General features: G+C 39.4%; 5 protein-coding genes and 1 long non-coding RNA gene across 11 annotated transcripts; 4 read left to right on the forward strand and 2 right to left on the reverse strand.

Moving 5' to 3' along the window:
• The first annotated feature begins 7,358 nt into the window (after window positions 1-7,358).
• Window positions 7,359-12,717, forward strand: SGO1 (shugoshin 1). The gene is made up of 9 exons (XM_075745844.1): window positions 7,359-7,652; window positions 8,053-8,195; window positions 8,274-8,470; window positions 8,801-8,905; window positions 9,390-9,454; window positions 9,619-9,770; window positions 10,354-11,208; window positions 11,717-11,888; window positions 12,141-12,717. The coding sequence occupies exons 2-9, from the start codon at window positions 8,060-8,062 to the stop codon at window positions 12,280-12,282; spliced, it is 1,824 nt and encodes a 607-aa protein (XP_075601959.1). The 5' UTR covers window positions 7,359-7,652; window positions 8,053-8,059; the 3' UTR covers window positions 12,283-12,717.
• Window positions 12,718-14,078: 1,361 nt separating this feature from the next.
• On the reverse strand, window positions 14,079-58,996 carry KAT2B (lysine acetyltransferase 2B). Of its 2 annotated transcripts, XM_075745845.1 has the most exons (18): window positions 58,691-58,996; window positions 49,954-50,080; window positions 45,193-45,338; window positions 44,597-44,686; window positions 42,679-42,860; window positions 40,102-40,293; window positions 37,467-37,573; window positions 35,044-35,169; window positions 32,562-32,698; window positions 30,969-31,177; window positions 28,481-28,607; window positions 25,217-25,327; window positions 23,509-23,652; window positions 20,573-20,687; window positions 19,774-19,810; window positions 19,340-19,403; window positions 19,159-19,243; window positions 14,079-16,077 (listed from the first exon to the last, which is right to left on the reverse strand). In XM_075745845.1, exons 1-18 carry the CDS (start codon window positions 58,913-58,915, stop codon window positions 15,884-15,886), a joined length of 2,418 nt encoding a protein of 805 aa, XP_075601960.1. In that variant the 5' UTR covers window positions 58,916-58,996; the 3' UTR covers window positions 14,079-15,883. The 2 variants fall into 2 exon arrangements, with proteins under 2 accessions (XP_075601960.1, XP_075601961.1); XM_075745846.1 differs by lacking the exon at window positions 19,159-19,243.
• Window positions 58,957-79,604, forward strand: LOC142600540 (uncharacterized). 2 transcript variants are annotated; one of them, XR_012834081.1, is made up of 5 exons: window positions 58,957-59,317; window positions 60,989-61,052; window positions 61,383-61,533; window positions 64,777-64,921; window positions 79,491-79,604. It is a non-coding gene; the product is annotated as an uncharacterized LOC142600540 (long non-coding RNA). The 2 variants fall into 2 exon arrangements; XR_012834082.1 differs by lacking the exon at window positions 61,383-61,533.
• On the forward strand, window positions 70,676-76,580 carry PP2D1 (protein phosphatase 2C like domain containing 1). The gene is given in 5 exon segments (XM_010300434.2): window positions 70,676-70,844; window positions 70,847-70,952; window positions 70,954-71,678; window positions 75,189-75,674; window positions 75,677-76,580. Coding segments are annotated over 5 exon segments (2,244 nt in total). The 3' UTR covers window positions 76,435-76,580.
• On the reverse strand, window positions 76,622-95,126 carry RAB5A (RAB5A, member RAS oncogene family). 4 transcript variants are annotated; one of them, XM_075745848.1, is made up of 7 exons: window positions 93,598-93,669; window positions 92,425-92,493; window positions 88,783-89,033; window positions 84,987-85,138; window positions 83,875-83,997; window positions 81,939-82,032; window positions 76,622-78,111 (listed from the first exon to the last, which is right to left on the reverse strand). In XM_075745848.1, the coding sequence occupies exons 3-7, from the start codon at window positions 88,943-88,945 to the stop codon at window positions 77,996-77,998; spliced, it is 648 nt and encodes a 215-aa protein (XP_075601963.1). In that variant the 5' UTR covers window positions 88,946-89,033; window positions 92,425-92,493; window positions 93,598-93,669; the 3' UTR covers window positions 76,622-77,995. The 4 variants fall into 4 exon arrangements, with proteins under 4 accessions (XP_075601963.1, XP_075601962.1, XP_075601965.1 ...); XM_075745847.1 differs by lacking the exons at window positions 92,425-92,493; window positions 93,598-93,669 and adding an exon at window positions 94,874-95,126; XM_075745850.1 differs by lacking the exons at window positions 92,425-92,493; window positions 93,598-93,669 and adding an exon at window positions 95,068-95,087.
• Window positions 95,127-101,172: 6,046 nt separating this feature from the next.
• Window positions 101,173-120,150, forward strand: EFHB (EF-hand domain family member B). The gene is given in 14 exon segments (XM_075747042.1): window positions 101,173-102,830; window positions 103,153-103,215; window positions 104,550-104,693; window positions 106,449-106,629; window positions 107,263-107,373; window positions 109,374-109,503; window positions 109,874-109,957; window positions 111,743-111,810; window positions 112,837-112,922; window positions 113,693-113,900; window positions 114,273-114,344; window positions 114,347-114,475; window positions 114,995-115,176; window positions 119,255-120,150. Coding segments are annotated over 14 exon segments (1,689 nt in total). The 5' UTR covers window positions 101,173-102,764; the 3' UTR covers window positions 119,420-120,150.
• Window positions 120,151-144,179: the final 24,029 nt, after the last annotated feature.

The raw sequence follows: 144,179 nt of genomic DNA on the forward strand, positions 1-144,179 counted from the left end.
GGGCAGCAGCCAGCATACCTGATGGAGGTGAGACAATATCAGTAGGAAGGAAACTAGGAAAGCCAGAAATAAGTAGTTTTATCTAAACATACATAACAGGAACCTTGACAGACTCTCCTGTGACAGTCTGCATCTACTCTTTCCAAAACAAAAATGGTAGGAGAGATGTGTAGGAAGGTGACTGAATGTTGAGTGGGCTCAGTGTCTGCAATTTCATTTTCTCTACATGATAGGCATAGACAACTGTCATTTGAGCATCTCTGTTTAGATTTGTGCTTACTTCTTGGCAAACAATTACTTCAATCTAATTTATCTCATGAAATTTCGGTAAGATTGCTTTGAACTAAAGCATTTTGAAAGTTTTCTATTAGGTCTTCTCCCAACATGTTTGTATCAGAAATTGTTGGCTTAACTACAGTGAAAAACTTTCTGGGAACATATTGATTACATGAAAATTTGTGGCATAATAGCTTAATTACTTTTTTCGGGAATATTCAAGCATTTCACAATAATTTTATCATGACAAATGCTATGCTCTGTTTCTATTGATTTAAATATTGTTAAGATTGGAGAAAGTTGTTCACAGGATCTCATTTTTCAAATGTTCTTCCATTTTAAAATACTTGAATCATACAATATAAATTAAAGGAACCATGGAACATCCATTAAAACACAGTCTTTTTCAACATACTGCTTCTGTGCTTCCTCTTTCTTAATACAATCTCTAGTTCTTACCATGCCTATCGTATCTGCATATAAATATAAAATACAAACATTGGTATCTTTTTATTCTGATTTCTCCAATAAAATGGAGGGAAAGGACAGAAAACCAGATGAAACTGTGAGAATGAAAAGCTGTAACACTGGACACTATAATACAGTTGCAAAGTAAGATAACAGAATGATAAAAGGTAGCGAGATACAGAGAAGCAGAAGTAGAGAAAAGTGTAAAGATAACAGAGCTCAGAGAATTCTGCCACTGTTCTGCTTTTCTGTCAGTCAAAAATCTTGTCATGTTTGAAGTTCGCATCAGCAGCAGTTCAGTTGCCTTTCCATATCTCTTTCCTACTGCTATGCCACTTACAGCTTTCGCTGGTGACAGATTTGCTTCAACTGTTCAAATAAACACCAGAATGCTAGTGGCAGGCTAAGCTATAGAAACAAACCAACCCCAACCAACCCCAATAAGCCATTTTAATGTCAAACGTTATAACGTCATTTTGGCCACAGATGTATTACTTTTGTTGATCCTCATAAGTGCTAATCTTTCAAGTCCCTCACTTCTCACAAAGAGCGAGCAGCCTTAGCGTGAGCTGAGATGCATTATCAACCGAGGCACCCAGTGATGGTTGGAGTGTATTGCTTTTTTTTGCCTCTGTTTTCTGTCTGGTATTACGCACAGCAATTCCCACAAAGTGTTTAAGTGATAGAATGACCCTGCTTATTTTAATACAGGCAGCATACCTAGAGCAGAACCAAATGGTAACTACTACTGGGTAACGATGTTTGCTTCTTTCTATGTCCTTGGTTATAAATTACACCCTATCTTCTCTCCGTTGTTCTCTGTGGTGGACCGAAGTCATTAAAAAGTGCTTGCACAGGACCTGTTGTTGTGAGAACAAAGCGTCAATCTGTATCTATGTCTTCTACCTATGAATGACCATTAGCTCTTTGAAAGTCATTCACTCGTGACCCAAACCTCTGAGAGCTGACTGCAGCAACACAAGCCAGCAGGAAGGAAAATTGCTCTTCCACACTTCATAAAACCAAATATTCTGATCCAGAAGCAGAGCGGGTTGTCTAGATGGTCTTTCCCTGCCCAACGCCAGTGTGCTCTAGCCAACGTGCACCTGGAATGCTGCTATTTCTTCTGGCCTCCATTGCATTTTACCGGTGGCTTCAGGAGCCAGTAAGGATTGTACAGTACCTACTGCTATAAGGCCTCAAATAAATACTTGTATTCAATGTGTGTATACAGTAGTCGTGTTTAAAGAGAAAGGTAAAAGAAAAGAGATCAGTTCTAATCCCAGGTTTGCCCATATAAACTAAGTCCACTGACATCACAGTACCTATAGAGGGGAGGTATATAAGAGCGGGAAGCTGGTGGCACTCTGCTCCATCAGGAGCCAGGGTTTCTGCATGTATCATTATATGGTTAATATTCACCTCTCAGATTATGACAGGTATATTTGCACTAAAAAAATACACTAAGATATGCCCTGGTATCCATTAATGAGTTTCCTTCCATTATGTCAGAGAGTATCATCTCCATCATCAAGATCCACTACGCAGATGACAGCACATTTTTGTCTTTGTGTCTTTATGCCTCTATTCTACTAGTGTGTCTCTGAGCTATTTATTCATCAGAAAAAAACTGGAAATAATTAGTGGAAAGCCACTTATTTATTCAAATACTATAAGGAAAAAAAACCAGTTTTGTCAGTAAATATTCCATTCAACAGTTAAACAAACTTCTTTTTTTTTTTTTTTTTTTGAGACAGAGGTTGGTATGAGATTTGGGGGTAGGAAATTTGAGAGGGAGGAGGTTGCTTCTGACTGCATGCTCTGTAACCGCTGCATAGTGGAGAAAGCCAGGGTTCTAGTCAACTGACAGCTGGTACAATGAAATCAAGATTACATACTCAGTGGAAACACCAAGAAAATGTTAAACATTGATATACATTTTATTGACTCATGATTCCTCCTTTGCTTATTCCATCCACGTAGTTTCAAGATTTCAGATTAGTATTTATATTGTTGTAATAGTGCCATAGGATTAAAACACCCTGGGATTTGGGGATTTTCCCTGGCACTGAAAGGAAAGATTCTGTGGCAGCTCGGACGAGTATGTATGTACCTCAGCACTCATAACAAATTATGTCTGTAGTGGAAGGGACAGCTGTATTTGACCCATATAATAATCACTGCATGTATTATCCTCCCTGGAATCTCTCTCATGAACAGATCAAGATACTTATTAATCTTTTACCTCCTTACTTATTAATAATTTAAAACATTTTATAATATATATTTACATAAAAAAGAGACTGATATAATTAATGTAGGTATGCTGATTTATCACATATTAATTTTAGCTTAATGAAACACATGTTGTCTCATGCTTCAATTAACTCATACTTGTTTTCCACTTACTTACATATGTGGTTTAATTGTAAGTAGAACAAAGTATTTTTGAGAAAGAAAAATATAAAAATTGTAATTAGAAGTGGTTATAGATAACCTAAAATGCAGAATACACTACTAATAACATATTCCAAAATGGAAGTGGTCTGAACTTTAGCAGCTTATGGGTCTAATTTGATAAATCTTTCTGAAATGTGAAAGAAATAGCACATATGGACATACTTTAAAAAAATGACACTCGCAATTCTTTTTAACCTTTCTGAAGGCCAAATATCAATTGTCTGGCTGTCAAAATCTTTTCAGCTCATTATTTCTAAAGGATTTTCAGCCAAACTCAGTCAAGTTAGTACAAGACCTTTTTGCTCAGGTAAGTCTGTGCCAGCTTCTTCAAAAAATGCTTGCTGCTTTTCTGTTCCCAGGGAAGCAGTGGGTGCATCAGCCTCTCACAATCCCCACAACTCTCACATACCAAATATTCTTAGACTCATGATATGACACTTCCAAGCCGATAATAGCTACACACATCCTACTCAAAACTGATTAGAAGTGAACAGCTGGAAGGCAGTTCACAAATGAGCCATCTGATGGTCAAGGAGAAAAGCACTGCAGGGCAGCATGAGTGTGCAAGTCACAAGAAACGAGAAGAAAGCTGACTCGGCAAGCCATAGGAGCGTAAAAGATCTTCCCCAACTCCAAAGGAAACGGAAAGCGTGACAGTCCTGCATGCCACTAACCAATCGCGCTCTCCAGCTAAAGGAAGGAAATACTGGCAGTGTGTAAGAGCCACTTCTAAGGTTGTCTTCTAACAGAGAACACTTTGCAGTATTAATTAATTTGGTATTACACATAACAGTATGTTGTATATACTTTTTCTTTTGTCCTCACAGTATGCACTGCATTGCATACATTGTAGTTTCCACCTCTGTATCTTGTTTCGATAGAGGTAGTGCAATACGAGTCATATCTTCTACCCTAACGTAACTGAGCTACTCCGATGGTTCAAACCAGACGGTATAAACATCATCACTGCCTGATGTAGGGCTGGACATGGGGCAGCTGAAAAGATGGGTAGGATATTTAAGTTGGGTATCTGGAGGTCATCTAGCTGCCTGCATCAACAAAAGCTTGCTATCCATCACCACATCATGGCTGTTCTTCTGTCTCAGTCATCCCCTACTGGTGATCACTGGAATGAAAAGGTAAATACAGTGAGTCTAGTCATTTGCCTTTACTTAGCTGTACAAATTTATCCTGTTATTGAAATCAACTTTAAAATATTTTCCAGTAAGGACCGGATTATCAATACCACTCATAAGCATCCACTAAAAAAGTTAAAATTCCATTTACTTGAGGACTTTCATAGTGTTAGCAATAAAAGTAACTATTTCACATTCCATAGGCTATTTCATATCTGATTGCTTGCTTAGTTGGGAGAAACAACAACTTCCTAACTTTGAGCCCTTTACATAGACCACTAACAGAATGTGTTGGACATTGGCATGTAACACCACATTCAGACTTGAACCCTGACAAGAAGTATCTAGAATGCTCCCAGAATCACAGCTCCGATTCCTGTAATTTGCTGTAATTATATAAAGCAACCTTTTCCTTGTAATATAAGTCAGTAAATTCAAGATAAGAGCATATCTTTTAAAACACCGACTCCAGTCACAGTAGCAGCTGTTTTGCCACATGAGTACACCTGCTAGAAATAAACTAATACTCTGGAGCACCTCTGGCATCAATCACAGCATCAATCTTCATAGAGGAAAATGTGAAATTGCTTACAGCAAAGAGTCAGTCAAGCTAGAAAAATTCACTGCTAGGAATCCCACACTATAAATAAATAAAATAATACAGACAGTGTAACCTGAAAATAACCTAATAGGAATACAAATGCCTTGAGATGAGAATAATTCAGAAATGAGCACACCTTGGTAACAGTGAAAAGGAAATTATCAGGATATAGAAATTCAACATTAAACCCCAAAAGATAATCTGCAGAAAGATCCCAAAGTGTTTCTGAAAGAGGTGTAAGAAAATTGGTGGATAATGTTAAATACAATAGAAAGAAAAAAGATGAAGAGAGGGGTTTTTTTAATCTTGATACAGGTATTTTCAGGGGGAAGAAGGTAATTAAGAGTAACACTTAGCAATGAGGAAAGCATTATTTTTCAATCAAATCACGGTTCATTTAATCACAATCAGTGTACTCGTGTCAAGTAAATGAATGACTAAGGGCTAAAAGACCTTACCAGCATTGCTGGAAATGACCAATTGCTACTTGGCCAAATGCAAAACACCTGCTAGCTTTAAGGGAGACACAGTTTGTAGGGAAAGGTATTACTTTTCCTTGGAATAGCTGGTGTTTTGCTGAAAAAAACCCCAAGAACAACAACCCCTCAAGCCCTCAGAAGCTGAGTTGAATGAGATAATTTCATCTAATGTTTAGAGAGAGCTGTTTGCAAGGGTCCGGATGAGGCTGTTTAGCTGCTGTTGAGTGGAGGAGTATGCCCAATTATTGCCTGTAAAACAGTGAGAGGCCTGTAGGAAGCGGATGCGAGGTTAATTGTACAATATCAGAAAACCGGTATTTCTACTGGGTATGTGATGTTTACTAGCCAGTACTTCTTTTTCTTCTTTTTTTTTTTCTTTTCTTTTTTTTCCCCAGGCCTGTGGGCCTTTTTGTTCAGTTTTGGGAGGGTTGTTTGGGGGCTGGAAGGATGGGTTGGTAGGGGTTTGGGAGACTCAGCAAGCAGACAGAAAGAAGCAAAAAGCTGTAAAGAGAAACTAAAATTGTGTTGCTCTGGTTCTGTCTGACCCCACTAACTAAGAGGGTCTAATGTGTTTAATTTGCTCCTAACTTTTCATGATGACTCTTAAAGAAATTGTGATTCCTTTTGACACGATCTCATGTCTCAAAAGGGAATCATCACACTGGACAAGGAACTGTGTTTGCAGGACAACTTTTTTGCTGACAGGAAATGCAACCCCAACTTTATCAGTATCTATTGATGAAGCAAGAGAGTAAGTTAAATAATATTTATTTACACTACTGTAAAAACTACACAGATGAGGCCAGCTATTCTGAGCTGGAGAAACAAAAAATATATAACCTTCCAAGGAGTGAGAAAGGATACATGTATACTTATTGTGGACTGTGGTTTCTGTCATGATCTATGAGAATTTTTCAAATTTGAAATCAGCTTGCCACACCACGTCCAAGCTGTAATGAATAAAATCAAGCAGGCAGGAGTACCTGTTAGAAAATAAAAAATGTAGTAGCTACAAAATGCTAACTTCTCAGATACAAGAATATCATTTATTCTACTCTTAATATCACTTGGCTTTTTTTCCTTCACCCATCATAAAGCAGTGTTTAATCAAAGTTCAGCACTCCATGTTCAATATGTGTAGATATTAGCATATACTAATCAGTCATAGTTACAAAAATTACATAATCCAAGAAAACGCTGGTGGGGTAGGAGGGAGCTGAGGCCTCTCCCTAACCTCAGCCGCGCTTGTCCAACGCATCACGGCCTGGCCACACATATACCTCACAGGGCAGCAGCTGCCACCATCTTATCGATGGGATTTAGGAACAGTTTCTTTCATAAACTAAGTGTTGGGAAACAGGTTTAATTCTGCAGCTTTTGTAGGATTTTCATTTCAAACTGCCACAGCTGGAGTTAGGCACTTCCCAAGAAGCGTGGTCCAGGGAGAGCAGGAAAGGCTCATCTTGCTACTGCTGCAGCAAGCAATTGCTGTAAGTACAATATCTAAGACTAACGGCTTTTGTCACCTAGTTTCGCTGTTTAATAACAGCTGCTGTTCTGCCTCTGCGTCTTTCCCCTCTGGCAGCTGAGGTGGCGCAGGTGAACGCACCGCCCGGGGTGAGAGTCTGCCTGGGGGACCCGCGGCGGGGCCCATCGGCCGCGTCAGCCCGATTTCAGCCGGGGCCCCGGGTGGGGGTTTGGGGGTGCTGGGGCCGCCTGTGGCACCGCTAACGGCCGCAACGGCCTGCGGGGAACCACACCGGCTCCGCGGGGAGCCGCTGCCTCAGCTGGGAGCTGCGAGGGGCGGGGCGAGCCTGGGCCGGGCTCACGCGCGGGAGGGGCAGAGCCTCCGCTGCCCCTGCGACGGGGCGGGGTCTAAGCGCGAGGCCCGGATGAGCGCGGTGGCCGTGTTGTGACGCCACACGCCGGTCCCACCAATGCGAGAGCGCGGCGGCGGTTTTTGAACGTCGAGGGGGAGCAGTGCTAACTGTCCGGCCGCGCGCGGGGACGCCCTGCCGCCCCTCCGAGGCCGAGCGGGCGGGCAGCAGTCGCCGCCGTTGTCGGGCGAGCCGGGGCTCTGCGGGGGACGCCAGGCGAGCGCCGTCCGCTGCTGGCGGGGCAACGGCGGCTGGGGCTCGGGGGCGGCCGGGGCGGTATCGCCTCCGCCTGGGGTTCGGGCAGCCGCGGCCGTGCGTGGGAGGCGCCCGGTGGCGTGTACGCCTTTCTGAAGAGGTACGGCTGGTCGGTCGGTGGGTGTGTGTCATGAGGGTCTTCCTTCAGCGTTAGAGGAGTCGGGGACCCTCTTCCGACACCTCGGGTACTTGTCCCCCGCACCGTCGTGCCGCCCCGCCGTGTGGGTGTTCAGAGGCCTGGGCCTGGTCATCGCCGCGCACACCGTGCGGTTTGCCGTTCAGATAATCGGCAACAGTGACAGCAGCCATGTTGCCAAAATTGTTTTGAAAATGACCACAGCTGTGTGTCTTTTCGTATTCGTGGGTCTCTTGTAGGTGCGTATGTGCAACTTTAGAATAACATAAACTTTACTTTTGTTTTTCTATTCCTTTTCTTTTGGCCTCGGGGAGCACTGTGCAATACCAGCTTAATGAGTTCTTCACCCTTTATATTTCTCAAGGTAGAAGATGGCTGTATATTTGAAAAAGCCCTTCAAAGACAGTCTGGGTGATATAAAAGAACGAATGAAAGAGAAAAGAAATCAGAAATGGACACGGCTGGGTAAAATTAGCCAGATCTCCACTGTAAAGTGCAAAATAGCAAGTAAGATGCTTAAATATCTTAATATGTTTCACTTTTTTTTTTTTTAACCAAATTGAAATACTCACTGTTCTGATGCAGCCAACAGCTCCATGCAAATGAAGAGCATCCAAGCAAATAACAGAGCTCTAGCTCTGGCTTTGCAAGAAGAAAAACTCAAACTGAGGGATGCCCAGGCTACCATTCTTCATTTAAGGCAAGAATATCAAGATTTGAAGGTTCAGATGTTTGACTTGCAAAGAAATCTTAGGTTCAAGCAAGCACAAGGACTTGTTGAGGTATTTTTAATAATAACTTTATGATTTAGTGAAGCTGAGCATCAGAATCTGCACCAATCCACTGATACATCTTTATGATCTTAAATGTTTCATTAAAAATTGACTCAATATATAGAACTATTTTTTTCATATTTTCACCTGGTTTGGTCTTTAACTAAATATTTGTGGCTATTCTTTTCTTCTTTAATTGAAATCTGTCTCCTGTGAATTTTATTTTCACAGTTGAAGATACCTGACAGTTTCTCATAATAATGGTAAGAAGTTATTACATTGGTCGTTGATACTAGAGTATGACAGTAACAGTGTTATTTTCCTTCCTTTGTCCATTAGAATCAACTGTCAGCCTTGAATGAGATAATTTCAAAAGTTTCTCAGAATTTACTGGACTCAATTGATCTCCTTGGCCCAGCAAAGAATTTGTGTTCCATAGATGTGGTAAGTACCTTTTCCTCTTGAGGGGCAGGGTTTCTGTTAGTTCTTCCCCTTATTCCTTCTAGCATAGGTGTACATAGTTTTTGAGATTTGAGCCTTAGTTTGGAGGTACGACTAGTCCCCACAGTTTCCGGTATTGCATGGGGTCCAACTGTGGGAGTGTGTAGTAGATTGTTAGTGGGACTAAGGCTCTGCTACGAGATGGTAGAGGCACCCTCATTTGCTGTGGTTTAGCATGTTGTTTCCTGTACCATCCTCGCAGTTCCTTCATCTGTCCACTGTCTGTATGACTAGGCTAGTGATGAATGTGCTAACTTGCAGGAGCTGAGTGTGTGAGATCCCATAGCACTTTGTGTTAGCCAGCTGGAAAGAAAGAGTCAAGGGCCTCTTTGGCCCTTCTGTGGGTAATTGGTTTTTGTCTAAAATTTGCATATAGTGCAAGCTTGTTTCAGCTATTTAGTCACAGTGAGATTTATTTTGTTGACAGAATCAGAGTGTGCTTTCTTCTGTTCCTGAAAATAATTCCAGTGTCACAGGACAAGTAAATTCAGTGTAAGTATCTTTTATTAATGCCTATTTATATTTGAAAATCCTGTTACAGTAAGCTTAATTTTCTGGTTGACTAGAAAAAGGGAAGAAATCCAATGTAATGAAGTCATTCATTGTCATAAAATATATTGGTGTTCAGTAAATACTACCTTTGGTATTTTCTCTAGAGGACCTCTACAGTCTGCTAATGGAGATGATCAAGCATTTCCAAGTGGGATGGAGGCTGATAGTGACAGAAATGAGCTGGCTCATCCTGTGTCAGAGATCTGTGAGGAATTGGACAATGCCATTTCCTTAATCAAAATAGTTCCAGACAAAGGTAACTAAATCAAAGTATCAGACATTGCTGTATTCTGAATCAGGAAAAAGTGTGAGTATAAATTTAAAACATAATTACTGCTTTTGAAGTAACTGTCAACTAATTTTCCACTTATTATCATAAAAGTTAGATATTAATGTTGGCAACTGGTAAACTTTTTGAGTGAAGATATCTAGCAAAATGGGGGAGAAATTTGAAAAGGTTTTGTCTTCTATATAGCTGCAATCTGGTTTCGTTATCTACCAAACAGTTCAACAGAGCAAATTCATCTTTAGTGTCGTGCATTATCATTTAAGGAATAAACAACTGTTAACAAAGCAAAATCCTCAGAAAAATAAATGACCTGTAGATAACCTTTCCAAACAGAACAGTTTAGAGGAAAATCCTAATGTACTGTATTTAACTGCTTTCTGTCTGGAAGCTGTATGAAACGGAGCTTATTTTGATTGCCATATACTGGTTTATACAAATCCGTGGAGAAAATTCTAACCTGTCTTAATTTTTGACAGGTTCAGAATTTGCAGAAAACCTTTCCAGCTTGTTAGTATTTAGCTTTAATGAGATTTTTCTCTTCAATTACAAGGGCAAACATCTGATGTTCATCTGGACAACGTAGGGTCAGAGCTGGAAAAAGTTTCTTCAAGTGGAGAGGATGGATTTGGTAATGTGTTACCAAAAAGTGTGTCCACCAGGCGTCGATATTCAAAGATGAGACATCACGATGAACTTTGCACTAGTGTCTTGGACCATTCAGAAGCACCTGATTCAACAAGAGAGCCTTCTAAACAGGATGAAATTAGACTTGAGGAAAGTCTAGAGAAGGGTACTGTAGAAAACATAAATTCAGATATTTCTCAGTTGAAGGAAAAAAAAGTGGGTTCCGAGCTGGTGTTAACACAGGTATATTCTGAAACTACGTGTTTCAACTTAGACAATAATTCTGTTCTTAAACAACGTGAGTGTAAAAGCAGAGAAGACTCTCAAGTAAGGAAAGAGAAGCATCAGAAGGAAAAACTGGGAAAGCCTAAAAATACTTCCAGACAAAGACCAAAAAAAGGACAGAGTAAAGAGGCATCCACAGAAAAGCTGGATTTCTTGGGTGGCTGCAGTGATGCTTATGACTTTCATTTTGAAGAGAGTGTCCATGTTACGCCTTTTCGGCAAAATAAGGTGAATGACATAGATACTGATGTGGATGACAAGGACGACATATCTGAAACTAATACCATCAAGTCAAGTGATATGGAAGAAGATTCAGATGATAGCCTCTATGAACCTTATAAGAGTAAATCAAAAAAAAGGAAAAGTTCAGTAGATGAGACAGATACATTGCCAGTCCACGTAAGGCCAAGGTCTAAAAGATGTTTGGCACAGCGTGAGCAGAAACTCCATCATGAAAGAGAGACTGAAAGCAATAAATCAAGTGACAAGTCTATCAGTAAGTGCAGAAAGTGTTCTGTAATTGGTTTTGTTTCATTGAGAGATAACATTGTTTTTAGTGATTTAGGCTTTTTTTTTTTTTTAATAAATACAAAGAGAATAATGTTATAAAAATCATTGGATTCTTTCTTTTGTCCGCTTTTTTTTTTCCTCAGCAGAAATTGGAATTAAAGATATGTTTTGTTTAAGAAATTTGTCATCAATTAATTAATACTGTGTTTTTAGATGTGTTTTAATGATGTATTAAAGCTGAGGGGAAAAAGAGGAGAATGAGAGGATAAATTGCGAGAGAAGTGGAATAACAAATCACACTGTGCCTGGCGCTGCTTAGCGTTAATCTATTTTTCTGAATTAAAATCCAGAATACATGTTGATCCTCTTATGCACTCTTACTTAAGAGGAAAGATGAAGAGAATAGTTATAGCTGAGAGTTACTTCACATCTAGTACGCTCTCTTTTAAGCTAGCTAGCCTGAATTGTCTTAAATATACCTTATCTTTTTCCAGGGCAGCCTGCTGAGCCATCTCGTGGACATCTTTGTGATGTTACCAATACCGCTTCATTGCTCCCCAGCACTGGGAATGCGCCTGTTGTCCCAGAAGGTGAAGTACCACGATCTCCAAAACGCAAGCGAAGCTGTACTCTTACCGTGAGCTATAAAGAACCAAGTATTGCAGGGTAGGTGTTTTACTTTCCAGTTTGATATAAAGTTTGTGACATTCTGTCAGTTGGAGGATTTGAGGGGATTATTTTAAATATTGGAAACGAGTTCTTAACAAAACATTCAAAGAGAGGTTAATAATACAAAATAGTTCATGTGAAATTGAACTTAATAGCTGAAAGTTTATGTTTTAAGTGAGGTGGGAAACAAAACTTAATTTTGCCTTTTTTTATGTGGGGGTTGTTTTTTGTGGTTTTTTTTTTTTACAGGAAACTCAGAAGAGGTGATCCATTTACAGATACAAACTTTCTGAATTCTCCAATTTTCAAGCAGAAAAAAGATGCTAAATGCCATTCTCTTAAGAAAGAATCTCTGTCAAAATACAACGAGAAATTTGTGGGTTGTCGTTGAGATTTCTGGTTGTGGAGTGAGCATGTTTTGCTATCACAAAGAAAGGAAATCTTTAATCCAGGAAACTATTGTTGCACAGTGTCTTACACAAATATGCAACTATTTCTAGGTGTCTAATAGTAAGGATATAAAATTAAGGGGCTTTGTTTTTAATCCAGTGACTTTTTTTTAATGATATAGAAGACACAAGACTACTTTTATAACTAAGGTGATGCCATTCAAACTCTTTTGAGAGGAGGCATCCCTGCATCATGGATCTGAATATATCAGAAATATCTGATGGAAAAGATGGTGAATGTAATTATGTGACTTATACCCTGCTTCATCTCACAGTGGTTGGCAAAGGTGAACTTCAGGCACTTAAGATCAAATGGTTTTGTGGGGGGTTTTTTGCAGGCGGGGGGTTTAATAATGCTTGTACAGATCTTGTTTATGTAATGGTTGTAGTTTCATATTGAAGCTCATAATAAACATCTTAGTCTTCAGAAACAGCTTGGAGTGGGTTGGTATTCTTTCTGCACAGTTTTGGTAGTTGCTTTAAAGGGTAGCAGTGTCAGCTGTGGGCGTGCTCCAAGCCACCATCCTCCTCCCCCCATTTTATGCGGCATAAACATTGTTCAGAAACCAGGTTGCCAGTTGTAATTTGATTATGTAGCTGGAGCTCTCAAAAGTAGCAAATAGTGTTGGTTGGTACTGCTGTGAATGTGATTTAAACTTAACCAGACAGGAACAAAGCAAATCTTGAACTTAATTATGTGACATTCAAAATTTTGTCTTGCAAAATTGCCTGTCTTGCTTGTCCCACTTCAACAAGTGTAAGACCTTTCACTTTCTGTAATAAAAATGTGTAGTGTTAATTACTGTTGTACTGGCACTGTCTTAACATGATTTTCTCAGCAATAGTAATAAAAGCTGTAGCTACTGAGTATTTGAAGATACTTGTTTACAACACAGCCTCTGAATGTGGAACTGAAGCTTAACCTTCCATGAGGACCCTAAAATTCTAGCTCTGGGCCTCACCATCTTCCTTCTGAAACTCTTGAGTACTACAGGAACTTAAGCAGAATGAGTTAACTCTTTCAGCAACCAAACCTGTAACAGCTGTTCATCAGGAACAGCAGAGCAGCCCAAGGTAGATGTGGTGGGTCTGGTGTGGATTTTTTTGAAGGGTCTGAGTCTAGCTCACCTAGAAGTGTCCAGGAAAAAGGCTAAGTCTCTTTGGACCGCTGCTTGCTACACTTTTATGCACTAGGGCACAGGATTAAATCTTAGCGAATGGGGTGGGGAGGAAACTTCTTCATACCCTCTAAATACCTGTCAGGTATTAGATAGGTGTGGTGTTTGCTTATGGTATGCAAAGTAAGTGTACCATCTGAGTAACATCATGGTGAGAGTAGGTAAGTACAAGCTCAAAATGGGCTCTAGTTTGCTCCTATGTAAATTTTGTCTTGTGAATAAAGGACTCTACTAGACAACAATGAGAAAACAGCATGAGCATGCTTTGAGGTGAAAAATCAAAATTTTTGAATAGCTAAATCCAAAGAATTTTTTGAGATGTTGAAGAGACTGGAGCAACAGCACTGTAGCTCAGTGTGTATGCAGCTGGGAATGCTACTTGGAATGCTCAGCACACGAGCCTCCCAGTGAAGTCTGAGACTTTTTTGTGTATTTTCTAGTGTACCTGGCAGATGTGCTAATTGCACTCTTGCAGCTTCACTGGGCTCAGTTGTGAAATAGCTTCTGTGTTTATAGTTGTAGTGCAAGAACTAATTAATGAAAAAAGAGACCAAAATAAGTAGAGTTTTGTACATATATAATTTAAAACTATTCTGTACCAGTACAATATATTAATTTTACAAATGTAAAGTTCATCAGCTGTTAAAGCATTTGCAAAACCACATATCCTACCGTAACTTTATTGCACAGTATCTATGAAAATATTAATTCTTAAATTAGAAAACAAATGTTTCAATATAGAAGAGACAATCTGATTGAAAGACGATAAGAAAATCTACTCGGAAAATAACAAAATTTCACAGGATACCAAGCTTAACAGGTGCATCTGTAGGCCCAATCTACAAAACAGGATTATAGCATCCAGTATTGGCTATTTAAAAAAAAAAAATACTCACTGTACCTTTGTTATAGATCCAAATGTAGGTCAGACTAATCTTATACAAAACACTATGGCAAATCTAGTGTTAACATTTTGAATACCTTGTGTACCACATTTACTACTTCCAGGTAGTTCCTGACGTCTACTTGCTGAATCGACTTGTGATTTAACATTGCACAGGCATTTTTGCAGGAATTCTATTTTGACACAGCACAGGATTGATTGATTGGTTTTTTTAGTCTTACAGCTACTGACTTTTACCAGTGTAACATCTGTAAATATAAAACACCAACAATGAAAGTTAAATCTGTTTTTCACAAAAGCAATTATAATTTACAGTTACAAACTCTAATTAGAAAATGTCAAGTGAAAACTTTTGGATCTCCATTAGGAAGTTAGGTGTACCTCTTAAATGTAGTGTAAGCAGCAAAATATATATATAATATATATAAGTGCTCAATTTGAAGATATGCTAACATGAGTTGTAAAATGTTAAGATGCTTCTGGGTCTAAATAATCACAGTTAATAAGCATTTACAATAAAGCTTGGTAGAAAATCCAGTTTACCACAGAGCCAAGTATATAAGCTAAAAGCTGTCATATGTTGATGTCTTTTTGTGAGGAATAGTCTTCTCTCTGCTGACTAATCTAAAGAATTTATCAGTGAAGAGCAGTAAATAGGGTGGATCATGAAGTGCATCAAAACCTTAACTGTACTCAGCCAATTGAAATTGTCGAGTATATGTGAATCAGATTCTCTGAAGTTATTTTGGGTACTTATGTCCTGCATAAGCCAAGTCTCTATGACATTACACATCTAGCCAGGTTTTTTGTTTTTGTTTTTTTAAATAGTGGTTATGAGATTACAATTCGCAGGTAAAATATTTATCAAAACCCAAAATTAATAGAAAAACTTGCATCTATCAAAGATTGCAGGCAGTCCTTTTTCAGAACTGGCTGCTCTTCTCTCACAGCTTCTCAACCAGCTGAGTGTTTCTTTTAAAAAATAATATTTTATAAAAAGACTCTACAAAGAAACAAGTGTTTCAGACACCCCCCCCAACTGTTGTTTTCCCTTATTGTTTTCTTTTTTACTGGAAAAAAAATAATAAAACTTTATCAAATAGGTACTACATTAGGTAAGCTATAACATCTGTTGTCTGAGAATTTTCTTCATATTCCCAAACATGTGCAATCTCCCACATGTTTTGTGGGGTTTCTGAGGCTGTAGCTGATATACTATGAACATACTGTAATGGGCACACAAAAGAAATTTTCCATAATTAAATACATTATAAAGCATTTTAATAAAATAATTTTTGTAAGTTCCGTATAATACATGTTTGCAAAACTAAAAGGGTTTTTTTAAAAGTGCTAAGTATTAAACAGAAGTTTCTTGAAACCTTAAAGTCCCACAACTCAGATATACAACAGCTTTCCTTGCCCACAAAGTAGGCACACTGATTGGCTGTAAAAGAGACAGTGTCACTTGTCAATTAATCCAGCTTCTTTAATTTTTGTGTAGAAGAATTTCTCCAGTATATTGGCACATTTGTAGTATTCACTCTCGGGGGGGTTGTACTCTCTGCAATTTGTAAAGACTCGCTGCAAGTCTGCCATGAATAATTTCTTAGACACGTAGTACCTATTCTTGAGTCGCTCACTCATTGTTTTGAGATCTGTACAGAAGAAAAATAGATTAACAGCGTTTGATTCAAATACTTTTTGTATGCAATATTGCTTTAGACTAATTTGCCATTTAAAATGAGCTGGCAAAGCTAGGAATTGGAATTCCCAATTGCCTTCATCTAAGGTAAGATGCAGTCCTTTTTTTTGCTTCAACGGCAATTGAGCCCTTGGAACTAAGCAATTTTTCACTCTAAGAATGATTTTGTGCAGAGTTTATTTTTACTTCTTTAAAAGATTAAAGCAGCATTGTTTTGTGTTCTCATACTTCTCTGAGTTTTCAGTGGCTATGAAGTGTCCCTACCTCTCCTCTCACTGCTCTGTGAGGCAAAGCTGTTGTCAGCTCTGCTGGAGGAGGCCTGTATAAGCAAAGATTCAAACTACAAAACACGTATGTTAACCTAAAACCCTCACTTCTGTGCGAACACAGCAGAGAGACATCTGTCTATACTACAAGCAGCACTTGCAGCTTTGAAAAAAGAAGAAAAAGTCATTCCACACTCTACATATATTTTAATTTCATCTTCAAAGTTTATAGTTATGTATCTCTTTTTAAGTAAGTCATGTGAGAACAGATATCTATCATCTCCTGCTTTCAGTACATCATGAAAAACCTTTACTTACAGAACATTCTTTAAGAAATGTTTTCCTTTATGCTAAAATCCATCAAATACAGAAATCATCTCAGCGTTCTCCACACAGTCGCTTTCCCAGTAATTCTTATCAGGCATTTAAAAATTTTGTCTACATTACAAGTGCTCTAGGAGCGAGTACAGGAATAGTGGGAGGTGTGCTGGATGCCGTGGCTTTTCTCACCTCAGATGCTCTAAGAACTATTTTTTTAGCAATGCTTGAGCCAGGCTTCAGCAGCACCTTTGTGAAACTGTAACAGAAACAGCTGAAATGGAGAAGACTTACTGCCAACAAGTATTGCAAGGAAAGCAGAGATCAAAGACTGCCAATGCAAAGGAATTAAACCTTAAAACTTAAGATTCAAAAATACAGTTGTGGGTATTTTTGCTTTGCTTTGGTTTTTTTGTTTTGTTTTAAAAGAGAGATTTGACTGGTAAAATAGAGAAAACCTCTGTCAAATTGACAAGAGATTATTTAAGAAAAGTTTGATGGATACTCTCAAATACCTCTTCCAGTGATATATAACTTCCCATACACTAGTGTTGCACAGTATTTTGCAAAAGCAAAGGCTCATTCAGCTCCCATTAAGTCTGAAATTTAGGTGCCTACATCTAAACTAGATATCCATAGTCTAATTACAGCATCCAACTGAGAAGGCTGTTCAGCTCAACCTAAAGCAAACGGTGCCTGGCTGGTCAGTTAAACTGTTCTCTAACTACAGTGAAAGTTTGGCTCCATCTGTCACTCAGCCATACAGCTTTTGTCTTGCAGATGAAAAGGAAAAAAGCCGCCGAACAGTATTTTTTGAAAATAAGCAGCTGAAAGAGCACTTAAAACAGGAGAAAAAAGTGTTTATACATGAGAACTGACCTTAGGAGGTAGTCAAAAAAACCTAAAGCCATACCTCTCAAATACTGTATAATTTAGGCTATATGCAAAATGTAAAGACAAATGTTATATCTTGTATCTGATAGCATATGAAAAGACAATGCTGTTTCTTTTTAATTGAAGTTATGTCTGAGCAATTCTTGTACAGTATCAGCACGCTGGCCGTGAGAACAGAAAGCAAGCAGAAGTTGATGATGAATCAAAACGTGGTTTAGTTGTGCTGGGTTCCTAAAACAAAGCAAAACTAAACCTCAGGTTAATCCTAAAATGAGAGCTGCTGCCCCCACCTCCAGTGTAATCCATCTGAACAAGGAAAGGACAAATGACATTCCTACTTTGGGTTTGCCAACCCAGGAAGTAAGTTCTTTGTAACGCTCGTTCAGATTAAACAGCCATCTAGACCTAGCCCCTGCTCAAAAAAGAGATGGAGAAAACTCTGCCACAGGAGGGTGTCAACATTCTTTTTCTTCATTGCTAGAAAATACATTTATGTCAGGGATACAGGAAGCCGGCTGCTGTTTTATAAAGTGCACATATATTTTCTTTTGGAAATGATAAATTGAATATAAAAATAAATCATTAAACCAAATTGGTATACACAGGCTAGGAACCTATGTAAAACAACACGAACAAACAGTTTCATTGCCTGAGAAACTGATTGATAGTAGCCTCCAACGAACTTGTATTTCATTCTCTAATAACATTAAAAGGTACAGAAACAGTAATCAGAAAGATGGAGGTGAGTATTGCATAAACAATGAAGAAGTGCCAGGATTCAGTTTTAAATCTGCTGCATTACAAATCAAAACAAGCATCTGTTTAGAACAGCACTGAATCATCATTGAATTTATATGACCCAGCAGTCAAAAGCAAAGAAAAATGTTATTAGCAGTTCTGTACTCCCCTTTGCAAGTAATCCTGCATAAACAATACCTGCATGATTTAAATAAATTAATAAATAAACCACCTCGGACAACTTTGGCATGTCTAAAATACAAAGATAAAAGTTACCTTATAATCAGTTGCATGAAGCATTTTCGTAAACTTAAACTAGAGCAAACTGTTAAAACTTAGTTAGACCACCCTAATACTTTTGAAAAGGTTTTCTCTAGGTAATTTAGAAAGCTTAAATCTGTTTTTTAAAGCAATTCAAATGCTCAGATGTTCCTGAAAGTTTGTCTTGAGATTTTTTAACATACCAGTAGGATCTGCAATGACCAGTTACCACACACAAGAACGTATTCATACAGCTCACATAAACCAGCTCGGTTCCAAAAGCTTCTAGCTGACTGCACTGTTTAAGAACTTGCTAGGGCTCTCTAGGGCATACTAAGATTTCACATGTATACGCTATATATGCTTCACAAAGGTCACAAGCAGTCATAAATTTCAAATGACAGCATCATACTCTTGGCACTTCAGAGCTGCAAGCTATTCAGCTGCAAGTAACACGTATCTTTTAAAATAAAGCAATCTAATTACAATTTATCTGCTATGTCTCCAGCTATAAAGATTTTTAAACTCTATACTTAAAAAAATGTTAATGGCATTACCCATGGGAAACCTTATAACTTCATAATATCCAGGAGCTTCTGTTCTCTTCACAGGTTCCATGAAGGGCCAAGCGCTTTGATGGCTCTTTGGTAAAGAAAAAAGTAAGGTATCTAATATGGAAACTCTATATTGGAAATCATTTCAAAATCTTTACAGAGGTAAACTAGAACGAGCACTCACCTTCACCTGCTGCAGGATGGTTTTTAATGTGCTGTAAAGTTGATCTGGATCCTTGGGCTCCTTACTTGAAAGAAAATATGAATACAAAAAGATTAGCTTATCTCCATTCCTATGATGTGCATCTTACCTAAAAGCAACTCCAAAGTTTCAAGCATTTTATGGAAGAAATAAAATGTAAACAAAAACGAAACAAAAAAAAATCCCCAAAAAACAAACCCAAAATCTACCCCAGCCACCCCCCAACAAAAAAAAAAAACAAAACAAAAAACCCAAGATACAAACAGAAAACAAAACATACACTTAAGAACTCAGCCTTTGCAGATTATTTATCTATTTTTCAGTGGATGGAAGCAAATATCAAATGACATTGTTTAAAGACTTTTCTCAAAGGTATCTCCAAACTGCTTCATCATTTTACTTTGTGCAGCACTTACCCTCTTTCTTTTCCGCTTGGTTTCCAGCCAGTCTCTCCTGTATACCAACAACATGAGAGATTACATGGGAACTACAGTAGGTCAAAACATTAACTGAGTTATTGCAACTCTAAAAAGATAAGCCATTTCAGCACTGCTGCAGTAAAATGGGTTTGTTTTAATAAAAGCTACTCCTAATAAATAACACAACCACCTAGCCTACAGCCTCATTCAATTTCCTACATGCCTCTTCCTCCAGACTGCTGAAAATAGTCTAAAAACATTCCTACAAGAAACACACATTTTTTCAATAATTGAATACATATTTTACCACAACCGCTGTAAAGGATAATGATGTCAAAGTTATCCAATTTGATTCCGTAGGGACAGAGAATAAATTGCAGAAAAGCACAGTTGAAAAAAAAATCCCCCAAAAGATAATACTTAAACGTTCTAATTTTGTTTTGCCCTCTAAGTTCATGTTGAGCACAGAACTCATCCTTGTACAGAAGTGCAGTGCATAACAGTGGTGCCAGAGGGAAATCGCTGACTACATTGCAATACAAATCAAAGAGGGATCACGTATAAATAAAATTACACACACGTACATAAAAGAGGATCAGCCTGGGAATGCCTTGGGGAAGTCTCGAAGACAGCAATTGTAATGGAAACACAACAATCTTCATAGAAATCAGATCAGCACACCAAAACAATTACATTTTAATCAAAAAGAAATACATGACTACATTAGTATTTCTAGTCCTAGACCTCTCTTGGGCTGTTCTGTTTCTGTTCTACATTAAAAGAGGTTGATACATACTAATTCCAGGAATGCTTTCTATAGGAATCTGCCGTACTCCATCTTTGAAGCAAGAAAGGCCAGGATAAACTTTCCGTATCTGAGCTTGTTTCCTTTCTATGAGCTTCTTAATGATCTGCAATAAAGCAGCAGAGAAAATAAAAAAAAATAATCGATTTGCTCAAAAGTAACCCAGAGGCTTAATGCAAAACTGATGAACAGAAACACTCTCGCTTCCTAATCTTATGGTCCTTATAGATCCACTGAAGCTGGTAACGCGTGAGCTATCTGGCCGCACACTGGTTCTGCAGATGAGCCTACCACATCTCCCAGCTGTCCATTTAGGCACAAATCTGGAAGAGAAGGAGTCTTTGCTTGCTGTAGCCATCACCAGCTGCACAGCTCCTGGGAAGGTGGCAGCAGAGGCAGGGAAGGAAACTTCCTGGAAGCAGGTTTGGGAACTGGCTCTAATTCTAACAGCTGGTGCTTCTCAATGCTCATATTTCAATGCACATGCATGTTCATATTCCAAAATTTTAGAAATATCGGTTCACTTCAAAGTCACCATATAACTGCAGGAGTTGCTTAGATATCAGTCAGGGATACTCTTACTGAAGATTCTTCTCTTGAGGAAGTCAGAATGATGCCACCCTTCAGAACCAAAATTCTACTTGGGTTGTAAACACCAGGAAAGGCTTTTCCAGTTCTGGGGTACACTCAGTTCTGCTTTGCAATCTCATTACCTCAATTCTAAGTAATTTGTTTTGGTGCTCTTGATACACACTTAGACGCTTATCTAAGCTTTGTGTCCTGAATACACCACTTTCAAAATGGCTTACTACATAACTGTGAGTAAACAAATGAGCCACCATTCAGACCGCCACAGTTTGAAAGACTCTTTTCTTCGGAAATAATAAAGATGGACATACTCTATTTTTAACGACCTTCATGCTCCCACACATATTATTTTCTTTCAAAGAGGAGGAAAAGAAAAAATCAGACTTTCAATAGAGGTTACAAATGTTAAGAGAAATACAGTATACAACAGCACCCTGGCCAGATTCCAGTGTAATGTCAAAATGCTTTCAAAATAATTGTTAAACCCACCTTAAACCCTTCTTATAATTTAGGAACTAGTGGCTCTTCCTGATTAAACAAGCTGTTCAATCCATAACGCTGATTACTCACATTCAGCAGGCCACAAAACTTTGCATAAAGGGATTTTTCGTATTTTTATTGACTGTAAATGAGCTACAAATCAGACAGTGCAAACTCACAAATGGTGGTCTCTGACCAATACCCACTGTCGGGTGACGTGGTTTTAGCAGCCATGGGCATATACTCTAATTCTTTAAGTAAAAGTTTAGACCTCATGAAAAGCTTCACTTCTAAAAGGACAGGACTAGAGAAGTCTGATGTTCAGTACTGGCCAATATCAGCAGCAAACCAAATTAGTATGTAATCCATACTGTCAACATTCAAAATTCTACTTACATTCAGGTACCATTTTCATTGCTTTTGATTTGAGCAGATAAGCGAATATTCTTCGTAAAGCTACAGGCTGTGAGGGCTATTTCTAAATTTCCTTGGAATAGGGAGAATAAAAAGCCTGATCTGTGCTTCGAGTGTCAAACAGGCAATCCTAAGATGCACTTCCAAAGGTGTATATATTTATTCTCAGAGAAGATACAACGGCATAGATCAGTGTATAACCACAAGCTTTCTGTCTAATAAAGGTAGACATGAGATGTCTGGAGGACCACGGCACTTTACCTCCAAGTGGAGTGTCTCCAAGTGCTTTGGAACAATATGGACATGCCACCAAATGAGAGAGTGAAGAATGCAAAATAACATATGCTAATAAAGCAGTCCCAGAGCCAAAATCTTAAAAACTAACAAGTTTTTGGAAGCAACGTGTTGATGGTTTGGGCCTAGAAGTGTATTACTGCAGTTAAGCGTGGCTGAGATGTAATGGGCTACAAGAAACACGTCCACTATCCGCCCACCCTCACAACATCCCATCCCTGAGGAAAAGATGACATATCCAGCAGTAGACTGGGATCTGAAGAATAACCCAACCCAGCAGAAATGAAAGGGAAAAAAATAATGATCTGTGTTGTATGGACATATGAAAACTTTCCCAATGTGAAGTTAAGAAACCCTGTAAACTAAATGTATAGCACTGAAATATTGTCTGTCTCTCTGCAAGCATGAGCCAAATAGTTCTATTGGAAAGAGAATGATCGTTCCATGAAGAAGCATTTTAACAAAATAAAAAGTCATGAAATTTGACCAACCTTGAAAGAACAAATTATCCTTATAATTTGCATTTCTTTAAGAACCAAGGAAGGTATTTAAACACAACTGGAAACATCTTAATTGTTTTGCTAATAAACTGCCTTATTATATGGAATTTTATTATGGACTAAATAAATGACATCCCACATAAACTCTACAGAGGGACAGCCTGGAATTTGAGACAGCCCATCCTTAATCTGTATATTAAGTGGCATAATAAATAATAATAATAATAATAATAATGCTCTTTCTTTCAAGTAAATAGAGGACATGCAGTAGAAACACTCCATTCAAAAGTCACTCTAATGAACACTACTGTCATTGGCGGGGGGTGGCGGGGGGGGGAGAAAAAAATTGACAAAGCTGCAGAACAAATCAACGTCACAAGATTTTTCTTAGTTATCATCTATAACAAAATTTAGATTAATTTTTTTCAATACTTCTGTTATCATAAAGTTAGTAAGGTAGAATTTAATGCTTCAACTGCAAAGTTATGGCACTGGGACTTGAATGAAAGAATTATTCTAACTAACTACTTAAAGTATACATTCCAATGTTTTAAGCACTAAAGCAAACAAGAGACCCAACCTGGCACTGACTGAATTGTTTCTAAACATCGGAATAGATTACAACATTCAAAGTTTCATTTCAGCCTTTACCTCTTTTTGCTTTTTAATGATGACAGAAAATTCCGTGTAAGGGATCCTTGGATTTAATTCACAGCCCATTAATGTAGCACCCTCATAATCCTTGATGTAGCCAACGTATTTTGCTTTTGGTACTTTTATGTCTTTGGAGAAACCCTGAAGAAAAAAAAAAAACCTCAAGTTGTCATGATGCCATTTTCCTTCTACATTTGTTTTAACTGAAATGCTATGATAATTTAGAACCACATTCATCATAATGTTAAAATACAGACAATACAATGCAAAGAGTTACAGACCATGGTTCATAGTGTTACAAACACCTTCTCATGGGAGTCACCTGATACAAGAATAGTTAATTGCTTATATGTCTAGGAAAAGAATGGAGATAGTGGATATAAAGAGATAGAGGAAAAGATTTTTACTGTGGACAAATTTCCTGGATTTTTTCAAAAATTTGCTATTTTAATATTAAAGGATGCCAGTCCTGTAGTCATTAGTCAAAGAAAGTTGCTGTTGAAGTCCATGAGATGACAGTAATTTTATAGCCAGAAAAAACAATGATTTTTTTTTTACTTTTGTATTTCAAGTGAAAAAATAAAATAACTAATCCTATTAAAAGTTCAAAAGTTATAATACAGTCTTCATATAGTTCAAAAGTTAATTGAAAAACAAGCACACAGAGAATTAACCAAGACAATAAAAAGCAGTGTAGGACTCTTGCTTTGGCTGCATTTTATTCTTCTGTTACAGTGGTGTCTATTGAAACCTCAGTAAAAATTATGAACCCAACCACACAAAATTTACCATCAAAGGCTTCAGACTTACATGGAGACTGAGCGCCTTCAAATTGGGGAGAGGACATTTTAGACATGAAAACGGTCTGTCTGCACAGATCTGATAGCAGCATCACAAGCCCAGCTTTTATTCATTTTGAGTAGGTGAAGAGCAAATTGTATCAGTTTCATATACAGAATTACAGAACCGCCATGGTTGGAAGGGACTTAAGGAGGTCATCTAGCCCCATAGTGTTCACCGCAGGTTCTCATCAGATCTGGTTGGTCAAGGTTGTCCAGTCTTGAAGACTGCCAAAGGCAGAGGTTCCACAACCTCTCTGGGCAACACTTTCTAGTACTTCACCATGCTTAGGACAGGAAAAAAAAAATTAAAAAAATCCTTCTATCTAGTTGCAATTTCCCATGATCCAACTTGTGTCCGTTGTCTCTAGTCCTATTGTCATATATCTCTGAGAATAGCCTGACACCATCTTCACTCTATCATCTGACCAAATAGTTGACACCTGTTTAATCTATCAATTCTTTCCTGAATTTGAACCACATGCTTCAAACCAGGAGGAGCTGTGAGCACAGGTTAGGTAAATTCTCGTCTGCCGCAGGTACATCTGGTCCTTCTCTAGACTTCTTATAGAATCAGTGGAGGAACTGAATGAATGAAGCAACCAACCCATATTTTACTGGGTTTTAGACTCGACAAATTATAGAGTATACCATATACCTATATTCAGATGATCCCATCAAGTAAAATGCATTATAAGCCAATTTGATGAACACAAGATGAACACGGAACACATTTTGTAGATAAAAAGCGTACACATAAAATTGCACTATGCATTTTATCCAACTACTTTGTCATGTCTAGTTGTTTAGTACATCACTCCTAGATGTTAACTTCTTGCACCGAGTAATTTCTAACATTGACTTACTTGTTTTTTGAAGTAGCCGATAGCGTATTCATCTGCATACGTGAGAAAGTTGAGAATGTTGTGTTTGATGTGGTACTCCTTCAGATGGTTCATTAGGTGAGTCCCATAACCCTGTGTGAAATGCATGAGGGAAAAGCCATTACAAAGCCTTTGGAGGCTGCACATATTAGAAACTGTGGACTGAAGGTTATTAGAGACTGTTTTTCAAAATGCAGTCTTTCCTCTAGGTCCTGTTTTAAAGATTTTCTCATAACTAACTTTGTGAGGTGTACTGAAGATCAAACTGTTTTCAGCCTTGTAAGGGTATCTTTGTGACCCAACAGGGAACAAAAAATATCACAGCTTCTAGCGTCTGATTCACTTTTAACCTGAAAGAGACCAAAACCTAGACTGTCTCTAGGGCTAAAGGGTGACTAAAGAGATACATTGTCCTGAAAGTTGTAATTCAAGGTGCACACATTTTTTTTTCAAGTTAGATATCAACTATTAATAGTCACATATTTCACCAATAGCAAAGGTACTTATATTGTAATAATAACTAGCCTTATCACTTAAAAATTGCAAAGCAACAGAAATACCAAAATTACTCCTTCTAGAAGAACCCATTCTGAGATGAGATCTCCGTTTTACTTTGTTCTGTGCACTGGCAGTAGCAACAGCCTCTGCCTCAAAGGATTTATAATCTGAACTTATCATAGGGCATAAAAAGGAATAGCAAAACAGTTATTACCATAATAAGCAGCAGAAAAATATTGAGTCCGCAATCAAATAAATACCTATGCTTTCTGACTGCACACAGGAGTAATTTCCATTTTCATTCAACCCCAGAGTAAACAAAAGGTACTATTTAGTCACATTTTCAAGTAAGCTATAGTCGTCGTCTTCTGCTGTGAGATGAAGAAATGTAAAATAGACAGGAAAGCCCATAATAATGTGTTGTACCTGTATATGTTCCAATTTTAACATCATGGGAAACAACTGGACGCTTACAGAAATATCACAAAGTTTTTGGGTACTCTGTTCTTGAAAACTGGGGAAATTTTTACTTATGTACATAAGCCAGAAAGATAAAATAGAAAATATATAGTTCTGATTTAATTCACAATTTAATAGCCTCAAACATGAAAATAGCCAGATGAAAGCAAGTTAGGTTACTCTTGAAGCTCAATACAAAAAAATTTAGTAGTGACAGATTTTCTTTAAAATCCTACCAATCTAGGTACAGAATTTGTGCATTAGTTGTTCCTTTCCAGCTAGTGTCTGAGGCATCTGGTATTCAGACCTCATATTAGACATTAAGACCTCATGTGTGTAAAAATAAATACTTCTGAATTTGAGGAAGCTCTTAAAGCCGTATGTTCACTTGTTAAAATGGCACACATCATGCATGGCATCAAATGCAAAGAAGTGGTTTGACAACTGACAAAACGTTAAGTGGCACAGCATTTCTTAGAATTCAGATGTGTTCAAGATAATGAATTTTCTCATTGAAAATTTGAGTTCTCAAATTCTTTGAAGAGGACAAAAACCTTGAACCAAAAATTTGAATGAAATTTTTTTTCCTTAAATGCAAGCTAGCAGTACATGAGCTAGCCAAGCTCTTCACTTCCCTTCTCATCAGCAGGGTGAAAGGCACAGCCTATGGGAGACTGACATTTTATTTACACCTGAACCATTGCAATTCATTCCAGTAATTCTAAGGCATCTAATCTCCACCTTTGTATCTCAAAGAACTTCCAGCAATTATGATGACAATTACTTCAAACATTTTCTGCTGACCTATTATTTTTATAACCTTCACAGGATTTATTCATTCTCACACACACTTGCCAAAGTCTAACAATCCTAAAAGGAAACTAAGCCATGTACAGTAAAATTTAAAATAATTTTGTAACATGGGATCAAACAATGTCAAAAACAATCCAACTTTTAAATATCATATATAAAGGAAAACAGTACCTATATTTCTTACTCCAGCCTCAAATTGAATTAAAATAGGAATTCATTCTTCCCAAGAGTAGGCAGTTCACTCATGTGTCAATAGTTAGTTTTTCTCAGTTCCCTGCTGGTAGGGGTCACATTACTCGTATAGGAATGTGGGAAGGCCAATTTTCAGAAATAGTTAAGAGATCTTCACATACAGCGAGGCACCCAGAGGGTAACAGCAGAAATTATGCATTATGTGTGCATATGCAACCTCGGCAAGCTCTCTGAGAGGTTAGATTTATTTGCCCTATTATATTCTGAAAGGTTATTCCTAGAGACTCGCAACACACCGCTGGCAGCTTGCATAGTGCAGTTGGTTGTTTCAGTAGGATGAAAACACCTTTTATGAATTATCCGAGCTTAGAATAGACATACCTAAAGCACATTCCGTTATTGTTCGCATTTGCTAAAACACCTGGATACCTTTATGACAGGCCACTGCTCTTTACCACCAGAGTTAAATAAAATCAAATATAACACAAGTACTAAAAATTGTCACAGGCTTTCAATCCCACCATGTTACCCTTCCACACTCGGAGCTCTTCCCTTCAAAGTAGGGCACAGAATTTCTGCATGTTCAACTGCTACAAACTAAATTAATCCACATCTCAGCTCTGAGTTTCAGCTGAAAAACATAAAGCTACAGCACCATCTAAAGGCAAAATCTTGAATCAAACAGTCATAGATCTACCTGTAGTCCCTGGGAAAGCAGGAGGAACCTCCTGTATTCAAAGTGCTCTACATTCTCCCAGCGTAGCAGGTCATCCTCAACACTGAGAACGTTTTGTGAAATGAACTCAAAAAAGAGCTTGTAGAATTGTGCATGTGCTTATTCTGAGATGAAAAACTATAGCTGCATTCTGGATATATCTCATTTTCATTCAAATCATGTAAAATCACAATGTGATTGAACACAAATTACTGTTCCACACAAGCAATACTAATTTCAGTTAACCATGAGATGTTACACTGCTATTGCTGAAGACAGAGGAGTGAATAGTCCAAGAATGGGAGACAACTGACCACTATTTTTGTGTTGAGGAAAATTATCATCATCATTATTATCATTATTATTGTTGTTGTTAATCCTACTGTTATGCTGATGATTCTAAATCTGCACATTAGCTTTTGTGTAGTATATTCTGAATCACGGTATCTTTTAAATTCTGTTCGGCAACTCTGCAATATATTCAATGTGACGAACAACATTAGGAGCATATGCAGTGGTAAATGGGACTCAAATACATTTAACGAACACCAGTAGAGAATTATTTTTACCTTGACTTGCTCATTGGAAGTCACAGCACAGAAAACAATCTCCGTAAAGCCCTGGGAGGGGAACATCCGGAAGCAGATACCACCAATAACACGACCATCTTTTATTAATGCAAGGGTCTTGTGTTTCCTGAGTAGACAAAAATAAGTCACTTTAATTCATGTACATAGTACATAATGTGCCATTACCTTCCTTTTTCAGAAACTTGATTCACTTCTTTCCATGATGCTAATGCAATTGTATATGCCTCTGTTAAGTTAGTTGCTTGTATCTACAGAAGAGTTGCTATTTTAACATCATGCATTGAATTTACCATAAAATTCATCATTCACGCAGCAAGCTCCCAGCCTTGCCAAGCACTCCTGGATACTAGGGTAATGCCCAATAAATAAGAGTTGTATTACTGTCATTGATTCTATTGCTAACAGTTATGCCATTGCGCAGTTCTCAGGACGATGTTACCCTGACTAAATTAGAAATTAATGGAGTTACAGGACAGTAAGTTCTTTTTAAGGGATTCCTGTTTCCTTGCATGCACTTTCTATAGCTATGCTATCAGTTTCAAATGCAGCTGATGAAGCAGTAGGTGATATTTTGTAGTTAGTGGAATCAAGACCAGAACAAATAACCATTTCTATTGCATTTACACTGACTGCCAGGAAAGATATAACAAGGTGCAATCTGAACTCTTGCGTCAAGGATTAAGAATTTTAGTGTCATCCTCAAGGTCTGGAAAGATTTACACTGCACCTGTTCTCTAGATTATTCGATATACAGTATCACATAAATTGTATAAACAATGCAGTAAATTTACAGAAGATAACTTGAAGGGAGGTAGGGGGGGAGGTGGAGGGGGCGTGAGGTTGGTGCCAAAAGTGAGCCCCTTCCAAAAAAGGTGTTTGATGTTCGGTTATGAAGGAACCTGGCTTCTTCAACCAGTAGCCTCTGCTTGAGCTCCTAAGCTCAGACAAGATCCCAGTGCTGCCTCTCTCTCCCCACTGAGCAGCTCTTACCCCAACATAGGAGAGGTAAAAGAGTCTCCACTGGTGCTGGCCCTCACAAGAACAGTGCTGTTCACCTCTGAAGAACCCAGGAGAAGGCCCCAAGATCAGTCTCCTGTGCCTGAAGACCGAAGTCCTGTCCAAGAGTCCCCAGCACTGGGCTGTTCATGCTTCAGGGACCACATGGACCCAGCAGCAGCAGCATTGCTGAGGGGAAATGCTAGCGAGCCTAAAAGCAAAGGAAATGGTTCCAGAAACGTTTTCATAACTGCTGCAGCTACAATACTGGGCACAAAGACAGAGGCTGATCTCATCAGCGGTGGAGGAAGGCTCTTCCACAAACTAGGCTGCAGACAGCTTAGTCAGGGCTACTTGAGGTCTCTGCTGACACACAGCAATGAGCCCATATGCATCCTCCACTGTGAAGTGCTGTGGTCAGTACAGCAGACCCCTAGGCCATCCTTGCACCTGGATCATTCAGAGGCACAAATCTTGGGAGAACACACTGGTCAAGAGGAAGCAGGTTCTGCAGGAAACACAATGGTGGAAAAGTGGACACTTCTGAGGAGAACCTCCCCTTGTCCTTGAGCAGCTGAGGCAGAACTCCATCCGGACACTAGGTTAGGTGGAGGACCATGTGCAACCTGTGGATGCTGCTACAGCCAATGTCTCTTTTTTCAAGTGCCTGTGGTGTCGAGTTGCACCCGAAGCAAGACTTGCACTGATAAAGCAAGGAAACTTGCACTGAAGAGAAAAGCAATGTGCTTAGGTGAGGAGTGATTTCTCCCGTGCTGACTTAAACCATAGAATCATACAATCATAGAATGGTTTGGGTTGGAAGGGACCTTAAAGATCATCTAGTTCCAACCCCCCTGCTGCGGGCAGGGACACCCTCCACTAGACCAGGTTGCCCAAAGCCTCATCCAACCTGGTCTTAAACGCTTCCAGGGATGGGGCCTCCACAACCTCTCTGGGCAACCTGTTCCAGTGCCTCACCACTCTCACAGTAAACAATTTATTTCTAACATCTAATCTAAATCGACCTTCCTTCAGCTTAAACCCAAATGCTTTCTTCATAAATCCCACAGGATCTTCTCATTGAAAAACCTCAGTCTCTGCTACCATTTGGTTCACGATCTCCACAGACAGAGGATGAAGCAGCCTGCAAGTTAGTATGGGCCTGGAAACCACTAATAAGCACCATAATGACTTTCTGACTTTCAGTTCTAAGATTTGAAAGCACAAGATATGCAGAAGCCTTCCCTGCAGGCCCACGTCCCACAAGAAGCCACATATCATTAATACAGCCACCGAGATAGTATTTAGGTACAATCCAATGAGATTGGCCAGGAGTTACAGGGGCTTGAAAAGGTGGGAAAAGGGCAGAGCTGCCCTCCACACCACCTTGGCTGGCCCCTTCCTGCACCGCTGCCAGCAACCAGCACCAGGCTCTCTCAGTCTCACCAAACCCCTCTCCAGCAGCACTCACGGATCAAAGACCAAGCGCGTGATGTACTCCTTCGGCATTCGAGGAAGCTGATGGGAGAACACGTTCTGCAAACCAACCAGCCACATCATGATCTTCTTGTTGGGCTTCTGGTTCAGGGAGTTACCGACCACGTGGAATTCGATCACCCCCCTGCGCTCCTCCAGCCTCGCCGCCTCGTCCCGGGCCGAGTGCGCTGAGAGGAAGTTGGTCTGTGCCGCGCAAAAGAGGAACAAAAGCACATTTTAGAGATTTCAAATCCTCTTAAGGAACAAACAAACAAACCCCCTTCTTTTTTCCAAGCCATCTTTTTACAAAAATAAAGCTGACAATGATTATCTTTTTTTTTAGCACAAGTGACACTGTCAAATAAGCTAGATATAAGTCTACACTACAGTATACACAGACTTACTCAAACTTCTTTTGGTAAAGATTAGGTAACAACAGTGATGGTTATGACTCAACAAGTTCCAACATCTCTCGGGGGACAGTACTCATCCAGCTGAAGCCTATGCCACTAAGTCTTCATATTTTCTTTAGTCTAGCCAGCTTGGACAAGAGCAGTAGATTCACCTACGCATACTGCAAATCACGTATTTTAATGGCAGTGCAGGCAAAGTCATATTTTTATTTTAGTAGTGCTTTCCACTATCTATACCACTATCATAAGAGCCTAAAAAGAACACTTTAATTCCTACTGACTTTGCTGTTACGTATCTAGCAATTGCATCCATATATTTGAATGGAGATGAAATGAATACAGACAATTTATTTAACTTTTTTTTTTCCCCAAGATCATTTTACAATGCCAAAACATCTCTGCATGCACATACTGTTTATTTTTTAGAGCAAAGTTTGGCTGCTGGGTTTCTAATCACTGCCAGCCCCAACAGCCAGACTGGCACAGCATTTGTAATATGCAGAGCCATCAGTCACCGTATACAGTTTGAGGAAGAAATGTAGGTGGTTCCAAATCTTCAGCAGTCTCTAGCTAAAGCTTGGCAAGCAAGAGCTGCTGGCAAAACATAGCCTGGCGAAGGGAACAGAAGGAGGAAAAGCCAGCCAAAAAAAAAAAAAAGAGGGTGTAATTCTGTACATGGCACAATTCTGCAATTGTTTGTTTTTCTCTCCCAACAGAAAAAAAGAGCAACTGTGGAAGTCAGAGCAAATAACAGTTTAGATCAGCCTTTCTGCACTAGACAGAGGTTTTAGCTTTGGATCTTTCATTCTGCTGCAATATTTGAACCTGCTTTACCTTGCCTTATGAGCTACATCTATGACTAACCATAAAAAGCATACTCTGGAACTGCTCAGTAACAAAAGTACCTTGCAAAATAACCTGGGATCTACTTTTTTACTATCACTAGTTTCCAAGTTTCTTTGCAAACAGTAGACAATGCATTTAAAAAATTGTATAACTATTCTTCATGTTAATGACACCTTTCATCAATGTTTTTTGCTCACCTAATCATACTCTCTATTTTTCTTATTGACAGCACGGTAAGTTTTGTGGACTCTTAGCTTATCATACTCTATCCATGTGGAACATTTATTAAAAACAGACCATTTGCAACACCAAGTCTATATATTTCTCACCTCTGGCCCAAGCATCGCTCCAGGATCTGTAATTGTTGACATTACTTCATTGATTAACTCAATAGGAATATCTCCTACAACCCTTGGTCTTTTGGAATCCTCTAGAGAATAGGGTTCGTTATTTTTTCTCTTTTCCCCTATAAAAAAACCCCACAAAAACCGCAGGATAAATTAGAAACAACCAAATTGTCACAGACTAGCACTATGAAGTCTAGCACTTCTGTTATATTCTTTAGAATGTATGCCAAGTTTTGGGTTGGGGTTTTAATCCCTATAGAAAGTGAAAAAGAGAAATAAATTAAATCCGAACAATCACTGCTGCGATTTTGTCTTTGCACTGGTATATTAGCATGAAGCAGGATGAATATACCTCTCCTCCTATACTTCTGTAAATTCACAGTGAAACTATTTGCTTTTCCTTTTTGCTTCAACATCCTCTGCAGCGAACCTCTGCGCTGCTGTCTTGGAAGGTCAGTGCTCAATACACAAATTATAGTGCATACTTCTGGATAACATGAAATCTCATTTTGGGATTCACTGGAATTAAGTATCCATTATAGACTTCTTTCACCCTTTTTGTAAACCAAGCAGCACGTCACACATATTTGACTTAGAAAACCCATATAAAGTTTCCAAATCAAAATATACCATGTTAATAATTAACTGCCCTGCTAACTGCAGACCAACATGTAATATAGCAAAAGCAACTAGTCAAACAAATTCATGAAAGAAAAGTTCACCAAGGACTAGCAGAGGTACAATAATACTGATAGAGCCAGCTGCTAGCTCAGGATTTATCCAAGCAGCAAACTGCCAAATACTAGAAAAGCATACAAACAGGAACATCACTCCATGGTTAACTTGTTCCTGTGTTTTTTCCCTAGAGAACTGCTAAAGGTCAGAGCCAGGATGCAGAATTTTGCCTTTGTAATCAGCACTTAGCAGTGAGATAAGTTAGTTCAGTTTTGTTTGTTGTTTTCTTCTTCCCCTAAGGAAAATCCAAATAGCTTCAAGATCTTCTTTCTGAAACAACCAGGTAGTTTAGGGCCCACTGTTTTACACATATGGTACAGATTGTTTTCCCACAGCTATAGGGCTCTAAATATATGAGGATCAAACTGTTCATTCCCCTTTTCAGACTTTCAGGCAGTACAATTGTTTCCTTAACAATAGAATGTTAATTGTTAACCTCCCTTCACTGTGGAAACTTTTATTCCTATTCTTTATTTCTTACTTTCTAAACAGTTATTCATACATGAATGAACTTTCCTTCTTATTTCCCAAGGGATTCATTTCTTGCTTTAAACCAGAATTTTTTGAAGCAATTTGTTAAAAGCTTTCTGGAAATCCAGGTACACAAAGCCCTTTCCAAATGCTCACCAACTCCTTCACAGATATGTACAAGTCGCGAGTTCTACAAAAGGCACACTGAATTTTCGTGTATCACATTACTCACACATTTATTCATTCCATTCTTAATCAGTTTATTATTGTTTCTTCTAATTGTCTGAAATAGGAGACTTACAATTGAGAGTTTCCTGAATTCTCTTACAAGTCCTTTAAAAACTAGTTTTGCATTTGTGATATTTCGATTTTGTAGTGCCAAGGGCAATTCTAATGACAGCTCAGCTGCACAACTTAATAATTAGTTTGTAAATTCCATATTGCTTTTCAAACTCTAAAAAAACCCCAAATTTTCTAGTGACTACTTACTACTCATTTTGCTGATCTGTAATTAAAAAAAAATTAATTTCCTACTTGTTCCCACTTCTAAGACCATTTCCCAACTTGTCCCTCAAAGAAAGCTGCAGAGTTTAGGAGCTGCCTTAAGTTCCTCTGTAGCAAACACTGAGGCTAAGAATTCATTTAGCTGTTTCTGCTTCCTTGAGAACTTACTTACTTTACATAAACTTGTGATCATCTCTCTGACCTACAAACTCTCGACAGGCTCATTAATCCTGAGGTGTTTGAAAAAGGATTTATTAGGAGAATTTATGCATTCAACAACTTTTTTTTCCAAAAAACTTTTTTTTTAACCTGACCTCATTCGAGTTTTAAATTTAACTTGGTTGGTGTGTTTCTGCTTTTCTTTATTGCTCAAATGTGTGTAATTTCAGTGCCTTGAAAGATTTAAAAAAAAAAAAAATGCCATGGCCCCTTCTGCTCTGTCTTTATTTAAATGAAACCTTTTTTCATGGCTCATAATACATGTACGCCAAGTAAAGTGTTTTTCAATGACCTCTGACACCAGCAGACCTTTCCCTATTTTAGTTTAATTTAAACAAACCAATTTTTTTTTTTTCAAATACAGTTGCCTTCTGCTAGTTAAACATTACCATAGTGGAGAAGATGTATCTGTGTGAACGTCTTTTAGAAAAAACATCTCAAGGTCGCTATTGCAGAGTGAAGGCAATGGTCACCATATACTGCAACTACTGGTGACGTCAACAGAAGCCAAAAAGCAAGTGTCCCTCTTCGTTACCTAGGTTTGGGTCAAGGGTTGAAGAAACTTTGCAAGCAGGACTCATATTCCCACTGCTGGGTTGCTCCAGAGACGAAGGACTTGCACTGTATGAAACAGATCTCGCAACAGGAGGAGGACTGATAACTGCAATGGCATAAAAGGCAAACACAAAAAAATCAGGACATGGAACCCATTACGGTGCTGACTGAAGGACTGTCACGATGACAGACCCAACTTCACACCCACCATTTCAGAAGTAACAGCTAACGTTGTGCAACACAGCGATGACACAAGCAGAGACATTAAAGCTTTATCTCAACATATTTTTCTAAACTTCTACCTAAGGAGGGACTGTATTACTGCTGGATGACAGAGATTGCAAATATCAGGCTTTATTATTCTGCAGTGCTGAGCACAAGCCAAGAAAACAAGCTTCCTTCACATACCTGCCAAGCCTGCTGGCATTCAGCTTCATGAAAAGGCTTTTTGTAGGGGTCTATTGAAAAGCAAAATCTCATCATTCAGCTTCAGCTGTCCATTTTAACAATGTTCTAAGACTGGCTGGACAAATCAAACTCCATAAAGAGAGAAGTTGCTACACCAGTTAAGAGGATGAAACTATTATTTTAAAAGGCCACAGACTAATATCTCTCAAATATTATAAATAAATAAATAAAAAAACCCCACACCCCCAAAAAACCCCAAAACCCTTCATCCCAAATCATCCAGTTTTCATTTCTGTCAGGATTTTTGGCAGGCGGGTGGGGGGTTGAGGTGACAGCTCGTAGTCTGGACATGTGCAGTCTTTCTCTCTGCGTGCCTTTATCCTGGTGTCATCACCAGCAACAGCTCTTTTGTGCCATACTCATGCCAAGAGTCCAGTGCTTAAGAGGTGCACATTAAAACGAAGTGCTGCGGAAACGTACGTGATAGAACGAACTCTGAGAGCAACGTGATGTTAGAGTTGCAATGAACTTGTACCTACAGCATAATTCACCAGTTCATAGTGGAGACCAGGAATTTCTCAGAAAAAAAGCATGTATCTGTCACCGTGGAATTTCCCTACTACTCTAGGAAATTTACTATCAGATATAGTGCTAACATGATGGTTTTGTCAACTGATAATCAACAATTGTTTCAAAATTCTGACTTTTCAAAAATATTGAATTAAATACCTGAAAATTTAAGTCAATCCCTGACCTGCATAACAGGATTTTAAATACTTTTGAGCAGGAAAGCAGAGGAGAAGCGGAAAGTGAAAGAAAACCATCATCAACGTGTCTCTGCAATTTTAGAGATGACTTACACCTCAGTATCCTAACTGAGGAGAAGTGAATAAAGCTGCAGAATAGCAGATGAGACACATGAATAAGAAACAAAGCAAGGAAAAGCTATTAAAAAACCCCAAGAAAACCAAAGGCATGTATGCAAAGGCAATGGGACGTCTGGCGTGTGGGACATCTGTTTTGGCTGGGATAGGTTAATTTCCTTCATCTTAGCTGGTATGGAGCTGTGCTTTGGATTTGTGCTGGAAGCAGTGTTGATAATACAGGGGTGATTTAGTCACTGCTGAGCAGCGCTTACACAGCATCAAGGCCTTTTCTGCTTCTCACACCACCCCACCAGCAAGTAGGCTGGGGGTGCACAAGAAGTTAGGAGGGGACACAGACAGGACAGCTGACCCCAGCTGACCAAAGGGATATTCCATACCATATGACGTCATGCTCAGCATATAAAGCTGGGGGAAGAGGAAGGAAGGAGGGACATTTGGAGTGATGACACTTGTCTTCCCAAGTCACCGTTACGGATGATGGAGCCCTGCTTTCCTGGAGAAGGCTGAACACCTGCCTGCCCATGGGAAGTGGTGGATGAATTCCTTGTTTTGCTTTGCTTGTGTGCACGGCTTTTGCTTTACCTTTTCTCATTTTTACTCTTCCTTTTCTCTCCCCCATCCCACCAGAGGGGAGTGAGCGCGTGGCTGCACGGTGCTTAGTTGCTGGCTGGGGTTAAACCACGACAATGTGGAAAGTCCCTACTTCCCCACTGCGAGGTCCCTACATCCCTGCTGCCAGGGAGTCAGAGGACCGGCATGGGTCCTCATGCGAGCGGACCACTGTCCAGCAGGTGACCCACCACGGCCATTTACCCACTGACCTTTCTCACTTGCCCACATTGAGTGCACTTGTGTCACTTGAACACTCAGTCATGAATTGAATGCTCCACTGGCACCTTCAATTAGCTGGATTTTATTGTCAAAATGGGATCTTTATATGAGGAAGCACCAGTCAGACACCCTGTGCTTACCTGAGGCAGACTGATTTTGGTATAGCCTGCTATTTATAAAGCTGCATTATCTAAGTCTCGTTGCTTAGAATTCATCACTTGTACAAGTTCATCTTCATATTCAGGTGCTCCCTTACCCGTAACTAAATGCAAATTACCTGTCTGGATTCCCAGCTGGCCAGTTCGGGAACTAGACACCATGAAATCTTGATCCCAAATGGGAGAATTCTGGCTGTACACTTCTTCTTCCAGCATTGACAGAAACCTAGGCACAAACCCAAGTGAAATATTAACTTAATAGGATCATCCAAACCAGGTTCATTTTCAGAATAAGCATTTGCAACATTGTTAAATTTAAAAAATATGTAATGATTCAGTAAGAAAATGCTGTTGGACGATTCCTTTTTAAAAAAATACATACACACATACAAAATCACAAGCTAGAGTAGATATTAAGTATCTTAATTCAGTAGAGTGCTTTCGCCTATGAAAATTTATCTTTGATTATAAACAATATTTATCTAATTTGCAAATGCAGAAAAAAACAGTTACAAACTACTTTTATAGAACAAAACTGTGCACTCATAAGAAAGCTATGAGTTGACAGATGCCAAGGTACTCAGTGTTATACAATGACAACAAAATATGTCTATTTTGATATACTGGCGTTTTGCAGAGGCATTTGCTTCTTGCCTCTTACAGATTTATAAAATCCCAGTGTTAGTTATTAACAATGCTCTTAGGAAGATATTTTCATTCCTTTAAGTGTGCTACTGTAACATTTAATTGCGTGTTTGTGCTTTCATAACAGTATTTTTAATCTTACTTTGGTACACTTACAGAAGCACCATGACTTTAAACCTCTCTCGGCATTATTATCTGTGAGAGAAATTCCACAGATCAGGCTATCCAGCACGCTTGCCTTCACAGGGCTAATACATCAATTCCCTTTCAGCAGCAAGATAGCTGCATATCCTATGTTGCACAAAAGGGGTTTTCAGACCAGAAGTTGACACGCCACATTTTTTACTCTCTAGAGTCATCTATATGTATAGAAACTGTCTAGCTGAAACCAAGAGGTCTGTTGAGTAAGACTTTCTTGAACAGGATAAGGATTTTCAGGATCAAGTCCTACTCTTGTATTTTCTATATGGGACGTTTATACCTAAGCACAGCAACGTGAGGTGATCTATACAGCTGATAACAGCTGAAAAGTTTGTAACAGCCACTTGACCATCTGTGATGGAGCAAAAGCACAAATTCAACTTTAGCCAAGGCTACATTTACAGGCAGCACAGATGGTCTGCGTTCAGACCCCTTGGTGACTGTTTCCCAGGCACATAGAGACATAAGTTGTGGGTGCTCCCTTTGCCCGGGAAGGAGCGGCCGAGAGCCCTGCACTGAAGCCAGGCAGCAGCTCCGTGCTCTGAGCCGCACCTCCTTCACTGGGTTCACTCGTAACGCCAGCACGGAGACAAATGCTTCAGACAAGAACAGCCCATAAAAGATTTAAAACGTTATTCCTATTTCCCACAGATCATCAGCAAACAGTGCTTGTCCTTTTTTTCCCCAGCAGAATATTAAAAGGAACTGCAGTGAATAATAATGCTGTTCAAATTACTTATCCAGGCTGGAAAAGGCAGTGGAAACATAGGGGCACATGCACACCTCCTTCCTCCACAAATCTGCTCCTTGTATCAATGCGGTGGTAAATCCTTTTTTATACCTATTTCAGGGCCAGATCATGTTCCTATTCCCAGATGGACACAAACATTCCTGGATCCATGACAGTCTACATTCTTCAAAGTAAAAGGCACTATTAATAATAGTAGGAGCAACAAATCCTACAAAGCTCTTACCCAGCTTTGGAAAGCTCATGTTGTTTTTCATTCCGCTGAGCACTAACCCAACTCTAGCCCCAGACAGTAACTTGCATAGCGTCAGTGCCATCAGGTCTCCTGTAGGTTCGGTTCCTTCGTTGTTAGGAGGGACAGACTTTTAAAATATGGGCTAGAGAGCCAAGCTACCCTCACAAAATAAGGATATTTTTGAAGTGATACACTATTTTAACAGGAAGCATACTATGAACGATCCCGTCACCACCACCCCCTTAACGATCGGTAAAATGTTTGAAATTAAGGACTGTCAAAGTTGAGCATGTTTTGAGACAAGTCATTCTCCCACATACCCCAATATGCAATTATTAATCTTTAATTGTGAGAGATCATCATCAATATTCCAGTACTGGAAAAGGCAGTCAATAAGAAATTCATGAGTTTAGGATTCACTGATGGAGCTTTATACTGTCTACTCTCTTTGTCAAATGAACACATTTCTTCTGAGGACAGGGTGACTACTTTGTGCCCTATCACAACGTTGAATTAAACTGAAATTCTTAAGTGTGTAGAAACTCCAGTACAACACTCCCTTTTTTACTGCTCCATCACAAAAAGCAGAAGCGAGCATGTTTTTGGAGATCTGGACCTATGTTGCTTCCAAGTACTACAGAAAAAGAAAGTGAGTGACCAACAATACCTGCTAATAGGCAATAAGCACAATCCCCCAGCAAGATGAATAATCCTTTTTATATAAAGCCCTAGGACAAAGCAAGACAAGTGGCTGTGTACATAAAATACACTTATTCAAGCTATGGCAGAAAATAAAGATGCAGTATCTACTTGTTACTGAATAAAAGGAAAAAATATTTTAAGCTGCAGGTAATTTTTTCCATTTCCATGCCAAACTTGCGTATGACTGGTTAACCTTGAATGCAGGCACATTGTGACCCCTTACTTTGGGAAATGGGTGAGGATTAGTGTTCGTTTCTCTTGAGGAAGCTTGTCTTTTTCTTGCCTGGCCTGCTCCAGCAGTTGCCGTCTCATTACAGTAAAAACGGAGCGAAGCAATGTCCTACCGAAAACCTGGGTGGTTTCATACCGAGGTAGACTGTCACAGAACTGAGGGACATTGCAATAACAAAGCCACCTGTAAAGGGGAAAAAAGCCAGATAATTATCACCATCTAACATATGAATTAATGCAATAAAACCACTACCCACATCATTTATAACACAGCTGAGAGCTATATAACCATATAAATCAGTTCCACATCAAGTCTGGACAGAGTTAAGCAGCATTTATATTGCCCAGTTTTTTTAAAGAAATGACAGACAAGTACTTTTAAGTCTCCATATATTCTTCTTCTCTGCAGGGTAGTTTCCACAAAGCGCTCTTGTTCCAGACAATAATCATAGATCACATAAAATTTGTGTTGATGTCAGCGATTCTCTCCACAGCTCATTCATTCAGCCTCCCACGTCTTCTGCCTGCAACTCCAAAGACCCTTAGCCTGGCCCATTTTCCCCTCTTTAAACTTCTACATTTCCCCACAGAGAGGCAAAAGGGGTGACACTTTTAACTAGCTCCATCCTGATCCGACTGGACTCCCACCCCGATGTCCCACCAGCTGGCTTTTTCCCCTTACACCCTGACTTGATACTCTCATTTACCAGTAACTCCCTCCATAATGAGTTCTGCATTAAGAAGTACATATGAAAATATAGCACGTCATGTTATTCTTCTTGGAAAAGGGATCACAGTACTGAAGACGTAAATCAGGAGTACATTGACTATGTAGGTCACGATATCTGTTAATTTTATAAAGAAGATTTCAGTATCTGCATGTAAATGAACAGTCAATGGTATCAGTAGCTTCAGCAGAATCAGACCCCAACCATGATGAAAGCCCCAACAATGAAAAGAAGATGTTGAGATTTGGATGGGAACAGACTGCTGGATCTTGCCATGGGTTTTCTCATCCAGACCCAAAGTACAGCCTGTCTCAAAATGCTTTCCCAAACTTAATCTTAATCTTTGCATACACAAGAGTTGCAAAAGAGTTGCAAGATACAGTTGTTCACCGACCTCTACTCCCTGTTCTTGGCTGATAAAGCACGCCCCTCAAAACACAAAGATGCATGTGAACTCTGATATAGTTTCACTCAAATTATCTGGTTTTTCAAATCAAGTTGGTGACTGCAAGAATTCATGAGATACACCCATGGCACACAGCGGTTTCCTCAGCACCCCGAGCAGTGCCTCGAACACCGCAGAGAGGCTCACAAAGACAGGTTATATCAGATGGAAAGAGGTGGTATTTTGGGTTGGAGGGAACCTTAGGGACTGCAGGCAGGAAGGTTTGAGAAACTACAAGTGACAAAATGATAAACCACAGAAGTCACCAACCAGAGCCAATGCTAGCTACTGATTCCTAATAAAAGTTGACTCCAACCAATCCTGGCCATCTGACATCTGTATCACAAACAAACGGGGGTCAAAGACCCACCAAACATGGTCTTAGGAGCCCCGTAACTGTCAGTAACTGTCCCAGTAACCATTCCTTACACCAGGTAATTATTTGAGGTGACAGGTCATCTGAGAGCATCCCGGTCAGACACAGACACAGCGCGGTCTGCTGTATCACCAGCCACAGTCTCAACTCACATCAGGGTTTGCTGTTCTCCTCCATGGAGCTGAGGTTTGTAAGGGGAAAGGCCACCAGGAGAGCGGGCAGACGGCGGTGCTCATCCTCGGCCAGGAACAGTGTCCCTGGCCTCTCCTGGGAAGAGGTGTGCTGACAGAGCCCTCAGCTAACTGCTGCCTGCGCTCACAGGCGGCACGTTAACTGTTGCCTGCACCGGCAGGAACCTTAACTGCTGTTGCTGCGCTAACTGAAAAAGGCTTTGCACTGTTGTTATGAGAAAAGCAAAATTAAGACAGACGGCTTGTTATCCTAGCTCTTCTCTCCCCAGTGACTAAGTTATTCCTTTGAATTCTGACAACGTATTAAAAGGTAATAACAAGAACTATTGTTTTAAGGAACCTACTAATATCTATTCACCATTTAGCATTCAAGCTCTTATGAAATTATTTTCATTTTTCAAATCTTCCATGATTTGGTTTCAAACTGTGACACTTTACAATGCTTACCGTTATCATCTCTTTTTTTTTGGTAAGTTGAATAACAAATTGCCTGAATTTTTAGTACATGAAATAAGGCTCTTACATGAGGCTCTTATCTTAAGAAGGCTGAGAGCAACTTTGCAAACATGGGACATGCAAAAGTGTTGTTAGATAGAGATGTTCAAGACCTCTACTCCCTGTTCTTGGCTGATAAAGTATGCCTCTCAAAACACAAGGATGCATGTGAAACTCTGATATGGTCTCACTAAAATCCTCAGGTTTTCATATAAACTCCATGACTGCAAAAATTCACAAAGTGCACCTATGGCATATAGGTACTGCTGTATTCCCAAAGTATGTACACGCCATATTTGTAAGCAAGACTTATAACAAGCAAAAGTAGCGTTACCTGGTATAATTCACTTTATAACCCGCAATATCATCATTGGGTGACCTTAGTCTTCGCTGAGAAGGTGTCTCCAGGTGCCAGTAGTTAATGCGGTTCAGAAACATTTTAGCCAGTTCCACTATTGTTTGTCTTTCCTTTGATGGTAAGTGGCTAAATTTGTACTGCACAAAGTTATTCACACCCTTGAAACAGAAAAAAACCTACATTTAATTATTTAGCTGTAATTTTTGCAGGGGTGTCCTTCAACATTCCCCTCAGTTTATGTTTATTAACCCTGAACTCCCATTACATGGGAAAGAAAACAAATACTGGAGACCATGAACTCTTTGCTCAGCTTCTCGTGCAGCAGCCACAGGCTGGTTCCCCTGTACACAACTGCAGGTACATCCAGATGTTCTTATTCTCTCCACCTCCAGTAGCTGACTTAAAGGGAGAGAAGGAAAATTCTTTATTTTTCCTTCCTTTTCAAATAAAAAAATTTTGTCAGGGAATAGAGAAAGATCCAGAGGACTTTCTTCTATATGCTCGCATATGCACAATTTTGCTGATAACTGTGCTGCACGATTTATTCCCTCTGTAACCAAGTAGCACCAAAACACCTCTCCAGCCACTTTTCAATAGTAAACTAGGGCTTGTGGACTTCTGGTTAAGTTTGTGTCTACACATCATACTATTTCTTCAAGAAGTGCCAGTATTTCACAAGTACGTCACTTCATTGCACTTTGTATACTGTCTACTTTAAAAAAAAACTACTGAAGAGAGTTAAAATATGTGACTAAAAGTGCTGCAATACATATATATTATAAATTAATTATAATAGTGCTGCTTAGCAAATAATTTTATGTGACAGAGTTGCTGAACTGCTAGAAACAGAGTTGAAAATATTTGTCTATTTTAGGGGGAAATTATTTAAAAATAATTTAAAAAGAATTACCCTTTCACTTCTATGCTTTGCTTTCTTAAGCAAATTGAACCGTATTAAGAATGTGATAAAAACTTAACTTGCACAAAACTTTTTTAATAGCATATTTTAAGGACTAGGAGTGTATGGGGATTACATACACTTATTCTTTGTTTATACTCAAACTAAAGGAGAACTTAAGGTGAAGAGTTCCCAGAAGTTCAGCAATAAAGTGTTTTGATTTTCCTAACTTGTATAAGAAGTCAGAGTTGCAAGGAAATAATTACTACACATAACAGTCTTCACATTTAAAATATCCTGTTTAACAATAGAGCATCCATTCATACACTGATGGGAAAACACTGAGCTCCTGTTTCAGCGAGGTATGTGAGCTAATGGGCCCACTTGTGTGCCAAAAGTGAATTCTCAGCAGCTTGCTTAACCAAAATCTGAATCTTTCATATGTTCTTTATCCATTGAGCATTACAAAAGCCTCAGTTATTCTTTGGTTTCAGCTTTGGTTTTTGTTGTGTACCCTTTGAAAGAGAAGGCTATGATCTCACTGAATTGGATTGTAACATTTTCATTGTTTTACAGAAGATGAGTGTCATTTTAATATTGGATTTCAAAACTTCAACAGCATTTTTCATCACTTGAAACAAGGAAAGATTAGAAGTGCCACACATAAAAGTAGTATTTTAAGTTCATTTTCTAAAACCATAAAAAAGTCAGTTTCATTAAAGCATAAGATGAATGATGAGAGAAGTCAAATAATGTAACTATTGTACCAACACTAAAGGAGAAGCAGCAGACATCTGTTACAGTCTCTTACTTTGTCCTACGTAATACGCAGAAACATTTCCAAACTGCCTATAATGCCATGTTTTCAAAACCAGTGCTTACGTTTACAAAAAAAAAAAACCAAACCCAAAACAAACAAACAAAACCCAAAAAAACCCACCAACTAATAATAAAAAAACCCAACACACAAACCAAACCCACATGTTGGTTGTTTACCTGTTCAATGCTAGGTTTCTCAAATGGAGGACTTTCCAAAGATCCTTCTACTACAGGTTTTCCCATCTGTAAAATGCACTTCCTCAACAGCTGTTAAAAATATACAAGTTTTTTTAAAAATCAGTATATTTGCATACATAGGGTCAATGGAAATCACAGGTGCACAACACACTGCAAGCAGTGTTGAAAAATCTCCTGGCTATATATCTGCTTGCTTAGTCATCTAAATTTATAGCTACTTTACTGTGAATTGCTCACTGTCTTCTCTGAGATGCATCCAAGAGGCCTCTCTGAGCACGTGTGGGCAGCTAAGCTAGCATCTCTGTCAACTGAGTTTTCCCCACGTGTAAGTGAAGAGGGTAAGGCTTGCAGGTGGTTGCATGCACAGTTTATGGACAGGACTCAGGGTCAGCTCCTGAACCATCTGGATGTCTTTTGGAATAAGGCACGGTACAATGCCTAGCTCACACTAGAGCATCACACCAGAAAAGGGAAACATCTCACCAGATGAAGTCAGTACATGCATGAGGGGCAGTGAAATTGGCCTATGTGAGAGAGTGAAAAACCTGAGAAGATACTACACAAGTTCAGCTTACTTTGAACAGGTAGAAATAAACTTGTTTGGTGTCTGCATCTTCTTCCTTGTGGACACAGGTGAACAGATACTCCACATCCAATACGATCCCCAGGAGCCTATTCATTTCTTCTTCAGACACATTCTCCAGGTGAGAAACGTGAGCAGCTAAACGAAATAAAAATCCAAACCTGTAAAAAGCATCAATAGCACAAGTATTCCCCAGGATATCTCAAACTAAGCCCTAACGGTAAAGGCACTGATCCTGTAATAACCTATTTAAACAGAACATCTTATCAGCGGTAACTGAAATATGTGTCACATCGGAGCAATTTGTAAAAGTAGTCCAGTGGTGGTAATTCCCACAGCAGAGGAACAATGGCTGGTTGGAATCACAGTGTCTGTTAACACTTAAAACAGACCACACAACTCCTGTCTGCTTTAATATGTTGCAATATATAATTAAATACATCCAATTTTGTCCAAGAGCTATGCTTTTCAGACAAGGTTTCTTGACTAAAGAAAATAAATCCTTAATTCCCATAAATTAGGAAATCCAGATGTTGATGCAAGTAGCACCTTATACTGTGAAGACTGAAAAAAAAAAAAAAAAAAATCTGTTCCATAAATAGGCTTTTTGTTTTAAACTGGACCATATTAGTTAAGTCTCTTACTTTCATATCATGTTAGGTGAAACTATGCTTTGTGCACACTACATTAACAAAGCTTTTGGAGATTGTACATGCTCATTTGTTCAGAAGTTTACAAAAAAGCATCTTTCAACATATCATAAATTCCAAGTGAGGAACTCCCTTTTATCATCTCCAAAGGTAAATACAGTTCCACATTTGTAATTTTTAAATGCTTGAGGTTTGTACGCGTCAAGTGGGACATTCATCTCAAGCTGGTTTGAACAACTGGCCCCAGGAAGAGAGAAGGCAATTTAAAACAAAAAGTCACTTCCCAGAAAGAAGGTATTTGCATTACAAAAACAACCATCTTCACTGACTCCAGGCCAAAGTACATGGTATGCATATCCTTTCCCCTGAAAGGACAAGAAAATATCCTCCACAAGAAAAGAAAAATTATTTAAAAGGTTGGGCATATCAGTTTTTATATATTTTAATAACTTTTATCAATATTTACTTCTTAGATAATTATTATATTATCTTAGATATGCCAATGGGATTAGGACTTGTAAGAAATTTTCAGCATAAATCTGATTCCTTAAGGAGAGAAATAACACCTGACGTGAAAACGATCAAATTTATTGGCCACCCAGCAAAGATGGTTTGTTTTGGAAAGTTTGGTATGACACCTGCCCAAATGTTTAAATTCAATAAATTCATGCAGCTTCAAGTAAAAGGGACATCGTGGCTCAGAACATTAAGAAGATGCCAGCAATCATTTCCAGTTAAATGAACATTCACAATATAATGTCTTAAGTTCTGAGCATATACTCAGAACCGAACAGGGAAAGCCATCATGGGCTTTCTTTAAGGACAAATGTTCAGCATTCTGGGCAGAATAAAATGATTTCATTTCAGTCCTTGAGCCAGATATGAAGGTTTAATATTCCCAGCTGTCTGTTCCTATCTTATAAAAGTAATAAATTCCCTCCTAGATGAGCACTGCATTAGGATTTGATAACATACTAAAGAAACCTTGCACTCAACTAACAAATGAATAAAACATCAGCATAAGAAGCCATTTCCATGCAGTTTCCATAACAATACTGAAAGTTACCTTGACTACTTAGTGGCCACACTTAAACATTTTATTAAACTAGAGAATTATTACCCATACTGTGAATCTAAAAATAACACAAATGTATTACCAGCATGTATTTACTATGGGTTACCATTTACTGTGTAGTCACCTATGTTTGTACATCAGCCCAACAAACTATCTTTCTTCAGACATTCCCTGCCCATTCCCAAATTCTTGTGGGAATTCATTAGTAAACCTTATATTAAAACCAAAACTTTAGTACACTGACATCAAATACTATGTTCTTGACTAGAATTACAGAGTCCCATTCATCTGCATTGCCCAACTGGTACATCCTTCCTCAGCTGCTGTTATGCTTGCAAAAAAAAAAAAATTAAAAAAATAATAAATCACAAGTACAGGTTGCTATAGCATACAGAAGAAGAAAGCAATCAGAAAGAGTAAGGCCAATGCAATGATAGGAAGACCTGAAAAATAACAAGCTTATTATTTTAGTTGTGCAACTTTAATAAGCAAGTACTTGAATGAATGAATTAGGACTAGTTAGAAAATAGACTAATGAGGAACGTGTCCACAGTCTACTTCAAAATCAGTGTGTACATAAAAAACACCAGTAATGTATATAGAACAGGCAAACCAAGAAATACACAAATACTCTACGTGAAGGTGCATAGCAGGAACCGAAGACAGTACAAGAAAAAAGAGACTGAGTGTATACATAGTGTACTAACACATTAATTAACCAGTTTTAAAAGTGACTCAAGACTGAAAATGTTCACCAACAGGAAAATGCACCCTGTAACACGGGAGAAACCAATTAAATATAAAAGAGAAAAGAGCCTCTGTCTACGTAACACCTGGTCTTGAGGCTGGGTGAATTCTCCCTGCACACAATTCAACCGCCACTTCACAGTGTTATGGTAGTGACCCAATACATCACCCAAATAAAAGAAATATTCATTAAAAACCCAGTATAGAGCCAAGCTGTGGGGTTGAGCCACAAATAGAAGAATACAAAGTGTAGGTAAGTAGACAGAATACAAAAGACAATAGAAATTCTAGGTAAGCAGACAGAAATAAGCTCAATAAGCTAATACGCACTGCCAAACAAATTTATGCACTAAAAACTGCACTGGCTTGAAGATTGAACCATACCCCCAAAAAGAGATGTCTTAAACAAGACTAATGTCTAGGATTACCTTTGGAAGAAAATAATAATAAAAAATGCAAAAAGCCTGAATATCCTACATTTTACATCAAGTATGGCTTTAACCAGTACAGAAATTTCTACACTGCTATTTCAACAACTCTCTGAGGAACAGAAAATGCAGCGCAGATGATAATCTGAAGCCTGCACACCTTGTGGTCAGTCTGGTGTAAAGGCATTCAGCAGGAACACGCTGATTTAGAGGAGATGAATAGGAAAATTATCTTGGAAAACAGTGCTGAAAGACATATTTTTGTCAGTAGTACGAGGAAGCAGACAGCAACTCATTTCAGTTATTTCAAATGAACAATCATCCTCATTAGTTGCAGCCAGCAGAATAAGAAACTTTTTTCTAAAAAAACTAACTTTTCTACTTTTTCTAAAACCAGCAATAGATAAAGATACAGTTTGTTCCCATAAGATACAATTTCACTGGTACTGGGTTTACAGTACTATTTTCCCTGGTTCCCTAGCTAATGAGCAATATAAGATTTTTTAATAGACCAAAAACAGTCTCAGCCTTTAGGAGCTGGGTTTTTCTACAAAATACATAACCATCCACAAATCCTGCTGAAGAACAGGGAACTGACAGACAAGAACATCTCATAAGATTTAAAGAAGGGGGAAAAAAAAAAAAAAAAGAAAAATCTCTTTCTTCAAAGGCCAGGAATGAAAGGGCTGGGTAACACAAGCTACCCTAACTGCAAAGCCAAAAGCAGCACAGAGAAGCTGCATGATGAAAGGTTGAAACTAACTTGGCTACAGCAACCGAACTTTCCGTGATACCACGCATTTGCGTTAATCTTCTCCTACAAGCAAACCCAGAGATTTAGGATACCAGGAAACGAAAGAAATCTGGTGAAAAGCCCAGAAATAGACCAAATGTAATGAAAGCATAAAAAGAGAGCAGAAATAGAAATAAATCCTAATTTTTAAAAAAAAGGTATTCCACACAGAGTACAATATTACTTTCAAAAGTAAAAACATAAACAATTGATTGTGAAGGTTTTAGTTTTCCTTTTTCTTATTTCACTGTCCTAAGTTTTGGACAAATTGACAAATCAACAAAAAAAATTAAATAGCAACTGCTTCTTCTCAATTAGTTCTGAATTTTATTTTAGCTCAATTTTTAGTCAATATTGGCTAATGTATACGGAAAAAGTCATCACCTTTTATTTTGGGTAAGCATAAATTCTTAAAAAACTAATACAGTGATTCACTCTTTTTCAGGCTATGTGCGTAACAAATCATTATTTATTATTAGTCTGAAGAAACACTCCCCCCACACACAACAGTATTTAACAGTTGATTTTGAGCAGTTGCTTCCAAGACATGCAAGCTGTCTGCACACTAACTTAGACGATGCTAACACGTACAACCACAGTACTCTTTGCTGCAACACGGAAAAGGCACAGTTCTTTTTGTAGGTAAAAGTACCTCCTTTAGCAGCATTCAAGAATATTTTATAGTTTATTCTATAGTAAGAAAACGTAACACAGCCTGCAGGAGAGAGTCATCCCTGTTGCAAGGCAGCTGGCAGATAAAGCACTGTGAGGTTAATGCATACGTTACACAAAGTATTAAAATTGTTATGGGTGGCTTAACAGTGCTTTTGCATTTTAACAACTTAAGATGTGTGGGTTGTTTAAAGTTGTACCTTAGTTCAATTTCTTCAAAACTCATTTTAGGATATTCCTGGCATATTTTAATCTAAGCTATTGACATTTATGTCCAATCGTAACCCCCATTTCTAGGTCTTGGCATGGCACCTTGACTTTTCATCTCGCAAGAGTGGAGACTTCTGGGTGTAAGCCAGTGGATTGCAGGAGAAAGGCCAAAGCTTACCCAGCGCGTGGCTGCAGCTGCGGCAGGGCTCTGCGAGGCTGACCACCGCCTGCTGCAGCTCTGCCCGGGGGGGCGTGGGGGGCGGGTTGGGGTTCTTCCAGCCATTGCATTTACAGGATTCCTCAGCCTGAAAATGAAGCAAAAGGGTATCGATCAACAGCAGGGAAAAAAACCCAGGAACTTGCTGAAACTGCGTTATTTTGAAAGCAATAAAAAATAACATTATTAATTTCAAGTTGGGCTTTTCTGTTTGTTTTGATGTTGGGGGGCGGGGATTTTCAGGGTGTTTTGTTGTTGTTTCTTTGTTCGGTTTTGTTTTTTTAATCTACCACACACCTAGACTTTACTTTCTAGAAATAATTGGAAATAGAATAGCACCCCAAATAGAGAGATTAACGTGGTTCTTGTAAGCAAACTGTACTCGGAAAAATACATACACAAACTCTGGCTAATTCCTTTACAGAAAGCCCTCACTCTAGTTCCTATGTGAAAGAAGTATTCAAACATTTACTGGTATATCAACACGTACAGATCCAGCCACCGAGACAGTTTTAACCTGTTTCTGTTTAAATGATTATCTAACAGGCAACACGTTTATCACTGCCTTATCAGCTATACCGGCACCAAGGAATCGCGTAACTAAAACCAAGCCCATGACAACCCAAGCAGGGCTAACTAAATACTGAAATCGGCAAGCAGTAACTGCACCATTGGAGAAGGCCACCTAAAGCAAGGCTTGGCCACAAACGCAACGGATGCCAAAGACAGTCACACTACCAATGAAACCTGCTGCTTACCCTGGAAAGTTTATTTATGCTCAGTGACTGCAGCTAAAAGGACTGACCACGAAGGGAGAGGTTATGACTTGGGTAATCGTGTTTCAAATCATTCAGACATTCAAAGTCCTGATTCTAGTTATCCAAAGAGCAGCTTTATAGGAGGGGATTTTCTTCTGCATATCCAAAAGATCTTAGTTATTTTGATGGTAAATTTCTTCTAACAGCATTCATATCCCTAGGTGAAAATCTTAATCAGAAGGAGACAGTGCTCTTCTACTGTTCAGAGATATCTGTGCACTGGGCTGTAACAAGACACTCATGAATTTGCAGTGCCAAGACCTCAGTGAGGAAAGTATGCCAACTGCTGCAAAATATTTATGACTGAAACAACCTTCATAGGAAAAATTGTGTTAATATATCTAATGTGCCATTTTTCAAAACCAATTCTGAATATATTTAATGCAATCTATTTCAGGAACCTATTTAATTTTCCTTTTATGTTTCCAAATCCCATCTTGCCTAAGGAAGAAGCACCCAGGAGAAGCAGAAAGGATCACAGCTTGACAGCTCCTAAGACTGACAGCTTTGTAGATGGATGGTAAATTGTTCTTCCAAACTAATCTCAATATTCAGCAACCTAAGCACCAAGAAAACTGCTGCCTGCCGTTTGCTGAGCACCACATGATGTTTTTACCATCTCTAATGCTTAAGCCTTTATCCGGCTAGGCTCCTGGCCCCAGGTGCCACAGCCTCTGCCTGCGCACGGGGCAGTCTGGAAGGTACGAAGGGATGTCAGTGGCATTTTCAGCAGCTGGAGCCACCAGGATGACTCAGAAATCCACCTGCAAGTGCCCAGCAAAACCACTTCCATGTATTTCCCTTGGAAGGGGGACAACCTGCGTCACCTGAACCCCCTGGGTCTCCAAACTCACTGCGTGGTGCAGACTGCCTGCCGCCCCACAGAGTTATGATGTGGCATCAGGGAGGTTTCAGCATGGAATGTAGGGAAGATTAAAACAGTGGGGTTTTTTTTAAAAAAAGTCTTATAAAATGCAATCTGGAAGGATTCATGGTGAATTTTATGTTATTTTTCTATCATGTTTTCTATGAGTAATATGATTGGCAGAGAAATGAAGAAGGCACGATGTTATTTTCCAGCAGAAACTGTCTTTTACAGTTTCACAGGCATTGAGCCAGTTTTACTTTTGTTTGTTACCCAGACCTACAGGACCTCTTAAAGTTTAATGACTAGAAAGAGAGATCAGTGATTGAGTGACACCTGTGAACCAAGGATTGCCCTGGTGTGGGGACTCTGGAGAAGAGATAATATGAAACCACACTTTCAATTAGCATCTTGAGCTAGACAAAACCAATGCCAAATAAGCTATCCACATTTGCTCTGTGGGAGAGGCAACATTGCCATGGAAGTTTTTTGCAGTTAAGACAAGGATAGAGAAACTGTCACAGGGAAAAAAAACTGTCAGAAAATGAGATTATTGCCAAAGAAAATTCAAGAGACAATCATAAAGAAGTTCTCAAACAAGAATTGATTGAATATGATTTTAAGGAAGTAAGATTTGATCCTCCCCATGCAGCTGTCTGGACAAATGTTTAACACTGTAAATTACTGACATAATATCATGCTTTTTATTAATTGCTTTAAATCATACCAGAATGAAACATGTCCAGAAAAACCCCTCAAACTAGGCACAGGCTTTTTGAGATTTTTTTTCTCCAAGTGGAAGCAGTATTTCACAGAAGCTCACCACACAATATTTACTATCAAGCCTAAAAACTATAAACAGTGAGTAACTCCACAAACTTTAGTGTCACACAATAATTAACAGCAAAGATGCAAACAAACAGATGTATGAATCGTGATAACAGCTCAGTTAAACTGCCAAAAATAAGTATCAACCCACCCACGGAAGAATAAAAACAGCATGTTCAACGACAGATTTTTTTCTGCCCTCAGTAGTATTTCCTCGCCAGATCTTTTTGAAGCAGATGTTAATTTGTATTGTTCAAATTATTCCAGAGACCTTTCTCCAACAACTACTAGGGTGGGTTTTTTTTGGTTAATCTCTCTATAAAACACCAGGATCAGCATAAATATTCTGTTAACCAAGGGGAAACACAACCAAAAAAGGTCCTCTTTCAAACTAAGCTCTCATTGTAGATGTTGACAGTGCAAGTATTTTTGCAGTGAATACGCAATGTGCATTCTTCAGTGGCTTAAATTGCTGAGTTGTTTTAAGTCTTCCACAGTGTTTTGTTCATTCAATCCTTTCTTTGACTACCTTCAGCTTTCTCCTTTCTTTCTTTCTTTTTTTTTTAATGTCACTCATCTGCTTTTCATTAGAAAATAAAGTATGACTTCACCTCCGCAAAAACTTAATTTAAGATCAAAACAGTTTTGAGGGGAGGAAGGAAAAGATTCATTTGAATTAGTACATCCAGTCCTTGGAGTCTTGTTTTCTGGGACATCTGCAGAGCTTTGATAAAGCCACTGGTGAAAGTTGGGAACTTCTGCCTTACTGAAGCCTGCAAAGTAATGACTGTCATCTTTGCAGGCCCAGGGATCATAAACATTGCATCTTCACTGGTGGCTTTTAATAAAATTGGATGAGTGTAGTATAATATAACACAATGATTAAACACGGTTGCCTGCCCCCCCCCAAAAAAAAACCAAACCCAAAAACCAAAAAACAAACCCCAACCCAACAAACAAACAGTACAAAAAATATGTACATTTTGCACTGTACAATACAATTTCAATCATTTTTTTGACCCCCTCCATGCTAGGTGGAGCGTTACAACGTGGGAAATCAAATTGTTCGGTAGCTCTGGGCAGTGAAAACTGCAACTCTGAACAAACTAAATTTACTGTTTCCTTTAGAATACTGAATGTACTGATAGCAGGTCAAAAAACGGACAGTGAAAAAATACAGCACATATTTACACACATTATTAGTGTTTTTATTTAAAAAGAAAGCACTTGAAAGTTACACCATTGCACATCTCCGCCTCTTTTAAGTTGGTTTCAGGTGTCTAAAGAATAATGAATAAGTGAAGAATGTTACAGTAACTTAGGGACTAAAACATTCCTCCCCTTTTCAGAGAGTGAAATGAGCACAGGAACTGCAAACTTCAAGCTAACTTAATTACAAAGTTAAAGACTAAGTTTTAAAAATGAGTTTCAAAACAGCTGTTGTGCTGAGCTCTATTTCTATCTCGAAATCATACAGGTTGCCCTCTCTAGTAACTGAGATGCAGAGCAGACTCAGCAGATTATATATACACAACATTATAGATATTTCTACTTCCAGCAAGTATAATTACTCTAGAGAAAATATTCTTCCTCCCAACACAAAAGCAGTGTAAAACATCCTATAAGTTTTTTACTGCAAGCAATAATCTCAAATTGATGCTTTTAACAAAGGACATCAAACAAACCACAACAAATACATCGATGATGAATTCAAAATATGTATTTTTTCCTACTCAAATGTCCAGTATCCAGCAACCAGACAGTTAGACACTGCTTGGAGAGCTACTCATACGTATCAGGAAATTAATTGACCCATTTGTCTTTAACAATACAAAATAATCCGTTCAATGTTCAGCTCTAAGGACATGTTCTTCATTTTTTGATCAATCCAAGTATTTTATTCCCTGTATTTTCCAGCTGCACTTACAGAATAGATGTAGGCTACAATATAAAGCTTTTACTAATAACAGGGGCCTAGTTCCCACCTTGTAAAGTTAATAGTAGATTTCCTGTTTAATTTAAAGGAAGATGCTTTAATTGGGCCTGTAAGACATTGTAAAACAGATTCACCCCACTATGAAAACAACAGTAAGAAAACTTTAGATGTCTTGTACATCTTCTATACACCTCTGCAGAAAACAACTTTTCCAGTCAAGCTTCAAGGAGCCATACTCATCCTATAGAGAGTCCAGCAGTAATACATCCAAGTCTGCCTCATCTTAATCTACCCTATGAAATATTTTGGGTTTTCTGACTTCTATTATGGAAACGGTGGTACATATTTACCCTATGAACTCTTTTTTTATGTGTAGGAGCAGGAAAACTCCACAGAGGTCACTCTAGGATGAGAAGTGGAAGAAATGCCTCTACCAAGGGTCAGCAGCTGGTCTGGAGCCCAGGACCCAGATTTTACTTCAACCTCTGCCACTTACTCACCTGCTGCAGGGCCTTGGCCAAGTCATCTCATCATAAACAAAACGGACAGAGTGAGAAGGGTTATCTAAAGCACAAGGTCTTTCTTCAAGTAAGTATTAATCCCTGCTACTTGTGCAAATGCCTTAAGGCTACTGTGTTCTAATTATATTTATAAGCATGCAGGCAACACTAAGATATATATAATGACAAATAACCAATTTTGCAGAAAACTTGGTGCACTAAAATAGTACATATTTCAACCTGTTTATAAGAAAAACTCCTAGTGAGAGTTGTATTTTCACATACTGTAAACCAATAGGGGAAAAAAGCCAAGGAGACTTCCTCCTACATCTTCATTAAATATATTTATTTGTGTAAGTCATACAGTGCTGCTTTTACATAAAAGTGCTGCACGCTCGCACGCCTCATGCTCAATTTCACACTGGACAAAACCAAAACGATGTATGCAGCCATTCATACATGCACAGGTATGGCAAGTGCCAAATACAAAACCTCACACAGCATACAGCACTCCTGTGCACTTCCAAAAGTCATGAAAACTGTGCCAACTCCCAATATAAAACTTATTGTTCAGAACGTGCTTTCTTCCCCACACACACAAACTTGGGCATTTCAGAAGGTTTTTTTCAAACAGAAAAGCCTGTTCTGTCCCTTCCAGCCCAACCTTTTCTCACAGGGGAAAAAGTCAAGTGGAGCAGCTCAACAGCTACAATTCTCCTGTCCCAATTCTTTGTCACAAAAAAAGAAACAAACCCTGTATTTCTCTAGCCTGGGCAGCAGCTCCCTAAACCTCACTCTCCTTCTGCTCAGAATATGTGCATGCTGCAGATGTCTTTGCCAGCAGTCTTTGTCCATGTTTCCCGTGAAGAAAAAGGATCGCTGAAGGACCAGGAGGTCCCCCTTGGGGACTGAGCACCCTACCCGAGAGCAGCGCCTTCCTGCCTTTTCTGCTTGGCATTTCTGCTGTCACCACTGAGACTCACCCTCTACACGGCCACAGACCTCTCCATCTTCTTGTGTTGCTGCTCTTCATGCCCAGCGAACATATGCTCCCTGCCCCTGCTACTCCCAGCATCTCTGAAGTTAAGTCCCTAAAAAATTCTGCGTGATGAATTTCACAATAAATTTTACGTGGGAGAAGGTGATCGATGCTAAGGATGCCATTACATATTTTCTGCACTCCAACTTGTAAAGCTCTATGTAGATTTACACAAGATTCATGTACAGCCACTACGTGAATCAACAAAGATGCTCCCTTTGGAGATGGTGTGAACGTTTGCCTTCTCTCACTCTCTTGCAGTCACATACAGAAATGCAAAATAAATGGTAGAGAAGTTGCAATCCAAAGTAAGAAAAAGTTCAAAGTTACACTCTGCACTGCTACAGCTTCTTGCAAACCACTAGTGTCACAAGCCAAGCAGTGTCATCTTGGAGCACCTGCCAGGTGTTTGGGAAGAAAAATCACACACTCTTCCACCCAGCTCCATCCTTCCCCTTTATCCCACAGGAGAAGCCACTTGATTAGTCTGCAAGGAGCTTTCCGTCTGCCTACTTGCTTCTGTTTTGAGACCTGAAAGAAAGCTGCCTGCCACCGAACTACTGAAGAGAAGTGAAATAGCAAAGGTAAGTTTTGCATTTTAATCCAAACACAGCAGTTAGTGCTGTGGCTGTGCCTAGATCCTGGGGGGAGAAAGAGGCCCCAGGGTGCCCTTGGCCATGGGTCCTGCTCCACCCATCACTGGAGTGCCAGTGGGGTGTGCATCCAGGGCTTCTCACAGAACAGGGTCAGCAAGGACACCCCAGCAGAGGACCAGCAGTATGAGCTGTCACCACACCGTACCCCACCACCAGAGCCCTGTGAGAGGGAAAGAAGGGCTGGCGGCAGGCCGCGGCGTGCCCTCTTCCACTCCCAAATGGCACTTGTCTCCCTTCCAACAAAGCACCTGCGGCAGTGCGCATGTGGGGCTGGTGAGCCCCTGAACAAGCAAAGGGTTTGGGAGGGGACTAGGCTGCCTGCACTTCTTCACAGCACAGGTACCTCTGTGGCGCAAAGCATCTCAGGAGAAGGCTTTTGCCCTCACAAAGATCACCTGGAGGTACAGCAGGGGAAGAAAAAAGAACCGACTAGGGAAGAAGAAAGCAATTTATTCACACACACACACACAGGCACTCCTAACACCTCGTGAAAATCCTACCCACCCCACAACCAGCTTCATTTAACAGCAAGACTTGGTAACATTAAAATTTGGGGGTGCAAAGAGGACTCGGCACTGAGAAAGCTTCAAACCATGCCACTCCGCCTGCAGTGAGGGCCGCAAGTTTCAAGTACACTAGCTGCTTTTTTAACTTACTGACACAGCTGTAATCCTGCTATGTCCCACGTACGCACCAAAGCTGAAGTAGAAGTGCCTGCGCATTTGGAAGCGGCCAAGAAATTGAAATGTGCGTGGCTTCCTTAATTTGCCCTCACATGACAGCATTGCGCCATGCCTTCAGCATACGGTTAAAGCTGTTCACACCACCAGACAGGACTACGGAGCCATACTATGATGGTTCTTCCTGTACATTAGCATTTAGTTTGGCCTGTCACTTAATGTTTGCCCTTTTGAGGCTTCCAAGGTAAGGGAACAGAGAAAATAAGATGGACATTTCTCACAAACAGGTATTTTCAATGCTGAAAGCGTTACTAGCAGATTTGACATCAGCACTGCCAATCTGAATGTGTCAGACCCGCTGTGCATCCAGGAATTGCCCTGACAGCAGCAGCGCAGCCAGCGGCCCACGCTTCGGGCACACTCGTCCTCCTCTGCGCGCCGCGTGTACATAACGCGCAGACGACAACGCCAGTTGTCACAGACCTCTGAAGGCAGGAGTGACAGCTCTGACCAGGCTCTGACAAACACGCAAGTCCTGCTTCTCCCACCAGTAAGAAAATTGCAGGTGGAGGGAAAGTACTTGTGGAGGGAAACCCTGGGCAGCTTTCCCGAATACGAGAAGTGAGCACCGGGCAGGCGCTGGAGAAGAGACCCCCGCAAGAGCAGGGTGCAGGTGGTCGGCAGTGCCCGCTACCGGCTCGGAACACCAGATCGGTGGTACGTGACCGGCGGGGACACAACTTTCCCAAGCCCGGAGGCCGCGCCTCTTCGCTTCTCTGCCAAAGCAGCTGGCGACGGTGCCAGGTCGGGGCAGCGGCTTTTGCGATGTCAACAGCTCTGCGCTGCAAGGCCGCCGCCTCGCCCCGGCCGACAGGCAGCTCCCGCCCGGGGCCGGGGTGCGCTCCGCCGGGCCGGTGCAGGGGCCGGGGAGGCCCGCACCCCCCGGGCAGGCGGGTTCCCCGCTCCCCACAGGGATGTTTACGCGGCGGACAGCTGCGGCAGCGATGTTAACCCAGCGCTTACCGCCGGCACCAGGAGCTGCCCCGCCCGCCGCCGCCTCCCGCGGAAGGACGGACAGACGGACGCCGGGGACGGACACCTCCGCTGCCGCTCGGCTCTGGCAGGAGGAGGGCGGCGCTTCCCCCGCGGTCCTGTCTTGGACGCGTTTGGGGTTTATTTTTGCGACCGCCGGCCGGAAAGCTCCGGGGGGAGCAGGATCCATCGGAGCCGCCACTTCCGCGGGGAGCGTCAGGCTGCAGCCGGGCCGCCTCCCCCGCCCGGCACGGTCCTTCTCCACCGCTTCCCTCCCTCCCTCCCTCCCGTCAATCCCCACCCTCCGTGGGCGGGTGGGCGCCCGCGGCCGGGCGGCCGGGTACCTTGCAAGCGGAGTAGACGCCCAGCTTCTCCAGCTTCTTGGCCCGCGGCGCGCCGCGCAGCTGCGCCTTCTTCCCCGCGCTGCGCGCCGAGCCGGGCCCCCCGGGGCTCTCGGCGGCGCTGCGGGCCGGCCCCCCGGCGGCCACCCCCCCGGCGGCCGGTGAGCCCTGCTGCGGCCCGCCGCCGCCGCCCGCCGCCCCGGCCCCGGCGCCGCCAGGCTCCGCCATGCCCGCGGCGCGGCGGCAGCCGCCCGTCCGGCCGGCCGGCGCGGTGCGCCCGGCCCTAGACCCTCCCCTTCGCCGCGCCGCCGCCGGCTGCTCCCCGGGGGGGGGGAGCGGGAGGAGGGACCCGCCGCTCCGCGGGCGGCTCCTGCCCCGCCGGGCGGGAGGGGAGGGGGGGCTGGCACCCGCCTTCCGCCGCTGCGCACCGCGGGGGGCACGCCCGCGTCCCTGCGCGGGGGCGGGCGGTGTTTTGCGCCCCCGCGGGAAGGGCGGCGGCGGCAGCAGCACCCGCTGCGTGCGGGGAGCCGTTACGGAGCCATCCCGGCCCTCCCGGAGGCTGCGGAGAAAGTTGCTCTAGAAAGGGGCGACATCGCTGGCTGCGCGGAGCGGCCGCGCTCCTGAACCCCGGTGAGCCCGCGGTGCTGCCACTGCCTCAGTTCCCCTCGTAGTTCCACTATTTTGTCTGACTCAGCCATTGCATTTCCACAGCATGCACTTTGCAGCTGTTTTTAAAGGATTCATTTTTTTTTCCCCCAGATGGCTTCTAATGCAATATATAAATACCAGTAAGTTTTAAATACAGGAGAATTAAAAAGCTCTCTGCTCAGTTCTTTGCATGATGTTTTTGAGACTTTTTTTTTTTTTTCTGTCCAGGAACAAGTGTTGACAGCAGGTCAATTTATGTCTTAAAGGTATTGCCTTTTAATTGAAAGCTAAAATTAAGTAAATGATCCCACCACAGAAACTGCTCTGTGTGCACAGAAGCAAGTGCTTCTGTTTTGAGGCGGTTACGCTCCGTTGCACATATGTAAAAACGTGGTTGAGCTGTGAGAAACCACAAATGGCAAGTCTATAGCACAGCACCACGGTTTAAAAAGTTGGGATTTGAGCCTGGGCGTTTGCGTGGGATCTACGGCTCTTTGATGTATAAACCTGAAGCAGCAATATTAGTTTGGAAGGGAATCCCAGCATATAAAGAGCTCTCGCAGACGCAGGGCCTTGCCACCTTGCACTGGGGCAAGCAAAGATGACTCCAGACTTCTGCAAAGTTCGGAGTAGTATTTGCAAGGGGCGGGGGGTGTGAGAAAACACTTTGTAGTCTCCCCTCTTCCCTCGCATTCTCAGCTCTTGGGGATATTTTCAAGCGTAAGGTTATATAGCAAGTTGGCATATTCATTAAATGTTAGGGAAAAAAAAAATGGAATAAAACGCTGTAGTATTTTCATGAAAAAGGGAGGTCTGGGTTCCTTTTTTTTTTTTTTTTTTTGCTGAAGATTTAAAATCGGGGGTGGGGGAGGTGGAAAGGATCGGGCCCTGCACCCCGGCCTCCGCCGCCGGCTCCCCGGGGCCGGGGAACCCCGGCCCCGGGGAGCGGGCGGCGGAGGCCGGGGCTGGCTTAGGGTTTCCCAGCAGCTGTGACAGCGACCCGTAAGATGGCTGCTGCCATCCCCGGTGCTTTAAGACGGACTGTTAAGGTGGAGGAGCCGATGCCCTCGGCGGTGGCTGCCACCAGCTTGGCAGCAAATGAAAGAGGGGAAAAAAAAAATAATTAAAAAAAAAAAATCCAGTTTCTCTTAAATTGAAGAGAGAATGATTTTATTTTTTTTTAAAGTGTCTGAATAATATTTTAAAATAACAAATAGCTGCTGTATGGTAACAGCCTCCTCTCTGCTTGCATTTTCTTTATGCTGGGTAGGTTTCCACTTTCCTCTCAGACTTGAAAATGAAACTGTTATTGCTTAGTTTCACTTTCAGCTTTCCCGCTACTCTTCCTCGGTAGCAAATGCTACCAGCAAAGAGCGCATCTGGAACCATATATTGGCTCCTATGGACCACTTAATGTCCATGCCTGAACACAGACTCCTAGTTTTTCTGGGAGGTGCTGTAGCCTTTACATCCCCCGATATGTTCAATATGGTTTTTTCTGTTTTCTTTTTTTTTTTTTAATTTCCTTTTTTTTTCCTCCAAATCACCAGCCTCTCCTTTAAATGATATTTACCTCAGCATTAAGTTTGCACACCTGCATACAAATGAATTACGAGTTCCAATTCTGAAAATACGTTTACTATTTTCACACAGGTGAGTAACCCCACTGATGTGTATTAAGGCCACTCAGTGTGCATTTATGTCTGAAGCTGCACAGGTGGGTGTTCACACGATCACAGCCTAGGCTTATTCTTCAAGGTCCTTAAAAGTCTGAAATGTTTTTACTTCCCTTAAAGTAAAATCAAAGATGAAAGTTGTTACAAAGCAGATACTGACTTTGGTTAAATGCCCAAATATTTGTTTACATTTCATGGTGTGTTTATGAGGGTCTAATAGGAAAGACACTGCTGTATTACATACAATAAGGCACTGGTTAGTATAAAGGCAGAAAATTCTTTTACTGCAGTTCCTTTGGGAATCCTCAAGAGCACGTCTCTCTTACAATACTATGTCTCTTTTTAATTCCTTTTTACCTGCTGCTCACTAGATAACCAGAACAGTAAGTCTACCAGCCTGTGGCTACGGATACAGTTACTATAGTAACATTTATAAACACTAATTTCACTACACATGCAGAACTACTGCCTGCTACTGCAGAGGAACAGCTTAGAAAGAAATCACTCTTCAACTGCAAATAGGTAAGGTTTTTTGGTTTGGGGTTTTTTTTTTGAAAAAAAAAAACCCAAAACACCTTAAGCTTGATTGAAATCATTGCTTTCATTCTAACTCTGTGCAAATGTATTGTTAAAGAAAAAAAGAAAAAAAGAAAAGAAAAAACTGACTTTGTCTTAAACTGCTCTGTTGACAGGTAAAATATTATATTCACAATTTTGGCAAGAATAAGGAATGAAAAGATCATTTGCTGGCTGGAAACGTGAGACTATAACTTGGGCTGTGTTAACTTGTGGTGGCTTCAGTGAATGTGATTTGGCCATGACAGGTTACACTACATTAGGAAAAAAACAAAAAATTTATGCTTTGACATATGAGTGTATACATGCCATTTTCGATTTCATATATCGAAGGGGGATTTTTCTATTGAGTGAATTTACAAGCAAGTACATATTAATTTTCTAACTGTAATGCATGCATAACTCCATTTGAGCACAACAGAATCACTCTAGTGCTTATTTTTCATCATGAAACATGCACTGTGAAGATATCAGATTCAAACTCAAAGCATCGTCTGAAAAACCCTCACCACATTTTTCAGTTTCTGTCCTTTGGGGCATATCGATGGGTTTGCACAAGTCAAACTGACTGTGAAACCCATATTTAGCAAGCGCTGGTGGGAGCCAAGCGAGCCTAGCTGCCTGCTGCCTGCCTGTGTGGCTCAGCTCACAAACTCAGGTGAGTAGCCAGGTGACTTCAGGAAGACTACTCATCTGCATCAAATTAAGCAAGCCAGGAGCTGGATGAGACACAGAGTGCCAGCTCCTGTGATTCTCAGGTCTCTCTCAGGCTGCTGACAGCCCCGAGGAGGTGCCCGCTCGGAGCCGATGCTCCCAGGAGACACGCATCTCGCGTTTGTTGCTCTCGCCCGAATTCACTGTGAACACCCGACAGGCTTAAAATGCAAGCGCGTGTGTTATTCCAGCAAAGTAGGCGGTTGTGTTCTCAATGCCGAGTCACAAAAAAGGAAATTAAAATGCAGTTTAGGGTGTGCCTGATGCCTGGTTATTACCTAGCTGTCATTTAGGGCTTTTGGGGCCTATCTCGGTCATGTAAATTAAAGAATGACTCAACTAATAGCAGCCTAATGCTGAATGCCACCTGTCTGAGAGGGACCTCGCAGCCCACAGCTGAGCTCTGGGAGCCCACCCCTACCCCTCATCCCTGTCTCCCAGCCTAGTCGGAGCAAGCGTGCCCAACCCAGCCCTCTCTCCTTCTCCTTTTGTTCAAGATGGGACTTTCCTCCTGCTCTCCCACCTGTTTTTATTCTTGCCATTGAATGCAAATGTGAAAAATGGAGCTCTTGCCCCTCCTGGGAATTTCTCAGAGTATAAAATCCTATTGTGTCCTATCATTAGCACATTCCTTGTGGGTAAAGTGGCCACCGTGCATTCAGGACTGCTATCAATATTTTATGAATCACTGGAAGTATTAACAGTACAAAAGTTTTGTTCATTATGCAGTCCCTAGCATCTTGTCAGCTTCCCATGGTGCTTACAAGTGACTCTAATAATGCAGATGGCAGACCTTCCCACTAGGCCTTTGTCTGTTATAGGGAACCTCACACCCCGATTATCCAGTTTTTAAAGGAAAAAAATGCATGAAGGGGAGGCAGGGGGGGAAGAGAAAATGTCATTGCAACACTCATGGCTGTTTTAGTAACACAATCTGCTTGTTAGTGACGGAGCACTTTGCAGTTTTTATTCACTTCTTACCCAGAGGATGCTCTTCTTGACTGCAGTCAGGGTTTTGATTTAACACAAACCAAGTGAGAAAACTAAAGGCTGGGCTCATGTAGCACAGGACATTTATTGCCTTTGCCAGTACAATGTGAATTGTGCGTGCCAAGTTCAGAAGCTGCTTGTTAAAATTATTTAGCCAGTTGCTGTCACCACATAGGCTTACACTGTGTTAATTCGTGGTAGCGATAGCTCTAGATTGGTTTATGTAAACACAGGATGTACTATATATTTTTCCCTTAGTTTTTCTTTCTTCTGCCTCCTCACATATTTTTTTTGTTTATTCCTCTCTCTAACATCTTTTTCTCTTCTTCTTGCTACTTCGTATGCGGCAGAGATTCACGCAATTGTCTGGGACCCCACCCGGCGTACCTTGCCTGCCTGTGCTTTGAGGGCTTTGCTAACCGCCCCATCCCCACGTAGCGCAGGTCGGTCGGTGCTGGCAGCCTTACGGACCCCTGGGCGATGGGCACAGGCTCAGCCAGCAGCAGGTGGGGGGGAAGGGGCCTCCTTTCTGCTACCTGCGCCTGAGTAGCCGCCAACCAGCACCCTTGATGCGACACCGATTTAGATTATAAAACTCCACATGGAAAATCCCTTTTATTCCTGTAAGATGAAGTTACACTGGCCTACATCCGATTGTGCAAGCCCACTCCTGGGCCTTCCCCGTATCTGTGTGGGTGAGCACCTGGAAATGCTGACACGGACACAATCACAAGCACCATGGCTAGTCACTTCGCTAAACCACAGAAACTAAACAGGTTAAACCCCTCAGTTTAAACCAACTATAACAGTGGTGTGTACTGCTGGAAAAAGCAGAGGAACCCATGGAGTACTGCAGTAACACCAGATGTGGGTTTGCAGGGTGAGGGAGGCAGGGTGTTGCTGGGAGAAGAGTGCAGGAGGCATAGTTATGTTATCTTCACCCATCTTCCAACTTCTGCCACAGCTTTCTCCTTGTGAATCCCCAAAACCTCACGCATCCGCTGTGCCTCCCCTCCCATACTGAGCCCAGCAGGCTTGCCATCCCCACTCGATGCTTCACAGCCTCTCTGCACCCACTTGCTCTGCCCCACGCAGGCACTGGGTGGGTTACAAACTGCCGCCTCTGCCCCATCAAGACAAACCCAGCTGCCGGGAAGACGCGCGAAATATCTAGGCTGTGGAAAGAGCTGGCTTTGCCTTTTTTTTTTTTTTTTCTCTTTTTTTGCTACTCCCATTTCCCAGTTTGATGCTTCCTCCCAGCTGAGGAGCTGCCCAAGAGGACAGTGTCACAAATTATAACTCTCACCTAAGATGATCTAATGATGGGGACATTTCCGCTTTATAGGATGACACAAAACTGGTGGGCCTGGAATCCCAAGATTCCAGTTTTGGACAACACTTAAAAGATAAATAGACTAATTATCTTAATTTATTCCATAATTATTTTAATTATTAATCATTTCCTTCCTTCTTGCCTATTATCAGGTCTAGAGGTAGGAGTGTTCCCAAATCCCAAAGGCAGGCTCTGCCCCCAGCATGCTCCTGTGACTCACCAGGTTCATCTTTATCTCTTCCCACACCTTTCATAACAAGACTTCCTTGAAGCTGCATCATTGCTTCTGGGGATACAGTAAGTAGGCTACTACACACACCTAAGTTGACTCACTTGGGAGATGTCTTGTTCCTTCTGCATCATTCCCTCTGCAGATGGTTTTGGAGAATGAGAGGGCCAGCTCTGCTTGTGGAAGGTGTAGGGCATGGCTGCTGGCTTAGCAAATGTGTTTGTCTTTTCAGATGAAGAGTTTTTAAGAAAGGCTACATAGAATGGTTTGGGTTGGAAGGGATCTTAAAGATCATCTAGTTCCAACCCCCCTGCTGTGGGCAGGGACACCCTCCACTAGACCAGGTTGCCCAAAGCCCCATCCAACCTGGCCTTGAACACTTCCAGGGATGGGGCATCCACAACTTCTTTGGGCAACCTGTTCCAGTGTCTCACCACCCTCACAGCAAAGAATTTCTTCCTAATATTTAAATCTACCCTCCTTCAGCTTACTCCTTGTCCTATCACTACATACCCCTGTAAACAGTCCCTCTCCAGCTTTCCTATAGGCCCCCTTTATGTACTGGAAGGCTGCTATAAGGTCTCCCTGGAGCCTTCTCTTCTCCAGGCTGAACAATCCCAACTCTCTCAGCCTGTCCTCATAGGAGAGGTGCTTCAGCCCTCTGATCAACTTCGTGGCCCTCCTCTGGACTCGCTCCAACAGCTTCACGTCTGCCTTGTACTCCAGACCCCAGAGCTAGATGAAGTACTCCAGGTGGGGTCTCACAAGAATGGAGTAGAAAGAGGGAGAATCACCTCCCTTGGCCTGCTGGCCATGGTTCTTTTGATGCAGCCCAGGACAGTTTTCACATAAGATATTAGCTCTTTTCTGCTTTGGCAAGAGGTCATCAGGTAAAACTGAGGCCTGGTAAGGTAGCCCCTGCACATGCACTGCACAGCACTGTCAAGTTGCACCACAGCAAATGCTACAGCCCCACTGGCCACCTGTGGTGGCTCCTTGGCAGGGGTCGGTCCCAGTGGTGCTGAGAGTCCCTATCATGGTTTTTGTACACGGGTACGATGCATTAGCTAACAGTTTTCCAGGGGAGATGCCACTACCAAACTTTGTGACAGGTGGAGGGAAGGGAAATCAGAAGAGCAGGGCTGAATGCATGGAGGCAACAGGAGCCATATTGTGGCATCACAGACATGTGGGAAAGGGGGGACTTGAGCGGGAAGCGCTGGCTGAGGCACAAGCAGAGGAAAGGCACGGCCTGAAGTAAAGCAGGGAAGAATGAAAAGACAGGTAAGGAAGCCAGTGCTCACTCAGCAAGAATTTGCAGCAGTGAGGCCTGTTTATGCATATTAGCTGATAATAGAGTGATGAGAAGCTCAGGAAGACTGTGACCTCCATTTTACATCACACAGCCCTTCTCTACCTCCTGTCACCCGCAGGCAGGCAGGCAGGCATCTTCCCAGCGCTGGTTTCAGCATCAGTAACAGTCACCATTTTCTATGACCACAAGTATGTAGCAAATAATAACGATAAAAAAACCCCAAACGTCAGAGAGGAAGGAGTTCAGGAGGACTAGAGATTGTGCAAGTTAAGTGCTGACTCTGACAAAGGCAAGTAAGGAAGAAGCACGCTCTGGGTGGAGGCAGGAACGACATGTGTCAGTGGGAGATGACTGCATAGGGGACTCTTCTGTTGGATATCAAATTAGATCCCGGGTCCTCAAAGCTCAATTACCAACATCTTCACTAACTTAAAACATGAGATTCTAGTGCCAAACTGCAGAAACAGAAAATAATCTCATCTTGCTGTATGAACAGCAAGCAACTCCAAGTGCCACACCTAGCGAGGGATGCCAGAAATAGGAGGTCTCCTGGGATGATGGTACCCTCTGCCGTATGGGTCCCCGGCCTCCAGTCCCACGCCCTGCCTCAGTTCTGCCCCTCTTACAGACAGGGCAGCGTGCGGCAGAGGGGAAGCAGCCTCCCTTTCCTAGGAGCACAACTAAGCACTGACCAAAAGGCTCTTTTGTTGTGACACAAACAGTAAATGTGATTTTTTTGCCCTTGAAAACACGTACAAACTGTGGTTCACTCCCTGTTCTTCTACATCTTTTTTTTTTTTTTTAATCTGCTTCTATTTTCAGCTCAGAATGTTAAACAGTGCTGGGTTTGGGCTCCCTAAATAGGCACAGGGAAACTGCAGTGAGCTAGAAAGCTGAATTTTATCTTTCGCTCTGAGGCTGAGAGCATTTTAGCTTTGTGTATTGTGTTGTCAGTACCTCGCTGTTATCCTTTAACCTGACAGCAAAAAACTTCCAAGTCTGTATCTGTTCCTGATGAGGGAAATGCAAGGAGGGATAGACTAATACATACAGACTAATCTTTTTACTTCATAAGAAAGCAACAAAGGAAATGTTTCCTTTTATATTTAATTTTTACAAGGTTTTCAGCTACTAACATAAGCAGTGTATGCATACTATAAAAAATTAACATCAGGGCTGCCCTTTTAGTAATTATGAGTGAAACAATTACAACTGAAAAGTTGTAGCATATCTTGTTGTTCTACGTGAATTATTATGTCTATTACCCTGGTTATTTACACATCATAATAAAGTGGGACTGTTTTGGTGCTCTGAAATTGTGATTTGTTAGCACTTACACCCACTTACAGAAATATAAACATCTATAAAATGTTTGTTATGAATTAAGTTTACTGAGGTCAAACATTTTGTTGAAAGTTTTCAATTTCCTGTGTCTAATCCAAGGGGCTTTAATAGATACCAAATGCAAAATGGGTTCATATTTAAAAGGCTGACAAAAAAGCAGCTTACCAGATTTTCTGTATATATTAGTCCTAATTTTTCTCACGCCTGAATGCATCATCACGATGACAGCAGTTAAAAGGCTTGTGCGATCTCCTAGTCTCAAATTCAAGCTATGCAGAATAAAGGAAAAGGGATCTGTCCAAACATATCTTTCTCTGCTATTTTAATCACATGCCTCCTTATCTTGCCCCACTAAAGTGGTGCAGCATTTCTAGAGGAGGCTGATGCTCACCTCTTGTGGAGAGATGGACTTTCCCTTAAACTGGTCTTACAGCAGATTAAGAGCTGCAGCCACCTGCAAGCTCACCTCTGCAAGGACAAGGTATACTACTGTGATAAGGGTTTTTTTAAGCGCTGTCAACCTATTTAGTAGAGATCAGTTATAAAATTTTAAAAAGAAAAATCTATCTCCGCTGATCAGAGGCATTTAATTATTTAGGATGTAACTGTACCCCTCAAGCAGTCAAAGGAATTTTGTCAAACAACTGATACCACAGGAAAAAAGTGCATGCCTTGAAAAACAAATCATGGAAATGCTTAGAACTCAGAGGTGATGAACAGAAATAATGAGAGAAGAAAATGTACTTTGCAGCTGAAATCCTGGAAGAGTTGCAAAATAGTTACTTTAAGGTGTGACTGTATCAAATTTAAAAAGACAACCCCAGAAAATGGATGAGGTTGAAGCAGGATGAAATTACCCAAGGCTACTCTTGTAATGATGCTGTGGGCTATTACTGCTGTTAAACTACCACCTTTTGCCCTGTCGGTGGATTAACAGCCGTTAACAATGGTCACTGAAAGTCAGAAATCTCAGATGAGAGAATACAATAAAACCCTATAATATATGCATATAATATTGCCTGATATTTCTCATCCATACACATATAAATACTAAATGTTAAATAATTAACTTACTATAAACAAACACTATGCTTTCATATTTAGTAGACAGATGACAAAGGCTGGCAAGCTGAGCTTCTCACACGGTGTCAGGATTTTGTGTTACTACTAGTGTGTACATGTATGTTATGTGCTCATTGAGGGGAGAGGATGTTAAGCAAGCAGCTGTAAGCCTTAGCTGCACATCACTTTATAGGACACAGCAGTCATGTGAACAATTTTAATTTCATCTGCCGCCTAGGCAATATTGATATTTCCTCTGAATGTTATATACATGCTTTCTTACCCATTTCAAATTATAAGCAGAATTATTAGTGCTGCAACCAATAGGGTTGCCTCATGTTTTCAGTAGCTTAAAACTCTGCCAGATATTAACTGTTCATACTGAAATTTTCCAAGCCTGAAGCAGAATAATTTGAAAAAGTTTCAGGTGATACAGTTTAGCTGTTTCTGAGAATGTGATTTGAAAAACATGTTGTTTTGCTTGTATTAAACCAAAATTCTAATAACTTTTATAGAGAAGCTGTAAGATTGTCAGATATTAAACTAGGGCTTGGAAATTTGGCTGAGGTGGCATCAGTGGTGCACCTTTTGTCATTGTAAATTTACCCAAATCAGAGCAAATCACAATATTTTAAAAGAAGCATCAAGTTTGCCGGTGCTGAGTGGAGACATGGCAGCGCGTAGGTGCTGAATTCAGGCAGTGCCCTCTGCAGCGGCTGGCCTCTGTCAGAGCATCCCTCACCAGGACTACTTCTACAGCTCTGACTCTTGGGTTTGTAGCACCAGGTCCCTAAGAATTGTCTCATATTTTGTCCTGGCTCTCAGCACTCCCTTTACTAATAATGGGAGACAGCTGAAGGTATCTTTATATGCGCATATCCCCATCACTAGCAGTAGGAGCAGTATTTGGAAGTAGGTATTTGAGAGAACGTATGTGCGGGAGTCTGGAGAGTCCCAGGACTCAGGAGGTAACACAGCATGGAAGAACGAGAATGAGCAGAGATATGAGACTGGGCTGAAGAGGAAGGGGAGACTGGAGCAAGAAGCTGAAGTGGGACAAAGGAGGTGCGTGGGGACAGGAAGAAGATGCTAGCTCTGGCTGGGGAATGGACGGAGAGGCTTGTGCCGATTAGACCCCGTGTCATTGCAGCACCTGGCCTTGATTCCACATTTTCAGCCTCGTTGCTCTTCTGTGAGCTCTGTTGCAAAGCGTGTCTCTCCTTCCATCCTGATGGCTGGAGAATACATAGGGCGCATGCTGCTGCTGGCGGGTGTCTCTGCTCAGGGAGCAGGGGTGTTTCCCACAGACCTAAAAGCTCAAACACTGCTTGGGCCATTTGATGCTACTTTTGCTCTTCATTATGCTTTCTTCAATTAGAAACTGACGTTCAAAATCCATCCTACGTTAATGGCACACGAACATCGCAAAATCTAGCTCTCATAAACAAGAAAAACAATATTGTCCAAGATAAATGTAATTTATCTTCTGTGTGCCTAAATACGGTGGTATAAAATAATTTAATCCCAGTGATCCCTACGGGCCTCACAACTAAAACTGATGGCAATGAAAGTAAGATTTGATTGAAGAGATACACCAATGCTTCTGGCCCTGTTTGACATCTCCCATGCAAGATTAAGATGATAAAATCTGCCAATCTTGAATATGTCTCTTCTCCCCCAGTAGGAATTACACTCCACTACCATGTCTGAAAAGTGATGAACAGATACAGAAAAGCTGATGAGAAACTACTACTTATTTACAGTTCTAACAGCGTGAAGGCACAGGGCTATACATTGAATCACAAAGAGGAAACAACTGAGACCTCACTAGGTACAAGAATAATCTAAACTGTCATGAATTCTGTATTTCCAAACTTTTCAATTCTTGAATTTGCTGTATTACTGATTTGTAACATAATTAGCTATAATTTTTATATCATCTCATATGAGTTTCCCAGTTTCTTAACCACATATGCATTAGTACACAATGATGCAATTCAGAGTTTATGAGAGTGAGAATAAGCCTTAGGTAAATGTAGTGTTACCTAATACTAAAATACTGAAACATGAAAACTCTTAACATATTCAACTCCTTCATAGAATGACATAGGAGGAGAAGTTACAAGATAAAACAAACCCACCTGATTTTGAATGTTCCAGAGATGAGGAAGATCAGCTGAAAAAAGTCACAATTGCACCCAAGAATGACGATTCCAAGCGCATTTCAATGTTTTGTTCGATGTGTCAACAGACAATATATCCACACCACCTTATCATAAGAAGCCCCACAAAGCCCTAACTTTGCTGGTCTTTGACAGTCCACAAAGACTGACAACAAAACAGAGACGGAAACTAATTTCAAAATTGACCAAGATTCCTAAATATTGAGACACATAGGCAGAAGATTGATGATTCATTGGATTTCCTTATGGATAGTCACACTTCTACTTCATATTACAATCTTGCTAATATTAACAATCCTAGTACTTTTAAGAAAGTAAATAATTCTTTAATAAAAGCATTAGCAATTTGCCAAGATAAAAATTCCACGTGGCAGGGAGACATGGAAGACACATTTATTGTGCTCGACAACTATGGAAATAGGTCAGATACATGTTTTCTGGGGCTAGTTGATGGTTCTCATGGTGTGACAGCTGCAGAAACAGTTGCAGCAGAGCTTCCACTTTTATTTCTTGACCAGCTTGCTCAAACAGATTCCTCCTACAAGAAGAGTATGGATGAACAGCAAATTCTAGATTCTTTTGCCACAGTAATCAAGGCAGATTACAGGGAAAAAGAAAAGATTTTCTCTGATAAACCAAACAATGACGAGACCAAGATGACCAATACTTACGAATGGATTCACAAAGCGTATGCCAAGTCCTTTTGGAGAATGGATAGACTTTTACGACTGGGAAGGAATGAGGTTTCCAAAGTTCGCTGGAGTGGCTGTTCAGCCATTACCTGTTTGGTGGAAAGGCTCCCCAGTGAAGAGACAGATGGCACTAAGGAAGAAGAAAGAAAACATTTTGAAAACACCACACACAGTCCATTGGCCAGGACAGCCAGAGGTGTTGCCGGGTTACTGCATGTTGCCAATATAGGTACGTTCATTTCACACCAGGATTTTTTTGTGTTTCTCTCTGCTCAATAAAAAGGAAAAATAAGCTAATCTAGAGATTTGTTGGCAATAAATATTTGGAGATAAAAAGCTGCAATTACTTTAACTTGACAATGTGAAGGAGACATGATAAATTCCCTTGCAACTGATAGTGGTATCAGACAGTAAGTATTAAGCTTATCTAATAAGTACCTTCAATATGCTATTTGAGTTAAAGCAATAAAGTCAATTTACTAATGCAAAAGACAGTTAAGAAACATTCCACAAGTGACCTCTGTAAGAGTAGTAAGGATAATTTAAAAAAAAAAATTCAGTTGAGAGTAAGTTTCAAGTGTCATCATTTTAGGGCAGACAATCATAAATCTTCTGATTTTAGATCTGATAAATCCCTTGTGCCAATAAAACAGGCTTAAGATATTCTTTTTATTCATTTGTTTCATTGGCAAGGGACACCACATTTCGCTACCAGCAAACTGAAAACAGGATCTGTGCAGATCATCTCAATGATCAACTTCTGAAATTGGAAGTGGTTGTTATTTACTGTTGTTCTGGTCTATTCAGACCTGTTTTCTTACAAAGAAGAACACTTTGCCTTTCTATAGTGTAGAAAATCAGTTATTAATTACAATTAGAAACACTGATACATTCCTAATGCTTCTCCACCCCGCTGCAGGCAACATGATGCAAAGCTCTTTCAGTTCTCAGCAACTCTACTCATTAGATCTTCCCACCTGGCGATTTTTGCTACCAGTCAAATTCTGTAGTTTACATAAGACAGCTGTGAGATTACAAGCAAGACACTTGCTTTCCCAAGAAGGAGTACATAAGCAGAATTATGTACATATAAAAAGCTGTTGGGTGAATAGTTTCAAATGGATTTGTGTCTACAGTTATATTCCCTAGTGTCTTTCAGTCTCTGCTGGAAGCACGTCCCCAGTACTATTTTTCTATCGCTCTCTGTAGCATTAGTAAGGAGTGTGCCAACACTGCAACTTTCCATGAACAGGGGTACTCTTTCCTCCTCAGATGTGTGTATTCACAAAACATAAGACTTTCATATTTCTTCATACGACATTTGAAATTAATCAAGAGGGTCAAAGATCAGTAGGTAAAAGGGAAAACCATTTGAGAAGCTTCATTTCTTCAGGAGGCAAAAAAAAAAACCCCAAACCCCAACCCAAACTAGAAACATATTCCACCTTTGGAAAAACTGATCCCAGATTTAAAAAAAAAAAAAAAAAAAAAAAAAAAAAGAGTATTTTTGCTTAACAATAACACGCAATCCTCTGCCAGCCAGAGGAACACTACAAACCAACTTGAACATGCACCGACAGTGAAATAAGGACCTGGTCCACCCCGTCCCTTTCCTCTCCTCCATTCTCCCGATGCTTGTTGCTACAGCCATACTTCCTCTACCTCCAACAAGCATTTTTGCAGCAATCAAAACTTTACTGTTACTGGTATCAAAATTGGTAGGTTAGCGCTAGCTCAGATACTCTAGCAGGAGATGCAGTCACACCTGTAATGGGATACAGGAGTAGTTCACATAAAGGTTGTACTGTTTTCAGAGCTAACACACACATTTGTTTTCACCTTATTGAGTAAGAAACCTATTTTTATTACAATGAGCTTGAGAGATAGGATGAAGTTAAGAAAATTTGGTAGACAATTCACCCAACCAAAATTTTCTGGTTCTAGTTACCTGCCTCCATCCTTCCCTCCCAGATGAGGTTTTATGCTGGCTGCAATTAAAGATATTGTAAACTCAAGTTCTGCTAATGAATTAAGGCTTGAAGTTGATCAGAGATACTTTAAGCCTTTTATGATTAAAGTCCACATTTTTGAACCACTTCTAAATACACATTTATTTAATCTAATACACTTAATATTCCACCAAACGTATCACATCAAAGAAAAAGATTTGCACAACATCAAGCTTCATTTTTCCCCCCAGAATGTGTTCTTACAGAAGTATAGACATGTTCCTTCAGCACCAGGTAAGCAACTGAAGAGGATGGTCAGATATGAGGAGCCGGAGATGGTGGCATTGGCCAGCTTTGTCTTCTTCATTTAGTCCCACATGGATAGGTCAGCTAGTTTTTGTCGATTCTTTTGCCCTGTCTCTGGTTTGCAGACAAGGGACTTGCATCCAAAAGCGACTAGATTTTACTCTTTCTCACAGTCAAATTGCTCCACATGGGTCATATTATGCCCTTTGTTAGGCTTACAGCTGGTGGTCTTACTCAGAGGGTTCAAAGGAAATTTTAGACAATCTTCTAGCTCTCCATGGAAATCAGAGGAAGGAGGAGGAAGCAAGCACAAGGAAACATTCACACAGCATAACTTAAGGCATCTACATTCTATAATCAATAAAAAGGTGTATCCTTCAGTTTGATATTCTGAATCACCTTCTAGCGAAATCTGCCTTCACACAGACTACACTTAGCTGCCTCCTACGCTAGACAACGCCAATACTTCCCAAGAAATACAGCTACTGTATACAGCAGTGCCTACTTACACTTTTCAGAGATCTGAGCCCTAGTCTAGCCAGATGATATTAAAAATACAACATAAATCAACACACTGCACCCAGCTTAGCGTCTGGAAAACTACCATCCCACTGAAGTTCCTTCTGTAAGACATCACTTTTGCCCTTATGCCAACAACACGGGAGCAGACCAATCACCTCCCCTAGCACAAAAAATGGTCTTCTCCCAGGGTAGCCATAGAGGATCTCAAACAATACATCACTATTTCACAGCTGTTTTTCTTTATGCTCTGCATTAAATCTGACAAAACTAGTCACCTGCAGTGTTGCAATTTCTAACACTTTTCATTCTCACTCTGCAGATTTCAAGAGTGTTGAGGGAAAGGTAAAGTACCTATTCCTACGACAGGAAAGAAGTTAATCCTCGACTTCTCATGATAGTTGTGAGAATTCTTGGTCCTTTGGGTCCCTTAACTGAGGAGGAGATTTAAGGCATCATGTTAGTAAACTAAATTCTACATGATGTCCAAATTATTTTCAGGTATTAAAAATTTTATTCTGCTAAAAATAGTCTGAACCTGAAAATTCTTGATGAGTTCATTCAGCCATAGTATTTTGAAAGCACACACTCTCCTAGAAAGAAAGAGTATTTGAGAAAAATATGCACTCTTGCTCAAAAAACCGTCAAAGTGCAACACTTCTATCAGCATATTAAGCTGAATTAAATGTCACTTAAGACTCCTCATAAGAGTTTAGTTGCAGTCAGAATAATAAGGTTCTAGAATAGTCTTCTGAATATCTGGGGGGGGGGGGAGACACAGAAAACTTTGCTGTAAAATAGAACCAGATGCGTTGATGGATATGTTATTGCCTGTGGCAGTAGAGAATTGAACTATGATCTCGGGTTTTTTCCCAGTCCTTAGCAAAAGGCTGTTAAATTAACAGCAGTAACTTAAAAAAAAATCAGTATGCTACAATTCAAAATGTTATCTCATTCAATTTTAGGTAATGCACATGCAGTCTTATGTAAAAATGGAAAGATTTACTGCCTCTCAAAAGAGCACAGCACTTCTAACATAAGTGAGAGAAATCGCATACTTCAGAATGGTGGAAACATCAGCACTAATGAACCAGATGGATTAGTAGAAGGGTACCTGAGAACTACAAGGGGTCTTGGACATCACGGAGATCCAGTACTGAAGAGATTAGTTATACCTGTACCTCATACCATATCTGTCCCTATTGATGATACTTGTCAGTTTCTTATTTTAGCTTCTAATGGGCTTTGGGAGGTTTTGGATTATAATGAAGTACTTGCATTAACTCTAAGAATATTCACTCATTATTTGAGAATGTATGAATGTGTTCAACAAAAGGGAACTTCTCCATGTAAGTGTCAGTATTTGATGCCACTCACTGAAGACAACTTAAATGACTCAAAGGCTATTAAAGATCAGCAAAATGGAACAGAGATGCTGTATTCCGATAAAGACATTTTCTCACTGACTTAAAAGGCAACCTGAAACAAAATAAGCCAAAATGTTCTAGGAGGAACTATCTGCAAAGTGAAGATGGAGTTCCTAAGGAAACTGATGACCACAAAAATCAGTCTGATCCAGAACTGTCTCTTTTCAGTAACAATGAAGTAAATTCACAGAATAGAGAGATGAAACAGTCTGATGCTAGCACACAAGGTAGCTCTGAAGAACTGAAACACTTTGAGGACAGAAAAGTTTATCTATGTAACAGATTTCAGCCACAGACTGCAGTACAAGAAGAAACAGACACTGACAATTCCTCTGCAACAGGTCCAAGTTACACCCATAAACAGCTGCAAGAGAATGTACAGGCAACAGGGTCTAAAGACATCAATCAGCCCCCAAAAGATTTAAGAGCATGCCTATCTAATTATGACTCAGTTCCACAACTGGCAGAAAAAATGGACTCCAAGATATTTTGTGACAAACTTGCAAGTTACACTGGTCAAGAACTGCTGAAGACTGTATCACCAGGGGGTTCCAAAGCACCACTACAGATTGAAGAGGACACAAAAACGTACTCATCCAACTGCAAATCACAAACTGCAGGAAGAGGCAGAGTCACCTCAGAGACACTCTACGACAACGCAGCAAGCTACATTAGTGAACAGCTGGTAAAGGCTGCGTTAGCTGCAGGTTCAAGAGATAATATTACTATTTTGATTGTACTTCTAAATGGATGTGATAAGATACCCTATTACCACAACATTTAAAAATTTATCATAGGATAACTGGAGCACTACAGTACATATAGTACACGTTCATATTTAGCCGTGTCATGAATTTACTCGTAATCATCTTAAATGCTGACCCATACAGTAAATCAGACATCTTGTCTGGAACTGTGCAAATGCAGTAAAATCTTCTGAAACTCTCAATAAGAAGCAGTAATCAAATATATTTTTTTTTTCTTTTAAACCACTTTATTCAAACCTGAGCACCTCAATATAAAACTAAACACTGGTGAACTGTCATTTTCCTTGCTAAACCCAGATTACTGCAAATTTAAAATCTGCACAAGTTTCTGCTATCAGTTCAACATTTAAATAGACTAATTCATCTCTTCTGACACACTTGGTAGATTTCATATAATGAAAATAACTAAAAGAATTAGTGCAATATACTGGACAGATCAAAATAAAATGTACTTTGGAAAACAAAGTTGCAAAGTTCATAACTGACAGACAGCAGTACTTATGTTACAGATAGAGGAACATCATTTATTACTGTTCTAGCCATAAAGGAAGAACTTAGAACCCCCTTTGATTAGAGAGGAAAAAAGTTAGCTTTAAGTAACTGTACATTCTGTATACCTTTAAGCAACTCTTAAATATTACAGAAAGTATTAAACAAATGTAGACTACAATGCAGAGTACCTATTTACAGTACATTAATATCCAAATTTAAAATCAAGTTGGATGTACATAATCGTTAGTGCACTATTTTTTTTCCTTAGGAGAAAAACATAAATTGTAATGGCCAGCAATGATCAAAAACAAGAAGGAAGTCACAGACACCAAGTTTGTTGTGGTTTTACTTGAAGAGCTCTTACAGTTTGCAGAGGAAAAAAAATACCCTAAGTCGCAAAGTTGAATTTACTGGTCTGTACCCTCTGAACAGATTAGAAATTAAGTTAAACTTGATTTATCACTAACTCCTTTAGATAACTAACTGGGTTGATATAATTTACATACAGTGTACCAACTAAAACTCCACATTCCTGCAAGCATAGGGTTTTTAAAATTGTTAATGCAAGTATTATTTGTAATTAAATTATTAAACTATGGAATGTATAACTAAAGAGTAGATACCTGCAGAAACAACCGGATGCATCAATACTGTGAATAAGTTTAAGTAATTTTAAGACCCTGTTTCTAAAAAAGGTTTTAAAGCATATTTGAGAATTATGGAAAGTCCCAATTCTATTTATTATAACAGTAATCAGTATTGAGGCTACAGGAACTGGCCAATTAGGTCCATAGAAAGTAGTTCTTCTACACCCCTAATGGTAAGTGATTTTTAAAACCTTTCAACTGAAGGAAGTTTATTCCGCTTCCATCTCTCCTCTACTGCTGAAACATTACAGCCAGTGGTGGATACATGCATGTTAAAATTTTAGGTCAAAAGAAAACTCTGTATCATGAACTTGATTATTATCATAAGTCTCTTCGCTGTTTGGAAGCTGTACTGGGCCAGGTTAAGCACTCCAATTCCATGGTTATTAACAGTTAGGAAGCAGAAGAATATTCAGAACAGTTTAAAGCAATTGATGTTTTAGTTACTACAACATTGACTCTTGGGTGGTTGTGTGGGTTCAGTAAGGTCTACTCCTCTTCCTCTGGCAGAGTTGGCTCCTGCATTCTGTGGTTCATTCTTGGGCAATTTTTTTGCTATAAAATCAACAAGAAATAGGAATTAAAACTGAGATTGTAACCAAGATTAAATCATCTGAGTACACAGTCAACACTTTATTACCCTATAAGCATATCAATATAATCACTATAAAATCTGATTAGATTCAGTGCGTTGGTAATAAAAGAAGTTAAGACACTTGACTTCTTAATTATTAACTACCTTATCTATGATTGTCAAGAGTTAAATGCAATAGTAACTTGAGCAGTAAAATGCATTTGCACAGGTATGCTATGCCAGTAAATGATGGCTCTTGCGGGAATCCACCTACACAGAACAGGCTTTAAGATCAGGATGTTAGTGCTATAAGATACAGAAAGAAAAAGCACAAAATACAGACAGAAATGGGTCAAAATACTGCCCAGCCATCTAACCAGAACAACTATTTGTGTACAACGTATAAAACGGCTCGCAGCACTAGATCAAGTCTCTCTTTTTCAAGCTCTCTCTTCTCTCCAGCTCTTGTGAATTAATTGACTGTGATCATTTCTTTGTTGCCCTGTAGCTCTCAGGTACCTCCTTGCTCCTGACATGAAAAATAAGGGTGACAAGTATTACCTTTCTGAGCAGTACCTCCTCCTAGCAATCTTCTGATGGAGAGAAAGCTGTTCTACATAAAAGGACTTGTGTGGGGTTGTCTTGCCCATGTTACCAGGAAAAACTTCTTCACTGTGAGGGTGACAGAGCACTGGAACAGGCTGCCCAGAGAGGTTGTGGAGTCTCCTTCTCTGGAGATACTCAAAACCTGCCTGGATGCCATCCTGTGCAACCTGCTCTAGGTGATCCTGCTTTAGCAGACGATCTCCAGAGGTCCCTTCCAACCCCCTACCCATCCTGTGACCCAACAATCATCCCTGTTCTACAGTTTGGCTGCATGCTTCAACTCCAAAGTAATTACTTTGGCCAGCTTTTTAAAGAACAACTCTTCCTAAAAGGAATAAAATGCAAGTATAACAGCCAAAAAAAAGCAGAGTACATATTATCAAGATGTGTTGTGGTGCTAGATAATCTCACGGTGATAGGTAATCTAGGCTCCCTTTCCCACAAAACGTTTGACCAGATGATCTTTTGATGTCCCTTCCAATTTGGGCTGTTCTATGACTCTATCACAGAGCCCAAGAGTTCACATGGTACTAAGCTGCTGTGACAATACAAAGGGACAAAGCACCAGCAGAAAAATGCCTTCACAGCACTGTCATTTTGGATTCTAGATACACTCTAAAATTGTAAAATAACATGATTTTTTTTAACTGGAAGTTCCGAATGAGCTCTAAAGCAGTCAATTTACAAGCAGCTGTAGCTTGCATCCCTCGATTCTGTCCATATTATAATTTTTAATTTTCTCCCAATTTTGAAGATCTTAGTTACATTGTCCTGAGAACTGCACCCATGTTGTGCAAAAGGCCATTCCAAGTTCCAGGTAATACTTATGTCCTCATCAAGACTTCCCTTCATGGTCCACTGCTGCAGAGATATTGTTCTGAGCATTGACAAAGCTGATTTTCACCCATCAATGTGAAAGAATACTCACACAGACAACCAACGTTGCAGACAAAATACTAAGGTACTAATTAGGCACTGTTTTCTCAAATTTACTTTGTATACTTCATTAAAATATGGGAAGGTAAGAATTATTGTTGATATAACAAATCACAAAAAAAAAACATTTTGGGGATTTTTATTTTTTTAAACAAGATGCAAACTGCACCTTTACACAAATTCATTTTAAAATTTCATCAGAACAGTGTAATTGAGCATTTCTATATCATTAAATGCAGGCCTATCTCTAGCATTTATGAGAAAAATATACTTTCCACTCATAGTTATGTGTTTTTATGCCCCCTCTTGCCAAGTATTCATAGCTAATATGAAGCAAGTACTTGTTATAAAGTGCTGCTATAGTGATAATTTAATTTGGATCCACTGGAAGTTTGAACCACACAACAAATTACCCTGTGCTTTACTGACTTGGAAAGCAGAAGGTAAGAGCTCTTTAGAAACATTTAATTTTGATAGCAATGCTGTTTTTCACAAAAATAAGTGGGATAGAGACATCACTGTAGTGCAAAATACAAAACAGATTTAATAAGGTTATTTGACACTATACATTACTATTGCCCAGTAGCAGAGCCACTACTGTGATTAAGGTTATTACTAAATACATTGGTGACCAAGCTCAAAACGCATGCTTTCTTTTTCCTCCACTTCCAAAATTTTATTATAATGAAATACAATTTTGTGTCTATCAATGGAATTCACAAAATTTCTTAGTAATGTATACTTACTATTACATGTTAGGATCTTTACAGAAATCCCTAAGATTATGTCAGGGCTAAAAATATATTAGTAAATTTACTTTTCACATGAAGCGTCCTTTACTTATACTTGGACATTGAATTTAAGCACACATTGTCATCTTTGGCACAACTAAGAAAAGCTGTGTAAAGCTTTTTATGGTTACCTGTACTATGGGAAAGGTGGGGCTTTTTTATATAACAACTAACCCTTAATTTTGGGTTGCACTCAAAGAGTTGTAGTCAATGGCTCAATGTCCAAGTGGAGACCAGTGACGAGTGGTGTTCCTCAGGGGTCAGTACTGGGACCGGCACTGTTCAATATCTTTGTCAGCAACATGGACAGTGCGATCGAGTGCACCCTCAGCAAGTTTGCCGACGACACCAAGCTGTGTGGTGTGGTTGACTCGCTGGAGGGAAGGGATGCCATCCAGAGGGACCTTGACGGGCTGGAGAGGTGGGCCCGTGCAAACCGCATGAAGTTCAACAAGGCCAAGCACAAGGTCCTGCACATGGGTCAGTGCAATCCCAAGCACAACCATAGGCTGGGCAGAGAATGGATTGAAAGCAGCCCCGAGGAGAAGGACTTGGGGGTATCAATTGATGTAAAGTTCAACATGAGCCAGCAGTGTGCGCTTGCAGCCCAGAAAGCCAACTGTGTCCTGGGCTGCATCAAAAGAGGCGTGACCAGCAGGTCGAGGGAGGTGATCCTGCCCCTCTACTCTGCTCTGGTGAGACCCCACCTGGGGTACTGCGTCCAGCTCTGGGGGCCCCAGTACAGCAGAGACATGGAGCTGTTGGAGCGAGTCCAGAGGAGGGCCACGAAGCTGACTGGAGGGCTGGAGCACCTCTCCTATGAGGACAGGCTGAGAGAGCTGGGATTGTTCAGCCTGGAGAAAAGGCAGCTCCGGGGAGATCTAACTGCGGCTTACCAGTACCTGAAGGGGGCCTACAGGAAAGATGGTGAGGGACTGTTTATGAGGGAGTGTAGTGACAGAACAAGGGGGAATGGGTTTAAGCTGAAGGAGGGTCAATTTAGATTAGATGTTAGAAAGAAATTCTTTACTGTGAGAGTGGTGAGGCACTGGAACAGGTTGCCCAGAGAGGTTGTGGAGCCCCCATCCCTGGAAGTGTTTAAGACCAGGTCGGATGAGGCTTTGGGCAATGTGGTGTAGTGGAGGGTGTCCCTGCCCATGGCAGGGGGGTTGGAACTAGATGATCTTTAAGGTCTCTTCCAACCCAAACCATTCTATGATTCTATGAATCAAAACAGGTACACAGAACTTGCTGACAGGAATTAAAAAGTAATGTAGCTTAGCTATTCCAAGCTAATAATTCAAGTAAGTTTATCTGACTTCTGAACACCACGAAAGGTATGAAAAGGCCTAAGGAAACTTCAGTGCCAGAAATAATTTAGGTGAAAACCAAAGATCTTAGGTTTAGGAAGATTGTGATGGTATGAATCTCATGAAAACAATTCCCTTAAATTCTCAGTTTGTTCACAAACTCACCAATTGCCATGAATATTTCATTTACGTTCATAGATGTTTTGGCAGACGTCTCCATGAACAATAAGCTGTTGTCGTCTGCATAAGCCTGTGCTTCCTGAAAATTAAAGAACGTATTACTTCATAAAAAAACAGAAGAAAATCAATCATTACACATTGTACTTTTATCGCTAATAAGGAATAATTTCTATACCATTTTGAAAGAAAGTTTGTTGAAACACTCATGTGACAATGTGTTATCAGTTACGAAGAAGTTACAATTGCATCAAGCAGCTAAACATTTAGAAATGCAATCTTAAATATCTTGCTCATCTTAAAAATATCCAGACAGAAAAATCTCAGACAAAACTAAATAATAAATATATATTTATTAAAAAGACAACCCTGATCCTTATACTTGCTGTGATAGCAAGAACGAATAAGCTCCAGAAAACGTATCAAATGTCAGAAAGGCTATTACCCTGGAAAGGAGGCAGTTTGTGAACTGTCTTGAACCTTTCAACTATTGAGGTAGATGTATTTGAACAGTTTCATTATTGTGACAGAAATTCACAATTGTAAAACAAATAAGCAGCATTAAACATCTTGCCATATTATTTCCCTTTTCAGTCTGAATTTTGGTCTGAAATACATAGTTTATAAAGTTTTCTATTTTTGCCACTTCCTGTTAGCCAATTTGGCTAAGAATCCCCAACTTCTTATAATATAACTGCCTTCACCTTGAAGAGGACATCTGCAAAAAGCCAAACTATAAAATAACTATAATGAAAAAAGTAATCTACAGCATTCTATACTCATTTAAGTGACATCTACTAAGATCTATGTAACTATATCTGAAATAACACAGTAACAAATACCTAAAATCCAAAATGTGCTTTGCAATGAGAAAGGACTGTCAAGCCTGCAAGGAGTCCATAAATCCACATTAACAAAAAAAAAAAAAAAAAACCAAACATTTGAAAAATATTAAGATCGTAATTGTAAAAAAATTAGTAAAGGTAGTTCTACTTTGGTAATCAAATTTGATAAAGTTTTTGACTGCACACATGTATGAAATTTATGTTAAATACCACAATTTTTCACAAAACAAAGGTCTTCTGTCACAATTGACATGGAAGTACAAAATTAGACAATCCAGTTGTTGCATTCTGGCAGAAATATACCTAAAGCACTGCTAACCTTCATAGTCCGACTCCTATAGTTACAAAAGGATTTATTACTACACACAGCAGTAAATACACAGTGCCAGTAAATACAGATTAAAACAGTAAGAAAAACCAATGACTAAAATAAAATCTTAATTCAAATTCAATCAATTTTGAATGGACCAGAACCACGTGTAGTAAGTTTTATTTGCTTTGGAAGCTATTTTCTGATTACTTGGTTAAGCTTTCTAGAAGACAAAATAGAAATACTGCAGTGAGAACACAAATATATCCACTAAACCAAAAAGAATGCCATGAAAAGCACAACTAAAACTTGAACACTGCTTCAACAGCATAGCCTAAGCAAGTTAAGCACAACCAGGTTTATATCATGTGATAATCAAAATTCTTCTGCTGGTCAGACAGAATGGTTTGCACTGCGAGTTACTGTTGTCTCATCCACTGAAACTCTAGTTACTGGTAATTTTGGGTAGAAGACAGGAAGAGGTCACATCAAAGAACAGAAATTCAGTTAGCCTTAAAGATATGCAAATGAATGAGTTACTCCTCAAAGTCAAACTTAATGATTCAAAAAAGTTTATTGCTACACATCACTTGTGCAGAAATAGATTTTTCGGTAGCATGTATAATTTAATTAGGCTCAACTGATGTTTGTATTTAACAGCATGACCTCTATAACAACTGGCTAGGCTATGCATATAAGCTCCTCGTAGGTTTGTTTACTTTCTATTCCAACAAAATGCTATTTCTATAAACAGAAGTTATGTACATACCTGGAAATCCACAGCTCTTTTGTTAGCTAGATCAGCTTTGTTTCCTGCTAAAGCTATTACAATGTTAGGACTTGCTTGTCGCTGAAGTTCTTTGACCCAATTTTTCGCTCTGGCAAAGGACTCCTGTTAATGATTGCAAAATGATGCAACTGAGTTTTATCATCCTTTTGTACTCACCTATTATCCCAATCTCTGTTATCTACACTTCAAGCAAAAGGCCAATGCAAGGCTGCTACCTTTGTCCAAAGGCACACTCCAACTTGCCAACTGAGCTTTTAAAATGAAACACTCCTACCTTAGTTCTCAAATGTGCTTAGTTGGGATAATGCTGAAAAAGTAAGTAAAGATAGGAAGATCTTTATGTAGACAAGAGTAAGGAAAAAGAATTTGTTAAGAAAGAAAATGGGAATTTTAATTTCTCCTCTAGAAGAATCAAGTTTATGAACAACTCTATTGAAAGGGTCTCAAAACCATTTCTAATTACTGAACACTGTTTACTATGGTACAGGGTTTCTGGGTTTGAGGGTTTTGGTTTTGAAATCTCATTTTACCAAAACCAAGTGAAGCTTATCTGATCTAAGTTCAAATAAAAAGAAATCAAATAACCTTAGGTTTTGGTCCCAATAGCTTGTCCTACCTTTCTAATCCTTACCCATAACTTGCAATAATACAGTATTAAAATAATGTCTTTCACTATCAGAAATAAACTGCCACCAGCAATCTGATGAGAGTAACAGCTCAATTCTGGTGAACTGATTTAAAGGTGGGTTTGAAACACTTCTACAACAGAATTTGCCTTCTCTCTTTTTCTAATAAAATAATAATGATTAAAAACACCTAGAAATGGTTTTTTGGCAAGAGAAGTTTACAGACACAATTTAACATTACATGGTCCAATACAAAATGAGCAACCTGATCTAGTGAAAGATGCCCCTGCACACGGCAGGGAGGCTGGACTAGATGACCTTTAAAGGTCCTTTCCAACCCAAACCACTCTGATTGTATGAAGTGATGAACTGAGTCACACAAGTCAGTGAGAAAAATTAAGGAAACATCAATGCAAGACTGCTAATTTTCAAATCCCCCTTGTGCCTCCCTAATATAGCACTTACCTCATTTGTAATGTCGTATACCACTATAGCTGCTTGTGCTCCTCTGTAGTACATGGGTGCTAAACTGTGGTACCGCTCTTGCCCAGCTGTATCCCAAATTTCAAATTTTACCGTTGTATCATCAAGACATACAGTCTGGGTTAGAAAAGCAGCTACAAAAAAGACAGAGGTGCTGAAACCAGAAGTCTGCTTAGATCTCTATATTCATATAAAATTATGTTCACAGAGATGCAAACATGATTTCCTTAAACAATTCAAGCCTATTATTAAAATATAGCAGGTTTGAAGCAAGCATTAGCTGATAGACCATAACTCTGACCAACACAGAACAGTTACTTAAACAACCAATCTTTCCTTAAATTAAAGACATAAGAAAGCAGTAATTGGAAACAAGTCCTTTTTTTATTTTGCAATAGTGAATCTGAATAACCACAAGCCTTCTCTCAAGTATTCTAGATACATTTCATCCTGCTTCAACAGACTATACAGAATATCAGTAACAGCATCCTATCATGCTATAATCCCCAACAGTTCAGATATTTACAGTTCTACACATTTACACTATGTATAGTATCTTACAGCTTTGACCTTCAGCTCCTGATAACTCCAGCTTAGTTAACGAGTACCAAAGAAAGAATTCTCAAAAGTTCTTGTTCTTAAAGCAGCCATATTTTTGACTTTGCATGCAAATGATCTCACGAATTAATCTCAGCATAATTTTGACAGCCTGCATTTTCAGGGAAACTTGCATCCATTGCCACTACAGCTAAATGCATTACCATAAATGATGGTCTTCTAATTACAGAAAACAGTAAGTAACCTATCCAAGTTTTCAAACAGTTACTCCTAGTAAAGATTTTCCATTCAGATTAAGGTACATATTAGAAATACAGAGGGGAGTACCCAGACAATACAGAAACCCATATTACAAAACTAAGCTAGAATCGTAAGAATTTCTTGTCAGGGGGAAGCAAGATTTCCTTCTATTGAGGTTCTCTTCTACCTTTGTTTTTGAAGTTTAAAAATAAGCACACAACTATTACAGTGGTCTGACAAGCTGTCTTGATTACCTGCTTTATAGTCATATTGTTTGCCCAGTTATAGTACACGCACAGCAGAAAATGCAACAATTCCGAGAATTTAGATGAAAGTTTGAGCAATCCAGCATAAATGCTTGGAGTTGTTTTTCCGGTTATGACAGACATTTAGTGAAATACTGTGGACTGGCTTGCCCTTGCTCCTTCCACAAACAAACAGCAACAACAAAAAGTTTAAGACTACCTGCTCGATGAAACACTAAGGGAAGCCCCCTACTTGGCTGAACTGGGGACTCTCATCACAAAGCATACTGACACATTGTGGCCGATTTAAATCGAATGTCTGAAGAGGTACTGACCCATAAGCTTGGCATACCTGTGATGTTACCCTGTCCCACACACTCCAAGACATCATAGCCTATGAATCATTCCAAAACTGCTGCAACTGTCAACTCAACTTATTACAGTAAACCAAAAGCAAGTCAATCTTGCTTTATAAAGGACACTAACTACCATACAGAAGCTGACTAGTTAAGTGGTCAGGTGTTCCTGCTTCAGGGGTATTCGCATCCATCACAGATGAGCAGGTAGGTTGGAGAAGGTAAAGACTTTGATGTTCCAATGTTAAATCACCATAAATCTCTCTAAGTGCTAAATATCCAAGCACTGGTAAAACAGGCTTCTCTTGGTAGTTCCCCAAGCAGCCTAGAACCAAAATAAAGAGGGGAAAGTAAAATACATCCTGCATCAGACTAAAGGCTTCCACCTCAATATTATATTTCTCCAAGGCAGAGACAAGATGCTAAACAAGTAGAATATTAAGTTCTTATAGACATTATGCTCTTCAACAGAAGAGTGTACCTACACTCCATAAATGAGGGGAAGTACTCAGGAAGAGAATTAAAACAAGGGTTTATTCTATATGACATCCTCTTGTTTTTGTTGAAAAGAACATTTCAACCACCATAAAGTGCCAGTTAATTTCAGCAAACAAGGTAACTTTCTTCTATCTTGCAAGGCCATAGTAAATTGACAATTAATCAGCTGTGTTAATTATCTGAAAGCCTATCAGCCTTAACTGCCATACTTTTGTCTTAAGCAACAGGCATTGCTACATGAGTCTGAACTGGCAAAGTCTAGTTATCAAACACGCTACCACCATCCAACATGTCTGCCTTTAACTGCACTCTTTCAGATGTTTTTATTCAGCTTCACAATGCACATAAGCCTCTCTTTGTTAAAAGGCTCTTCTTTATACAAAGAAAATTATGCCTTAGGCAACTACAATCTACAGAGTTAAACAGCTTTCTCTATAGAAAACTTTTTCTGAATCCCAACATTGCTACATTTAATCTCTCAGCTGTATTATATGGCATTTCCTTGTTTCTATTCTATATAGAAGAGGCACAAGATAATACAGATTACACTAAACTCCATATATCTGAACTTGAACTTAAGCTGTTGTTAAACCTTTTTACAGATTTTAAACGGTGTAACAGAGTTTGGGTTAGCCCTAGTTCTAACCAGACACTAAACCAAGAAAAAAAAAAAAAAGGAGGTTAAATGAACTGGAGATAGCTGAAATTGAGCAATGAGTATCACCTGACTGGTTTTTTAAGTTACTCACATCGATATTGGGAAGTTAATTCACTATAGATCTTTAAGAATGCTCTCCATATTACCATATAGCTGTATGAGATAATACAGAAGCCTTTCACACTAATACTTACCCTAAAGCCATTATAAAACACACAAAGCCAAAAGTGAGCATTAGTAATACTGCTAAAGGAAGAAAAAAGTGGTTCTCCATTTATGCTGACAGATACACAAAATAAATACATGTAACAACTAGAAATAGGGTAAAAAAAAATGATGCAACGAAATTCAGCTTGTATTTATTTTTGTAAGCCTTGTAGATTTTTTACTTTCAACAACTGTTCATGTGTAAAGACACATACAGACCACTGAAAGGGCTTCACAAATATTACAATGAAACAGACTGACTCATGCAAGCAGCAACAGGGCCTACTAGAGAATATTTATCAATCCATAAAATCCATATCTTGTTTAAGTCTGTATGCTGTTAAGTAGGTTTAGGATAAGTTTAAATCTATCCAAGGAGGAATACAGTTCAAAGCACAAACAACTTCAACATACAATATAACAGAAGAAATCTGCCAGGTGGGTGAGATAAAATCTGTTCACAGTTAAACAGATTTTTTCTTTTTTATTATTCTAGTAGCCAGCACCTGTTTTGTTTGAAGTCACAATACGTAAAAACAGCACATTAAACTCTGTCATTACTAGCAAAGGAAGGTGTATCTAGAAATATAGCAAAGTTCTCCCAAATCAAAAGCAAGGTCAGGATGCATAAATGACAACACAACCCTTTGGGAAGATACAGCACTTTGTTTTCATAGAAACAAAAGTTCTTAATTCTTATTAAGTAGTTATTTCATGCATTAAGCATACACACAAAATAGCCACACATCCACCCGCAAACAAAATATAACATCAAGCCCGGTTTTCAAAACTATGCAGTTCAAGCACATTTGCTTTCCCCACTTGACACGGATGTTTGCTATAGTCCTGTGCCAACGACAACTTTTAGCTTAGAAAGTTACAGGTCTCAGTTAGAGGCTCAGATTTGATCCTTGCTGTCAATGACCCATTCTAGAATTGCCATTACATTCAAGGTTGTGAAGAGCAAGGATAATATAAATTCAATGTGAAACAAGTTAACAGGATAATTTTCTCACCTCCAATCGTACTTTCTTGAAACTCATGAAACTGTCCTTTTACAAAACGAAGCACCAAACTTGATTTGCCAACTGCAGACTCTCCTAAAAGTACTAGTTTGAACTGGCAAATTTTATTTCCAGCATTTGGCCCATTGGGTCTTGTTGCTCCTCGATTAGCCATGCCCAAATTAGAAAGAAGTCCTTTGTTTCAAGCTTGTGAAAGCAAGTTCCAGGATTCAGATCTCAGTGGTGCTTCTGCCAGTAACAACCTGTTTATGAAAAGACAGTGGATGGTATTAGATTTACAAACCAAGTAAGAAAAATCTAATTCACTAATGCAACATGGATTACATATAACTTGTCCTAATATTTACCAAAGCCAAGAGTCCAGAGTACAGTTGCCATCACTGTTAAGATGTTGACTATAGACAAAAACCTATGACAAATGAACCAGTTACCATCTTCAATACGCACTCTTCCCATTAAAGCTTAAAATTAGAACATTGAAATCCAATTATGTTTCTTCTTGCAAGACTTCAGTCTCTTATTTCTTATACCAAGACTGAAGTATGAAGATTCAGACTTTCACATTATTGGTAAAATATCAAATGATAAGAAATAATAATTTTTTTCCATAATTTTGCCATTGCTAAGAAATATTCCAAAGCCAGCAACGCTACAGGATGCTAAAACATTGAGTAAATTGGGGAAACGATCACCACATCAAGTTCTTTGTAAGTATACTTCATCAATTCACTTCTATTACATATATCAAATACAATTTCCTTAAATAAAAGTACAGAAGATATTGATGCACAAATCATTAATACGTTCTCTAGTTAACAACTGTGCTTTGAAAAGCAAAAGTATAAAGCCTTCCATATGTAGAAAAATGGATTGTCTTGACCAGTAAGAATTCCAGATCACTTTGTGCAAGTCACCAGAGAACTATCGTATGATGATAAATTGCTATTTCCAGTACTAACACATGCCCTAGCAGATCAATATTCAGAGATCTACCTACTCTTCTTTCAAATTCCTTAAAAAAACATAAATCAACAATATTTATTCAAATGCACAGGCAAGCCTTTAGACACTGCTAGTATCATTTCTGAACCTAAGATATATGCTTTTACACACTAAACAGTAGAGATAAACCTTTTTGCAGGTAGGCATTGCTGTATGAAAGACCAGTACAATAATTTTCTGTATTCTCTTTCCTCCTAGTTCCCAAAATGAAATTCCAACTGAGCCCACAAGAAATATACCTAAATGATGGTCACAGCTCTCAGTGAGAGAAGCACTTGCTTCTGTATGTCTGCTAAAAAAAACCCACAAAACCAAACAAAAAACCCCACAAACCACCAAACCAAAACCCAGCTTATAACTTTGTCCTACTCCAGTTAATTATTTACTTGAATTGTGCACACTTTGTGGGGGATACAGCTTTGCCAGCGTCTAGGGTGCAAATTAGTTGAGAGCATATTCTCCTAACACAAAAAATGGCTCTAATACACATGCTGCAAAAAGGTAAGGAAACCTACTACTTTCAAATGACTTGTTGCTCTTTCTTCCTTATGGTAAAGGAACTACATTTTAAACCAAGCAGTAGTCTTTAGCCATCTTCCCATTTCAAACCACTTAGCACATATATCAGGCACTTGAGCATTCCAGTTTGCTACACACCTAGCTCAGACACTAAGCCTTCATTCTCCTTCTTAACTCTCCCTTTTGTAAACTCGAGTCCTGAAGAATCTCCTTTTCTGGAAAGTGCTTTTAGCAGAACTCCATCCTCCACTAAGAAACCCCCTCACAAACTAGTTTCCATGCAATAAGTGAAATGTGTTAGAAATCTTAGCATTATTTATTCACTAACAGTTGAAAAACCTGGTATTTTATTTCTAGCTGTAAACAGAACTTGAATATAGGTCTTAGAAAAAAAATATTTTCAACATCTTAAAGATGCTCCTTTTCCCACACCTCTCAAAACAACTTAGCTTCTTCCAAGTAGGATATTCCAATTCTGTATTCATCCCTGCCTGTCCTGAGTTTGTGTCCTGTTTGACTATTACGATATCCTCAAATCAACAGATTTTTTATTTTAGTTGCACATCATGATCTAATAAATATCAAGTTTTGGATATATGTTCTTACAAACACATGAAAGTCTACCACAGTGAAAGAATGTTTCTGTGAAGCAAAAAAGCCCCTGCATATTGCATCATCATTATTATTAAATACCATGATAATTACATATGAAAATTATTACTCATTGAATTAATTTTGGTTGACTATTTTAGAATACAGAAATGAATCCAGAAATGAATCCAGTTATTTCAAAAATACCAGAGCTTTCATCCTTACTGTATAAAACAAATCACACACAGTTGGTGTGTTGGTTGTCAGGCAAGACTCTTCCCCTTCCCTCGCGCTGCTGCAATATGCTTCAGAAGTTGTGGAGCAATTTGGATAAAAATGAATCAGTGACAACAGTTAATCTCTCCCTAATTGGACTACAAGAGAGAAAGCAGCCAAAACATAGGTAGCTCAGAATACTCTTAGCCATTTGTTTATCTTTTCCTTAGGAAAAGTAATGAAGACAATTATTTCTGTTTTAAAATGAAATACATCTGTTTGCTGTAGCATTCTGATGTGTTTGGGTAACCATGAAATAATTTTAAAACCTTTAATCTTAATTCATCTCATGTTTTTCTAGACTCTGCAGCATTAATAAAGACATAAGGACTACATCCAATGACCATGCGAGTTGGTACTCTTTGGAGCAAGTGACTTCTAGATGACACACAGCAAGGAAATCAACCCACTACACTGCTTGCTTGCTATGACTTCTTTTTTGCTTACTGTTTCCCATATTGAAAGCAAAAGGAGGTATGACAGAAAACCAGGCAAGACTGATTTAACTTGCATATCTATTTGTTCCAACTGGCCATTTACAGCTTTTAGTTATTCCGATGTATATCACTTCCAAAACAGTAATTACTAGCCCTTGCAAAACTGCTTCAAAACCCAAAGCTGAAACAGGTTGTCAAGAAAAATATCTAATTCAATTTTTACAGATGCCCAAGCTACAGAAGCTGTAGTTATCAGAGAACTTCAAAGTTTACACCCTTATAACAAAATCGTTCTAGATGCTCAGATACCATGTACAAAAATAACCAACTCTCAAGCTGATAGAGATCACACTACCTGCGAGGAAGGCCATCAAGTCCCAGAAACATAATGCAAACATCATCCATTCAATAGTCACATCAATATATCTAATAACTTAAGAATAAACCTACTACAGTCATACTACCCACTTTTTAACAGCTCAGGATAAAAAAAAATGCAAGACTGAAAACCTGATAGAGCACATACAGGTGATTTTCATGTATTAAAAAAGTCACTAACATCTTCTGTAAGTGCATATGGAAATCATCATCTTTTGAAGCTTCAGATGACATTGAAACTGTTCAGTAATTTCAAAACATGGCAACATACAAACAAGAAAAACAAGGGGAAGATTTTCCTCATATGAAGAGAAGCAGTACTACAGTTTGACACAGCCATTACAAAAAGGTTTTGGCCTGCTCTTTTCACATTTGTGTCCTGAACACGGTGCCTCACAAGGATTTTAAAGTAAATTTCAATGCTACAGACCCCATGCATGCTCCAAGTCTCAGGTCACATTCATCCTCCAGTTCCATAAGTCATGTCTAAAATACTAGCCTTGAGAACGGTAAAAAAAGCACCACACAAGAGAGGAATACTACATTCAGTATGCTACACAGACTGCAAATTCAAGTCTTTTTTCACAAATCACTTTCAAGACAATTCTGAACACTTATTTCAAGGGCTTAGCAGCCATACCTATTTTCTACCCTTAGCTTTGGTGAAAATTTCCAAGAAAAGACCCATTGACATCCCCCACCACCATTTTTGTATACTAAGCAAACTTTGTAATCAATGTTTGGAACACATGAAGAAAGAAAACCTACAGATATTTTCATTCATCTACACAAAAGCAAGTACATGACTGTTTGACTTGAACCAAGCTCTTAAAATGATACATATGGAAGTTATGTAAGGGAATTACTCATATAAAAATCTGCTGAGCAAAGTACTATGGAAGTTTCTTAGATGGATGGCTTCATATGGATAAAAATAAGGGAGATTTTCTTACTTTTATGGAGTTTAATGTGAGAACTCCATCATGTATTAAAAAGCAAGGCCCATTTTGCAGTCTTGGGCACTACAAATACATAGGTCCTTCTGCAAGTAGGAACTTTCACTCTGCTCATGAATATCCCCCAAAGGCACAGCAGCTTCAAGCAGAAATGCCAGAACAACAAAGTTGGGAGCATAGTATTAAAGTACTCCAGTTAATCCTATGAAGTAATTTACCAGATGCTAGGTATTCTCATCACTCTAGAAAGGAAATTTATATGCTGCTAGATAGTCTTTGTTAATGAGTTTTATTTATGAAAGCCATAAGTATTTTAATAGATCACACAAATTTTATTATGTTTGAGTCTGTGTACAAAATACCAACAGTCCTAGCCAATACCTAAAAATACAAAGACCCCAACAAAAATTCACAATAAATTTAACACTGGAACATTCCACCACTTTTAGATTACAGGGCAAATAGCAGTGTTTCTTATCATGAACACACTTACTATTGTAGTAATTTCTAATAGACTTTTTCACACTTTACGAACAGAGACAGATCATACAATGTTGAGGTTGCAACCATTATCTACTTCAAATCTGTTCATACTGGACTATCTTGAATGTTTTAAAAAGCTGTATTTATTAGGCACTCCTACTAACCAAGTTTTTTGTTATTCCTTTCCAGGTTTGGCAGAATTAGGGTGGCATCTTACTGCAGCATTCAAGACAGTGATACATACAAGTATCAAAATGCTTCTCACGTGTAAGCCAGTTTATATTGAAACATAATAAGACAGTAAGTTAAACAAGTGAATCAACACAGCCACTGCAAAAAAAATCATAGCCTAGAAAATAACCATCTCATAAGCTCATATGAATGATGTATAGTACCAATTGTTTTCTGATAAACTGGTTTATCATGCAGGAAATGTAAGTACTGATGACTGTACTATGATTGTCTCTAGCCACCTCACTTCAGCCAACATTTTATTATTACAGAGTAACAATACACACATGCAATCTAGCCTGCCTGCAACTCTGAAAAGTCACTACCAAATTGGAAGATACAAAGATGGCACGCTTTTTACTCAGTCTGAACATTACATGGAAGAAGCTGATTTATGTCAGCTGCTTAATTAGCTGTTCAGCCTCTCTTTTCCATCCCTGGGCTCTGAAAGAAGCATAAGGTAGAAAAAAAAAAATCATCAAAAATGCCGAGAGCATAGTCTTTCATGGCCCTATTGTCCGGAACATTTTGATAGTCCAAGAATTCAGCTCTCCCCTAAGAGGGCATATATTTCTCCACCATACTCTAGCTTTATGTGCAGTTACAGTTCACTCTTACGCAGAGCATAGCCAGTATGCTAGGCCTGCCGTGATCCCTCGGATGGCGACGCGCTGTCCGAGTATCTTACTTCCCACCTTATTCACCGTCCCTTCTCCAGCCGCAAACGAAAGGGAAAGCGAGGGACCCATCAGCCAACCTCCCTTTCCGTATGTCACAAGCAACTCGAAGGGAATAACCCTGCCCTTGCAGCTAGAGCCAGCGAGTGACACCCCACTGCAGGAGAGCCCGCACGCAGGGAAGGATCCCTGCCCTCCCCTCCTCGCCGCCGTCGGGGCCCAGCCCCTCCAACCCCCGCCGCCGCCGCCGCCACCTCCCCTCCCCCGCGGCTCCCTTCCAGGCACAGGAATAAGGGGAAGTGGGAAAATCGGGGGCGCCATTTTGAGACGGAAAGGGAGAGACCAGCCTCTCCTCCCCGCACGCCGGGCTGCCCACCCCGGCAGTCCGCACCACGGCCCGATGTTCCCGCAGGGCCCGACGGCGGCGCCCGGGGGAGGCGGCCGCCGGCAGGAACCCGAACAACAGAAGCCCCCCCCCCCCCCCCGCCCCGCGAGCGCGGTCCCCCGCCCCGCCTCGCCACCGCCTCCTCACCTGGCCGGGCCGCGGCGGCCGCGCACGGGGGAGGGGGAGGAGGGGGAGCCGGACGGCGGCGCAGCGACGTCTGTCCGTCCGACGGGGCTAGCGGGTGAGCCGGGGCAGGGTGGGCGGAGGAGGGGGAGAAGGGGAGGCGGCTCCTCGGCGGGGCGCGGGAGAGGGGTGGGGGCGGGGGCGCAGCCGTGCCTCACCCAGCCCGCCGCCAACTTCCGCCGCCGCCGCCGCCTCTGCTACGACCAAAACACACAGGCACACGTACTTCCGCCGCCGCCGCCACGTCACGGCCCGCACGCGGCATGCGCTTCCGGTTCGTCCGCCCATCACGTGACCCCATTCTTTTTCCCACCTTTTTCCTCCCCCTCCTCCTTTTGTTTCTTTTTCCTCTCTTCCTCCACCCGGTCGTCACCATGGCAACGCGGGGAGCCGGTACCCCTTCCATACCCCTCCTGCAACGGTCACCACGTGCCAGCCCGCGCGGAGAGGCGCGAGGCGGGCCGGGAGCCCCCACCGGCCGCAGCAGGTGGGGTCCGCGTCACGCCTGCGCCTTTGTAACCGGGTAAGTCCCGAGGAGCCGCTGGTCAGTGCGGAGCTGGCCTCTCGGCAGGGCGGGAACTTGGCCCCCTTGGCCCGCAGGACGCCCCGTGCCTCCTGCTTCGCCGCGCCGAGGAGAAGCGTCTCGGGGAGCCACCGAGCACCTCCCGTGCCTGTCCTCTGGGCACTGCGGGCACAGCGCAGCCCGAGGAGGCCGCGGAGGTGCCAGGGACGGGAGCTGGGTGTCACGGAGACAGAAGGGTCCTGGTTTAATGCTTGAAAAGAACCAGTCACCAAAGCTATAAGTTGAGGTGAAAGAAGGAATTACACAGGAAAAATCTGAATTACAGTTGTAAATTTACCTAACTTTATAAAAAACAACCACTGATAAAGCCTTAGACATAGGCCCATTAGTGGGAGAGAGCTAAAACTTAACAGGATGCTAACACAGAACAAGTCTTGATGGCTTAGTAGGTGGATGCAAACAATCTGACTTAATACATGCAAATATTAAATAACATACCTTGCTGTAGAAGTTGTTGGACATAGGTCATTGATTCTCTATTACTGGTGTATTTTTGTGAACTCTTTGTAATCCTGTGGGCATTTTTATGTCTATAATTGAGGAAGAATCCTGAAGAATTTGAGGATAATTCAGGGATGGCTTTTAAGAATGGTTAAAAGACTGGAAAACTTGCCTCACAGTGGAGGATGCAAAGACCTGCTGACCTCGTAAGACAGAAGGGTGAGGATCACTTGGTCACAGACTGTAAGTGGGGTGTACAGGAGACAAAGCAGTGATGATAAGCGTTTCTTCAGTCTAGCAGCTTTAACAACATCTAATAGTTGGCATTTGAAGGAAATAAAAACCAGAGCTAGTAAGACATTTAATAAGTTTATCAATAATGGTATTTAATCATTGGTACAACTTAATCAATGAAGATTGTTTGGATACTCCATTCTCAAAATATGCTTTAGTTCAACCACATGTAATTTAATGGAAACAAAAGTTAAGTTATGGAAAGCCTAAGGCTAGTCTTATACTGGAGCTGAGGCTCCATTATGCCATTCATTCATAAAAACATAGGACTTTAGCGTTAGTCGTCCAGTCAGTCCTCTTGCCAATGCAGATTTACTTTCTCCTGTTGTTGCTGCTGCTTTAGAAATATGCTGAGAACAGGAAGGAAGGTATAATCCATCATGTCACAGCCTTTTTTTTTTTTATCATCTCCACTCTTTAGTGCTGCTTTGGAAATATCTCATTACTTGTAAAATATTATAGCCAATGGCCTTGGAATGAGAGGGAAATCAGCAAATCTCATATCTGTCTTCTGTTGTGTTTTCCTTTTTGTCTTTTTTCCCCCTTCTCTAGTGTGGGCATACCAATAGTTTCTGAGGTGAATGGAATAAACCTAGATTGTTCTTTTTCTTTTCATCTTCTTCAATTCTTCTTTTCCAAGTACTTCCATTGTTAGCAGATTGGTATAGAGTAATAATTTCACCATTCTGCTTTACTAAGTAAAAGTTAATCACTTACATAAATGCTTTTCATAAGGCCAATATGTAACTTAAAAAAAAAAAGTGAAAAAGACTTTGAGTTCACCAGTGATGTCAAGTGCCAGACTAGTTCCCAAGAAACTTGTTTGAAAGTACAGAAGTTTTCTGAGCTGTGAGTTTGCTGAAGCTTACAGTAAAGACTGCCTTTTAGAGTATTTGTAAGAGTTGCCCTTTAAAGCAAGTAATCCTGCCCTAATGCACTGCTTATTTGCAATAACCCTCTGACTGGTTTCAGTATGTTAATTGGACTGCAGAATTTGCCAAGCAAAACGTCAGAATCCTAATAAACAGATGTCTTTTACTGTATACATTATGAGCATACATCTAAGCGCCAGCCAGCATCCAGCCAACCTGACAGCTGCTCACTTGCTCACTCATTGACCTCCCTGCAGCAGGACAGAGAATAGAATAGGAAAAACAAAAGCAAGAAAACTTGTGGATCAAGATAAAAACAGTTTAATAGATGAAGGAAAGAGGCATGGTGGGGGGAAGGTAATACAAAGGAAATCACTCACCACCTCCCACAAACAGACCAATGTCCAAGCAGCAGCTACCTTAAGAGCTAACACCTTCTTCCTCTACCTCCAATTCTTATTGCTGAGCATGATGCTATGTGATATAGAAATATCCCTTTGATCAATTTGGGTCAGCTGTCCTGGCTGTGTTCCCCTCCCACATTTCTTGCCCACCCCCTGGGTGGGGATGATGACAAAGTGGGGAAAAAGAGAAAGCCTTGACCATGTGCAAGGACTGTTCAGCAGTAGCTGAAGTATTGCTGTGTTATCAACAGTTTTAGTCACAAATCCAAAACATAGCACCATGTGGGCTGCTGTGAAGAAAATCAACTCCATGAACAGTTTGGGATAAAAAATTGAAAGTATTACACTGTGAATCTTTAGAATGACTCGAACTTAAATTCCATGTAGAGATTAAATGCTTATGTCATACATGGCATTTCACTTAATCCACTCAAATGAAGAGCCACTGATAGCAGGTATGATCCCAGTCCATTTCCAGCTGCAAGCTTGCATCTCTTGAGTAAGTCATGATAACCTACAGCTGCAGAGAGAGTTGAATCAACTACTGATCTCATGCAGCAATTACTTGCCAAAAGACACGGTTTTCTACTGGCTCAGCTGAGCCAGCTCACCTGTGGCTGCAGGATGACTAGATCTGGTGCAGATGAGACTAAAGGAGCATGAGTTCAGGGGAGAAAAAGAGCCAAGAACCACCTGTTTGGCAGTAAACTTTCATTAGGTGTAATGTGAAACCACATGCTCAGTTTACACAAGAAGAATGAGAGAAAATACAAAAGGTGATGTGGCAATGTTCCATATGAGGGGATCTGATATGCTATGCTTCTAATATAAATAAATACTTTACAAATCCAGAATAACCTTTCAGATTAGCAAATGTAGCTGAAATTGAAGGTTGATTTGATTTTTTTGATGCAGGAATTATATTCATGGGATATAATTGCACTACTAAAAAAAGGGAGCAAAAGTGATAGTGTTTTCTCATGAGAGAGAATTTTTCTCTTTGAAGTCCTTCAGCAGACCTAAGAGATGTAGGCCATTTTGTCAAAACTGCTAGCATGAATGCAAATCACATGATTTTTGTCTGTTAAGTATATAAACGGTCCATGTTTTGGATTATGTGATGGATACACTCTGAGGCTCGGATCCCACAACAGCAGAGCTACAATAATGGTGTGCTGCTAGAAAGCGTGTGTTAGATGCACAAGGTTCCTACTGGCTAACTCCCTGACAGCAACACAGAGCTATAGTGTCTCTGTAGCTTTGTGAAACTCCCAAATTGTTCATAGCTGGTTGACACTGACATACGGGGTCAGCAAACACCAAAGATTTACTGTGAATGTATGAAATGGAGGCAGGAGAGCGTGTGGCAGTAATGAAATGTCTGAGTTCCAGTTACCATATTTTGGGCTTGATAGATCTGTGAATGTTAGTGGTGAAGAAGAGTTTCTTCTGTTGTAGTCTGGACAAATAGGTGTTTAAGAAAAGCTCTGAAATTGCCCAGATAGCCCTCCCAGTGATCATGTTTTCATATTTTGTGTCATCTTGGGTCATATGTCAAATAACAAAAGTGAAACTGTTGGGTGATGTTAACAAAAAAAAAATTATGCTAGTAGGGCATGATTTTACCAAATGGATTTCTATCTATTTCAGCATTTCGCTGCAGAATTTAATAATATGTACCGTTCAGTCTTTTTGTGTTTAAATGTGACTCTAGATGTGTAATACTAAATGGAAGTTGACTGTAGAGGATGTGCAGAGTATCTTTATTCTGTTTGAACTTGCCAATTTTTTTTTTCATGTGTCCATCTGTTATAATTTCCTTTGTTTTGTCTGTCTTCCATCTCTGCTTGTCTACATTGTCTCTGTACATCCATTGATTTGGTTGTATCATAGCATATAGAACGTGTGTAGCACATAGAAATCAGTAATTTTCTATCTGTAAATGAGGTGAATAAAAAATGTGAAAGTAACCAGGCAATAACAACAGCAAAGTGTATCAGCATGGCTAATGTCCTTCAAGAGTTTCACAAAATTTGCAGCATTTTACGTCAAGTTTTCTGGCCTTCAGAGACCTTAAGAAATTTACAGACTTTAACTGCCATCTATGCTAGCACCATAGTCAGAATGAGAACTGTGTTGCAGAACGTGGGGTCTTTCTGCTTCATAAAGAAAGTAAAATGCCGGGGTTTAGGCAGTTTCCATTCCTCAGTTTTAGCCTGAACAAGACAGAAAAAGGCTTTGTGGGAACTGGATATTGTGGGAACTGGATGGTAGCAAATAGTGATAACTTTCAAATGACAAGCACTGTTTAGTAAAAAAGTACTGCTGTAGAAGGGAATATGTTGTTCAACTGTTTCCAAAACAGATTTCTCTAGAGATCCAATTTTTTTAACGTAGGAGATAACAAATTCTTGCTGTAGTCAAGACAGTTTTGATTTTTTTTTTTCCCTAAAAGAGTGCCATTTTTTTTGTTAATTCATTGGCTTATTGTTAAAATTTACAGATCCTTCCTACCCTACAAATATTCTTCCTGCACACCAACTAACTTTGAATCTGAGAAGGAACAAATATGACACTGATTCAGAAAATGAACAGAATTGTGAAGAATTTGGGAGAAGGGGCAGCTCTTTCATTGAATACATCTACATGAAACTTTCAGTTCACATTTCGTATCTGCACTGTGGCCTTAAGAAAATACCTGTAAAATAGAGGTAAGAAATTCTAGCTTTTACTACCCTTTCTCATATCGTGTGTCTATCCATGATACACTGAGAATGCACTTAGCCTGGCTTTTACCAGGCTGAATCCTATCTGCTTTTAGTGCAATTCATATGAAGGCAAAATCTTTCCAAATTCGTCCACTACTATTTTAGTTTCATTTCTGACTTCAAGATTCACCTTTTTAAGAATATTATTTTTTTCCTGATAGGGTGTGAAAATAAGGATGCAGTTTTTCCAGCTTAATAGTAGACTGGTTTTTATATAGGTGAAAGAGATGTATTCTTCTCTAACTTTTTACTAGCCAGTTTTCTACAGTATCCACCTTGCTATAGTAATTTATAATAGAAGCAACTACTGCAGTTAAAAGTATTTTCCTGCTTTTTCTGGCACCTGGATGCATCTCTCATGGAAAGCAGCCAGCAAGGCATTTCCCTCTCCCACAAAGAGGCTAGCAAATGAGAGCATTTCTAAGAGCAGGTTTGGGGTCTGAGGGGGTTTAGGCTCTGCTTCCAAGAGATGTGTGACAGATAGCTAAGAGAAGCATGCATATTGTTAGTAGGTTTCAAATTGATTTATAGCGACCTGCATCTCTGCTGAAAAAAAAAAAACCACAACAGAGGGGCAAAACAGAGAAGGCTGAGGACTTCTGCTTTACTTGTTCCTGCTGTAGGCATTCTTTTCACATTGCCAGGTCCTATTTTTCTGCCTTTGATGCAACCCACTCCATCTGGGCAGAGTGGATTCTTTCAGTTGGCAAGTGTGGCCACCTACTGGGGAAAAAAACCAATGTAAAAATAAATCAGAAATAATAGAATGTACAAAAATGGTAATACCTTGAGCACAGGTAGACAGCCAGCTAGAAATACAACAAACACAAGAATAACAGTTCATTTCCTGTGTCCTACTATTACCGTATAATTCTGGTGATACTGTACTTTGTTCTTCCTTTGTATAAATAGTTCCCTCTTCTGACAGCTTTATTCTTACCCAGTTACTCCTCTCAATCAGATCAAATCCATCCCTGATTTCTAACACCTGCAGTTTTGTTCAAACCCAATTTAGCCTTTACTAGGTAGAAACCTAGTTTCTACCTGTTGCACCTGACAGATGAACGGATCACAAGGCAAGAGGTAACCGATCATTTTATTTATTAAACTACCAACAATTATTGCTTTATTTGGCAGAATCACTCTAAACTTTAAGTCATAACAAATATGACAAGTATAAATGAACTGAACATGTTGAGAGTTCACAAGAGCTTCTTTAGTTCCGAAGCAGTGGTGGATGTCCTGCATTAGCAGTGTTGTACAGCCATGTCTACTGCAGAAAAGCACATCTACTTTTGAAAAAGGGCACCAGCAGTTGCCACAGCTAGATAATAACTGAAGATAATGTATGTTGCCTGGAGAAAACTAAGTTATGTTCACACCTGTGAGAAGCTAGCTGATCCCAGTACCAACAGGTACCATCAATGCCTCTGGCAGCTGTAGCAGGTAGTCAGGCATTCCTACCACCCGGTGGCCCGGTCATCAGAGAGCAATTGCTGCCCAAGCCTCTCATCTTCCATTTGTAGGAAAGGGTCCTGAGAATTCAGTTTTAATTTAGCTTCCTTCATTTTAAATCCTTATCAAACAAATGTTAGAGCTGAGAATAAAATAGCAACAGCTGGTAATGTTTGTTAATTAATGATGGTTAAGGCTTGTATGTTTATCTAAAATTGGCTTTGCCTTCAGGACTATAGAGAATGGAGCAGGATGTGATTAAATTTAGATGTTTTGCTGGGAAGAAGGGGAGAGTTTACTAAATGTCACCTGAGAGTAAAGTCTTTGTAAGAGCTGAGGGGCTTCTAAACCACAGTGAAACTTGTTCAGTCTTACCCATGCTGCTTTTCTGAGATGATCCACATCTGTTTCTAAAAGGCAAATACAGGGGTTTAGATGTACGATGTGTGTACTCATTGAAAACAAACGAAGCATTCACTTGTCCTGATATATGGGTGGCGCTGACAGGCTTCTCTCACCCACCTCTCTGTGGTTGCGTAGATGGGGGTTGTACTTTTCTCTAGAGGAACAGTCTCAATATAAAATATTTTATTAGTATGTTTATACATGTGACAAAATTTGTGAAAGAGGCTGTATTTTTTATTAGAACAATTAATAAAGATTTAAAGTTTGATCAGACTTTGGACCACATAAGACCACCTTTTAACCCAAAGGTGACTCAACCCGCCTGTCTGAAAGCCAGTGGTTTTTCAAGGACTTTAAGTAATTAGTCTAAGAAACTTACATCTGCAGTTGAACCTTAATTATTTCCTTAGATCACGATGGTTACAAAATAGCCTGAGTGCGGTTTCCTGGCCTTCTCCAGGGGGTGTGAGGAGGCGGACGGCGGGTGCTGGGTGCGAGGGAGATGGCCGGAGGGGTGCGAGGGCGGCCGCCCCGCCCGAGCGGTCCCGTCGTTGCCTCCAGGGGGCGCGGTGGCGCCGCTCGCCGCTGTTACCAAGCGCGCGGGGTAAACGGCCGCCGCGGCCCCGTGCCGCCATGGCGGGGAAGGTGCGGACCGTCTGTGAGGGGAGCTTCACCGACAGGTTTCCCGAGCTGTCGGCCGTGAGTGCCTTCGCCGAAAGGGTCCTACCGTTGCCGCCCATCCGCTCTCTGCGCCTTTCTGGGGCCGGGGTCTTGACGTGGGCTGAAGGAAGAGGCTGGAGGAGGGGCAGCGTGTGGGGCAGGCAGGTGCATCTGAGTGGGGTCACCCCTTTTTCCCCAGAAAAATGTGTGTGGCTCCTTTTTTTTTTTTCTTCCTCTCTCTTTTATCAAAACGGGGACAATTAACAACATCTTGTGCAACATGTCAGATCCCAATTTGACTAGTTGTGCTTATTAGTACAATGGGTTTGGTTATGCCTTATTTTTTGATTGTATTGTTTAGGCTGGAAAGTTGCTTCCCACTGGTGATACAGCTGCGAGTTGCCTCACTGAGGTTTTACCCCGGGTGAGTTGGTTTATCAGACGCTCTTTGTGAAACTTTTGTAATAATTTTGCATTAGTGATTTTACTTTGAGACAGGCCCTAAAAAAAATAAATCAGTGAAACCTTAGTCATTTTTAATACATCCCTTCTCTTTAGAAACTACTGGGGTTTTTTGATGCTCGTTTTTGTCACATGGGAACATAGAGAATAGCTGGTAGGATTGTAACACACTTCTAGTGGTTCTTTTTCACTATGCATGTTTTAGAAAATTGACCATGGCTGCTTAGATTGGACTAAATAGAATTGTTTTAGACAGTTTTTTTCTGGTAATACAATTATAGTGATTATTAATAGGAATTGCTTCTGATGGAGGTCCTTCTTCCTTGTCAAGGATGGCCCTCAGAATTGTGCTTCCCACTGGTCCTTTCCCATGCCCCTGAAGAGTCAGAGACACACAAACAAATCCCTTAAATAGCAGCTCTACCTTTAAATGGGTAATTAAAAAAAACCCAAAACTGTGGTTAAAATAATTTCTGACATTGCTTCATTGATGGTGAAATTGTTGTGAATCAGGTTAAAGGTTTCTGAAGTTGATAAAGGTAACATCTACTTTTCATGAAGTGTATGTGAAGAAGCTGTTACCCATCTTAAAGATGGAACCAGATAGTTGAAACTTAGCAACTCTCTCATTACTTCTGTTGCTGGGTTGATAAGATTTAGGCTGGGCTATGTTGACCTTATGCTCAGAATATCAGCATCTGCAGGAGCATACGCATGTGTTACAGCCCTAAAATGTCCTTATATTTTGTTCTTACCTCTATGGAATCATACTGAAATGGCAGTACAGAGGAGGGCCACGAAGCTGATCAGGGGGATGGAGCACCTCTCCTATGAGGACAGGCTGAGAGAGTTGGGATTGTTCAGCCTGGAGAAAAGGCAGCTCCGGGGAGATCTAACTGCGGTTTACCAGTACCTGAAGGAGGCCTACAGGAAAGACGGTGAGGGACTGTTTATCAGGGAGTGTAGTGACAGGACAAGGGGTAATGGGTTTAAGCTGACGGAGGGTCAATTTAGACTAGATGTTAGAGAGAAATTCTTTACTGTGAGAGTGGTGAGGCCCTGGAACAGGTTGCCCAGAGAGGTTGTGGATGCCCCATCCCTGGAAGTGTTTAAGACCAGGTTGGATGAGGCTTTGGGCAACGTGGTGTAGTGGAGGGTGTCCCTGCCCATGGCAGGGGGGTTGGAACTAGATGATCTTTAAGGTCTCTTCCAACCCAAACCATTCTATGATTTTCTTTTCATTAGTATTTTTTGAATATCTGGTGTAAAATTGTTTTTGCTTTGCCTTCTGTATAGCCCATTACTCCAACTACTGTGCGAAAGTTTTGAAATACAACAAATCCAGCTCCTGTTGTTGAAGGAATATTCTACGGCAGAGCAGATGATCCTGACATTGCAGCTCACATGACACATGGCATAGAGTCATGCTCTTCGTGCAGTGTAAGAATGTGATTCATTTACTTTTGTTGTAGAATGGACAACTTAAGAATGTCTTTAATAAGAGCAACTGATTTCTTCATAGGTAGGGATAAAGGTACATAGCTGAGTGATTTAAATTGCAGCATTTCGCTGCAGTTGTAGATTATCTGAATTCTGAGATCAATTCATAGGATTTAATTAGCGTGTTTGAAATAAAAGTCATGGAACTTCAAGTGTTTTTTTATCAAATAACTTTTGCAATGACTACCAAATTATTAATTTCATTTCAACTTTTAAGTTAATGAACAGTCTTCTACCCACAAATTTTGCTGCTTTCTTCTTTATTGATTACAGATTATTAGCTCTTAGCAAGATAACTGCTATCTGAGAATGTGCTTATAGTTCAGTATAATAATTATGTATTCTTTCTTACTTTTGGGTTGAAACTGATTTTGTTAGATAAAAAGTGATGTTTGGATATGTCAGATTATCTTGTGTGTATTCTTTGCTTCAGAAATTGTTTTTGTAAGATGTAATTGAACAACTGAGGAGATCGTAGGTGATTTAATCACATGATTATTGTGCTAATCTCTAAAAATAGCAGTTGTATTGGTAAAATACACTTTTATGATGCATTTTATTAGTTGGAGTTGTAAATTAGTAGTTTTCAATTTTATAAATTAGGTTGAGGCAAAGAGGAGTTCAGGTCTCAAAAATAAGTCTTCAAATTGAAACACATAATCCCTGATATTAGAGGATGTTGAGTAGGACATTTATTAGGCATATCCAAAATAAAAAAAATCAGGCTCTTGGTGTCCCTCCTAAGAAGTTTTACATTGAATGGATTGATCTGTTGAAGACTGTTTCACTCTGCATAATTAATTAAATAGTAAATGGAGGAAGAGTTGGAATCTTGGTGAGTTCTGTAAATGTGGGTTTGGATCAATTGTATTTTATACTACTGTTTTTAATATTTCTTTATACAACATTCAACAAGAGTCTAATGATAAACCTTCTCTAGAGTCCTGATGACTTTGATGGGTAGCCTGAAAAATCACATGATTTTGGAAAATCAGTATACCCTGTTTTGATATTTTTGAAACTTTTTTTTTCCGAGATCACCCCCAAAGTTGACCTAATTTTAAAAGTAACTTTTATTGACCAAAGCCCAGTGTGTACACTGAGAAAAAAATTTTGTCCAACCTAGTGCTAACCTTTGAAAACCCTGATGAAGTAATTTCTGTTGTTATGTGTTATGCCATATTACTGTATATCTTGAAATACTGTCTTTAAATTCTCCATCAGCAGAATTGAGAGTAGCTGTTTAGATAATAGTCTTAACTGCTAGACAATAGATGTATTTAATCATAAGCACCAGGAGACTTTGTTCCAGAGATGTTATAATGATAATAATATTCATACTTAAGTTTTGGTCATATTATAATTTTATTATAGATTCTAATGTATGCTCAGAACAGAATGGGCGCAGTCTGAGATTTTATAAATTAACAAGTGGAATTAAAAAGTTCTGTCTCATAATGTGTATTTCATTTAGCTGGAGATTTAGCATAGCACTTATTATTAGTGGTATTTTCTCAAAATGCAGTTTTGTAACTTGATAGATAAAATTATGTCAGTGTGATCATACAAGATCTCATTAGAACACTTATGATCAAACTTTTGTTTGTGTGTGTGTGAGGGGGTAGCCATATTGATGTGTGAATGATTAAAATTTGCTGGTTTTCCTGCCTCTTGTGTTGTTTGTGATGTCTTTAGGCAGCTTCATTGATAAATCCACCTACCAAAACTTACTTTCAAGAAAAAATACAAGACAAAAAAGAAGCAGTCTACTTTAGGAATCGCCAAGCACCATTGGGCAGATCACATGATCAATCTGCTATGTTACCTGAGGGTTTGGATATAATTAATACTACATTTGGAACAAAAGTCATCCAAGGTAGGAAAATTTAATGTTAAAATGTATTTCTTCTAAATACAAGTAATCTACAATTAGTATCTAGCACATATTCTATGCATCCAACAATTCCAGATTAATAGAAAAGTTATCATTATAGCAGTTACTGAAAGGCATAAAAATGTACTAGTATTTTTCAGTAATGATGAACAAACAAGCAATTGAGAACATTTGGTAACTAGTAGGGCTTTTTGCTCTGTTCCAGATCTGTCTTCGTTGATTTCCTTGGAGAGCTGTTTAGGTAGCTGACAACTTACCTTCCTTTTCCCAACTATTCTAATAGTTCTAATGAAAGATACTACCTTGACTTGTGGATCTTTCCTCCCTGGACTGGAGCAAATCACATCTGTGTTGACCATGTAGCTCTCTTGCAGCAGTTATGTTCATCTCGGTTTCTCCGTCTTTTTTGTTGCTTCCCCCCCCCCCCCCCCCCCAGTCCTATGTCATTATGCTGTAAGATTCCTATAGATGGACAAGAAATGGGGTAAAAAGCATCATCCTTCCACAGTATTATCATCTTCTCTAACAAGATGTTGTTTAAAATTAAGAAACAACCAAACAAAACAGCCACCTCTCTTAGCTATCCCAACCATATATTCATTCCTTACTTTCCAGATGTGTCAGCTGGAGAGCTTATAAATCCACCAAAAACTTTTGAGGAAGTAGATAAAGAATCCAGAGAAGGGCATGATCTGTACGTTGTGTCACATAATGATTATTATGCGGGTAAGTTCAAAGGCTGAAAAGAAACCCCATTAAAAGTTCTAATATAAATAGAGGTACTTGTTCTTCATTGTGTCTTCAACACATATTGTATGCTATTTTTGAGATATCAACTAATACTTTTTACTATTGTATTAATACAATATAAATTCTTTTTAAAACTAATGATGTGAAAAAAATACTTATATGCAACTGAGAGAGCATGATCTGTTTCTAGAACTGTAGATCAGTTCATGGTGGATGTATTAGACAGTATAAGAACTTAAGGAAGGAGTTGGAAACCTGATTTCTGTTGGGTGCTATTTGAAAAGCAAAGTATTTCCAGGAATCTAGAAACTTGTAGATGCCCTGGTTGCTTACTGAGTTTGGCATTGTTTATGCCACTGAGAGCAATCTCAGGCTTAAAGGCACAGACTGTGAGCCCAACCCAGTACTTTCACCTCTGGTTCCTCTCTTTTATCAGGATCCAAAGAGACTTTCAGGTCAGCTAGAGTTTCTGATGGAGGGCTCAGCATCAAGCTCTGGTTACAAGGAATTTTAGGCTGCTGATTGGCTCTCTGGAATGCAGGTTCCTCAACCTGCAGCATCCAGTTTGTGAGTCTGTCTCACAGCCTCTGTCACTGCCCTTCCAGTGGGCTGTGTCTCCACTGTTTCAGTCTCTGGGGGCTGTGCTTGTGTGAAGTGGTCTGCTCAGTGATAGTTACCCTTTATCTTGCAGGTCTGCACAGGAACAGAGGAAATGCAGTACATGTATTACATTTGTAGCCACTTCTGTTTTTCCCAGTTCCATCATTTTCACAGGCTGAGAGACTTTCATTGCTGGTCTGTAAGATTAGTATTATAGTAAAATTGCCCATTGCACTAGTGCCAACAGTTTTATAGGTGCAGGCCAAACCTGTCAGAAATTGCAATACAGATATTTCAGTCGTAATAATGTAAATTTTACCTGGAGGCAGTTACATAGAAGTGAAATTACAGTACTGTGCTCACTCATTGAGAAATTCTACTACGGGTACTATGGTACATATTTATACTATTGGTATAAATTGGTGTAAACTTGTAATTTTATTTCTCCTTTTCCCCACCTGTACTAGGTGTTTTAGTGGAATTATTCATTATCAGTTTCTGTCTCCTTTGTAATTTCCATCCACAAGATCATGGAGAGGCCAAGCCAAAACTAGTCAGACAACAACAAAAAAAAAAAGTCAGCTGTCTGCCCCAGTTTGGAACAATAACATAAAAATTCCATGCTGCCATACAGCCAGAGGAAGCCCTTGTTAGAAAGCATGTAGTGAATAATATTTTTTTTAAGTTCTATTTATCATTCTTGTCAAGTGATTGAAAAGAGCAGGAAGAAACAGAATGGCATTTCTTTCTGTGACAAGAAACATGTGCTTGCGGAATACTTACATAGAGTACTTATGTGATATTCATGTATGTTAAACTTCATTTTACAGGCAAGACTGGATTAATAGAGTAATGAAAAAGTAGAGTAATACCTTGTTTACAGTGAAGTCAGTGGCAAAATTTCCATTGAAGTCAACATAGAGCATATCTGAAAATGCAGCACCTCAAAACCTTTTTTTTTTCCTTTTAGCATTTTTTTTAACAAATAGTAAATTAAATGGTACATGTCTCTGCTCAGCTACAGGCATTATAAAGTGATTTATTTGCGTGACCCTCGCTACTTAGGCTACCTGGAATTTTTTCATTAATTTTGTTGGGCTTGTGTTCAGTCAGACATAGAAGGGCATACAACTATTTTACCACTGAAACAGTTTTTGCTTTTTATTTTGCCTTTTATCTTCACTTTTGACAATGGGATTATTCCTGACTACTTAATAAACATGGAGAATGCAGATTAGTTATCTTTAATCAAACAGAATTGTTAATAAGGTATTTGCTTTTGTTTCTTCATTGTTTTATCTTAAGAATGAAGATATTTAGTACATTTTTCTTCCTGAGGTGTTTTTTACAGGTTGAAACGCTTACTTTTTCCACAGGGGAAGCAATAAATAGGAAGTATGACTCACCAAACTTCAGCAAGTTTTTTGCTTATGGAATAGAAACCCCTCACTTTAAAGATGGGCAAAGTGTATCCAAATCCTTAAATTGGCTCTATGATCTGCAATCGTAAGTTGCAATGAGTTAACTAGTGAATTAGTGGTGTGAGTTCTCAAGAAGAGTCTTCATATTTGAAGTTAATTTTACATCTCACAATCCCATCCTTAGCTGTATTGAACTGAATAGAAAGTGCTAGGAGTAATTTTCAGAATAGTTTATCCAAATCAGTTCTACCATAGTATAAGAGTACTTGGCATATCTTTAGCATTACGTAAGACATCTTTGATTTTAAATAGTGAGATTTTCCAATTACTAAATTTGTGTTTGTCTTGTAGAGGAGTTGTTGTTTCCTTTTAACATATAATAATATTTTTAATATTATTGAAGAATGCTGAATATTGTTAAACAAATGTGTGAGAGTTATTTTCATATTTTGTAGGAAGAGAGCAGCAAAAATTGTATCAAAACGAAGTGATGATTTCAAGGAAAAATTTCAGCCTCAGATTGGAAAAGTTCTTGATCCATAAGTAAGCAAAAATACCTTCCAAGAACGAAATTCACTCATGTTTGCTGAGTCTCCAATATCTTTTTCTGTCTTGGGTAAAAATTATAACTGTGTGCTCAATGCTTCCACTGCAGCACTTAATTACAGAAAGGGACTTTCTACTTGCCCTAATTGGGCTGGTAAGTATGCAAGTTACTAATGAGGGCTGTATTGTGTCTATGTGGTGAAGTTAAGTCTTGCTGTTTAAATAGTCTATATCTGAATTGATCAGATTTGCACCAAGCAAATTATAAGCACACTGTAACGCTTCATTTTTTTTCCTTTCTTTTGCAGTTAGGAAGGTTTGAAAGAACTTAAATGTCTCACCTATTATTTGGGGATTTGACCATTTTACTTACTTACTCTGACACTGTTTTTGGTGATCTTTGTTACATCACTTGTATTTTCACATTATTACTTCCTAGGAAAAGGACTCAGAACTGAATTGTGTTATTATCTAGCAGCATGTATCAATCTTAGTTGAATTATTACAATGCTTCATAAACCTCAGGTGATCTGGAACAGCTTTTTAATTTTACAAAACAGTGCTTATCAAGAGCTCCAGTAGTTCTAAGGTACAGTGTGGTCAGGATCCAGCTGTGCTACAAATCTGGGATGCTCTAGATTTCTGTAAAATTGTAGCTGAAGACTCAAACAACATTATTGACTTTGGTAGAAAATTTCAATTTTAAGCTCAAGATCACAGGTTTAAGTGACTCTGGAGGACGATGCCCATAGTACCCGTAGGGCGTGAACACAAATGTGAACCACCTTCTCCTCTCCGCTTCACTGTGTCCTAGCTTACTGTGAAGTAGGCCTGGAGTGTGAGCAACATGAGGCAGTGTGATCAGTCAGGGAATATGGGTTGAGGGCAAGCTCAAACCCAGCACTAATATTACAAGACAGATACAAGCTAACCTAATTTTATTTAGTGAATTTTACACCACCCATGTCCTATGTGTAATATGAAAGTGATAAATGAAAAATACAGATAGTAATTTTTAGATGACAGTACTTCTATCTCTGTGTGGGTTTTATTGTTTGTTTTTTTTCTATTTTAGAACAAAACACTGATTCTCTTTTCAATTTTGATGGTGATTTCTGATTCATGTATCAGTTTTAATTATTAGATATAGAGATAAAATGAACATTGCATCTTTTTCAAATTAAGAAATAAACAGTTCTTTAATGTCACCAAGAGCATCTTAATTTTCTGGTAAATAAAATTCTGGGCCGAGTTTTCCAGATGAATATTGGCTTAGTTGCTGGTTTTGGTAGACACAAAATTGCATGTGAAAAAGCATGTGAAATGTGATTCAATTTTTCCACTTTAGCCAAAAGTAGTTTATTTGGAGACATTCTTTCAGTTGGAGATCTGGTTTGTCGTAAACTTTCCTATTATTTGACAAGTATGTTATAAGGACTTTTCTCATTCATTTCTGTAATTATCTTAGGAAAAAAAAAAGTATTTTAGCATGGAATGTTTTTCCTTTTAATGAGTATAAGTCTCTTCAAAAAGTTAATGTTTACATTTTGTTGTGTTATATTACGAACAGCGAATGTTCTAAACCAGCTTATGAAGGGATGCTTTTCTGGAATGGCAACTTTGAAGCAAAGTACTGATAAACAAATTTCAGGTGAACTATGGGTATCATCCCTAATTATATAACAGATGATCACGTATTTTTTTAATAATAGTGTAGGGTTTATTTTGGCTATTAAAAACTTGTTTGACAATTAACAAAGAAATGTGCTTATTGACAGTATAGCAGAAACTATGAATGTTCCCCCAGACCATACATTTGGAATGTTACTCCATCCAGATGAATATGGTAAGTTCAGGGGCAGAATAAAAGTTTATCTTACTGATGAAACTATGCTGATGTGATTACTGTTGGTTGTGTAGTATAGAATTTTCCTAGTCTTAGAGGCAAGGTACAAAAAATTAAAAGTGACACTAAATTTTGGAGGGAAAATTTGAGAAGAATTCAAATTGCTAGGGGGAAAGAAAAAGAATGTCAGAAATAAAGAAACTTTAGTTTTTGGATGTTCATGGGGAGTTTTTGTGTTGGTTTTTTTTAAAGCCTCTGTATCTGAATGTCAGCAAAATGGGAAATGGCAGAAAACTCGTATTGACATCTAAGTGACAAAGTTAAAATGGCTATTTAAATCAAGTATGTGTCTTAATGATTTTTCCAGTGCTTATATAAAAAGACTAAAAATAACAAGTAATAAATAAGAATAGTAAGTTTTTGAAAGTAGCAGAGAGACAGAAAAGAGAATGAAAATTAAAAAAATACTAATTTTCATTGTGACAAAGTTTTGAAAACTAGTCAACTCAAATCATCAATATTGGGATTGATGGTGTTTTAATATTATATTTAATGACTAGGGAATAAAGTGAATAGTTAGGCAGCAAAAAATGTAAGTGGCTCAAATTTATTTAATTAGTCAAGACCAGAGAAGCCTTGCTCAAATTCTGCATAACCTTTTAAATGTGCTTTACTATGTAGGGTAATAAATATTTTCAATGTTTAAGTATGCTTGTCCTATAATGAACAGCGGAAGGAACTGAACAAAAAAATTTGTTATTAACAAGTAGAAAAGAATGTGTGTACATTGCTGTTAGAAGGGGATTAGGTCAGCTACTGCTATTTGTTATTGGACCGTGAATGAACTTCTTGCACTGTAGAAAGTGACCTTGCTGTCTGGGGCACTTGGATGAAGACTGTAGTTCAGTGTGCCAAAGCATTTAAAAACACTAATAAAGTTAGGATATGTAGAAACTGGGAAGAGTAACACAGAAATAGTACATTGTCTTTCTAGAAATCAATGGTATATAATTATCTGAAATATTACATTGATTGCAGTTCGGCAAAGTTTGAAGAAAGCTAACTATGAGAATTTTGACACGTTACCAGAAGCATTCAGGCATTATGATAAGGTTAGTGCTTTGAAAATGTATAAAAGTAAAGGAGTGTGTAACATTAGCGCTCCTGTGCTATGGAGATACAGACATAAAGAAACACGAGCATAGCAAGGCAAATATAGATGAAGACTATAAAGAAAAGGTAACTTCAAAATTTTTGTGAGTTTAACATACTGTGATAAGTTACGGAATTAAACACAACGGTATTTGGAATATCCAAGCTAACAGCAAGCAAGGGACTTGTAAGCAGAAATAATTTTAGCATTTTTTGCTCTTCAAAATTTGGTGTTTCTTCTTAAAAGAAATACAGTTGAAGGGATTATGTTCATATTTTCTTCCAAGCTGTACTTTTTGACTGAGTCACCAAGCATCAGAATTTCATATCTTTTCTTTTTTTTCTCTTTGAAAAATAATTTATAATTGACATTTCATATGTAACATTAATTGTAATGTATACAGAATGATTGATGCCTTACTTTCAGAAGAAATCTTGGCTTTGGCTCAACATTTATGATTAGATTGTTATCTTGTCACAATACCCTGTCACACTGACTTTCTTTTAATCTCAGATCACTGTATTACTTGTTGAAAATTATTTATTGGCATTTTTCATATTTTTATTTCTAAATTACTCAGTTTCTTTTTGTACTCGGCAGTGTTACTCTTCTGAAATGGTATGTCTAGTGCTATATATTTATATCTCTATCTGTATATATAAACACATATGTGTATGTGTTCCTGTTGGTGGAGCCTTTTTATAATGATAACTGTTTTATTTACAACAGAATGGTGATGGAATGATAGACAAGGATGACCTGCGAAAGTCCTGTTTTCAGCTTAATCTGAATCTAGACGATGAGCTCCTGGGTTCCTTGTTTGACTACTGTGATTTGGATAAAGATGGTCTGATTAATTACCTGGAGTTTACAAACTTTCTGAACTGGAAAGACAAAATGGCTGTTAAAGAGTTTGAAGAAAAAATAATTACAAAAGGTTGATGACTTAATACTTGGAAATTGTGGAGATGATCTTGTTCTTACAAAAGCTATTGAAAGAGATTGTTGGTGTAGACTAGGTGCTCCTTTAGAAGAATAGGGTTTAGAGAGAGCATTTACTCCTTGCAGGCCACCAGCAGAGCCTCAGATACAAATGTATCTCAGAACCCTGGAGTTCTGTGTTGCTTGTTGAGAAGGTGCCATAAATCAGGAGACAGTAAAAAAAATCTCATAGAATCATTATTAGATTGATTAGATTGATTATGTTATCTACTTTATAGTTTTTCAAGGATTCAAGCAATGTTTTATACCTCTTAGTCTATAATGTGCTGATAATAAATCCTGACTGTATCATAACTTTTGTTTATAGGGAAAAAACTAGATGCTCTTGTTCTGCCTGAAGACACAAAGACAAATGATGAGCCACTGCTGAAGCGGGAAGATCTGTGTTAAAAGAACTGGGAAGCTCAGAAAAGACGCCAACACTTAAACGATCAACAGATCATGCCTTTGCAAATTATCAAACAACTTCTTCTCAGTATAATGCTGTAGTAGGTGGTCTCCGAACAACCTGTAAGTACAGTGGACTGTACTTCTCACTTCAGAGCGTTATTTAAGACAAAATCAGGAACAAGTTTAAAAAGTATTGCTACATGTTCTACTAATGTACAATAGTGAATTCATTTATCTATACTAAATTTATTTAGGATTGTGGCTTGGAAGTTGGCATTGCTTGGATGTTTGGCATGGTTAATCCATTCAAAACATGAAAGTCTTTGAGAAACTTTGCTAGTAATTTTAGGAGAATAATATCTTCTTGGAATCACCTAAAAATGTTTTAGCTGCAAGTACTGGGTAAGTGTTAGAATATTACTGCAAGATTTCCTGTTGTCATGCTTCATGATGCAGCTGAAGCTAGGAATTCTAAAAATATGAAAAAAAGAGATGAGGAATAAAATGATATAAATTCTTATTGAACCTATGTGAGATGAAGTATCAAATTTATTCCATTTCACACAAAATGTTTTATCCTCTCTGGCACTATCTTTACATACAGGCTTTTGCATGCTGCCTGTTGATTGATTTCCACAGGTTATCCAGTGTGTGGTGTTCCAACTATTCGTTCTGATATTCCTGCTCCTCGAGTTCACCGCATCAGTGACAGAACTAATTATGGTGATGAGGCCAATGCTTATGCATTATTGTTCCCTTCTGTTTTCAGTCAAAAGGCAGTGTATGAAAGAGACTTTTTTAAAACAAGACTAAAGGCAGAGGTAATTTCTTCAGAATATTCTTCCAAGATAACTGTACTTCTAGCCATGTGGGAGTGGAAAAGCATATTATCCAATAAACAGGTTGTAAAATTCATTGTTGCAACATTGCCATCTTTCTTTACATCCCTTCAGCTGTCATCTGAAAAACATGTACTCTCCACATTCAAAATTATTCATAAAGATGGTAGATATTAATTTTATTGAGATGCAACTTCAATAACTAATATAAGGAAGTATGTCAGGTTGTTGCTACTCACATGCTTAAATGCTGTGTCAAATGAGGGTTGGCAATTAATCTAGGGCGTAAGAGTCTATGATTCATGATTTCTGCAGTGTGAGAAGAGCAGAACAATTGTTAAATTTCCATCCTTGCACATATTCAAATTTCTTAGCAAGGTCCCAAGCAACATGGTTTAATGGTAAAGTTAGCCCTCCTTTGATTATGTGGTTGGATGGATGATCTCCAAAGATCTCTTCCAACCTAAGTCATTCTATGATTCTATGAGTAGATGGCTTAAGAAACCCCACAAGAAGATTTTTACAGATGTGTAAAACTAGTTTCTATCACAGAGGGATGTTCAGTGGAAAATTTTACCCAAGGTGTGTCTCTTCAAACAAACCTGTGGGTTTTGCTAATGGCAAATTCAGCAAACTGCTTGAATATACCTTTTAAGTGCTCTGCTCAGTCATGGTCATAGGCTCAGATCTATGAAGGACTTGTACGGTGAGAGAGGATATAGGGAATCACACACCAATGCTGTGCCATTTCATGTTTCTGAAGAGAAAGATAGGACGTGAGACTGTAGGGACTTACCTGGGGACTCTATGATTTTTCTATCTGATATCTCTGGGAGCTGCTACCACTGTTATCTCACAGCCCAGAGTTCCTCCCGCATAAATACTAAAACAACTTTGCTGCTGCTTTGGTATTGTTTACTCTTTTGCTTCTACATTTGTATGCATTTTCTACTGAAAAAATATTGAGAGAACTGTGTTAGCTGAAATACAATTTATGAGATATTTGTAACAAAATGTTAAATTCCAATCTAAAATGAAAAAAAGAAGCCTTGACAACCTCTTTACTAGTCATTATATTAAGTATTCAGTCACATTTGAAAGTGGATCAGGAACTTGAGTATACGTTTTACAGAAAAGAATGTTGCTAATTAGTGGCTGGGGATGTAAAAGTTGTGGTGTCATGTTCTATACATATCCATAAAACGGCTTGTCAGAATGTCGTGTACATGAGCATTTACCATTTTATAATCTAGCTCTGAAGCAGGAAATCTGTGCATGCAGAATATAGCTAACAGTAAATAGAATTTGTGCTTCATTGAGAAGCCCATTATACCTGTCAAGAACTAGATAGAACTCTTCTCTGAAGTTATAATGTGGCCTGAGATGTCATACACTATTGTAGGCTATACAGAGTTCAGTACAGAGCCGCCTCTGAGTGTGTTAAATCACCCTATACTCATGAAATGGACTGTTTCTGTATTTTACTGATGGTCTTTGATTTATTTTGATATGGAGCATTAATAATTTTAAACATGTAATAGTTAATGAAAAGATTATATGAAAGCCTAGAGAAAAACTACCAGTTTTTGTATAGGCCTGTAGAAGTGAATGCAAATTCTGACTCATTTCATGAGATGACTCTTTGTGTTACAAAAGAACGAAATAGTTCTAGGGTCTGTAGTTTTCTTCACTGGAATTTGTCCTGGTCTATTGAGGAGAATAGAAGTTATGTAACTGAATAATAGCATGTAATTTATATTCAACATGATCATGTTGATAATAGGTAAGGGCCATTTTAACCCCATCTGCACACTAGATAGTCTGTGGTTTAGTCAGTGATTATTTTGTGGCTGTTGATGAGCTGGAACAGAGTTCTATCTTAATATGGTGAAGCCAAGTTACGAGAACGTGTAGTCCTTTATGGTCCCATCAGTGGTATCCTGTAATGGAATATTGCTTTTAGTTTAACTTTTAAATTTCACTAGCTTGTTGAAGACATTAGATCAAATCTGGTTTGTTTTCCTCATGAGTAATATTATTGATTTAACTGAAACAGCACCTATGCTTAAAGAAAAAACATTTAGTCCATGTTTTCCTCCTGTAATTTCAGCTGGTGTAAGCTGTCATTGATTTATTGGCTAAGATGAAGCTGCAGATTTGCTGTACTGTGGATCAGGCCAGTATTTATACAAAAGACAGTTTTAGAGAATGATGACAAGGTTGATTTGACTGTGTTAAAGGTCTTACTTTATCATGCATAAAATCTCCAGAGCATAAATATAACACCCATGCACGCGCACACACGATACAATTGAAGAAGCCAAACATTTGCTAATGCTAACAAAAGCACATGTCGATATTCTTCTAAAGCCACCTTCCTCTAATGAGTCACTAGGTCAGTTTAATGAGGCATGCAGCAGGAAGCATCCAAGTGAGAAAATATGGAAAAAATATTTCTGCTGAATTACTTTTGTGTAAACCTATAGCAAGACCCAAAGTTGATGTGAACCATTCCATTTTAGTCCCTTCACCCATTTATCTATACCGATTGAAGATCTTGTGTATAGTATTCTTGCTGTGAAACACAGACAATAATGCAATCTGATTTATGTCGATAACTGCAAACAGTAAAAATGCAATGGATAAACAGGACTTAGGGCTTTAAAAAACATTTACTTTTCCCTGAATCTTCTGTGTTTGATTTTTCCAATGTTGAAGTTGCATCAACATTACTTTATTAACTAAAGACAATTTTGTACACCACAGCTTTCATCCCAATAGGATTCAGGTTTACTTAATGTGGTGGGTTGACCCTGGCTGAGGGCCAGGTGCCCACCAGAGCCGCTCTATCACTCCCCTCTTTCATTAGACAGGGGAGAAAAGGTACAATGAAAAAAAAACTTACGGGTCAAGATAAGGACAGGGAGAGATCATTCTCTAATTATCATCACGAGCAAAACAGACCGAACTTAGAGAGGGAATTCATCTTATTTATTACTAAGCAAAACAGAGTAGAGGAATGAGAAATAAAGCCAAATCTTAAAAACACCTCCCCCCACCCCTCCCATCTTCCCGGGCTCAACTTCACTCCCGGCTTCAACCTCCGCCCCCCTCAGCAGCACAGGGGGACGGGGAGTGGGGGTTACGGTCAGTTCATCACACGATGTTTCTGCCACTTCTTCATCCTCAGGGGGAGGACTCCTTTCATGATTCCCCTGCTCCAGCATGGGGTCCCTCTCATGGGAGACAGTCCTTCACGGCCTTCTCCAACGTGAGTCTCCTCCACGGGGTGCAGACCTTCAGGAGCAAACTGCTCCAGCGTGGGTCCCCCACGGGGTCACAAGTCCTGCCAGCAAACCTGCTCTGGCGTGGGCTCCTCTCTCCACGGATCCACAGGTCCTGCCAGGAGCTTGCTCCAGCATGGGCTTCCCATAGGGCCACAGCCTCCTTCAGGTGCCTCCACCTGCTCCAGTGTGGGGTCCTTCAGGGGCTGCAGGTGGAATCTCTACACCCCCTCATCCTTCCTCCATGGGCTGCAGGGGGACAGCCTGCTTCACCATGGTCTTCACCATGGGCTGCAGGGGAGTCTTGCTCCGGCGCCTGGAGCACCTCCTCCTCCTCCTTCTGCACTGACCTTGGTGTCTGCAGATGTTCTTACATCTTCTCATTCCTCTCTCTGGCTGCAAAAGCGCTCTCTAACTGTTTTTTTCCTTCTTAAATATGTTATCACAGAGGCGCTGATTGGCTTGGCCTTGGCCAGCGGCGGGTCCGTCTTGGAGCCAGCTGGCATTGGCTCTGTCAGACACAGGGGAAGCTTCCAGCAGCTTCTCACAGAAGCCACCCCTGTAGCCCCCCCGCTACCAAAACCTTGCCACGCAAAACCAACACGCTTAAATAGGAACTTCTTTGGTTGAGGATGCAGGATGTCATCTGTAGTTTTTATTTAAGAGTGGGAAAATATTCTTTGGCAAATAGAGATTGCTAATATATGTAAAAGCCAAACTCTATATTGTTTAAAGAAAATGCTGACCAGAATTACATGAATTGTGTTATTTTATAGATTGCACAAATTCTTCTCAACATTGTCATGGACATTTCAGATGAAGGGTTTGAAGAGATATGGAAGCAAGCCTGTATGAAACATCCAAAAGAAGAGGTTTATGTAAAAAGCATCAGGAATGTACTGGATGAGATACACGGATCACACACAAAAAACAATTACTAATTCTAGTCTTTGGGCATTGCATTTATTCAAATTGACATCAGTCATAATTCTGATGCTGAATACAATAAACATTTCCAATAACGTGTGTTTAAAGAACTGGAATTCACTGTTTATTGTCTTTCTGGATAGTGGGTTCACCACATATGAATCTTACTGCTATCATTGCTGTTAGTAGGAACTGATACCCAGATGAATAAAAGACAATACAGCATGTTTATAAATGGAATGCAAATATTTATCTTATATTCTTTATTTTATCTTTTTTACAGTGTTTCTAAGTCTAAATAGTAATACTTGGAGTATGGATACATTTTGCATTTTCTAATTTACTTTTTTTCTTTCATAAATGGGAGGACTTTTTTAAAAGTACTTAGGATAAATGTTTCAGATATGCAAGACCTCTTAAAGATTATTATCATAGAATGGCATCCTGCCTTGCTTGTGATGTTCCATCATACATTGTCAACAAAATGGTAGGTAACAGAGATCTGGTTGTGGTGAGTTATTTGACATGTTAAAAATTTGTGTGAGAAAGTGCCTTACAGTAGGATCCTAAGGAAACTACACAGTCATGGGTGTGGGATCTAAAGTGTTGTCATGAAACAGACTCAGTAAGAACCAAAGGATTAAGAAGTGCAAAAATAAATGCCCAATTCTGTGGCAGAGGGTTCATATTTTTATGCAAGCTTATGGCTATTAGGTAATAGTATTCAGCTTTCACAAACAAGAAAGAGAATGGATATTTAGAGGTGTATGTGCACATTACATAAACACACAAGCTAGGTAGTCGGAAAAGTTTGGGAGATCTTTCAGAGAGCTAACTGTTCACCTGTGACCAATGCAATTTCTTGGGAAGAGTGATTTTCATAAATGAAAAGCACTTGAGGATCATTATAGAAATCTCAATGAATATATGTGAAGTCCCATAAGAATAAACAATCGAAAGCAAGTAATACTAAAATCTGCAACTGAGAATTAGAATGTTCACTCTTTACCTACAGTACTGAGCTTTGTATACAACAAATGGAAATTGTTCAGTATTGACAGTGAGAATGATTACTTTTCAACTTTTTCAAATTAATTGAAAAGAAAAATCCTTGCTGAATGTAATCTTAACATACAGGATTTCAGGAAGGCTATCACTTTGTCATCTATTGGTGCTTTAAATACCTTAGTAAGATTTGAAGGATGTTGTTAGCCACAAGTTTTACTGAGTTCTACAATGTATGTAATAGTTCCATGTATCTTAAATACTAGGAATGCATGTGTAATGCCAGCTTAAAATTTCATTGTAACGCTTTACTCACATGATTGTTAAGAATCCTCTTTTGCCAGTGTTCTAGGAGCTTGTGATTTACTAGCTTGTTATGTGAGATCCACAAGCCAGACCCTTTTTTACTTTATTATCGTAGCACTAATAGTAGCTGTCTTACATCAAGTAGAAAGAATATGCTTTCTGGTATCTCCAGATGGGTGGTAGAAATGCTGCATGATGAAGGCAGCTTCTTTCCTGCTGTGAATGAAAGTTGTTCTGCGGTGGTGTTGCCTTGCCTTTCCATCCTTCTGGAACTCTGTGCATGCACTGGGAAGCACGCAGGAAGCAGACTGTGACTGTCTCAAGTGAAATCATGACAGAAAGATGAATGTACTGCTAATTTCAATTGAATTTATTATGTCAGGATTTCATTACTTCCAGTGAAATTCTCTAAAGGTCCTCTGCTACTCACATAAAGTAGGAGGGAAGAATCCTCTACGTTAGTTGTGGTGCGCTTCCAAAAGCATAGGACAGAAGTAACTTAAAAAAATAAATATTGTTTTTCTCCTTTGATAGAAAATTTTAGATGAAAGACTTAAGCTCACTTCAGGGGGGAAAAAAAAAAAAGGTACTAGGTCTGTGTGTGTCTGTGTGTGTATATGAGATCTGTTGTGTTTGTTCAGCAGCTGGAAATTCTGTGTATCCTAATTTTTGAATCTACCGTAAAGATGCCCACTTTCGTTCCTCTACTTTCAGTAGAATCTTTTCCTTTGTCAGTGAAATGGAATTGTGCAGTCTGCTAAATAAGTCCAGAATAAAGACAACTGATAAATCATGGTTTAAATTTTTTGCCAGTATGTTTCTAACCACAGACTAAAGGTTTCCTTTTGAGCTTGGGTTTGAAATGAACTGGAAATGATGTTCACCTAAACTTACCTCTTCTGAAGCTTTAAAGGATTAATCACTGAACAGAGCTGTAAATTCTACGTGTAGGTGCTTGTTTTCCATCACTATATATGTAGGAGGCCCCTGAAAGATTTAATCGCTGTCACACAGACTTTTGTTACTTCTGTGGAGTTTCCCCAATCCTTTTGTTTCCTTTTGATAAATGCTTTATGCACAGAGTCTTGGTGTAGATTTTTGTATTTAATTCCTGTTTGTCTTCCCAGCATGTGTGAATTCAATAATACAGGCTTTAGAGCTGCAGGTGTTCTGTGATTTTTTTATGGTTCCCTTAATATATTCCAATTGACAGAAAGTAAAAAGTTTGCTTTCTTCTATATTGCAGTGTGATTGCCTTTATCTAGGTACGGAGTTGCTTTAACCAGGACAGCACACTACCTTTCAGTAACCTGTGGACTGTATCCAAGGCAAAGTTTTCCAGAAAGGGTTAGCAAAACAACCTTTACTATGACTCAAAAGCCATGTGTTCTAAGAGCAAATTTCGTGCTTGAGTGAATTTTTTCTGTTAACAGTAATATTACAAAATCACAGAGATTGTAAATATGTTGACCAAGACTTTGTGGACAAAACTAATAAAGAGCAAATCCTGACAAAGGTGAATATTGTGGTAAAAATCTGAGTTCTAGACATTTTGGGCCAAATTTTCTTCATTGAATTTTCATAAAAGTAGACATTGGATAAAAGACACAGCATTCAGATGTTTGTGCATTATTTCTCCATTAATCTCTGTTTCACTACAATGATTATTCAAAGAATAGCATATTCAATAATTACACATTTTTAATTGGTTCTGTCAAATGAATTGAGTTCCTCTTAAGTTCATCTCGGAGCATATGTATTGATTTCCAGGGACAGAGCGAGGAGTTCTTCCTCTCTACAGAGGTAGAGGCCAGTGTTTTCTTCTCCCCAAAAGTCATGCCAGGGATACTGACTTTCAACACCTGAAAACACTTACCTGTAAAAGATATGGCTGAAGATTTGAATGTGCAAAATTATTTGTTACTCATTCTATATTTCTGGCTCCTAATCTTTAGAATGAGAATATTAGCACAGATAAGTGTACAGCTAATATGACTTATTTTGCAGTGACTTGTGCTATGTAAAGCAGATGTTGGACTCTATTATTCTTTTTACTGTTGTGTGATGGAAAAATTTGTCTATGTAATGACTTGTGTTTGAGATGCTGGAAGATGCAGCCCACTGGCTTCTATAGAAATGTATGTACACACAAATGTCAACCTTGCCTTGATATTATTACTACATAACTTTAATGTATGTCTTAAAAATATAAGTAATTTTTTTTCAGTAAATTAAGAATTGCTGGTTTTCAGCAATTTACCTGACTCAAGTAAATTTCCTGGTCCTGGAACTCATTCTTAGAAGTGAATGGCCAGTTTTGGTTGGTTGGTTATTTTGGTTTTAAACAACTGTATGTAATTATTTGGGTGCTAAATAGAATGCTAATAACTCTATGCTAAGAAGAGTGTTTCAAATGGATGGCTAAGCAGAAAAGGAGGTATTGGGGCAAAGCGCCCAGGAATATGATTTAAGTCTTCATCCTGTCAACAGATATGAATAGGTAGGTTGTTTTTGCAATGGTTTATACAGCCTAATTAGTTGGTGTTTGCCATTAGGAGGTATTTCTTTGGAAAGCAGTTATTTGCATTTGCCAGTCTATCATTAGGCACCATCTGCCTGTGTGGTTTCACCTTGCTGAATGGCCAAAATGCTTTTCTAACAGATGGGTATGAGTTTAGGCATGCCAAAGAAACACTAAATGCTGCATGGTTGAGTAGTTGGGATAGGATCTGTGTTTCTTTATTACTCTTTAAACCTATATTAATTTTGAAAATACCAACGTAGATTATGCAAAGCTGTAGGAAAGATTTTTGGCATCTTTGATCGGGATTAATGTGCAAAGGGAAAGGTAGTTAAAAGAGTCTTTGCTGTGGTCTGATTTGCCAAGATAGGTGCTCACCGATTTCTGCCAAATGTGTGTGGCCTCTCTGAGCAGACCAGAGCAGATAGAGAACTTGTGCATCCCGGGTCCACATTCCTGACTTGAAAATGTCAAAACCATGGAAAATTTATATTCCTTGGGACACAAGTCTGTGCAGCTGTGTTCTGAAATTATACTCTAGGAGATAAGGCAGTAAATTCTCTAATGCTTAACTAGTAAATCTGTGGTGTATTCTGCATGTTTTCAAAGCTCACTCCTCATTCCAGTGCCTAGATGTAAACGAAAATGGCAAAACAAAGACCTAATCTGAAGAAAAAAAAAGAAAAAAAAGAGAAGAAAAAAACCAGGGCATGAGTATCACTGATAGATTTTATTCATGTGGCTTTTTTGGAGTATCTCTTCGTCTATTAATAGGGATCATACAATCTGCATCTTAACTTCCCCCCCCCCCCCCCAAAAAAAAAAAACCCAACCCCAAACCCACAAAACAAAAAAAACCCAACCCAAGCCCAGTCTTGCATGTGTTGTATACTTACTAGATAAGGTTCTATCACACAATCAGATCAAAAGCAAAGAGTAGCTTAAGAACACATAGTTCTAGAAAGTTTTTCTATAAGCCTTGAAATTTTCTTCAGATTCCAGAAAATGTCAAGTGTCTCTTTGAATCCGAGGTGGAACAAAAGACAGAATTAAGAGCAGAAGCGTTTTCAAATGGTACCAGTTAATCATGGGGTGATTTTGTTTTCCCAGCAGTTTTCAACAGATTATAGACAGACATATGCAATGCCATATGAATACTAAAAGTGCGTCCCCCCAGTGAGCGACAAGGCTGAATGCATAACAAAATTTATTTTTTGCTAGTGAGCAATGAACGTAACATAAGAATGTAAAGAGTGTCTGTACAGGGCACCCCAAAGGTTCTGTCTAGCCCCGTGTCCCATCTGCCAGTGGGACATGCTTCGGGAGAAGTAGCCGATCAGGGCAAACATGATGTTCCTTCCCAGCAGTCTCCCGGTGTTTCAACCACTTGAAGCTCAAGTGGTTGAAAGGAGGGACGGACCTTTGTGAAATGCATACATTGTCCTCCTGTTCAATGATCTTAGACACATTTCTCTTCATGAACTTAACCAGTCTGCCCTTGAAACTTTGTGATACTCTAGCCTCTGCAGCGTCTTTTGGCAAGGTGTTCCATACCTTTAGCAACACACTGAACAGAAAAACTAGCTCTTTTCCTTGTTTTAAACCTTTCTGATGGCTTAATGTGATGTAAGGTGATTAATCTACTTGAAGAAACAACAAACATAAATTTTTAGACACTGTCAGTGATACAGATATTTATAGACCTTTGTCACGTCCCTCCTAAGTCCTGGCCAGGGACTGCTTGCCTAGCTATTGCCTGTCTAGAAATTATTCCAAAGCGTTCTTTTGGCATGTTACTTTTCTCTGAAGTTTTTCTCACTCTGGAGCACATTTTCTGAGATACAGTGAACATGGATTTAAAAGTGGCAGACGGGAGTTTTCTCTGTGCTGTCAGTTTATTTCCCCTAATAACAGTATTAGTAATGATTACTATATTTCAAACATGGAGGCAGGGGTAATTTCAAAGATGTTTTGTACAATTATAGGGCAGCTAGTACGGACTGTAAGGCACTGCTGAGTGCAGCAACCTTGTGATACATAGTTGTATGCTTAATGCAAACGTAGATCCCCATGACCTGCTTTGCTCTTAAATACACTGAGCCAAGTGGATTTGATTCCAGTTTGCGTGTTGTTGGAAGAACAGAATTTGGTTCAGTTTACACACCAGGACAGTCTATGTGTTTTCTTCCATAAAACACTTTGGAGGTGTTGGATGGAAGATGAAGCTTAATATTAAACTGGGTTTGCTTTAATAAATACTCTGTTTCAATGCCACTATGGTACATACAGAAAGATAAATTGTGAAGCTGCTAGTGAGAGATTTTTGTTACACGGAGATGTAATTCTTCCTCTGCATAAATTCAGCAAAGGGATCTAGCTACCTTTTACATCTATAATAGACCTAGATTAGTGCACAAGCTCACGTTAACCCTGTGAAAATACAGATCAGAGCCAGTCTGTTAGCTTTCTTAAATGCCAGGTCTCTTGATCTGGGGCCAAAGCTAATGCTATCTGCCAGTGTTCTTTTTGTTGTTCAGTCGCAGTGGGAATATAGAATAATGCTATCTCTGTACTTACTAGTCGTCTTATTCCAGTGGATCTATATGGGTAACAAAGCAGCACTCCTACAATGATTTATTCAAAGTACAGTACTGCTGAAAGCCAAATGAGAATGGATTCCAGACTTCTGATCTCTCAATAAGCATCTCTTTTGAAGTCCTTATTTGCTCCCTCTTTATAATGGAAAGCAGTACAAAGAATTTCTGGGAAAAACACAAGCTAATAATTACTTACCTCATTTGAACTGGACTTAAATTACATTTAAAATAGTAACATGGTGCATAGGGCGCTTTTTTTTTTTTTTTTTTTTTTTTAAAAAAGTCTGCTTTTGTCCTTATTCTATAGGCAGGGAAACAAAGACTCATATTGCTATTTTTTAGGACAAATGTTAAATGTGTTTGTAGCTGTGCAGCCATCTACTGAAGACAGTAGGCAACTGTCCCTGCATACATGCAGGCACATAATTGTCTGTCACAGACCTGGTTTTCTTTTCTAATTTAATCACACAGTTGGTTAAGTAAACCCATTAGCCCTTGTTAAACCATCAGTTAACCCTTGTTAAACCATCATCAATGTTTAATACATCCTTGCTTGAGATAGTACACAGTTCACCTCTAAAGTTGTTTTGACATGAAACCCAGTATCTGTAACAGAGGGATAAGATTGGAACCAAAAGCTTAGATATCATAACAAGTATTTCTCACTTGAATAATAGCTACTGTTTCTTAAAAGTTGGGGTTTTTTTGTTGCTGGAAACAATAGCAGTAGCCCGAGTATGTGGTCACAGAAAGTGCTAGTGCTTCGTTACTGACTCATTTTTTGCTTCAAGCCGTTTCCCACCATTTATTGTGTTTGTCAGCTTTTCAGTTCAGACAATTTTCTTAGGGATAATACTGAGGATAGTAGGAACACACAGCCTAATAGTGTTTGCAGGTAGTCAGAGATGTGCTAACAGTGCTCCAGTGTCGTGATTATTGGTCTTATTATTTGAGAACAAGAAGAACTGAGAAATTATTGAATAAAATGCTGCATGACAAACATTTGTTCATAAAATGGTTCAGATGAGTGATGATTCTTTCCCTTTCTACTGCTTCTTCACTGGAGAATTAGGCAAGCAGAGTGCTATCCTGAAAAGAGCTTTGCATGAATTGAAGAGCTTTGGACCCTGGGGCTTGAAAGATGTCAAATGTCATGTCAAAGTCTCCCTCTGGTTAACCAGTGAACAGAATTGGTGGGGGGAAAAAAGACCCTGTTTGGAATGAAAGGAAAAGAAACTAATGTTTTCGATGCTTTCTGTGCTGTTACACAGTTTCTGTGGATTATTCTTTCTTAAGTGCAAAAAAAAAAAAAAAAAAACAACAAAAAAAAGGAGGTAGGGAAACACAGTCTCTCTTTTCCTTTTTTCAACTGAAGAAAGTAGAAGAAACACAATAAGAAAATAGGAGAAAGTGGGGAAATTAGAAGTGAGTAATGCATGAAAAGACACAATTTTTTTCTTTTCAAGGAGAAGAAAAACTTGCATCAAAATTACTTTGGTTTTCTTTGATAAGAAGAACAAAAGTCTGAAGGGACTTTTCGGTCAGCTCCATCCGTTTCTGCCAAAGATCCTACATGGAAGAAAACTGTGACCCTCTAAAGGGAAATGCCTGAAAGTACATTGACCCTTTCTTGAAATACAGCAGAGGGTTTATGAGAAAAGATGTATTGTGCCTGCCTATAGAGTAGTAGTCATTCTTCAGTATTAAAAGGTGATTTGAAATGTTGAGAGAAGTGTTGTGTATTGGATTGTACGACAGCGGTGTGCCAGTACAATGTGTGCCTGGCTCCCCAGCGTGTGCAATATGCAGCACCTTTTATGAAAAGACTTTCATACAGGATGGTTATACCATATAGCATATTTGTTTCATGTCTAGCTACACTTCTGAGGAATGTAAGTCCAATTATAAATTCCTGTAGTGAAACAGCAGAGTTTAGAAGTATCTAAAGGTTATGAATGGGTTATTGCATATATAATGATGAAATAATGTTAACAAATAACTTCAGTTACCCAGCATCTTTTAAACTGAAAAGCAAGTCCTGATTTTCTGCGTAGCCCTTTTCAAATAGTGCTCAGAGGGCACATGAGATATTCAGACAGCGTTTTATTATCTCAAGAGGTGTGGGAAGAAACATTCCCTGTCAGGCAAATGATTTTTTTGTAGAGAAGGATGGAGGAAATGAGGGAAGGAGCAAAAAAGAGTAGGGGCACAGAAATTTCTACAGAATGGGTTTCCCCCCCTCCTCCCCTTATTAAATCGATGTAAGAATTTTCCATAGAGGGGATTGCTTTCTGTCAGTCACCTAATTAGTTAGAAAAAAGGAAGTAAAGGCAATAAAATGATGACTGTCTCCTTGTTCCAGTCTTGCTTTTTTTCTTGTTATGTTGAAGAAACACTGGCAAGATCCGCAGTACTTCTTATATATATATATATATATATCAGTCATTATAAACTAGAATAATTTATTCTGCTGATTCCTTATTTTGAGTGACTATAGAAATATGATCATAAATCATTGTTCTTCCCTAAGTTGTTAGCCATGCAATTATTATTCTCTTTTATTTCCCAGAAAATGTAGGAATGTTAATAATTATCACTTTATTGAGTAATTGCTGATGGGGTGATGTGGAAAATATACTTGCCTTAAATATTTTATAGTATTTCATACAAGTGGGAGCACATGTTGTATTGCTTAAACTCCCTTTTCCTGGCAGAATTGAGAGCTGCAACAGCATGTTTTGCATTTCTGACAAGCCACCCATTTGAGTGTCTAGGTGTCATTCACATGCTTAATTTCAGGATTACAAGTCAGTGCTGTTATTCTGGAATTGTGAGTCGTCCCAAATGTTTTCATCCAGCATTCAAGAATATGTTTCATTTTAACTCTAAATATGATGATTGAGATATATATTTATGAAATAGGATAGTTGGTGATATTAAGCACAAAATCTCTATGCCTGTCTTCTTAACTGTAGGCAATTTATTGAAGCACCAGCTTGCTTAAAGTTTCCTTTATATTAAACAGAAGGAAAAATGTGCACTCGTGTTGCAGTTCAGTTTTTCAAACATTTTTCTCACTTTTCAAAGACCAAGGGAAGGTTTAGAACCGCTTTGATGCATCAGTTAAGCACGTGAGCTTGGTGGGATGTTTCCAGACTCAGCACTTAATTCACCTTCTTCAGTCCCCAGCCTTCATTTGTGCCTTCCCCGTATATGTACGTGCCATTTCCATCCAATGGAAGAGAGTAGCTTTCCTCGAGATTAATTTGCTTGTGAGTTTGATTTAATACATTTTTATTTTTTTTTTTAACCAAAGGCCTTGTTTTGTAGCACGGTGTGGGCTCAACATTTGCTCTTAATGATTCACGCAATTAAAGTTATTTATATTTACTAGGTGGCAGTGGAAAGACTGGGGAGAAATCCTTGTCTGTGAGATAAGATTTAAAACTTTAAATTCAATTATCCACTGCTGTAGCTTTTTAAATTAAATATGGCTGGGGGAAAAAAAAAACAAACAACAAAACAAACCAAAAACCAAACCACCAGCCTAAGATGATGATTATTTTTTCCCCTCTGTAGCGGTTTCCCCGCTGCGGCAGCAGGCGCGCGGGCTGAGAGGAGCGGCCGTTCCAACGGCAGGGGGCGCTCTAGTATTTCCGCACCGGCAAAGCGCTGCGGCCGCCGCGGCCGGGAGCGGGGCAGGGAGCGGGGCCGTGGGGCGCGGCAGGGAGCGGGGCCTGGAGCGGGGCCGTGGGGCGGGGCCCGGAGCGGGGCCTTGGGGCGCGGCAGGGAGCGGGGCCGTGGGGCGGGGCCCGGAGCGGGGCCTTGGAGCGGGGCAGGGAGCGGGGCCCCGAGCGGAGCCGTGGGGCGGGCCCGGAGCGGGGCCGGGAGCGGGGCCGTGGGGCGGGTCGGTCCCCGCCGCGGCAGCACCCGGCACAGAAAAGCTCCAACACGGGAGCAGTAGCAGTTAACCGACGAATAGGGTTGCTTATGGTAATGTGTACATAAATAGTTTTTCTCCTGCTATATATCTGTGTTACTAATCATGGGTTTTGTAGTGTTTGTATGCCGTGATTTTGACACACAAATTTAAGCAGGTAACAGATTTTTCGGTCAAGTTCAGTAAGTATTAAACTAATGTGCAAATGCTTATGTGGATGAACCCAGGAGTATTTTTGTTTGTGAGGGTAAGCGTGTTTGTATCTATAGTAGCCTTAGCTCAGAGATCTTCTATGATTCTATGAAACATCACATTTTATCATTGATGCAAATAATAATCATAGAATCACAGAATGGTTTGGGTTGGAAGGGACCTCAAAGACCATCTAGTCCAACCCCCTGCCATGGGCAGGGACACCCTCCACTAGACCAGGTTGCCCAAAGCCCCATCCAGCCTGGCCTTGAACACTTCCAGGGATGAGGCATCCACAGCTTCTCTGGGCAACCTGTTCCAGTATCTCGCCACCCTCGCAGAGAAGAATTTCTTCCATATATCTACCCTATTCCAGCTTAAAGCCATTCTCCCTTGTCCTATCACTCCATGCCCTTGTAAACAGTCCTTCTCCAGCTTTCCTGTAGGCCCCTTCAGGTACTGGAAGGCTGCTATAGGGTTTCCCCAGAGCCTTCTCTTCTTCAGGCTGAACAACCCCAACTCTCTCAGCCTGTCTTCATAGGAGAGGTGCTCCTGCCCTCTGGAAAGTTACATAAAAAATTCTTATCCCTTTAATGATAAGTTGGTGATTTGACATATATAGCAGCTATGGTGAATGGCAATTAAAATGGGAAAAAGGAAAAATCCTTAAAGGATCTCCAAACGCCACAGGATGTTTCATTTTATGGATGTGTTATTGCAATAACAATTTACAATATCTTAACAATTATGGGAAAATGTTCATTAGTGAGTGCACCTATTAGAGAAATATTCATGTCCTGGGCATTAATGTACAGGTTTTCATCAATCAAAAGGCCAAAAAGTTTGTGGGGTTTTGTTTGTTTGATTTTTTCAAAGCATAATATAAAAGTCTTGGACTAGAAGGATGGAAAAATTACTTTTAAAAATTTTAAATGGCTATTCATATCTTACTACTGATACCGGTGGTAACAAACATATTTTGAATTAAGCATTTGGCTGTGTAACGCTTAAGTATGGGGGGGTTCAGTAGTGAATTAGTTACACTCTTGCTCAAATGCATACTGGTAATGCATTTTCTGTTTGATTCTCATATCCTCTGAATGCTAAACTTCATGGTAAAATATATTCCAATTCACCCAGTAACAGATTCACTCTAAATATCTGCCCCCAGGAACTGTTGCAGAGCAGGGGAGCAGAGCTGGGTAATGTCACATTTCCAGCTCTTGAGTTTGAGCTATATTAAAACCTATCAGTCTTTCTCTGTAGAAAGGTAAATGAAACCAAAACAAATTGAGCTAAAAATCAATGAAATTGTTCCTGTATTAAGGAAAACCTGAGAGTATATAATTATTTCCTCTTAAATCCTCATCTAACAAATTTCTTTTTCAAATAAAAACCTAGACTCTAAGCCAAAAGACATCTTTCTGTAAGGTCATAGAGATGGGGGAAGGAAATATAAAAACTCTCCTGAGTGCAAAAGGAGGGGTTTGGGTTCTTTGTTTGTTGGTGGGTTTGTTTGGTTGTTTTGGGGTTTTTTTAAGAACTTTTTAAGAACTGGAGATTTAACCTTCTTTCAATTTTTTTCTTAGACCACTTGAATTACTTTTAAGAGGTCTGGTATTTCAAAGGATAAGCTATCAGCATTTTCTAGCAGTAATGGACAGCAAAGTTCCTCACAGAGTAACTTGAAATGTAGGCACTCACGGGCAGAAGATGTTACAAGCAAAGTAGTATGTCTTCATCTTACCTTACCCATAACGTTCCAGTGATTCATACTCTAACTTTCTTACAGGGTTCTTGAATTTAACTTCTGCTTTAAAAGAAGTGAAGAGGAAGCAAGTCCAAAACTGATTATGACACTCTTGTCTAACGACAAAGAAATTGAGCCAACATCTCAGTTCTCCACTTGCGTATTACTTTTTCTGATTAATATAGAGGAAAATTAAGTCCTAGTCCTGATGGTGTCAGGTTGCCTGATGTTTTATTTTTTTTCTTAACTTGTTAAAGTTTGGTGAAAATTCTAAAATTTCAGCTGGAAGAGCAACTACAACTGTAAGAGTATTTTGACTTGGTTTGAATCAGCTCTTAGGGTTGAGTGGGAATCATGCTTCACTTGCAGAGGCGCACCCTCTCCAGCGCCATCCAACAGCAAAACATTGCAGCCCTTGCAAAGAAGCCTTCGTATTAGCAAGAGCTCTTGCCGCCAGCAGTGCTGCAGAAAGTGATGATAGTGACACAGAAGTTGCTGACAGGCTGACACCGCACATTAATCTGTGGACAAATGGTTCACGGTCAGACCAGCGTGGAAGTCACTTGAGCCGTGTTCTGTACTTTGTGCAGTGTGTGGGCTTGTATGTGGAAATGAAATAATTTAATTAAGGCTATTCACCTACTCACTGTTTTCTTATGGTAGTTGGAAATTATTTCAGATGCTTTCCTAAGTGTAACTGATTAGGTTAAATGGAAATTATTTTCTTGGAACTAGCAAAATTATGTCTTTCAGTAATTTTTGCTGTTGAGTGCATTCACTGCCAAGGCTTTCATCTCTGACTGTAATTTTAGAACTCCAGATTGATGCTGAATTTTAGTTCTTCACTTTTTCTGCAAACTCTCATTCCTGACATCTATCCCAAAGTTCCTACTATGGTCTCATGATGAAGGCTTCTCTTTTCAAGTCTTCCCTCTCAAACTACTCTTGTACTTTCCCTTGGCTTTCTCTCCTGGAACTGCAATCTTACTGTCTTACGAAAGACTTTTCTTCTTCTTTGCTTGAGTCCATCTTGCATCAGACTCCTTTATATTGTCCTCTGAAAGTATTCTGAAGCCTCTCTTTCCTAACTGCTTTAACATAATCATGTTTATCTTCCACCGTACCATCACTGCACCTCTTTGTTCCATTTAAAATGATGCAAATGTAGCATGATTGTATACTGAACAATGTCCCATTGTTCTTTTTCATGTCTATCTCTAAATCCTTTGATCTTTTCCATGAAGTTTAAGTGTATCTTATTGTCAATGAGGCTCAGTCTGGTAGCTTGCCCTTTTTACCTCTCTCTGATCCTTGCTTCCCTTTACTCCTTCCTTTGCTTGTATTAGCCTGTTGTCTCATGCTGTGACTACTCCCACTACGATTTTTATGCCTTTCACCATCATACTCTTTGACTTAAAAATTATCTTAGTATGTGCCAAATGGATTCCTTCCCTATACTGAAATCTTTCCTTCCTTAAAATACAAATATACCTGTTGCTTTTCAGCAGTGATAAAGGTACTTCTCTGGGGAGGGAACTGGACCCAACAAGGTATTTATGTACACATTACAATAAGCAGTCCTATCCATCGGTTAACAGCTACTATTCCTGTGTTGGACTTTTAACTCCAAAACAGTGTGAGTCAAGAGGCCTACTTCATAAGTGCTGAAAGACTTCCAGTTGGGTAGTAAGCTACATGGGACATCAAATCCTAGCTCCCAGTAAACAGAAATGCCCACACTCAGGGGAAAAGGAGAGATGCTGCCAACCACTTCTGCAAGAAGCAGTATTTTCCAGCTTTTTTTGTCTGCCTCTATGATTAATGTTGAATTTCGAAAAGTAAAGTTAAATTGGACTTGCGACGTTGAAAAAGTTGCCATATTCTGGCACACATTGCCTTAGGCAAATTTTTAACTACGCAACATTCATGGAAGCAAGGTATTTATTCAAAAATTAGGAAATATATCTGTATATCCTATCGTCAAGAAAAAAAAAAAAAAGAATTATCTCATTGCTAGTGCTGACATTACTACTGGTATATACTTTCAGGACAAAGGAATCAAATAGAGTGATGTTTTATATGATTTAGTGCAGACAAATACCGGTTCTAAGTTACAATAATAGTAGGGTACTGATCTGAAAGTTCCACAATTCCAGAACATTTTCTTCCTGCTACTTGGGACAGTGGGTTTTTGTGTGTGCGTGCATGTGTACACAGGTTGGTAAAGAAGATTTAAGCTCTTTCTGTCTTACCATTACTTCTGTTACCTGCTGCTTCCAGCTTCTTCAGCCTTTGAAATTGAGGCAGGATAGTGCAGAAATGATTCTTTCATTGCCCAGGCTTCCTGATTCTGACAACGCTGAATCAAGCTCTGCCAATTTGTTAAGGATCACGTTTAGTAATTGATTTTATGGGCTATGACAGTTCTGCCATTGGGCGTCAACCTCTGACTCTAACATCACTTATGTAGGTATAAAGCAGAAAAAACTCCACAGAGATGCAAAAGTAGGTAACTGATGCAAGGAGAAACAGACCCTATGTGTAGACTGAAATAAGTATTGGTGTAACTAAGTGCAACTGGTATTGGTCTGAAATCTGAGAAAATATAATTTTAAGTGTATATGTTATTAGACGTGAGTCAGGTGGTACTTAATTGCAGATGGTGCTGAAGCTGGCATTTCTCCCTATTTACTGTAGCTTTTGGACTAAACACAATGATGAAGTTGAATAAAATATGTTGGATTTGTGTGCTTAAACTGGATATTGAAATAATGAAGTAATTGAGCTCATGCTTTTGCAGTGACTGCTGGAGTGACCGATGCTTCTCTGTCTTGAGGGTGATTGAACTATGGGACATGTGAGGCCCTCACTGATCTTGCTTTGTGAAGAATGTATCTGCTTTGTCTAATACTTTAATGTATATTTTGTACGTGATTTGACAGACAATAAAAAGTGAATAAGCCAGACATCTGTGCCCAAGAAAATGAGGGAGAAAATGATTATTTTTCAAAATGATTTGTGGGTAATTTTCCCAAAGAAAAAAATAAAGGAACCCCAGAAACCCAGTGAAAGCTGCTGGATTATTTTGTTTGTTTGTTTCATCTCCATTAAAATACTTTTAAGCAACATCTGCTGCTGAGATCTCTGCGTGGCATTTCCTTTAGGTTTTAACTACCCAAAGACAGCAAGCAGCATCAACAGATGCAATGGACTAAGACCAGTATTAATCCACAGGTGTAAATGCTGTTCCTGAGACAACTTTAAGCAGCTATTTCTATTTTAATTTAATAGCCATTTTGTTTTACATGTAACTGCAATGATGCTGCTTTATTTGTCGCTTTCCAGTCATTTCTAAGTTTCTTTTAGAAATCTATATTTAAATAAACTTATGGGCTAGCTGCAATGCTTAATGCTGCGTCTAGCCACCCGTATTTTTTTACTATGCTCTTCTTATTTACTTTCACTGTTCTCCAAAGCTCCATGCTTTAATTCAAATACAACATCGTTTTGTACTTGAATTACTCATTCACTAAATTGCTAGATAAGTGACATTGTCACATAGTATCTTCTGTGTAAGTATGCTTTTTTTGTGTTCTTAAAGACAGATGTTATTGTTAAATATCTTTGTAATTTTAAATGATAAACAAACTATATTTGCTGTACTTACCCCATTGTTTTAAAGACTGAACAAAGGTATGTTTATTGGTCCATGTGTCTGGGGTTAATGCATGTCCAAGAGGTGAAAAAAACTTTGAAACTTTTAGTACTTCAAATACACCAAGGTATACTGGGTTTATGTTCTAGTTACTCAAATTTCATAAATATAGGAAATTTAGAACAAAAATTAGCAATGCAGAGAAATCCGTAATTTTCAGGATAATCTTATATAATAAGACTCTTTTATTTTTAGAGTTTTAAAACATATCTTTACATTCCTAAATACATAACCTTCTCATAAAATTTATCTAGACTCAAAGGACAATTTGGTAGAGCACTCTCTTTTCTCCCATGAAACTGTGTTTTCCATAGTGAAAATTGCGTTCAGATATTACTTGTGACTGTGTAATGGAGTACAAGGAGAGATTATATGGTACATGAAATGTATTAGTAAAATGGAAAGAAGGAAAGCATTGATAAAGGAGTAGAGAAACTGATTCAGTCCTCCCATTCATACACAAATTATGTGTGTCATAGTGTGGCCAACACACATAGTGAAAAGAGCACAAAATATTTTAGCTGTGTCTCTCTTCCTCGTACCTCTTCAGGGAAACGGAGCCGAAGAATGGGCAGTGTTGGACCGGCTTTAGTGAATGAGAACTCTAAAAGAAAATGAAAACTGCTCATTTAGCATATTTTAGCAGTTATTTATGCCTTTCAAAACATGACCTAGTCTTTTTGTAAAGCAACCTGCCTGGTTAATAGAAATTATTGCATACTTCTGCTGGTTTAGGCCAATCTTACTGTCTTCACTAAAAGGTCCTATTCCCCCCAAGTCTGTTTGGTTTCCTGCCAAGCACATGTCAGGGATACTGTGTCAGAGTTTGGATGGTCTGCCCTCAGCCTGAAAAGGAACATGGTCATGTGTTTCACCTGGGAAGAGTCACAGCTGCTCTTATTAACTGAAAATAACACTCAGGTGAATACAAAAAAAAAAAGAAAAACCTTTTCTCTCCCCAGCTGCCCCTTGTTTCTCCACTGCACAGTTAGGTTGGGATCTTATTCAGGTGTTGTTGCTAGTATCTCCTGGCATTCTGTTTCTCTGGGGAAAAGGGTGGAGAATGCCTGATCTGTGTGATATGGCAGAACTAGGCTTCTGCTTTCCTTTGGTCTGCTGATTTTGGCATTTTGTGGTGGGATCCTAGCTAATGCTGCAATGAATTCATGTTGAGATGGAATGAAAAGAGGTATGTGATGGTTTTCTCAGCGTTGTTAATTCTTGTGGTATCTATGTGGTTTGCTGTTGTCTAAGCTGCAGTCCTAGAGATAAATGAAAATTTGCTTCTGACTTTTTTTAGTAAAAGTTTTCCAATTCTTATGACTTTAAAGAAATACTTGAAAGAGTTACTAGAATCTACTATAGATAGAGGATGGAGCTATTTTTCCTAACTCCAAGGACTAATGAGCAATGTTTTTATGAAATATGCCATGAAGTTTTTCAGATTGGGCAAATAACCCTTGAAACTGGAATATACAAGTGAGGTGAAGGCCTGGACCTTCAGGTTCAAGTATGAGTATTTCTTTGTTTCTCCTTTCTCACTGGGACCCAAGAAGCTGCCTGAACAAACATCAAAACAGACTTTATTGAAACTTATTTCTGTTTGTTCTCCTTGGAAGTTTTGTTTGTTTACTTTCCATGTTTCTGAAATTCTCCTCTCAATGCAAGCCATTCTCTGCAACTTCATGCCCTCAGTGGCAGTACAAAACGCTACCATCTAGATTTCATAGGGTTTTCTACCTGCTTTATATGTTCATGGATGTGAATTACTACTACATGATGTTCAGAACCATGCAGAGAAGGACCTTCTTTATCCGAAACAATTACTGTATACAGATGACTAAGGTTATGTGGATTTTCAATATGCGTTAGTTACCAATGTAGATATTCCTAGTGCGTGTACCTGAACGGTACCTGCTCTCCTTTGAAAGCAAGCTACCTTTCCAGGTGGTATTGGGCAGTAGGAGTAACTTGTCAGTGAAGTACACTACAGGTATTGTGGTGTAGCGTCAACATCCCCCTGCACCAGATTTCCTCTCTAGGAGACTTATATATCTGGTTGGAAGACAGCCAAATAACAAATTAGTTTTTGGCCCCGTCCTTTCTGACGTGCAAAAGCAACGCTGGTAGTAATTTATCAGAGATCTACCTTAGGTGTATGACAACTGCTGGGTTACAAATTCTCTGTGCTTCAGTGCTGTCCAGTCAAGAATTTGGCTCTGCTTGCAGTGATGCTGGTTATAAACACGCTTTAAACGATCTTAAAGCTAAATGATTTAAGAAAGTTGTCAAAAAGATGAGAGCAGGGCTAATCTTTCAATCTAGCTAAAATGAAAAGCATGGTACAAATGCTGATTATGGCTTGATGATTAGTGCACAATCAGATAATGCTGCTGTCCTCAGTGGCATCCTGGATGAGGAATTCAGCTGTACAGAACCATGGCTGTTTATAATTTTCAGTGCTATCCTTAGAGATGGAGGATGCATGACAATTCATTATTTAGTGCCTATCAGCTTAGTGTCCGGTCCCCATATGTTTAGGAGATTTGAGTACTGGTTATTCAGCTTGAGAAAATGGACTATAAATCTTGAACTGAATGGCCACATTGTTTTGTTGTGGTTTGGTTTTTTTTTTTTAATAAACTGTTAAAAACACTCATATCAGGAAAACAGTGAACCTGTTATGAATAAATGTATATAGAACAGAAGGTGCTCAGAATTTTTTTTAGCTAGTAATGATGAGGAAACCGTAAACACATGAATAAAAGGTGATTGCAGAGCCTTCTGTAGATGAGGTTGCAGGAACTCAGCTGGAATGTTCCTTAATTATTTTAATTTTTTCCTTGTAACACTAGACACTTCTCAGCAAGAATAAATGTTTTGGCTAATGTCACTAACTGTCTTAGGTTTTAAATCCACATGTACCGAATATTTTTCCCCCTTTCAGTGTAAAGGAAAAAGGTAGTATTACTATTGGCTTCTTAGATAAGAAAACTATAGAAGAGTTATTTTTTTTGTTCTTTTGTGCCTCCTCCCCCGAAAATGGGGTGGGGAAGGGAGGAAAGAACAAAACTGGTTCCCAAATTCTCAGTCTGAGGTGTTGTACCTGTTCTTATAACAAGATTTCTAAAATGAAAAACTGTATATATTTTGTATTTTTTCCTTTTTTTTTTTCCTTTTTTTCCTGTGCAGAAGAAAAAGCACCTTTCTTGTAACTTTGTTGGTGAACTCTGTTCTCATTTTTTTGGCTCTTGCTAGTCTTTATTTGATGCTTCAGAGGAAAAATGATGTCATATTGCTGCAATAAAACTTGTGATTTGACAGTTCTTCCTTTGTGTCTCGCGAAGCAGAAGAGAGCAGGATGAGAGAACAGGTTATTCCCCTTTCATTGCATAGAGGTGCACAGGAAAGACAGGCAGCTGTTGCTTCATGCAAAGAAATCTGCTCTAAGGGCGTGGCTGCTGCGCCTCACCCATCAAGGAATAATCCCTGTATTCTCCCTTCAAGTTCAACAGATGTTAGTTATGCACAATGGCTCCTAAACCTCTGGACTGTGTCTTTGTACCCAGTTCAATGCCTAGGGCCTGAGCCTTATGTTTCAAAAACATTTCCTGCGTGAATGACACTGTGAAGGGAATGCTGTGACTCCTTTATTTTTCCCTAGCACTTATGTGTAGTTTTGTTTCTTGGAAAATTAGCTGTGATAAACCAGAAGTTTACTAAATAAAAAGCTAGCCAAATGCATTGCTCCTCTGAAACGGAGGGAACTGTACAGGTGGGAAGCAGTGTTGTTGACTAATGCACTGCTTAAACAGGATCGTGAGGGTGCTTTTTATTAAATAGGTCTTGACTATTTCAGTGGTCACTATTAAACTATTAACTAAACTTCTGACGTTCCTTAAGGTATTTATCCTGGCCTTGTAGCCTGGAGTCAAAGGTGCTGATATCTGTCTCCTAGAGCTTCCTAGACCTTCGTTCCCCCAGTGACTTGTGTAAGGTCATGTGGAGTAGCGGGTGGTAATCCAGGGAGTCCATTCTGGGATCTTCTGAACTACAGCTTGGAGACCAAGTTGCTGGGCTGTTCTTTCTGCAGTAAAAGAGGACTACTGACAAGATAAGCATTGAAACAATCCTAGAAATAAAGGTCAGCATTTTTACATTCATACTGCAGAAAAAATCTGCCTAATGTTTCAAAGGTGGAAACAGTCCTGGAAATTTTACCAGACCTGTTGCAGCAGTAATTAAAATGCTACTGAAAAAATACTGAGAAACATCCATGTTCTATTCTGTATCATGTTGCTATCTGAAAATTATATACCTAGAATAAAATTATCAACTCTGTGTGGGGTTTTCAGAATAATCAGATGGCTGATCAACAATACTTGAAGGCACTGAAATCATCCCTCTTCTCCATTTTCCTTCGTCTAAAGACTGGTGCAGTAAAAGAATGAACTGATCTGGTGCAAGTTACAGATTGGTTTTGTGGTTTTGAAGCTGCTAACAAACAAAAGAGCAACTGCAATGCAATAATCTACTGCTATTGAGGAAATGAGGAGAGACTGAATAATCTCAGCTTCTCTCTCCTGACAAGTTCAGAAATCAGTAGGATATTACTTTGATCAACACTTGAGCCACTAAATTATCCTTATGATTTATGGACCATGGTATATAATTTAAAGTACCAGACTATGTAAGCCAAAACCTGTTTAAATCTTTGCTCTTGAGGGAAGGAAAGGAGGGCAAACAAATAATTTGCTGCAACATTAAAGAGGTTGAGTAGTATTCTGTATTTCTTCTAATATCTGTTTTGCCTTAGACACAATGATTTCTCAAGACAAATTTAAATGCTTTAAACAAACATTAGAAATGTTGTCTGATCCATAAGTGTTTTTTGTTTACTTGTATGGCCCCCAAAGTGCTTTAGGAACTTTATAGAGAGCTAACGGAAGAGAGACCTTCCTTGAAGAGCTTGCAGCAGATTGAAGGAAGCAAGCGGTGGCCGTGCTCTGGTGGCTGTGCCTTCTTGTCAGGGATGTGGAGTGTTACCCACGTTCTCTTTGAGGATTGTGGGTGTGTTGTAAAGATGAGGGTCAGCAGATATATCATTCAGAAGTTATTTTTGAGAAGTCTGTGGATTACTCAGGAGAAAAGTAGGCATAGAGTTGCGTAGGTTGGAGAAAACCTTTAAGATCATAAAGTCCAACTGTAAACCTAAGACTGCCAGGTCCACTGCTCATCCAAGAGAATACAGGTGCTAAAAGTCAGAAAATACTAGAGTGAGACTGTGATGGTCTATCTCTAGTTTATATTAATTTTTCTTTCATGTAATGTTATCTGTCACTGAAAAATAACTTTTACAAGTGGGGAAAAAAACCCGTAATCTTTGCCAGGGCTTTCAGCAGCCTGCCACAAATTTTGCACATAAAAATGCAGTTGAAACTAAATTGTGTGTAAGCAGTAGCATTTGCTTAGTGATGCTCTTTTCCCAGTCACAAGAGTGGTGTTTGGTTTTTTTAATACACTGTTCCCCTGTGCAGGGCAAGGTTGAATTCAGAGTTCTTCATGCAAAATGAGATTTCTGGTAGAAGCACACAATCTTTTACTTCTATTAAATTGTATTTTACTTGTATTAAATTATTTGAGTTAGAACAGGAAACAAAACTTCTGCCCTTCTAAGTACCTCTTTAAGTATATCACCAGCAAGTCTTTGAGGTGTTGAAGAATTCCAGTTGCCTTTGTTTGCTGTAGTATGCTGCCAATATTATTTTTCTTCATGTGATAGGATTTGGTTAGTATGCTGCTAATATTATTTTTCTTCATGTGATAGGATTTGGTTACTGGAACAGCCCCTTTCCAAATTAAATTTTTATTTGTAGTTGTTTTTTTTAATAAGGAGACAGACATAAAAAGAGCTTGGTATACTCTTCTCCACCCTAACTTAGATTTGTATAAGCAGCTCATTAAATGTTACAGAGTTATCTAGATTTTTAAGAGTTCTGCACTTTGACTTTCTTGTGTTAATTCCTTAAGCCAATATAGGACCAAAAAGAAAAAAAAAAAAAAAAAAACCAGAATTTTTTGTAATATTTTTAAGTATGTTTCATTACAGTCAAAACACAGACTTTAAGTTTCATAATAAAAAAAGTGTTTTCACTGACATTTCCTGTAAAACAAACCTAAAAGAATAAAATATCCAACTCTGAACAGATGACGACTTACAGGACAACTTCCAGGGAACAAAAGTGGGCAAAAAACCTCTTTGACCATATTTAGTAGCTAGCAGTTTCAAAGCACCATTTCTCTACTTAGACTTCTTACAAATGTCTGGTAAAGTGAGTAGCTACAGCAGTTAAGTGTGTTCCTTCAGCAATGGCCATGCCCTCCCCAGTGAAAGAGTAGGAACCTGTGCCCTTGTGACTCAGCTGTTGCACTTCAGTGTAAATTGATGTCAACTGTGGGTCTCTGGCTAAGACAATATGCTGTGAACTGGGACAGCTGGGGCCTGAGTGCTTAGTCTGGGTTTTTTTTTTTCCTCCTGCTGTGAGGATAGTAACTGTGAAGAGTGAAGTATGGGATGAACAGCTGCAGATAGTAATGCAGTAAACAACCACAACCAGTTTACCAGTTTGTTGCATCTGTAATATTCATATTTCTGCTATTCAGTGGGAAGGGTAGATGCATGTTAATGTACATCAGATATCTTCACAGGGCTGTGGAAACTTTTCAATCGCTTATTTTTTTTTCTGAATGTTCACAGAGAAATTCTACTAAGAACTGCTATAAAAATTAATTTTGGTTGTGATTTTCTTTTATTTAAAAGTCTTGTGATTCTGGGGAAGTTCCACGAAATGGGAAGAAAAGCTAAGGTCTCTTCAGCACTTAAAGAAAATAGACAAAATAACCTAGGTAACTGGGGTGGTTGCCTGGACACTGACACCAGGCAAGATGATTGAGGCTGATACAGGATGCAATCAGACAGTGATGTTAGCAAAGCTAATGCCAGTCAGCATGGTGCTATGGAAAACAGGTTGCCTGTTGTATTTTCTTTTGAATTAGATTGGAAGTGCTAAATGAGATGGTCTTCACTTAGATTTACGTATGACTTAGATTTAGCTTGGATGCAATGTGAATTTCCTTAAAGCAATGTACAAATATACATGCAGACAGCAGCCATGAAACAAATTAGAACAATGTCAATGCATAGAAAAGTAACTGTAAATGTGGAAGTATGTGGTTATGAGGATATTTTCTAATGGAATTCTCTGAATTTGAACTTGGTCTCTTTTTTTTTTTTGAATGGGTGTTGTGGAGGCATAAAATCATTGCTAGCTTAAAGGGAAGGGAGAAAATGACAAAAGCTGGTACTGCATGCTTCTGAAACAGAGTGCAGAGTACTTGAACGGAGTGAGGTTTTAGGATGCAGTGTATTAGCAATAATTGTTGCTTAAGAGTATTTTTGGAGACTAAATACATGTGGTACACTGACATAGAGGTCTCCAGGTAAATACATCTGCAAATGTGTTTATAAAAGCATCAGTGGCAAATATCTGATCAAATTTTCTCCTTATAAAGACATCAATGTTTTATTACTGTATGCATTGTGAATTGCCTTTTCCCTAGCGTCTGTAAGACACAGATCACCAGCGTCATTAAGAATGCTTTTATTCATTAGACAGTAATTAGGAGGTAACTGTTCAAACAAAGTATGCACTTATTTGCTCAGGTAGCTCACTCACATGTTCACTCATGGTACCCTTGGTGGAGCTACAGCTGATAGGCCAACCCCAGCTGGATGCTGAGATGTAGAGGGGTGTGTTTGTGCCCCAGGGGCTGCCAAGCAGCTGCTTGGAGAGTCCTCGGTTCCAGCAGGCATGTAGCTATCCCTGTGGCTTCGTCTCGGTGTGCTCCGGTTTGCGCAGCCCCTTGCTGATGCTCCATGTGCTTGTGGCCTTGTACAGGTTGAGCAGAACCTTGTGGCCTGAGTTTGTCAGTTCTTGCAGATTCAACAGGACCCTCGGTCTCCGATGCTTGGGAAATTATCATGCGCTGCTTTCCTGCAGAAGCAATGGGTAAGGAAGCATGCATTATTTGCTTTCCAAAACCTTCAGCTGCCCTGTGTGTTTCATCTGCCCCTGAAAATTCAACACCACCTTTCTAAACAACTCTTACTGTGTTTAGAAAGACTTGAAAACAAGCAAACCTCCCTCCCTCCCCCAAAGCTTCAGAGCCCTTAACTGAAGCTTTTGAGCAAAACCCAGTATTTTCTTGTGACTTTTGTCAAACAACGAACGTTCATATATGCTGCTGGCAAATTTGAGATCTGATTTATATAGTTATATTTATGCTAAGAGGTACAAAAGCTTCCAGAAATATTGAAGGCATAGTAGATACAATGTTTTTCCATTTCAGACAATGAGCAAAAAATAACTTTGTGGAGAAAGAAAAACTGCATGCTTACTGAGACTACTGACTCACTGTTTGAGGGAAAATCTCAGTTAGGTTACCTATCAGTCCTTCTAGTCTGTGTGGGTTTGTTTGTTTTGTTTTTAATTTTGTTTCAGATTTTCAGTCTTGTCTGAAAATTGGTTTTTTGAGTGGTTATTACTTGCAGACTGCCAAATCATGATAATACATCAAAAGCCATGTGAAAAAAAGGTTGGTAGTATCCTAAATGGGAATGCCTGAAAGAAATCTCTTCAAAATCTATGGCAGCTGATGCATTTAGAATCAGCTTTGTCAGTTCTTTTC

This window comes from Balearica regulorum, chromosome 2, assembly GCF_011004875.1.
Source record: "Balearica regulorum gibbericeps isolate bBalReg1 chromosome 2, bBalReg1.pri, whole genome shotgun sequence".
NCBI lineage: Eukaryota > Metazoa > Chordata > Aves > Gruiformes > Gruidae > Balearica > Balearica regulorum.

Bases quoted from the DNA above. Each gene is read 5' to 3' on its own strand.
- SGO1 (XM_075745844.1), top strand. From the start codon at position 8,060: ATGGCTGTATATTTGAAAAAGCCCTTCAAAGACAGTCTGGGTGATATA. The intron at 8,471-8,800 runs GTATTTTTAATA...TTTGTCCATTAG, and splicing joins AAGCACAAGGACTTGTTGAG to AATCAACTGTCAGCCTTGAA. The intron at 9,771-10,353 runs GTAACTAAATCA...TTCAATTACAAG, and splicing joins CAAAATAGTTCCAGACAAAG to GGCAAACATCTGATGTTCAT.
- RAB5A (XM_075745847.1), bottom strand. From the start codon at position 88,945: ATGGCTAATCGAGGAGCAACAAGACCCAATGGGCCAAATGCTGGAAAT. The intron at 82,033-83,874 runs GTATGTACATAA...TTTAATTTTCAG, and splicing joins AAAGAGCTGTGGATTTCCAG to GAAGCACAGGCTTATGCAGA. The intron at 78,112-81,938 runs GTGAGTTTGTGA...TTGATTTTATAG, and splicing joins TGAAATATTCATGGCAATTG to CAAAAAAATTGCCCAAGAAT.
- KAT2B (XM_075745845.1), bottom strand. From the start codon at position 58,915: ATGGCGGAGCCTGGCGGCGCCGGGGCCGGGGCGGCGGGCGGCGGCGGC. The intron at 44,687-45,192 runs GTAAGCTGAACT...TATTTTTAACAG, and splicing joins TTTATTTCTACCTGTTCAAA to CTGTTGAGGAAGTGCATTTT. The intron at 32,699-35,043 runs GTAACGAAGAGG...GTTTTTTTATAG, and splicing joins AACCCTTGACCCAAACCTAG to GGGAAAAGAGAAAAAATAAC.